Source organism: Brienomyrus brachyistius, chromosome 15 (genome assembly GCF_023856365.1).
Source record: "Brienomyrus brachyistius isolate T26 chromosome 15, BBRACH_0.4, whole genome shotgun sequence".
NCBI lineage: Eukaryota > Metazoa > Chordata > Actinopteri > Osteoglossiformes > Mormyridae > Brienomyrus > Brienomyrus brachyistius.
This window is the reverse complement of record NC_064547.1, coordinates 9,565,593-9,709,771: the sequence shown is the minus strand read 5'-3', so window position 1 is coordinate 9,709,771 and position 144,179 is coordinate 9,565,593. Positions and strand designations below refer to the sequence as shown.

At 36.4% G+C, this 144,179-nt stretch overlaps 1 protein-coding gene across 20 annotated transcripts; it reads left to right on the top strand.

Moving 5' to 3' along the window:
- The first annotated feature begins 36,373 nt into the window (after positions 1 to 36,373).
- adgrl2a (adhesion G protein-coupled receptor L2a) lies at positions 36,374 to 121,189 on the top strand. 20 transcript variants are annotated; one of them, XM_048976741.1, is made up of 26 exons: positions 36,374 to 37,026; positions 55,319 to 55,476; positions 73,158 to 73,371; positions 82,853 to 82,962; positions 90,540 to 91,340; positions 97,109 to 97,399; positions 97,777 to 97,880; positions 98,114 to 98,299; positions 99,105 to 99,143; positions 101,031 to 101,214; positions 102,173 to 102,295; positions 102,735 to 102,940; positions 103,495 to 103,668; positions 103,884 to 104,093; positions 105,090 to 105,310; positions 105,486 to 105,552; positions 108,802 to 108,893; positions 110,675 to 110,719; positions 111,007 to 111,033; positions 111,716 to 111,884; positions 114,543 to 114,671; positions 115,009 to 115,105; positions 116,381 to 116,509; positions 117,244 to 117,261; positions 118,601 to 118,639; positions 119,216 to 119,355. In XM_048976741.1, exons 2-25 carry the CDS (start codon positions 55,407 to 55,409, stop codon positions 118,636 to 118,638), a joined length of 3,744 nt encoding a protein of 1,247 aa, XP_048832698.1. In that variant the 5' UTR covers positions 36,374 to 37,026; positions 55,319 to 55,406; the 3' UTR covers position 118,639; positions 119,216 to 119,355. The 20 variants fall into 20 exon arrangements, with proteins under 20 accessions (XP_048832698.1, XP_048832697.1, XP_048832700.1 ...); XM_048976740.1 differs by having other exon boundaries at positions 118,601 to 118,653; XM_048976729.1 differs by lacking the exons at positions 36,374 to 37,026; positions 118,601 to 118,639 and adding exons at positions 54,760 to 54,883; positions 55,006 to 55,193 and having other exon boundaries at positions 119,216 to 121,189.
- Positions 121,190 to 144,179: the final 22,990 nt, after the last annotated feature.

The window sequence follows — 144,179 nt, the reverse complement described above, 5'->3', positions numbered from 1 at the left end:
GGATATTTGTATTGTCCTTATATGTAACCTACTAATTACACGCTAGCTCATTAGATTGCCCTAAAATCAAAGAATGAAGCAGTTGGAGCTGGAGGGATATTGTAAAGCAACACCAGAAATGCTGGAGCAATGGTTGGAAGAAGCCTGGAATAGGAACTGAGTTTTTCTCTTCCAGCCTTGAGTTCACAGACTGGGAGCAATAAGGCGTCAGAATCAGGAAATCTGTATCACTGCCAGGTCTAACATGCTGTTTGTACTGTGTTGTTTTCATAGACACAATGAATTCTTGGTATAGATCTTATGTTGGCTTTATTAGTTTAGTCTTGAGTACCATTTATATTTGTTTCCCTAGAGGGACCTCAGGTCTGTTTTATGCTATGATTTTGATTAATAAATAGTTTTTGTTGGGGTCTCACATACACAACTGTCAATGTGTATGTATACACGCGTTATATGCTATCATATACATGTATTGACCTAAACTCGTTTAATTCAGAATCCCAATATTCAAACAGGACTTGCAACATTATGATTAATTTATGTTGATTGCATAAATATTCAGACCCTTGAAATTGAAAATGAAGGCACCTTTGGCAGTAATTACGGCTGGACTTTTTTTTTGTAGGTCAACTACTTTGAACACTCATTCGATGCAATTTTTTCCCATTGTTGCCAGATTTCTTGAAGTTCTCTCAAGTTGCCCTGGGATTGCTTATAGACAGAAGTAAATCTTTCCAGATTGTCCTGATTCAAGTCAGGACTGATTTAAGGACAGATACTGTCTTTCTTATTCTTGAGCCAGTTCCGTGTAGCTCTGGCCTTGTGTCTTGGGTTTTGTTTCTGAAAGGTTGCCTATTTTGGTGTCTGTCTGTATTTTTTTTTCTGCCCAATCAATTTCTCACTATTTGATGAAAAGAAGTATCGTCGCTGGTTGATTTTTTTTCCTCCAAATTGTCTGACTGTGTGTAGGATTGACCAGGGCTGGATTAATGAACACGCTTGCCTAGACTGCAGCCTAGGGTCCCAGAGTGATCATGGGCCCCTACTCTTTTTTTTTGTTTGTTTGTTTTCTTGATTACTATTTTTTAAAGTGATCCTTCATTGGTCATTTGTTTGTGAGGTGGTGATTGGTTAAAACTGGACGGGGAGACCAATCCTAAATCATTTAACAAATCTCTTTTTTGGCACTCTTTTTATACTGTTGTGCATTTTCTGGTAACGCAGTTTCCTGTGTTAAATGGATTTAGGAGTCCGGCCAATGAGTTTTCTGCCCGGAAAACAACTGCATCCACATTCACACGCACTGGATCAGAGTATATTGTTTTAAGTCCATCATAATTGAGATTTGTTTATTCAATGAGGTCTCTGTTGAGCTCTTTCTGGTTGCTACACATGACTGATGTGAATGTGCAGGCCTGCTGGTTTGTTGTTCTTATAATGCGATTGTTCTTGTTTGACACAGTGTCAAACTCTCTTTGACTTTGTAGAAATAATTTAATAGTTATTAATATTTAAAAAGTTGTAGTGTTTAATTGTTGTACTGTTTTGGAGCAGAAGAGGGGACTACAGAAAGTGTAGCCTAGGGGGCCCCTGAAGTCATTAATCCGCCACTGGCGTTGACTAATGTTAGGGATCTTTTCAGTGGCTAACCCAGACGTCTCAGCGCAATATTAAACTAAGCTATGTACATTATGCAGTTTCACTTCGTTTTGGGGGAGCATTCTCATATTTTATTAAGCTACATGCAGGATAATTTTATAATGTATTCCTTCTTGTGACCCTGATGTCAGTGGCGTCAGCAGAAAATTTCGATAGGCGTAGGCATCAGGGGCTAGCAATATTTTTGGGGTGACCACACCGTATCTATTCTATGGGTCTGCTTACAAAATAAAATAATCCATGTTTCGTTTTTATTATTTTGATGTGAGGTGGCAACAGGGGTGACCACATATTATTTTCTTGGGGTGACCATAGCCACCCCTGCCCCCCCCTTAGATCCGCCCCTGCCTGATGAACAACTGAAGCTATACTTATTGTTAACTGATATTCTTTGTCTTTGCCAGAGAACTCTTAAGTTCTTTTAAACTTGTATTATTGTTAGCCTTATTATGGTGTCCCTCACAAGTATTCTCCTTGCCCAGCTGTTAAGGTTTAAGGGACAACCTCATCTGGAAAGTGTATGACTGCTGTGATGTAATTCCTGCTCACAGGGTTTGTGGGGAATGTACTTAAAGAGATATTCATAGACTTGGATATTGTTTTTCTACCCTTCTGAGCTCTGTGTTTCATTACTTTATCTTTGACTTGCTTTGAGAGATCTTGTGTCTTCGAGGTTCAATTTTTGTTTAATTTCCTACCAGACCAAAGAGTAGCAGAGATGGCTATTGTTTTTCCAAAACTATATAAATTTACTTTGTGTGTCTTTATGTAACAATGAACTGTGCAACAGAATGATCAATGTGAAAATATTATAATGTGCCATTTTTGAAAATAGTTACGCAATACAATTAGAGTATCTAGTCATGAAAAATCAGTAATATGCACCATATATACAGGCTGACGATTTAATGCAACCGATTATTTACCTATGTTTATTAGTAGATTGTTACAATTTTATTTAGTCAAGAACATGGCAAAACCCAACAAAAAACCCACAAATAAGAGCTATTGTTAATAAGCCACTATCTAATCAATTGTCTTCCAGTTGAGAAGTGATGTTAAATGGCATCCACCTGTTCTCTAATGTAATGTTCATAAGTAGTCCAGAATAAAGGCAATCACTCCTGTAAGCCTTCTTTAAATGATGGTGCAGAATCATTAGCGGACAATAACAATAACAAGCTCGTTTCCCAAACGAAGTTGATAGGCCTCCTCTAGTTTGTAAATTCCTTATGTTCTTACTAAGAAACATTTGACTGATCTATAGATATAAAGCAGAGGAAAGGTACAGATCAGGTGATAGGTGTAAAAAGATTTTTATGGCTTTACATTTTCGTGGAGCACTGCAGAAATTATAATTAAGAAGTATAATGCATATAGTACTGTCATGACGTGTCTAAATCAGGTTCTCCTGCCAAACTGTTCCAGAGAGTTCATGAAAGACTTATCAGACAGGACACCAGAAATCAATCTTTTTGCCAAAGAATGATAATATTGTGCACAGCACAAGAATGTCTGCAGCTCTGCCCAAATTTGGGTGTTACAGGAGGGTGCCAAGGAAAGTTCTACTCACGTTGAAGCTCGTTTAAGGCATTCAGAACCAATACTCTAGGGATTCTCGAGCCATGTGGGAAAAGGTTTTGCGGTATGATGAAACCAAGATAGCACTGCTTGACCTCAATGTAACATGTTATGTCTGGCAAAAACCAAACACACTACATCTTAAAGAACAACATGCATGCCCTAAAGTGTTATGGAGACAACATCCATCTATAAAGCTGATTGTTTTTATTAAGCACTTGTGAGGTTAGATGGGAAAGGGGATGGAGTCAAAGTAGGTTTTTGAATCCAACCAGTTGCCTTTTAACAGAAAAATTATGGAAACTATGAAAAACTATGGAAAATTTACTTTCAACACAGTGACACTGGACACACTATCAAAAGCAGAATATCTGGCATAGTTGCTAATGAACTGAAAGGCAAGTATTCTGAAATAACCAAGCCTACAACCTAAACTCACAACCAATCAAAAACAGCCATCTAGCAACAGTCTAGCAATGGTTCTCCTGTAATATGAACAGATGAATGTAGAAATATCACTAAATCTAGATGTGTTATGATGGTGGATGCCTACCTAAGTTGTACTTGGCAGTAATCTATGCATAAGGTGATTATACCAAGTATCAGCTCGAGCTTCTGTACACTAATCCAACCCATATTCCAGCTTTTTGCTTTTATATTTAGAAAACTGGAGCATTTGTTTTATTTATTTATTTTTTTCCTCTTGGAGGTTGTGTGTTCCAATATGTAAATAAAGGTAGAAAAATATCATTTCATTTATCTTGATTTTGGGTAATTGGCCCAACAGATGTCAACATATTTAAATGGTATGTAGATTGTCCATATGTATTATACATTATATTCAAGAAAAGAAGACATGTTATCAGTTTGCTACCATATTGTTTTGCATTTTGTTGGGGATATTCCAAATGTATTTTGGTTTTACTATTGTAGCAAAGATGTGCATATTTAATTTTAGCTATTTAACACATACAGCTATATTATTGCCACTGGTATTCATTTCCATACTGTTTAATTATGTGATGATTGGTCATTTTAAGGATTCATTGTAAATAGCAGGGCACATATCTCTTTGGCAGAATGTAAACAAACATCATGTTGTGTTAATGTGAAAGGTAACCTGAAGTACTCAGTCATGTTTATTTTATGTTGAATGTGTGGGATAATTGAAATCAGTTTTTATCTTTTATTGCCTTCTGTACCTAACCTTGTTTTTACATAGCAATGTTACAAGGGTTTCATACATCTGGTGTAATATCAGATTGCATTATATAGTTAGATTTTAAATTACATTTTACATCAATGTATTTCAATTATTTTTCTACATTTCTTTGAAGTCAGTTTTCTTTTTTGCTGAAACTAACATTTATAAATTATAAAACGTGGAGAATATGGGCAGGATTACCACAACTACGTGCTCAAAGTTAATAAAATATCTGATTTCGCTTGGTGACCTATAAGAAATCACAAGTGTGTATCGGGGAATTATGTATACTGAGTAGTTATACAGTGCAGCGTAAGCAGCATCTCATTTAATGCAATAAGAGTGCTCGGGGTCTCGGCTGTTATTTGTATCTTTAATACATTGAATAATAGCCTATTTCTGTTCAAATTCCACTTTTGTATAATTATTTTAAAATGGTTCTTAGGGCCAGCACGGTAGCCCTAGTGCTCGAACCCTGGTGCCTTCCATCCAGGGTGCATCTCAACATGGTTCTAAGCATGTTTATCACAGTTTGTATCACATTGTATGACATTTGCTTAAGTTAATTTTCAACATTAGAATCAAAAATGATCCAATTCTATTGGATTTCATTGTAAAAGGTAGCTTTTATTTACTTGAAAACAATTTTTCTTGTCTGTACATTTTCTCTGAAATTTTAACAAATAAAAAATGCTTAGCAAAAAATGCCTAATGAAAAATGTTTCAGAGAATTCAAGCTGAACATTACAAAGGTCTCTCAAGTGTTGCCAAGTGCTTCAAGCTCGGTCCTAACAGGGCATAAGAAAAACAAAATAAAAAGAGGCCGGAAAGAAGGCAATAAAATTATATTTCTGCAATCTAATATCCAGGAAGACTTAAATTGCAGATCACAATTACAGTTATAAAACACAAGTGGGTGTCTTGATCATGGCAGGTAAGGACCCCAGGTTAGTGATTACAGTCGGCTGATCACAGAGTACTGAAGTTAGGTTTATGCAGACGACTGTATTATCTTCTCTTTGGTTATTGCCACAGACCAATTGCAATTTTCAGAGGGCATGAGGCAATATACCTCAGTCTGCTACTACAAGGGCTTACATATATTTTGTTTTACATATATTCATAGGATGAGGAATTCTGCTGTATTTCAGTTGACCTCTGTTGCAGTACATTCAAATCCGTATTAATGTCCATCATACAGACGGAATGTAAAAGCAAGCTGTAAAACTGCTATCCAGTGAAGAAAGGTACAGTGCTCATCTGTCTCTCTTTCTATTCCAGTTTTAATGCATATTACCGTTCATTATGGTGATACTCTCTTTTTCTTTGGTTACATTGCCGTTCTTTCCATCCTCCGCTTCAGGTTGCCATGCGTACCATGTCCGACACTCTGTGCCCTATTGGTTCTGGAGGGCTCTTCAACTTTTTTAAACACATTGTGTGGCGCTGTGCACATCTCTCTCTGCTTGTACTCACCGATGCTTCAAAACTTCAAATTGCCCAGCAGAAGTTATTTTTTTCAGTAGAAACTGGCTACATCAATTACAATCTGCTGATCTGTGTTAAAAAATAAAAACTTCACGGCTGTTCTTGGGAATCTTTGGTCTATTATCCGTAAAATATATAATTAATTTTAATCATTTGATTGCATACAATTCTATTTAAACCTTTTTAATTTTTAATGTTAACATCTTATGACATTGTTTCAGACAATTATACAGGGCTAAAATATTCTGTAATTCTGTTATTTTATACTTCCTGGGGGCTATGCACCATTTATAAAGAATATGAATCCAAAGTGCTGTCATATAAAACACATCAATCTAGACTAAGACATGCAATACATATTACATTTACTAAAGTTATTTGCAGGTAAATTTTAGATTGCATGAAATGTAAAAATATTGATCATGTTCCACATTTTCTATAATCTCTTGGTCTGTATAACATGAGGCACAGAGCTAACATATGGTATACTGTAGAAAGAATATAATTTCTTAATTATACTCTTTTTAAAATCATTCATTTATTTTTTTTGGACAATATTTCATTTTCAGACACATCCATCCATTTTCAGACAGAATGTTTGAAACACCAGAGTCACAAAGAAGTAATTGATGTTAAAGTATGAATGGAAATCCAGACATCTTTCAGGATCAGTAATGTATTTACAGTAAATAGGTTGACTGCATAATGATCTATCAAACAAATTCTATGGTACCCATTTATATAAAATGAGAAAATCCAGTTAAGAGAATTTTCAGCAACCATTTCTTGACTGACACGACTAGTACGTCTGTACATGTTTAAACCTTCTGAAGGACAGACCTCAATAGATGTCAGTTGTTCAGATTTGTTCAACAGTAGTGTTTGAAGGAAATATTTCTGATATAAAACTCATTTATAACAGTTATATGTATATATTACGTTTGAGGAAGTAACTGTAAAACACAGTAAAACAGAGGAACCAAAATAAGAAAGCAGAAGTTTTAGTAGGGGGAATTTAAGAACCTTCAGACAGGTCTGGCTGTATTAAAATATTGCCACTTTCCTAATCATAATGAAAGAACTAGTCCAAAATCCAGCACCATTTCAAATACATTTTTGAAAATAACACCCTGACTTGCAATGAGTTTGCTCTATTCTGTTTAAATAGCATAATAAACCTTCACATTGTCATGCTAGTTTGTTCGTTGATTTTTGAAATGTCATGCTTGCTTAACAAATATCAACATAGCACCTAGCATGGCATTCAGTTCAGGTTACATATTGAAACACTGTATTAAGATAATGGACGGTTTAAAATGAACTCTTGAAAATAACTTACATTAATGAAACACAGAAAAACTTTCTGAAAAGCCCATTCAGATAAAATATTGAATCTCCACATGTAATCAGTAGCTTCAGGATTACCCATCCAACCATTAAAATAGAGCTCTTTGGATTATTTGGATTTTTTAAATGGAAATAAACCATCTTTATTTTAAGAGAAGGTTATTGCTTTTATATGAAAACATTCCCATAACACGTATCCCCTGGGACACCGTTACCAATTGTTAACCACTGGACTAAAATGAATAGAAGTTAGTAACAAAGGCGATAGATGCCTTTTCCCCATAATAAGGAAAAACATAATGTTTAATTAATGTTACAGTAATTAACATTTTAATAAACTCTTTTCAACAGGGACTATATCATCTATTGAACACAACACTGAGCCCAGAGCATCTTACTCAAAGAATGTTTTTCTTAACATTGTGTGTATCACATATAAAGCAAAAGTGCTGTTTTCGCTGTATGAGTCCAGTTCTGTTAATATGAAATTAGATAGTTTAGATGGGTTAGATGCATCATTAATAGCTTTAAGAATGGAAACTGCAAACTGAATCTCATTGTACTTGCGCAGAGACAACTGTACTTGTGCAATGACAATAAACATATTCTATATTATATTATATAATTTTAATTTCTAATTTAATTTTGACATATAACTGAACATGACACCAAATTGCTATAATTATTAACCAAATTAACATAAAAGATGCTATCCATCCATGCATCCTTTATATAAATGTTTATCCTGGACAAGATGATTAGGGCCCTCGGATCATAAATCCCAGGAACATGCAACACAAGGCAGACATACACCTGAACAGGATAGCAGTCAATCTCTGGGCACTCATCTAAACCAAAAGGCAACTTGGAGATGCCAATTAGCTTGTCTTTGGGCTGTGAAAGAAACTCAGAGCATCCAGAGGAAACCTGTATAACACCAGGGAACTGTACAAATCCACTCACACAAAGAGCAGGAATTCAGACTCTCAGCACACTGAGCTATCATGCCGTTTTTGAATGGACTAATATAAAAGGAAATGGTAATGCTTTATGAGCTTCATGTTGTAACAGAGGGATCCAAAAACACACAATAAAGTCAGTTGACCCTTTTATAAATCTTGCTCCGTAGCATTGCAGTATTATTCCTGTGTTCTTTCACCATTGACGTGTCCCTAGCAAACTTCACCACCTGCCGAGTTAAAAGGCCACAATATTGTGAAGTGAAGAGTGAGAGAGCGTTTGGAAGAGCCAGTTGGAAGTCCAAGGTTCACTACCCCAGTCATTATGGATCCAGATTTATAAGGTAAATTGTCAGGGCCTTAGGGTAAGAGGAAGAGGCAGTGCTTTTTTTGAATTTCAGGCTCCAACACAGGATATGAGATACTTATCACTGCCCCTTCAGCTACATGAAGACCACGAAGGGACATTGTACTTGAATGTGCTGAAAAAAGTACCTAGTACAGCACTTTTTAAAATGTTTCGCCCTTGTTAAAGCATCACTGTGGTTTCATATATGCCTTAACATTGGTAGCGGTACTCAATAATATGCTAATTTAAAAATCTGACAATACAAAATACACCGAATTGAATTCGAATTATGAAATTAACAAAATGGAAGTAGATTTACCTAGTCAATAGTGTGCTATAGGATAGACCCTGCTTGTACAGTTAATCAAAATCATCTGTGGCCAAGTTATTTCTTATGAGAGCAAGCAAGTCAAGATCATAAACCTTGTGAAGACTTTGCACACTAAATCATATTGAAAGGCTTATACCGAAGGGGGAAAAAATCAGCCAACTGCATTCTGCAAGCCTCTAATTTAAGCATTATAATTGAACATGTAGGACCAGTAAATGGAAATTTGAAAAATGTCAACGGGAAACTGGTTCTAGGAAAGAAGTCCGTACAAACTTGGTATGCCTTGCATTGCATTGCAAGAATCCCTTGTTGATTTAATGCAAAAAAGCAAAAGTTACCTTATAAATCATTAACAGTGTCAGTACTGCAAAGGGAAAAAATAACAGTTCTTTTCAGTAACGCCATATGTCTACTGTGTTTACGTGAACTTACATTAAATCTTAGGTTATGGAGCCATCTGGGTTATAAACCAGGCAGACAAAGCAAACATTCTTTTTACTAAGTGCAATTAAATATATATATAAATATTTAAATTTATTTAAATATATCTGCTTATTTTTACACCAGAAACAATAATTTCTCCCCAAGATTATGTGAGAAATAAAGAATTCAAAAGTTTTTTGATTATTTAGAATTAGACCAAAACTACATAATGGCAAAGATACACATATTCCATTGAGATTTACAGCGAAAGCTGTAATTGTCAGGAATGACAACAGGGAGAGTTCAGCTAGAAGCTGCGTAACCATCTGTTCCACAATCAACACAGAAGAGATACAGTAGCCCTTAACTTCACTACCACTACAATTGTTATAGCTGGTCTTGGAAGCAGGTTTTTGTTTCCTATTTTCTTTCTTTCTTTCTTTGCAAAATTGCAACATTTATATACATAATTTCTTTGAACATATTGATTATTATGTTTTGGATGTTCCAATGTAGAGATAGACAACATGTATATAATGCTAGAATCCCCAACAATTCAATTTTTTTGCAGCTCAATATATGAACTTATACTACTTTTGAAAAATATCATGGAATATGAAAGTGCAAAGCTTCTCTTTTTGTCTTTTAAGAATGCTAGATGAAATCTATGCCTAGGAAGCGCATAGTACAACGCAGAAGAACACCCAAAATAGGATGGCAGTACATCACAGGACATGTATTAACATCCGTGATTGGGTGTAGGTAGGATTCAAACACTCAGCACCAGAGATGTGAGGCAACACTATTATTGTCTGTGTGTGTGTGTGTGTGTGTGTGTGTGTATTATATTTATATTGCATGATATTATCTTTTATTTATTATGTTTATATTACATTACCAAATGTTCCCCATAGTGTAATAAAAATCTGTGATTTTAACGTTGTGGGGTCCATATTCATATTTTGTTTGGTTGCTTTTGGGGTAGGATTAGTTCTCTGTAGGGGTTAAGGTTGTCATGCTGGAATTAGAGTTTTGTCTATAGAAATGAATGAACAGTCCCCACAAAGATATAATTACAAACCTGTGTGTGTGTGTGTGTGTGTACATAATGTACGTATATGTTAATTATATAGCATTCATCCAAAATCCTAAATCCTGGCAATGAAATTGCATTTCTGATTTTGTATTATAGCAGTCTCATTTTTGAAGTGCATTGCTACTTTTGATTATACAGATATACATTAGCTTGAGTTATCAGTACATTTACCTTACATATCCTTGAATCATGCCTGCCTTCTGTAAACAAGGGCATAGATTTGGGTATGGACAGTATACACATGTCTCGGACAATACTGTAGGGATCCCATGTGTGTTTAAACGGACTGGGGGGGTTGGAGGTGTATTTGGTCTCTACCAATGTTGAACCCAAACCTGCACCCTTGTGGCAGTGTGTATGTTCTCCCTACGGGCACACAGACTTCCTCTGAGCACACCAAAGACATGCAGTCAGGATAACGAAGCCTGTACACTACACATTGTTCATGACTGTGTATGTGCTCTGTGTATATTGTAGGTGTTCTGGCATCCTGTCTCAGCTACACCCTGGTCTTGTGCACTGTGCTGCCTGATATAGACTCCAGAGCCCCCGCAAGGCCGACCAGGATCGACATTTAGAAGATGTATAGATTAATTATAGTTATTACACCTGTGCTGAAAATTAGTCTTTATACAGACCAGAAAATTAGTGGAGACAAAAAACATAACGTTTCAAATCATTACTCAATGACTAATCCTGAAACAGAAGGAGGAGGCTATTGTCTTATTGCTACAATCAAAGGTTGTATTTTCCAGTTAGTGTCCTTTTAAAAAATTTACTAACACCTAAAATTATGCTGACAGCAGGTTTTTCTTTATTTGTGCACAAACTGCATTCAATGCATTTGTAATATGTATTGGCATTATATGATTAAAGCCATATGATTGGATATGTAGAGAGAAGGAAATGCTTACATTAACATTCTTTTTTGTTGTAAATTATTCATATGTAGAGAGTAAATTCCACATTTTACATTCATGCCTCCATCACTGTCCTTTCTCACCACACTACAGCAACTTCTAAACTAATTTAATGGAGCGGAGTGTGACTGAAGAATTCCCCCATTATTTTCTAAGTCTTATTCAAGCAAAGAAAAAAGCTAATTAAACTAATAATAATAGGATTCGCAACTGTCATAATTTTCTCCCATTAATAGTCCATCACTGTGTTCACAGTGCTTTATCAAATAAATTGGTGACATCAATGAAAACACAACATGGTCTACTAAAATTTAAATATGTGGTATTTGGTGGGTGTGCGTAAAACTGTTTTTTACCTTTATGGTTGATCCACTTAAGTTTTTTGCATTTTCCTGCTAACTCCATCTATCACAGAAGCTGAATCATAGATGTGTTTAATCTGATTCCCATTAGAGAAGTAAAGTAAAAGTAAGTGCATTTTTTTCTTTCTCTGCCTCAGGAGAAGCAGAAGTATCGATTATTAACGTTCTCAACTATTTGTGATGTGTGAGAGCCAAAACTAACATCACACACATTTTGTGTATTTAAGGCTTATAGGTACTTGTATAGTTTCATTACATAAATAAATAGGGCAGCAGTGGTTTCCCTTATGCATAACCTGATTGTGCAACGGTTGTAAAAGACACAAACCATTTTTTAAAATTCCATGTGATACTGCTAAAAAAACACAAATTTTAAGTATAATTCAAATAAAACCTTTACAGCAAAGTTTCGTGGCAACATGGATTTCAAGGGAAACATTTTAGTGCTGGGAGATCTCTACATGGTCAGATTTAATGATAAGTTGTATGCTCATCAGCAAGTCAATTGATATTTTGGGATTGAGCGAAAGCAATAATTGTCAGGAATGACAATAGGGAGAGTTCGGCTGGAAGCCATGTAACCATCCGCTCCACAATCAACACAGAAGAGATGTTGTAAAATGCAGTAGCCCTTAACTTCACTACCACTACAATTGCTAGTTTTTCTGATCAGTTAACAAAATGTTCCCTGTTCCGTAATATAGTAGCTAAGTAATCTGGAATATATACACTATGACAAAAAAGCTCTCAAACAAGAGTTAAATTGTGTATGCCGTTCTTTTTTCATTTGGGTTTTTTTCTCTGACCAACTGTTACATTTCACACTGTGGGTGGTCAAGGATTCTGTGAATGGTATGCAGATTATCCATTCCACACACTTTTAAATGCTGTGAAAAACATTCTTTAGTGCGTGAGGTAAATCTTATTTTTGGATGTACCACTATGCTTGCATAATGGCACCTGTCCCTGTACTCTTAAAATAGTTCACTGTTTCTAGTTAAGCTGGAAAGTCATCATTCTATGACCACGTCTTGGGAATATTGCTTTGTTCCCAGCAGAAACACTTTTTATAATGATTTGTGAAAGCCAATATGTTTGTGACGAAAATCATTCAATTTTTAAATAACCATAGTCCTAAGTGTGCAGCTTTTTCTAAATTGCTACTCTGTTGCCTTGAAATGTTACAGCTTCATTTACCAAAATATAAAATGTATCAGATCATATATAGTGTGACTTGTTGCTTTGGCATTGTGTTGAGGAAGCAAGACAGTGGGCCTATTTACCAAATCATTCTGATGAAAGCAGATGGATGTGGAAATTGTCACGTCACAGACCTAAGACTTTGTATGTTCTCTGTATGCTTTCCGAGGCCTTTCCCGAGAAATCCAGTTTTATGCCATGAATGAAAGGTATTGTCTGTAAAATCATGAAGCACCATTAGTGAGTTTTTTTATACTTTATACTAGTAGTTGATAAAATACCATCACCATTATCTTCATAATTTAAGTAAATTCTGATTTCCCCTTTTCCCTTCTCTCATTTAAGTGTGTTCCAAATAATTTGTAGAACTTAGGTGATTTGTACAGCTACGATAAAGGCTAGTTAACTCCGTTCGAAATTGCATAAAGAAAGGAACAGATTAATGCAATATTGTCCATCATAAATTTAGTCGATTACAGATTATATTTTCTAGATTACTTGATTATATTTTCATTTATTTAGTATGAATGTAATTGATTTAAATGTAATTCATTTAGGTCAAAGATCACTTTTTCTTGTCTTCATCCTTAGCAAGATATGCTTTTTAAAAAAATATGACATTTTACAGTACATTTTGTAGTTAAGGTATATTGAACTAAAGTTCAGACTTCGTTGTATCTCTCTTCTATATTCAGCTGATGACCTGTCTTCACATTTAGTCTCATGTTATGCTTCATTTTACAGTAGAAGCACTAAAAACTAAAGCATTCTCAGTTCTCTCTTTGTTCTCTCTGTCAAATAATCTGTGCCATGTTGATGCAGATTGTGCTGATTGCTGGTGCTTCTCCGTTTGCCTGGAAGTTGGCCAGATTCTCCTGAAATGCGAGTAGGCCACCAGGACCAGTACACCATCACAAGTTTCCATGAGATCTTTTCAGTTCCACAGAGAATGAGAAGAGAATGCCTCCAGTTTCCTTTGTTCATTGAATCTCATAAAGTTGGAGATGTCCAGGTAATCAGTTTGGAGGATCTCAGTATTTCATCATCCCCATAGCATCTAATGAAGTACCAATCAGACATGCTCCCCGAGCAAAGGACTGCGAGTAAGCCCAGTTTTAAGTGGATCTTCATTTCTCCTGCGACCTTCATTTTGCAGAGCCTGAAAGAAAGCAGGGGCTGTGAATTAAGATTAAAGTGAGGATACAACCACACTACTACAGTTTCAGTAACTTGGGTAACCATATTCACTGTAATATATGGACAAATAATGTAATTTATAGGAGTGTCTGTTTGATCAAGTATGCATTTTAAATTTGACTTCTGTTCCAGTCATACAAGACATTTGAGAAATATTCAGTACTTTTTTCTTTTAATATAGAACAGCATAAAATATGAAATATTATGTTTTTAAAAAGCTGAATAATTGTTTTAATAACTGTGACCTTTGCAACCCTATATAGGACAAGTGGGTATAGAATATGGATAGACATAAATTTAAAAATGTTAAATGTATATTTTAAATTATAATCCTTTATACTTATTTATCAGTGTTAAAAATTGTGACCAATTGTCACGATTGTCAAATTGATACATTGTCACTGTTATATAATTACTGTCAATCTCAGTCCACATAAACCATGTACTTGTAAACAACATATACCATTAACGTGTAATTTAAAAAAACTGAACCAAATATTGGCATAAAGCCTTTTTTTTATACTTTCAGCTGTGGTCTACTTTACATTCAACGGCTCCCCAGTGCAGCATTATTCTTTGCTCATCCCTCTGCATTCAAATTCAAAGTAAGACTAGTGTCCTACAACTCATATCTGAGTTGACATCATCGCAAAAAATAGGGTCCTATTTGCAAAACCACAAGGAAGCAAAACCAGCTTAATCTGCTTTAATATTTTTCCACAGAATAATGTCTGCTTAGTGCCAAGTTGCATTTCTTGATAAATTTTAAGCCAAAGCAGCAATGTCTTAAAGCACTGGAAAGCTTATTAATAGAATTTATAGGCCACATAACCCCTAGCCCAGGCAAGCTCCCCTAATTATCCCACATGGTGTCCAATACTGCTCTCTGTTATTACAACCCCAATGTATTGCAGAAGACAGCTAAGAAATACTTCTGCTTTCATGTAATGATATAAAGATATTGCTATTCTCCTAATGAAGTTCTACTGATTTTTTTTTCCTTTGTGTTGCTACGTTTAGGTATGGGGAGATAGGCATGTTTAAAGGGGACGGGGTCCTGGAACTGAACTCTGGTAATGATATGTAATTACGTAGCTTGGCTGATGGTCGCGCATGGTTCATTGTTAAAATGTAAACGCAATGAAAGTTGTTATGATATACCCACTCTGTTGCCTTTTTGTAATTTTGAAGTAATCATTCATTAGAGACTTTCTTGACATGTATTTCAGTCCACTTCAGTTTCAGCATCAGTCATTCATTTGTAGCAATCCTTTAAGTAATTAATGAAATTATCATCATTTGGGTTCATGTTACACTGATATCTATGCATGTTTATGCATCAGTGCATCACATTCAGATACATGACTGTCTCCCCTTAAACATATTTGATTCTTTAGGGCAACTGCATCCCAAAATTGTATAAGCCCTTCACTTTATTATTTACTTATTCATTTCATGTACATTTTATATACATGTTCAACCCTACAATGAAGCAAATAAGTTATTATCAAAGTACATTAAACACTTTTATGTTCCTTTTGTCTCTATAGAGGACAATACATTAACTATAAATGAGAATAGAAAATGAAAATTTCGAGTGTTGTCGAGTGTCAAAAACCGCTTCTTCGCCTCTAATAGTAGATATGCTAAATCAATTTTTTGTGTATAATCACATATAAACATACAGTGGCATAATAATAATAATACATTTAATTTATATAGCACTTTTACAAGATCTCAAAGATGCTTACATAGAATAACATACATAGCATACAATAAAAAGAGGTGATCTTTACAGCTGGGAACGTATAATTGTTATATATGTATAATATTTGTATCCACTGGCATCTCATGCAGGGTGCACCCTATGTTCCTGTTCTGCCTGGAATAGGTTCCAGACATTCCCCACTCCTCCATCCGACTCGGAAAAGCAGTCAGAGGAAGCATACATGTACGCAACAAAGTTGTAAAACTCTTGTGTGATTTGTGATTTGAACGTTCTTCCAAAAATATTTAAATTATTTAAGTTCATTTACTAGAGTTCCCTCACCCAGTCTGACATGGTAATAATTTCCAAAGCCTCCTGTTTTGCTAACACTCACAAAAGGCCGATCTTACACACATCAGCAAAAAACTATAACATAAACAAGGGGAGTGGGGAAAAAGACTTAAAAAAAACGTTGAAAAAATTTCACTAGAAACAGATTAGCGGAAGATGCCTTGGCTAATGGTGCCGAAGGCGGCAAACCAGTAAAAGGTCCAAAAGCAGACACCTCAGCGCAATGGCCTTGAGCCACAGCAGGGGGCACCAATATGTCTGCAGGTCTAGCAACACCTCCCTCCTGTCAGTATACTCCATAATGCATTCATTTACATTTTGCTCCAACCCGGCCCCCATTCCCTGTGCTAAAGTACTTCTTTTTTTTTTTTAAACTCACAGCATGCATATATTGTCCACAAGCCCTGATATGAAACCCCCTAAGAAGTGTCGTATCTTAATAATCAGGGCATACTAATAAACAACTATGGCACTGTAAATCGTAGGCGTTTAATCAATAAATGCATTACTGAAATCTCCCACTGAGTGATACAAATAATTAATTCCTGCCTCCCATATAGAAGTGCCACCGAATAAAAAAAAAAGGAAAGAGAGGAGAGAGGAAAAACGCAGAATTTCTTTTTTTTAACTCCACATATAAAGAATGCATGACAGTGACCTGCCTTTCAACTGTCCAGTTATGGGTGAGGCATCCACAGCACGGCCTTTGAAACCTACACCGCAGGTCATCTGCTCAGCCTACTTACCTGACATAGACATGTTTGTACTGGAATTCCCAAAGATCCCTCTTTAGTTCAGCTCACTTTTCCAGGTTATCTTTCATATCTGAACTCCCTTGGTACTGTCCAAACTATTCAGTATCCTGGGCTATCTCCACTATTCAGCATGCTGTAGCTATTGTATTTTTTTATCCGCACAAGTCTCTAAAAACTCAGTCATCAATAACTGAAGTAAAATTTAGTCCAACATTCTCTGGTAATTAAAATGTTGTAACACGGTAAATCACAGCTTTTTTCCTGCTAATGAGATAAGATTATCCTAACCCTAACCAAACTAACAATAATAATGTGTTTTAATGTTTTATTAGATGTGTTAATATAAAAACCTGTGTGAGTTTTTACTCATAAATAAATAGTCATTCTTATCAACATAAAATTCCTTGGTTTTCAAAATGCAAGCATCTGACTGAATTTCTATGGTAACTTCAGAAACTTGAGCATCCTTACCAGGAATAATATTTTTAAGAGCAAATAGGATCATTATGCTAATTGATATAATATTATTCTGAATTTTTTTCCTGTGACTATTACTACTTTTGTTAGTTAGCCATGGCAGAAGCAGGATGAACCATTTTCGAGGTGTGGGTTTATCGGAAAATAATCAACTCCAACTTGGTTAATCACCTTCCACTTCGTCATTGATTATTTTCATAGAACTGCACACTTCGTCATGGTTTATACCTTATGTATTGTCTTTCAACTTAGTATGGTTGACCTAACATGCTCCATACTTTTTTAACAATCCTACTGGTGTAGGATGATTAATCATGAAGCATGCATCTGAAGCTGTAATAAAACCATTTCTGATGCTGCTTAAATCAACTGGGTTACTTTATATTAAATTTAATTATTATTCTTCCATCTGTTTTATAACCATTTGTCCAATCCACGAGAATGCAGGGATTATTATTATTATTATTATTATTATTATTATTATTATTACATTGATGGTGGTGGTGTGGGTGATGTTCTTGTTTTCGTTCCTTTATCAAAGTGTGTTTGAAGAGCAAAAATTGTTCTATAGCCTTTGTTTAGTTGTTGGGTTCCAAACACAGACTGTGAGATAATGAAAAATGTGAACAGAAATATCCATGGATAGTGAAACAAAATAATAAGCTTTTTCATACAGAACTGTCACTGCAACAATGCATCATAACAAACTAAACAAACTATTGTACATGAAGTAACAATAGGATTAATCAGTAACTTTAAAATCGTGTATTTAAAGCATTCAGTTAGTAATGCATGGCCCATCTCTAGAAAGTGTACTTATTCAAATTATACACAATGGAAAGTCAGCTCTTAATGTACTCGCAAAAAGCCAGTTCATAATCTATACAAATCAAGTTAAGAATCAATTTGTTTGTGCCAGACAATTGGGTGCCTACAAAAAAGGTTTCATCACTGGGCAGACAAACAGGTATACTTTAATTTCAGATTTTTTTTTCCTCCTTTTTAAAATGCCATATCATAAACCATAAAGCTGATTAATACAAACCTCTGAAAGTCTGAAGATCATACATAAAACCTGATGTATGAAAACGATATTAATAAAGAAAATTTTTTAAATGCTATTATGAAATTAGGTGATGTGCTGACTCAGCAAATAGCATTGTGGTCTCGCACCTAATTATTATTTGCCATTTGTACAAGCAAAGGTACATAGGAAACCTTTGATTTTCACATATACCTTCTTGCATTCCTGTGAGACGCACCAAAATACAAGTGAAAGTGAAGGTTTAGCCATTTGTCTAGCCCCCCAGGAGTAGAATTTGGGTTGAAGTGTTCAATGGCCCAGCATAAATATGGCTACCCTTCCAGCCAGACCTTCCATGCCACCTCAGACCACTCTTCACTGTTCTATATGTGAAGAGACATGGGGGTTTTCATATATAATGAATTAGAAAAATGTATACAATGTTTCTGAAAATGAGTCTGCAGGTGTCAAGTGGTGACCAGATGCCAGGTCCAGGGTGAACCTACTGTAGTCCAGGGTGAAACTTGTGCTGGACGAATGTGGCTGAAGCAGAAATATCTGTTAAAAGGAAAAACAGTTGGGAAGAAGTTAACACATTAGTCATTAGTCACATGATTAAAAAAATATTTTAATGTAACCAGATGTTTTAACCATTCGTCACCTTGTCCTCTTTATATCTCCTGTTGTTTTTTTTTCTTCTTTCAGGTTCTATATATGAAATCTTGAATTGTATACACACAAGATGTGAAAATGAAAAATCACCTAATTTGCAATAAATATTTATAGACTAACAAAGCATATAACCATTCATTTCACGTAAGACATGAGAACAGAAAAAGCAAAAAATAACATTAAAATTATGTCCTTCTAAATATGCAAATTTCAGAGCCATATACAAGGCATATATAAAAGCGCTTTTCCTTACACACACACTCTTGACCCTTGAATTTATTATTTTCTTTTCAGAGACTTTTTATATTATACTTGCTTTGTCTTAAGCAACAAAATGAATTATTAGGAAAGATACCATCATAAAAGCAAGCCTCTTATGACATCACATATCTACATAAGTACAGTCTGGAACACTAAATGAAATTTTTGCAAAAGTGATCCAGTTTTGTCTCTCATTGTCTTCTCACATAGCATGTGTGTACATCCATACATACACACACACATAAATGCATACATACATGCATGCACACATACACACTCGCACAGACATATAAATTAAAGCATTTGTTTCTTTATAGAGGTCTTCGGGTGGCAGAAAAGAAAAATAAAAGATAAGTGACTCAAATAAGTTGGAATTTTACAATGTTTTCCCCAAGAAACCCTTCATCTCCCCAAAAGCCCTGTCATTGTTTTTCCCCACTGTTTCAAGAATCCTTTCAGCTTCTGTCTAACCTGCAGGGGTGTGGCCACGTTTTGTCTGAGCTGACAGGGAGTTTATTATGTGGCTGGTGAGAAGCTAATGCAATTATGTGCATCTGTGCTTTCAAGCAGCATGCTATTCATTTAAGTCCATCCCATTCCACCCTTCCTTTATAAAGAAGCTACCTTTGTAAAGTGACAGGTCCTGTGAAGTATTTATCCACTTGCAATGCAAAAAAAAAAAAAAAAAACAATTTTAATTGAAATTAGTCCATCTTTGGCAACTGGAGGGAAGCCCTATAATTGGTGCTGAACTGTGTCATTTACTAATTTTTGTGTCTAAACATGCATACTTTAGCAGCAAATTGCAGTTACCAGCTGCGCTCACCTCTGCGTTATGTATGGTCAGTGTCTGGACTTGTGTGATTCAGTAACCTGTTTTATTTGTCACGAGCTGATACGGTACGGCCTTCCGCCTGAGCTGTCAGCGCGCACCAATTAAAACAACGTGAATGCGGCTTTGACCGACCGGCACCATCAGAGAGCTGTGTATTATTTTAATCAAATTGCTTTTCAGGTATATGTCGCCTTCAGGCATTCTCTGCTCCAGCTGCGTATTTATCATTCTGCTCATTCAGAAATTAGCTTGGCAAGGCAGATAGCATAATTAGGTCAACAGAAGCTGTTATTTCATTTAAAATTTTTATTTTATTTTTTTTGCAGTAACAACTTGGAAAAATAGATATTTTTCCCCTATTGTTTCCCTCTAAGTGTTTATATAACATTCCTAAGCAATGACAAATCCCAAATTCAACACTTTCTTTAGCCATAAACGTAAAGATATCATGCAAGTTCGAAGCGCATATATATTTTTTATCATACCCAGCTGAAGAATAATTTACTAGAGCCAAATTAGAGATAGATTTTATTGCTGTGGTTAAAGTAATTGATTTATTGCCAAACATTTTGAAGGACCGTTATTGTGCTGTTAAAGGTAGCCTGCAGATCAGTTGCAAATGGTTTTGTAAACAGCTTGTCTTTGTTTTTAAAATGGAGGGTTCCGTGGATTTTTCTTTTTACACTCGAGATTGCATTTAATTCACTTGTCACTATCTAGATTTTAAGACTCTTTCCTTCAACAGTGTGGAGATGCTTTGAACTTGTTAAATCCTTTATCAGGGTGCTAGTTGTGTATATCACCTTGGATAAAAGAAAATGCTTAGCAGCTTGCTAAAATAAATAACCTTAATTTAGTTATAATAGTCAGTTTGGCTTTCTAAGTGAATGTCCTAAGGGAAATAAAATGGTTTAATATAATGAATCGGAATGTGTTGTCAGTGTTGTCGCAAGAGATTTTGAACCCCAAGAAAATGTATCATATTGCCCCCCCCCATCCTAGACCAAACCAATGGAGTTGCAAATTTTTTAGGGCCCCATCAGTCAGGGGCCCTTGGCATCATCCTAGCACCCGAACTGAAACAAACGTCTTTGTAGGTTTTTACTGTTTTCTGCATTGTATTTTTATATTTAAGTCCTATATATAAAAGAATACATAGTTGTGTAAAAGGCATATATGTATTTTACATATCGTTGACTAAATACAGATAAAATATAGGCACGCATATGTTCACTTAAGGGAAAGATAAGGTTCGCACATGTGCAAAATGCTTTTGATAGCATTTCTAGTCACTGCTATTATGCAAAATAATGAAGCTTTTCGTGTGACTAGGCCAAAAGAGGATAAAAATGTCTCTGTGCCAGATATGTGTAGGCTATCAGGCAAAGTTTTTAATGCATGATTAACAGTGTCACCAAAGAGACAGCAATGAATAATGCTGGATGCCTTGGATGGTCCTCAACACAGTTTTGAAATAAAACAATCATGCTGACAACAAAACAGTAAGTGCCCCAATCAAATCTGTCATAAAAAGCAAATAATCACAAAAAAAAATCTTCAACAGGTAGGAGCCATACGGGCTTGTCATCAAGTTAATTGCAACAATTATAATAACTCCATACAACTCTCCTGGTGGGATGACTTATGATTAGTATAATATGATTATATAATATATGATTAATGCAACTGATGATCAGTTTTGCCTACACATTGGAGTAACAAAATAAATAAATAAATGGATTCCAAGGACTGTAAGTGTCACTGCTTCTGGATAATTCTTATACTTATATAAATACATTCAAACCATATAATTTATTCCTGACAAAAACATGTCTACATTTAACAGCAATTTTTTTAAATTTATTTAAATTTGTTTGTGTTAGATCTTAGACGTCGGAATGCCAAAGCATCCTTGGATTTCTACACTGATTTTGGCATCAGTATTTTCTGGCCACTTTTTCCGTACAATATCCCTAAGTTCACATGGCATTGCAGTACTGGCCCGTGATATTTATTCTGAAGCACAGAAAAGTACTGAGGAAGCTGCAAGCTATTTCCTCACACTGAGATTTTACAAACAAGACTGAAAGTCAGTGACAGGAAGCATCAGCATTCATTACGAACCCAGTACTGGGATGATGCAAAGAGGTAACATACTTGACTACATGCCATTTTTTTGAACACTGCTTTGATTTTCCCTGTTAATAGACATCGAGGAAGAGATTGTGAGCGAAACCTCATAACTTTGCTAATCAGATAACATGTTGCTAAATAATATACTATACAACAATACTGAAGTTGAATGTTTAGTTACTATAATTCAACTTGTTTGATTTATAATTTAATTTCTCTGTACATATTAAATGCGTAAATGTATGTAGTCAAACCAGCAAGGCAAAATGGCAGCTGTCAAATGCACAAAAAAATGAAACAGTATGGTTGATATTTTTGGTTTGATATTGTTACATCATTGCATACTGTTACATATGTGTTGCATGTATTTTATTGTTAGCAATGTGACATGTTGATATTCTTTATATTGAAAAAACATAAAGTTCGATTAATATCTTTCTGACAAATACAAAAATCTATTTCTCATTCAGCAAAATATTTCTACGGAGAGCTTCACTAAACATAAAATCATTACACTAGCTTCACTGAATGTTCTTTAAGCATTAAGAAAAAAATCCAGCCTAGTGATAGGCCGTTTTTCCACCTATGTTCAAAACAAAATTTTCAATGTATAACATTTGTTTGACTCATTACTTGTATGCAAGAATGTGAGAAGCATCCTTTGATCACTACTTTATCATATAAAGTGGTTTGTTTAATCCCACTGTGATCATTAAACCATTATTAGTGTTTTATTTCCGTTCATATTATTTCCATCCGGAAACATTTTAGGTTCATTCGTTTGGCATGAGAGTATATGATGTCTATCGTCACGGCCTCGTTGCACGTAAAATGAACCAACCTACCCGGAACAAATAAGGAAACAATCAGAGAGAGTCTTTAAGTCCCCAGTGCCACAGCAGGGTGTATGTAATGAAAGGATGGGTCAAGTAAGTTTCATTTTCAAGCATTTTCAAATTTGCCTAATTCTGGTTTTGTACTTTATAATTGGATCTTAATTCTTTGTCAGTAAAATATCCAGTTGTCATCATTTTCTTAAATTGCCATTTTTCGAAGAACCTTTTCAGTCACTCTTCACAAAAAAACCTACATAATCATTTTTGACTACTGCAGTGTTTTATGGAAATACTAACATAATTATGAATATGAGATGTCAACAATGCTCTAAGAAATCTAATGACATTACCTGCATATTCTTCGAATTACACTACCAGAAATTTTTTGTTTTGTTTATGATGTTTCACAAATATTTAATTTATTTATGTCTAGTGATCGGAAAGGTAACAAATGGCTTGTGCAAGTATTTGACAAGTCTTTGTTGTTTCAGGTACAATTCGTCTAGAAAATGTTCACATTCTAATCCCAGATAAATAACGTGGAAATAAAATGGCTCCAAAAAGGGACACAATTACAAAACTCGCAGATACTTCTTTTGACTTTCAGGGGTGTGGAGCTGTTGCTATTAAACAAACCAGTATCCATTATATATGATAAATTACATTATATATCTAGCCCTCCGCTATAACAGGAATAATCAGGGCGAAATACAGTTTTGATGTCCTGCTCCCATATTGTTTAGCCAATGTGAAATTAAGTCTTTATGAAGAATGTGTGGCACACCTGCACTCTTGGCAATTTATACATTTTTCTCTTAAGAACAATAAACACTGTAAAAGTGCAATAACAGCCTGCAGTACGGAAGTCCAATCATTTATCTCTGCTTTAGCAGAAAACTCAATGGAACCCACAGCTATCAGTCTGAAGTAAGTCTTGTTCGGTCAAGTCTCAAGGTTCTACATTTCCGTAGCTACCTATAAACCCAATATACCTTTTAACCCATTCATTTAAACAGTTCTTTTAAATATAGCTGATATTGATATGTTATACCTACGAAATGCAAATCTTATAGAATTCAAACTTTATGGTATGAGAATATTTAAAGCTACATTTAAAAGAAATCAATTGCTTTGTTAGCTAATACCTGTAACTTGTGGTTTTAATAACAACTTCGTTATTTTACAGTTAATGTCATAGTCTGGGTTACTAATTTCTACTCAGCCCAATTAATGGCAGCAGACGTCCCGCAGTTCATAGGAGCCCATTGATTGTGCTCGATATAGCAGCTGGTACCCATTACAGTTTATGCAGAACAACCTGTTTAGCTATCCAGTCATATGAAAGGTCTTATAACTATTCTTGTTGGTGCAAGATAGATATATTGTGATGCCCATGTGCTGTTCTTCTTCTGATTGGTGTCCCATGGATGACAGTAGGGATGTACCTTTGTTTGAGCACAGGGCATTTAAGCTGTTTAAAAATAGCCTAGAAGACAACCAGAATACATAATTCAAGATATAATGAAAGTGTGAGATGCTGATGAGTGCAAAGTCATTTCACACGGCTTGTTAGCCTCTTCATACTCATTGGTAACGAAACAACTTTTAGTAGAACATGACAAACAGTCAGATCTTCAGATGTTAATGCTGCTTTGCCAAACGTTCAATTTCACCCAAATAATGTCCTGGCGTACCCATTTTGTTACACATTAACCAGTTTATATGTGCACCACAAAGGATGACTAATGAGGCAATATTTAAATATTTGCCAAGGGCACTGCTTGTACACAATTTTATTGTCCTTTTCATTGTGTTTGCCATTGTAAAGGCAACATTGCACACAAGACACCAGTCACCATCGAGGAATAACTGAATTTAAAATTGTGTAAAAAACTGGACTGGAAGCCTTTGTTAGAGTCCCTTCCCTGTACATTAGAAAGGTAGTTCTGAGAAAGGTTAGGGCTCATGCTTGTAAGTCACCAGTCTATGTTATGCAATTCCATTTCAATTAGCTCAAAATGGAAAAATGAATCACTTCCACATTTTTGGTAAATAAATTTAATCCAAAGAAAGAAAAGCATTAAAATCAGATATAATATTCTTTAATGATATGAATAAGCCTTCAGATTTTTGTAGTAAGCATGAAGCATGTTAATAAACGCTGCACAGAATTGCAAAGGATTTCCAATCAAACTAGATCTACCTATTAATAAAATCCAGTTTAACATTGCAGTACCAAACTTTAATTCATAAAAAAAAAATACAGGTATACAGCATATACACAGCTTTTTAAAAACTCGTTTTCATAAACACGTGATTCTTTAATAGGTGGTATATTTTCAGTTTGCAAAGCATATTTTTTCCATTTCTTTCTACCATCATGAAAACGTCTGACTTTGTTCTTTTCATTTTGTTATGCCGAGGACCATGAACTTTAATAGAATTTGCATAAAAATCAGACAGCTGAAGCTGGACTCCATAGCGCAGTGAGATGTCCCCCTAATCCAATCTTCTCCAATGCTGCTGGCATGGCGGTTGTACAGCCCAAACAGTGGGGATGTCTATTGTCTGAGAGGGTAGGATCTGTATGATTTAAAGCCCAAAACCATGCTGAGGTCACTTTCCTGTACTAAAGTTGTTTCCTCTAGCTGCGTTTACATGAATAGTTAGGTAGGTGGTATTAAACAAACTTAAAATTAGGTGAAAATCCAGTCATCACAGTTTAGTTACAGAAGGATAATTTGAGTTGTAAATAAAATAAGATTGCTAAATAAGCCCAGGTATACACTGGTATGGCACCCACAATTATTTATTTAAAATCAAATCATATGTATGTATATATATATATATATATATATATATATATATATATATATATATATATATGTATATGTATATGTATATATATATATATATATATATATATATATATATATATATATATATATATATATATATATATATAATGTGTGTGTGTATGTATGAATGACTTTTTTTTATACTTATTTAATTAATTCTAACCCCTGTTAGCTGTGCCACCAGAACAAGTCCAGAACACATATATGTTAAATAATTTTTTCATTGTCATCGATGACTGAAACCAACCAAAACAATTAAAGCTCAGAAAGTCATATTTACTATCATGAATACTGAAAATCTCTCCCCCACAGACAGTATAAAAACCAGAAATGCACGGCAGGTTGTAGTACTAAGTTCCTTCTGCAATTCGCACATTTCTTGGCAAAGGCTAAGGGGGGAATATTGCCTATTGTTCCTCACATGCCAGCTGTGACTTCAAAAAGCCCATTTCCAGCAAGTTCCCCACTTGGGTCTCAGCTACCCACTGTTGTCTTCTCATTGACTACATAGCCACAGTATTTTTTGGAGATTTGTTGTAATGCACACAGGAATTTGGCCGAACCAGGCACTTTTTCACCTCAAAGAGATGGCAGAACATTCTGCAACTCTACCAGTTATATCTCAGCGCGCATAGTTACAATTATAATACAAATAGGCTCAAAGTGGAGACACTGATATTCTCCCAGTAACTCAAAGAATGAATGTAGAATAATGGGTCCTTTACAAAATAATTAAGACTTTGATAGTAAGACTTGCTGTTCTTTTTCCATTGTGTGTGGAAAATTTCCTGGAACGAGGTCTGCTCGGAAAAATGGTTATAGTGTGCAATTAATTAATATGAGGAAAACTGCCTCTATGAACAGGGTCTTGAGAGTGGATAAAAAAAGTATTATATCCTATTCTCTTCTCATCAGAGCTTAGTTATACATTCTTTGCACTGTGGATCAGTCTAAGTGGATCTACAAGGGAAGGAATATCTGATTACAATGTGAATCGCAGCCGAAGAAGCAAAATGTTGCCATAGCAATTGAGATTAAATGCTCAAGAAGTTATTTAATTAATTCTAACCTCTTTAGTAGTTTTGACAGTCAGTAGAGTTGACAACAGAGACCATCGAAGATATTAAAAGTGCAAAACTAAAGGTCCCTTGTTGAGAAGTCTTTGTTCAAGGAAATGAAAAACAAGAGGGGTAAGATAATGTAAAACGAATACATTTTGATATGATTTCAATTACTCTGCCATTGGAATCAATCTATCTATCTATCTATCTATCTATCTATCAAGATCAAGGCAGAATCATACTTCATGCTATAGATTCGTCTCCCTTTAAAAGGGTGTAATTCCTTTAAAACACAGATGGCTAGAGACCGGCCTACATAGAGTGACTGATTTGTTTAACCTGCATTCTATTTTAATAGAATATCATTATATCATTTGATATCGATTAGTAGCAAAATGTGCATTTTTCTTTTTTTTAGTTTTCATCAGCTTTGTACTGTATTTGTACTTTTGTTGTATTATGGGATAAATACACAAATACAAACAATAAATTCACATTTAAGGGCACTCAGAGATCAACTTGCTTGTGTGTAAACAAAATAAATCCAATCATTAATAGAATGCCCTCAATAGCGCACAAATGATTCACCATTCAGATGAATAAGAAGAAACAATAAATTTGTATATACGGCCATATCTTCTTATTTCTATTTAATATTTGATGCAATTATGCATTTTATATATCGACAACAAGTACTTCTGCTTTTGGGTGTAAACTCAAGCAGCTAAGCAATTAATATTTTTATGAATATAATGCAACATAATTGGAAGGATTAAAAAAGCATTGTTTTCTTTGTTTTATTGTTCTGTAAGTTAGGTTGTGTAAGCACATCATTTATATTGACCCATAACAATAACGTCTTGGAAAAACACCTGATGATTACAGTAATAAGAGCTATTACCAGGATAGCCTGTGCTTTTTTAAGTCAAACAGTTTTACAGTTCCACAATCAAAATGAAATAATTTATAAATCTGCATTAATATCTTTTCATACCGAACAGCAATCTTGCCTCTTTTGATTGTATCATAGACATATACCTGCATGGATTGAGTTGGATATTAACGGATCCATGGGTACATTGATTGATAGATTGACAGAGGGTTTCTCCAACACTCACAATATTCTACTAGTTATGATATTGTACTAGGTCAGCCAGTCTATTATTCTATGTATCAAGTTACTGTAACTAAAAAAAATCAATCTATATCCACTTGTCTGGAGCCTGTATCCAAAAAGGTGTAAAATAGCCCAGGATGGGGCCACAACCCATCGTAGAACTAAAAAAAATCCTTTATTCATGAAAAAAGGTGCAGCACAGTGACGCTGTGATTAGCAGAATCACCTCTTACCTCTGTAGACCAGGGCTGTACGTGTGTGAAGGTTCTCCTTGTGTGGTTATAAGGTTTCCTCCAGGTTCTCCAGTTTCACCCCACAGTCCAAAAACATGGTAAGGTGAATAGAAGTTGCCAGATTACCTGTAGGTGTGAATGGTGTGTGTGCCCTGGGATGGGTTGGTTACTCCTTGCCTTGTACCACCATGACCCTATATAGGAGCTCAAGGCATGGATGGATGGATGGATGGATGGATGGATTATTTACATTTTTTTAGATTTAAACCAAATTTCTATTATTATTTAATTTATTTTTTTCAGTATACCTTATATATAATGACTATAAAGGAGCTTATCTGAATTCCCTTGTATTGTATGTGATTTTTCCAGGTAGTCTACTTTCATCTGAAGTAAAAAAAATCATGCAGTCAGACTTATCGGCAGCTCTGAATCGCCTGTTGTGTGTGAGTCTCCTTTGATGGACTATCAATTCATCCAGGGTGTACCCCTGTCTTGTAACTTGTATTGCCCCCCCGGCCCACCCCCACCCAGCCATCCAAGGCCCTGTCCAACATTATACGTATTGATATTGTTTGTTTATGGGCTGGCACTTATTTCTCTGCAAGACCAACAAAACAGCTTTCTTTTCAAACCATATTTCACCTTCCTAAAAGTCAGAATAAGAGTTTGAAAAAATTAATAATGTGGTGGAACACCTGGAGAAAGTCATCTGGGAGTCGCAGGGATTTGAAACCTACATTTAATCAGCTACTAAAATTTCATAGAAAACTGTGTTCAGTCTTAGGAGCTAGTTCAGGTTTTCAAGGAATTCCTGTGGGGTCCTGTTAATGTGCCAGAGTTAAAATTAGTCTTCAATGAGTAATAGTATTCATTTAATTTGCTAGGTTTTTATGCATTGCTGAACAGAAATATATTTAGAACAATAATGTTTTATGGAAATAAGCTATATGTATTTAAAAGTTTTATAATTGAAGTCTTTTATGCAATCACATAAAATTTACTTTTGAATTAATAGTATTAATAGAAATGCACAATTAGGTAAGGCTGTGAAATGTGTTTTTCTCCCTCTCAATTAAAACTTCAGGCAATTACTCTAGCAGATTATTGATCTCTTAGGGGACTTGTGATGTCACATAAGTTTTTTGTTCATTACTTGGCATTAGTACTCCGCTTAATTAGCAAAAACAATTGATTAACTTTTCTTCTCATATAAGAAGGAGGTGATGTGGACTCATTATCCAGACTATATTTTTCCTGATAAATGGGCTTCTTATCATTGTCCTTTCAGCTGTAGATTTCCTCAGCTGAGTCATTGTTCATGAGACGCACACTGAGCTGAGCTGAGACGTGCTGCAAGGTTGAAAAGTACGAAATATGTAATTCTGTGTGAGTAAAAAAAAAATCAAAAATTGAAAATGACCCTTTTTCTGAAACTCAGTATTATTTTATAAATTCATATTACATAAATTTCATTCAATAATACATTGAATTGAATGCATTGCAATATGTCCATGTATATGTATGTATATGTGTGTGCATGACATATACTTATTTATTTGTGCCAGAAACTGTAACAATGTTGACTTTGATTAAGTATTGAAACTATGAGGTTCTTTGTATACAGCAGAGTATTAATGTAAATGTAAAACCTACAGGCAAACATATTTTTGTTTCATTTCCTTACGGGAAGCATATTTGTCTTTACAGAGGATTGGAGCGCCTTACCATTTGTTTAAGGAAATGTCTGAATTTACATAAAACAGAGCACATCTTTGTAAAGTGAAGCAAATTAGAACTGCTGGCCTCTGTTGAACCATATTACTGGGCACCATATATCAACTTTTAGATGGGACAGCAGTGTGGCACATCTGTTTTCACTTGGAAGCAACTCGCCCTCTGAACAAAGCATGTGAATGCAACATGTCCTCAAAGCTCGCAAGAACAAAATATCCATACACAGTCTGCGGCAGCTATAATTAGCTACATTCTAGAAAAGCAGGAAGAATGAGCTTAACAGTCAACTAACATGTGCTATAATACTATACTGCCCACTATGATGTACTATAGTGAGGCTTGAACGTCTCATGTCCCATCTTTGTTTTTATGTAATTTTCCTATAAAGATACAAAAGAAGCTGAGGTTCTACATTCATCCATCTTCCAGCTGATTATCCTGGTCATGTGAAACACAATCTACGAAATTTAAACTCTCCTCTGCACTCAGGTACTGTAAGGCATTTAACAGAATGATTTGTTTACATTGTCAAGTTATTTGACAGTAGCGTTAGCCAGAGACCATGCTGGCATTCCAATGATTTCATATTTGATGTAAATATGTGTAGCATTTTTGAACGCTACTTTTCAGTTTCTTTTTATAAAAATAACTTTGCAACATACACACATGCATATATTATCCCATTAAAGAGCTTTTTAATCAATAACAAAAAAGCAATAAATCATGTATATCTTAATTTATTACTTATAAATGACTATTTTGCATTACAAGCACATTTGACGAATACTTGTTTAGTATGCTCCTGCATTATACAACAATAAGGTAAAATTAACGCCATATAACTTCCACAAATACATAACAAAATACATGACACGCCTGAATGTAAATATTTACATGTGATACTTTCAAGACACCTCTAAAACTACTGATAATGTAGTTCAAAATACCTGGATATATCACATATACATCTCAATATAGATTTGAATATCTGTATATATTCTCAGGCTTTTTGGCATAAGGTATTTCTAGATAATTTAAGTATATCAAGTTTCAAAACTATGCATCATTTAAAGGATATTCTAAAATAGACCATAAGTGATTTTAGGATATTGCTAACTGATGAACCAGAAACCATATATTTCAATGTCATCCTCCATTGAAAAATTTAAAGTTATCTGTAAATCATGATCAATGTATGGCATAACATTAATATAATGTTGTTTATGATTTTGAAGACATAAGTGCTGTTATTCATCAAATTATTGTGTTGTCATATGAAACCATAGGAATACTGAATTTTGTTTTGACAGTGGGGCGGCATGGTGGTGCAGTGGTTAGCACTGTTGCCTCACACCTCTGGGACCCGGGTTTGAGTCTCTGCCTGGGTCACATGTGTGTGGAGTTTGCATGTTCTCCCCATGTCGTCGTGGGGTTTCCTCCGGGTACTCCGGTTTCCCCCCACAGTACAAAAACATGCTGAGGCTAATTGGACTTGCTAAATTGCCTGTAGGTGCGCATGTGAGACTGAATGGTGTGTGAGTGTGCCCTGCGATGGGCTGGCCCCCCATCCTGGGTTGTTCCCTGCCTCGTGCCCATTGCTTCTGGGATAGGCTCCGGACCCCCCGCAACCCAGTAGGATAAGCGGTTTGGAAAATGGATGGATGGATGGATGGACGGAGTAGTCTTAACAGTTACAGTATCTATGTCAAATGAACTAAACAATGTGTTTTTTTTTTCTTTGAGTAAATATTCAAATTGGGCTAAATTAATTCTAATTGGAAACTCACATTGAAATCAAGTGTTGTATATGCCTTTGAAGACCACCGGAATCCATGTGCAGAGGTAATGGATTCCTTCCGGCCATTTAAAGTGGAAGTGCATTTTAACAGAAGAAAGAAGATTTATAGCTACATATATGGAAGCCACATTTTTAAAGAAGAAACACATTTAGACCACTGAGGATTTCGATGGAGTTTGATGTAAATGTCAGGTCTGTTCTTCGTGTTTCAGCTGGAGTCTGCAGAAGTTCTAATGAATGTTTCTGGCTTACTGAGGGAGTAGCACAGGACGCAAGACCAGCATAAGCTAGTTAGTTTAAAGTTTTTGTTAATCCTGGCATCAAAAGAAACAGAAGAGGAAAAACAACCTCTGCCTTTCTGTTGTAATGCTGTTGTTCAGCCTTAATGAACTTCCAACTGGGTCAAATCATTGTTCTATGTACTAGATATATAGCAAAATTCATTGTTCTTTTATATTATGTCTTGTATGAGTGCTTCAGTCAGTACATACAATTAATCCTTGGACACCTTTCACTAAAACAAATATAAAATTCCTTCGAAACTTAAAAATTTGGATTACATCATATTAAATTATATCCTGTAAGCAACCATATGCTAACATTTGTCATAAAATCAGAGTAAAAGTCATTTTTATTCGCTAAGTGGTTTGACAGTGATCTACAAGGAATTTCCCCTGGTGGCCTTACACAGTTTAAAGCTATTCATTGAGCAGGTGTGTTACTCGTGATGGACTATGCATAGGAAGCATTTTATAAAGCCCAATCTAGCCTTTGTTTGTTGGTTGTATTCAGAACAGTACTTGGGTTTGCTTCAAGGTGACGTGATTTGCTATATTGAATATACATGATCTTCATGTTTCTGTAATTCCTGCTCACAAGATCATAACATCCCCTTGTAGACAAATATTTTAAAGTATAGTACAGATTAATATAATTATAAGTATTAAAATAATTAACTGTGATGTAATATCATGTTAAAGTGAAAAGTTTGATTAGCTATAACTGGAGAAATGGTAATTTCACTTTCAATATTCTAATAGTTTCTGTTTTTAAATACATAAACATGCCTTTATACCTACATATGTTTCATAGTTTTCGCACTTGCTTTGTGTGCTACGAGCACTATATGGTTATAATTTGCCCAAAGAAATGTGACAGTTTTTTTAAGCCTCATCTCGGAGTGATATTGTAAATATGCTTTTAATTTGCATATGCCAAAAATCAACCCCATTTGACAAATTATCTTGCCCATTAATTGAGTTTTAATGGCCCTCTTGGCATATCCTGAATGTAGGTTTGCACACCACAGTGTGGGCTGGAAACTAAGCGGAAAGAGACATGCAAATGGCAATGGCTTTGACTGAATGTTAAATTACTGGCAGTTAACTTTCGCATAAAAGTTACAATGTCTATACGTACAGCACTGGTTTCTGCTAAGCAGTAGTGTGACTATATTGGAAACACCATCCCCCAATCATATTTATTGATGTAATACAGAAGTCCTCTCAATCACACACACATGCGCATGCATACGCCTGGCCAAAGTACAACCATGGGGCCCAAAACGAATTCTCTTGTGAAATAAATGAAAAAGGCATGTGCAGCTTTACTTGTCAAATATAGTCAATTTTTGACCATTTCAAATCTGGAATACATTGATAAAACTAAACAAGATCACGTTTTGGCAAGCTTGTTAATTGCTTCGATGCATTAAAATTTGGATAACATTAAAGGCTGCTCCTAATATTAAACTTCTTAATAGGTATTAGAATTCCTAACACATTTTATTTTATTGGCAGGAAGGGATTAATTTCCTAACATTACTACAAATCTTAGAATTATACTCTACATCAGGTTTATATTTCACGTATTATTTAGCAGAAATCTTATACAAGCTTCCTCACTGGTTTACATAAACTGGGCTGATGTAGCTGACTGTCGTCAATCCTAAGAATGCATATTCAGAGAATCACAAATGAGAAAAACTTGATTTTTTTTTTCTATTGACAGTGCCCACTGTGATGTTGCGGGTAACAAGACTCGTTAAGATAACTTCTAATTTGTTTTTTTCTCTCTCTCTCTCTCTCTCTCTCTCTCTCTCTCTCTCTCTCTCTCACTTGCGAAAACAGACCACAGGGAAATGAAATGCAGATGAATGAAATATTACTCAAACTTACGGCGATGAAGAGCTTCACATTATTAAAAATTTATTTTAAATAATTTTTAAAAGTCTCATGCTTTCTGGGGCTACCCAGTGGGGCCGAGCACCCCAAAGCATCCCTGCAATTCTAATGCTGTGTTATAGAGCTGAGTGATAGTAAGGCGATTACACATAAAGATGGTGTTAGCTGAATCACCCTCCCCCAACAAACACAAAAACCTTCCTTTTTTATAGCTGGAAGCAAAACGCAACTTTTATCATATATTAGCTAGTTAATCTTTGAATAAATTACATTTGTTAAATTAAGAGAAAGAGAAAAAAGAGATTTTATTATAGTAGTACAGCTTTATTTATGCTACTACTCTTCCTAAACACCAATCAATGCAAATTCTTGTTGCAAATATTGTTACAGTAATCAAATAAACGGTGACTGAATGGTAAACATTTAATAATTATTGTCTTTATAAAGTACATTTTTCCCAATGATTACACAGTTGGTCACCTTGCAGCACATCTGCAAAATATGCATTTTTAAGGTTTATATGGATCCGGGCTGTTCAATCAATAAAATTAATTAAGTGAGGATCACTGATGCCCCACATTTCACACATCACAAAATCATAGTTTAACATGTCCTTTCTTATTTGCCTTGTCAAAAAATGGACAATGATCCAAATTACAGAGTAAACCTCCAAATGAGAGCAGTGAAATAGATTCTGTGTGCCTGTTTACATATCAGGTGGCTATTGTTTATTATATTTTTATATTATTGAATAATACATTTTCAATATATGATTAGGGATTGTTTCTGAATATAAAATATGGATTACCTGAAACTTTAAATTTGTGTTTCAAATATTAATAACATTATATCTCACAGGCTAACATATATTGTGTCTCTCTTTAAAATAAGTTGTATGTATGAAGAAAAAAAATACAGGTGACTAGGGATCGCCATAAGTTCAGCATTTGTTAACAAACAATAAACATTCACAGTTAATAAAGATAGATATATTTTTAGCATTTTGATACATATTAAAAATGTATGAATAAAACATGCAACATATTTAGACGTTAAAGGTGGGGAAACCACATGTGTTTTAAATTGTGGTGGTAGTTATACATAAACATTATTTCTCCAGATACGAATATTTGTCATTGAATGACCTTTATTACTGCTTTTTCTTGTGTGGAAGAAAACGTCTATTATTATGTAAAATTATGCTTATGAAAACAAGTTCCCCCGTCCAGCCACCTTCACTTGAGCCTGACTCCAATTCATGTTTCCCCTCAGCAGTTCGGCGGTCTTTATTGAAGCCAGGTGTAACACAAGGCTTCTGACCCGGTCGCTTCATCGAGTATAGAACATTGGCGAGTTCCATCACAGTTTTTAAAAAGCAATCTGCACATTCACATTTCGCGACCAGTCGTTTGCAAATATATGCTTCCGTCTTACACAAACCAAAGACCGTGTAGAAGTACACCTTACGAGTCTTTTGGAGAAAAAAAAACACACAATAAAGTAATGTATATGACAGCAAATATTTACAAAGTAAAATGCAAAATCCAGTGCTCACCTGAAAACTTTTCACCTGTACTTCATATATATATATATATATATATATATATATATATATATATATATATATATATATATATATATGTGTGTGTGTGTGTGTGTGTGTGTGTGTGTGTGTATACACACGCACACATACACGCACACACACACACACACACACACAAACACATACATACATACACACATACACCCACATTATGCACATAGTAATTGGTAATTGTCTTGGTGTAGAAAGGCCAGCTGGAGAAAGGAGAAGTGTACACTTTCCCCAACTCTTCTTTCTTGCGATGCTCTCCCTTGACTTACTGTAACATCGCGTCCCCGGCCATTGCTGGCGTTGGCTCCGTGCGCTGCGAAGGGGACCGGACCGCCTTAGCCCGAAAGGAGGGCACGCAGCATTCACCAACGCAACTGGAAAATTGTCAATAGTGCCATATATTTATGCGTAGTCTGCGTCGCCCTTCAGCCCGCTTGCCTGTAATCTTCTTTTGCGACGGCTAAGGATGAAAAAGAAAAGCTGTAGTCTTGCTGCACATGATAACATATTTATATGATTAGTTGCTTCGGATCTGGGGGCGGCGGGGCGAGGGGGGGGGGGGCGGCGGTGGGGGTAGGGGTAGGTTAGAGGAAGCTCCGAGCCGCTCCGTACCGAGCCACTCCGTGTCAGGTTTTGACAGCGACCCATTGAAAGGCGGCTGAGGCACAAGGCAGCCTGCATAGGACTTGGTGTGCTGGCTCTGTTTACTGGGACCGTGTTCCTCCGTGTTTCCGGCATCCTCAGCACCGCTTATGAGCAGGATCCTCACTAAATGCAAGCGGGCTGACTAACTTAGTACTCATACGGAAGGGCACGCTGTTATTCAAGGCGACACGGAGTGGATTGACACTGGTGCTTCAGTTTGCCTTGTTCTTCCATATCAGAGCTGATATCTCAAGCTTTTTTTTCATAGTACTGTATTTTTTGTCGCCCTGCGCTGCTGTCTTTTGTATTATTTATTTTTTTTTGGGGCATCTTTAGAATAGGAGAGAAAGCCGGACTGTTGATCGATTCAGCACCTTTGCAATGGGACCAGTTGCCGGGTCTGCGAGAATGTGTGGACTCGGAGAAAGACCGGCTGCCCGATAAAGCGTCGCCTGTCCCAGATAAGTGGAGCATGCATCAGGACTGCATTAGCTTCCCTTTATGCTGCGTGCTCTTCATTAGGCTGCAGAGGACTTACTACGAGGCTGCCTGCTTTGCGTTTATTTTATTCCACTGTCTGACCGATTTTGTCTTTACCACCAAACATCCAACCTGTCTGATTCCCTTTAAAGGTAAGAATTTAAAAAAACATTCTCTCATTCACGTAGGTTTGTCTTCTCAGTTCAGTACTGCCGGGCTTTTTTTATTTCTAAACTTTTCCTTAAAGTACTGAAAGTTTTACGCTATGCTTCTTTGTTTTTTTAAATACATTATAAACTTGAGTCCCTGTCGACACATTTGTGATTATAAACCAGGTAACCTCAGTGTACATTTTAGAAATGCAGCACAAACTGTACGAGGCCATTTAAACTTGACATATCTGAACTGATAAAGAAGGGGAAAGCAGGTTTAAACATTATGTACAGTTTATCAGAACAGATGCGATGTGTTTAGAGTAATTAAAAATGGTTTAAGAAGCACGATGGATAATTTAAAAAGGTTAATCAAAACATATCCAAAAGTGAATTGATTTACAAGACTGCCCTTTTATTGAGTTGGAATGAATGCAAAGTATAGGCTTTTTTGAGACGGTGGTTGGTTTATTTGAACCAGACTAAGCAAAACAGTTTAATTGGAAATTATGCGTCTCAAGTACGAGCTGGACGGATTTCTCCAAATATTAGTAGCTTGTTGGCCTGTAAGAGTTTGTGTGAACGTGTGTGTACGGGTTTGAACCCGTGAGTGAGTTTCCATGAGGTTATGTGTTTTTAAGGAGTATTGGCTGTAGTCACAGTTATAAACACTTTATTTTTTTCCGCTCCCTTAATGTACTCATAAAATGCACAAAATACATGAGCAAAATTGAATCTTAGTTTATATGCAAAACATCAATGTTATCTGTGCAATTTTTGAAAAACTGATAAGCAATACTGGTCTGAATGTCTGGTGAGACACTACTGCACACAGTGGCAGTAAAATTAGATCATTTTACGACACATGCATTATTTACCGATATCTCAGCCATTATGTCAGCCATGTGTTAATCAGCAAGCAAGAGGCAGGGAAGCGGAGCGGGTCTGCCGCTGGCGGAGTGGGTTTAGCGGTCTGGATCCCGATTTAAAGCCCGTTGTCCGGGCAGCTGAGCCGGACAGAGAGCCCGCATGGATCGATAGCCCGGAATGTGTCCGGCACAAGAGAAACATTGTAATACTTTGGTCTGAAATGTGTAGTTACACTCGTAGCTATTAAAGTGGATGTACACGTTGCAGATTCTACTGTCTGTGTATTAAAATCTCTAGATCGAAGTCATCGTGCAATTGTACTCGCTTCACTTTTAAAACATATTGGACCTGAAGTATTTACTGTATTATAAGTGAGGTATGCTGGGGTCTTTAGTCCAAGGGACCATATGAGGTTTTGCCTCTGTGTGTGATAAAAGACAGGGAAGACTATAGGCACCCGTGAAGGGTATTATCTAAGATAAACTGCCTGTAAACTGGAAAGGTTGCGCTTAGCTGAAGTGCTAGTATACACGTAAAGGACAAAAGTAAACTTTCTATTAAGAACTGGGGGGGAGGGCGATAAACCTCTAATACCTTTTTAATTTTAAACTATAGGAAAATCAGATATTCTCTGACATTTAGGATTTTTATTCCACAAAACCATTAAGAATCTAGGAAAGTGGAATTAATAATATGTTGATATTGCACCAAAACAAAATTTATTTTAATGTTCCAGACAGGACTTTATTATTTTTTTTATATGTCTGGTTTTGAGTGAAAGGAAGAATTCAGCAGAACAATTGTGCTGTTGTTTGATTTCATTGACCACACTGTGATACACTCCTTTTGTTCCGCCTGTCTTAAAAAGAAATGCCATTTCACATTATTCTGCACAAATTGTTTGAATTAATGCAAGAGTGAATGCTTACTGTTGAAAGCTTCAATTAGCATATCAAAGTAGTCACTGCTTTAGCTCAGTGGAAGGAACTTCAGTCCTGTCCCACATTTGTTTTGGCTAAGGTGGAGAGGGCAGAGGGGTATATCAAGGAATGAAGTACGGAGTTGAACTTGTAATCTGTTTTAAGACATTTTACTCTCTCCATGCAAACAAGTACAACATGCTAATCCTTACTTGCCAAAAATGATGTCATTTGTAACAAAATATGCATTATTGTAATTCACTTTCAAGTAAAGTGACTATCATCGTTCATGAAGTTGCCTTCACATTTATTCTCAACCAATTAACACTATAGTGTGCAATGAAAATCAGAATTTGTAAATTATATAAGCTAGACATGAATCTCGTCTCAGTGTTTTTATTTATCCTATAGATAAGAATAGATAGCAATTTTTTTTTTTTTGCATTCCTGCAAATGTTAGTTATTGCAATGCTTTTTTGATTGATTTCAGTTTTATGATCATTGATTTATTATGATGTTGGTTCTCAGTCAGCTATATTTGTTAGAACAGGCACTGACCTTTATATTAAAATGATACAGAATGGGCCGGTTGTGTTTGACAAGTAAGTGTAGAAAGGGTGGTCTTTTTTAAAGAGAGAGATAAACAACAGCTGCTGTTTGCAGAAAATAAATAGGTTATTTGCCAGTACAAGGTATTGCACTGCCTTTCTTTTCATTTTCACTCACAAATCAATAGCCCACTGTGGCTCAGTATAGATTAAAAAATAGACTAGTATTTATTGTTAGTTCCTGTTTTGGTTTATTCTGGGTCAAAGATAGTTATTACGTGTAACTTTTTTCTCACAAATGGCAATATGTATAATAAATCTAATACATACTTTCTGTTCAATTTGTGGCAAATCTAGTATTGCAGTGAGATTATTCATTACATTTGTTACTCTTATAGTACTGGAACGATGCGTCATACCTTCAATAAGCGGTTCTGTTACTGCATGTGACCAATCTAGCATCATCGTATAACAGAGTGCCAATCTAGAGCACTGCATATTTTTTAAGATTTTTTAAGTCATTCCAGCTATTATTAAAGTCTTTGAAATGAACTGTCATCAAGGTATGGAAGACATTTGATTTATTTTTTTCACCAAAAGAACCAATGCAATGTTCATCATTTATTATCATAGGTATTGGTTTAGATGATTGCACCAAATTAATGGAATTAGTGAGTAACATATTGACGGCTGCCGTTCCTTGCAGTATAATGCATCGATTATCATGTAAGTTGTGATTATTATTATACTAAAAGGTCGGCAGAATGCAAAAATCTTCGTGGTCATGTAAGCAAAATAAAAACCGAATTAGAATAGAGCACATTTACAGCAAAATGAATAGAGGCAGCGAGCGTCACCTGACAGTGTCAATTATGGCTTCTTGATTTGTCAGCTGTCTCTCTGTCAAAAAGAGGGAAACCCAGAGGCAGGAAGCGGTCTGACAGTTTAAGAGGTCATGGGATCAAATCAGCAATAAATCTTCCTGCTGTGAGTTCGGATTTCTTGATTCGCGTGTAGAAATTTCCCGTTCATCTTATTTTTCTGATTCCTCACACTACACTTACAGCTGCCCGAAATGAAGAATGAACACGACTATTACAAGTATGATTGTAAGTTTAACAATATGCATCCACCTCTGTGTTTGGTGGCACACAAAGCTTGTGTTTATTACTGCAGTTTTACAGCAGGCAATCACTATAACGCCAGAAGGCAGCTTGTTTCCTTTAAGCCATTTTGTAAAACATTTGTTTCCACTTGCCAAAAGCTTCTGAGGCAGTAAGGGCAATTTTTGGTTCTCAAATGGCTAATGAAATTCTTTTACTCACATTATAAAGTTTTACTTAGACGTTAAGAATGCAGTACTATTTTGGGCTGTATATCGACTACATCCCTATATTTGTCTTTCCCCCTCTTCCCTTCTTATTCATGCATTTAGATCAGTGAGAAAAACATGGCAAAATGGCAGGAACCACAGAATTTGGTGTGATTCACCAGGTTACATGGTATAAAATCACTGTCACTGCAAATTACGCGGTTTGAGGTACCAAAAAAAGTCCTAAGACACCATGACCTTAGACTTATTTTAAAGTTCTGGAATGTTATTAAAAATGAGGGAATGCAAAAGGATGGCGGATCAGTGATACATTGTGTTCTGTACATGAATAAATTAATACAATGTGATAGACATTTTAACATCACGTAAAAATCTGGCTGCTCTGAAATGGCCACGAGGACCTTTTACTCACCATTTAATCAGAAGCTGGCGAGGGTACTGACCATAGTGAAATATAAAGGCATCACTTTTTTATACTGAATTTTTTTTGCCATCATGAATTTTCCTAGTGATATTCTATTTAGAATTTGAGAAACCGAGTAAATAATCGATCTGACCTGTGCCCGAATCCTTTAAATTGATATATTGTAGTTTTAATACATATTCTGCAATCTCACAAATAGAGGTTTCTGATTCTTTGCTTTGTTCTCTTGCAGTGGTATTTTATTAGTATGTCATTGGTTAGTTTTAATCCTTTTACGCCTTCTGATTGAGAATCAGAACAAAGTACACGCTTACTAAAGTGTCACACTTAAAATTGCACCTGTAAGTAACTAGTAGGCCATTTTAATAGTAAGGAAAATGTAAATTAATGTACTGAAATGATGGTGAATTTGAAATGATTTGCTAATGTGCTCTCCTTGACAATACTGGTACTGGTAATGTTAAGACACAGCCTAAGCCTTCAAACTACACTAAAAAGCCACCTACTCCCACAGAGAAACACATCACTTAACAATGTTTGTATATGAATAGGATGTATATTTCTCATGCACAGCTGCGACAGTGTGAGGGATTATGATCAATTCTGCTATTACGGAAGTGAACCTCCGAGGCAGGTATTAAAAACAAACAGAAGCTGTAGCCAAGGACAGTGCTGGGCTAAGTGTGATCTGCAGCTGTCTGCGGGTTATGCTTCACATCTTATTATGGATTATGAAACTGACGTTCACATTCTTGCTTTTATTTTAAAGCAGACAATCCTGCAAATTAAGCTATAGTGAAATATCCTGCTCCTCGTTGATCACCTGATTCTAACTTTATGCAAATAAAATAAATGTTGTAACTGTAGTCATAATTCATGACTATTTCATTATGTTATTGGTGTCAATGCCTGGCAATTGAAGGACACACCTAATCTCAGTGCACTTGTATGTGTTTCAGTCACTTCACATTGAAAAAAAAAAGTCAGACACATGGTTTATTACTTAGTAATATTTATCATATAATAAGTATAATTTTATTTTGTCGTGTAAAAGCCTGTCAGAAAAACAATAAATGAATGTCATTAAATGTTGATAATACACAATGGAATATATATTATTGTTGCTCATTTGTAAAATTTGCATTTGTTTACAATTGAGACAATGATTCTGGCAGTTTTAGAAGTAATGTATTTTTAGCAAAAGGAAGATGGTGTAAATACGGTCATTGTTTATAAAAGTTGTTCACTGAATACAAACAGTGGATTTCCCTCTTATTAAAACTACACTGTATATAACTGCGACTTGTATTGGGATTTTATATTATTATTACAGCTTTAGGGGAAGTGATTTATTGTTTCTAGTACTTTATTGCAAATATCCCTCAAAATGACAATGTGCATTATTTCAAATTAAAGTATGTGACAGTGCTGAATACCTTTAACCATTCACAGAACGATATCCAAATTTCAGTAAGTTACATCATTTAGGCACCAACCATTCATTTGATTTGCTGATCGTGGTCGTTTGTTAGTGTTGCGGCCTGTAGTTGTATGCTGATTTCTTCTTTCTCTATATTGATAAATGGAGTGACAATTTATCATTTAGTGCATAATGACTAATGATTATTTTATGTAACCATGTTGACCTGGTGAAATGGAACCCCACTGATTTTAGCTGCAGACGTTTCCAATGAATGCATTACTCCAAATTTAATACATAGGGTTCGGTAATTCTTAAAACTTTTATCGAATTTGTACTATCAGTGAAGCCATTCTTGCAATTTGGAAGGTTAGATGACTCAACATTCAGGTTGATTTTTTTTTTTTTTTAACTCGTTCTACTTGAACCATGTATGATCAGGCTGAAGTTCTGTGAGCAGCATCGCACCGCAGGTTCTCACACTGAGCTGGCCAAGGAACTATCTGCCCCGGACAAAGACACGTTGTCGAGGACAGCCTATAAACGGTTGAACTGAATGGCTGCATCTGTGATTTTCATCTTCACTACTGTGAGGGTTAGTATCAACACAGCAACTGGCAGTGTTGCACCTGCTGCTGTCTCAGCGAGAGGCTTCCTGGCCGAGTTCGCTGCAGGATCACTCTCCCAGTCTTGACAAGTCAGAACTTAAAGGGCTGAGCTTGGGTCATGTTGCCCAACTTGAAGAAATTTCTGGGGAACACACTTGAAAACAGAGGACAAATGTCACAGCAAATATATACGTTTAAATCAGATTTCTGCCCTTGGGGTGAAATTTGTTCCATTTGAGCCTGGATATAATGTCTCCCTCTACAGAGTGTAGCATAAATCACAGACTGACAAGGGGATGGAAGCCTTGGTAAAACATTCCCTCGTTTAGTCTTGTCATTGCTTTTCACAATCTGTTAGGAGCATATCATTATCATGAACATGCTCTCTTTGGGATTAAGTCTGAGACATGTCCTGTATTTTTTTTTTAACTGGGAAGAGTTGCATCGGTTTAAAATGAGGAGTCTTGAGGGACATTGGTGACGGTCACTTTGCAGGCTTGCACAGGTACCTGTATACCTGAGCCGTGTTCTGCCATTCATGAGCTGCGATTTTCCGCCTCCTCTATTTCGCTTTTTGACCAGTCACTAATGCTTCTCATTACCTGTGTCAGTATTGTGCAGAAAAACCGAGCATATTCATTGAGTTAAATCTTAAAAACGCTATTAAAGCCCAATTGACCATTACCTGAAGTTTAAGTGTAGTTCACATGTTTTCGTTAAAACTAAAAGCATCTTAAAATTAAGAAATTAATTTGAGCCGAGCATAATGTGTGACCCTTAGCATAATCCATTTGGGCATTTGCTGTGAAAATAGCTATGTGTAAAAACATATGCTTTTTAAATTGTTTAATCTTGCGAACAAAGAATAATTATTTTATGATCTCTATGCAACTGGCCTAGTGCATTTATCTTTTGTTCTTACAATATATTATTTGATTGTCCTCCCAAAATACAAATCTACCTTGGTATTTCATGGAAGTCAGATGATTTTGAAAGAAATGGAAATACCATCTGTTTTTGAAGGTATTTACCTTGAAAGAGATATGTGGACATCTTTTAATCGATTACTGAGATTTGAAATTTGAAAAACAACGCAAGGTCCATGGAAACAGTAGGTCAGTGGATGAAGTTTAAGGAAACTTAAAAAGAAATAAATGAATGCACAATGTTATTGAATGTAGAGTACCTGTGCATATTTATGGGCTTCTCAGATGTAATACAGCATTATTTACATTAGCATTACATCTATAACCAAATTTACAAATACCTGAATTTACGAATGAAAAAGAAACTAAATGTTACATCCGATGGGAGTAAATCAGTGGAATATCAAGTACAAAAAAATGCTACACAAAATGAATGGAGGATGTTATTTTCCATCTAGAATTATCCATCCTGTAGAAATTACAAAAAAAAAAAAAAGAAATCGCAAGACATGCTACACTCTTGTCCTTGTACATGCGATGCTCTTCATTCATTTAACACCTTTACCACTGATCATGGACCAAACTGACAGGATACTGCCCACATGTCCACTACAATCACAAGGAAGTTGGGCGAGCCCGGAGGCAGCTAGAGAACCATTTCTTTTTTGCTTTTTTTTTTTTTTTTTTTAGAAATCTATTTAACACTTGTATTAACTGGTTTATTGTGTCTGATAGCATCAGTCTGGATCGAGGCGTTTTAGCAAAAGCTAAAAAGATCTTCCTGTTTGCCTAATCTTTCAGTTACTGTTAACTCTATTAGTCTGCAAGTGGGCATGAAAGCTTGGTTTCTGTGTAAAATCGACACAGCGATTCCCGTCCATTAACCATGTTCGGCCAAGGCTCGCCTGCCTATTTCCCTGACAGCAGACATGAGCGGCGGAGCCCCAGTACAGATGTCTTTCTGTGGTTAATGGTTAAAGTCTCTCCAGTCTTACCAGCTGGCCTTCAATATTCACCATAAAATAATATACCTTTGATTGTGTTTCCTTTGTGCTTTTTTTTTTTTTTTGCTACAGCCTAATCTTTTCACGTGTTAAGCACCAACCAAGCAAAGTACTATTTGGACTGTGTCGAGCTTCCAGTGGGGATAGAGAGTGTTTTGACGAGTGCGAATATTTGTGTACTGCGATAAAGAGAGATTGTGGAGCAGTCTGGTTTCATATTAAGGAGTCCATTAAGTTCCATATTTCATTTACCCTTGGTTTTTACCTGCAGGGGGCGACTGTGAAATGAGCTCAAAACAATTGAGATCAACCAGGATACTGCACATCTGAACTGTATCAAATTTCTGTATTTTATTTTTGAAGCATCTCCGCAGTGTACCAAATGGAAAAAAACACATTATTAGTTTAAGTACAATAATTGCAGAAATGAAAATTATACTAATTTTGAAAGCCATAGAAATTGTCTTGTAATAAAAATATGAAGATAGAGTTTTAGATACTTCTTACATCATCTCTTGCACTCACTTTTTATTTCTATAATTTTTTCAATCCAACAATAACTGCATTTTATTATTCCAAATAATCTTAATCTTAGTTTTATGACACACAGGCTTTGTTTTAGTCCAAATGTTTGCACCCTGACTATTCCATTTGCATTTAGTAATACTACATTAGTCTTCTTCTAATATGAAAACTTTATTTATCTGATGTTTGAGCTTGGTGATCCAGTGATTTATCTTGTTAAGAAACAGCCTATATCTAACAGAGAGGTTGTCTTACAAGGAGATTTCTAGCATCCACAAGAGCTATTGTCAGAGTATTACCGTCTTTCTCAGCGTGATTTTGCGTTATCTGACTCGCACTATATTCATATTGAGTTTTGTGCGATCATTATTTTTCGTTGCACTTAAAGTGGATATTAACCGCCGCAATTACACTTCTCTGGATTATCTAGGCATTGAGACAGACATGCATCTTTCTCTTATTCAACATCTTTTCTCCAGTTGAAAGGAATGACCCAAACAAACATTTTATCACTGGGATGGAATGAACACTTAGACCACCTTTTTTAAGATTTAAATTTATTTGAAGATTGAGAAGAAAGACATAACACTGGAAGATAAAACATCCGGGGACGCATCTCATACAATTCCCTGATAGTTGCTCAATCATCATGTATGGCTCTGAATACTCAGACTTTGTCTTGACTTAGAATTATTTCTGAAGCTGTCATAAAGGAGCATGCTGTCTCAAAAAGATGCGGCGTGGAGAGGTAGTGATTGCTGCATCTTCTGTCCTCCTGTGATGGTGGATGATGATAACACTATAATTCATGTACATTAGGTTTGTATAGCTTCAAGACTAATTCGTCTTTGCATTTATGCTGATTTATTTACTCCATTAACATCAAGTGCTATAAGATGCTACTAAATGGATATTTTCTACTCAGATCAATGGCATTGCATCTTTTTTTTTCCACTTTGGGCTATATTATGCAGGCATACATATTCTGTAGAAGAGAGTGTTTCATAAGACAATGAGGCAAATCTGCATTAAAATGTTTTGTAGGAAGCAGGAAGTAGTTCAACATTACGGCTTCTGCTTTTGTCTTGTGAGGATTGCTTTCAGCACTACCTAGCAAAGGCACACTATGCAAGCACAGTTTGGCTCTGGCTCATACTATAAGGCAGACAGGCACGCTCAATGAGCCAGTCCAAGGACAATTCGCATCACAATGCTTCAGATAACACTGGTGGTTAACACATGTTAATGAACATGTAACGATCCCAGGCTTTAGCACAATGTGAGGCCGTTGTCTGTGTTCTGAGCTCTCGAACCCTTGGGAGATTGGTACTAGATGCTATAAAACTACATCTAATTGAACCTGCCTGATAAAAGTCCGAGCCTCCTTGTGTCAATCACTGGCTCTGTGGTTCTTTGTAAGGCAATAGGATACACTTTTATTGCTATACTATACTGGTCTCTTTTTTTAAAGGTGTGTTTAATGTTTATGGGCCTGGATTAAAACGATGACCTTGTTATCGTCGTCTTGCAAGTCGTTCGGGGGTGTCGCTCCGCACTCGGTTCCACTAACGCATCCAGAAGCATGAGATGTTTAAGCTACATCTCCATGGAGATTAAAAATGTCTGTATAGGTTAAACATTTAGGTTGCTATTATTAAAGGCACAATATAAAATTTAAAAGGTTCTAGAATGTGCCGGAAACCAGCTTGGTGTGAACATGGGGATATTTGTCTTTGGACTGTGTCGTGCCATAATCTGCACCTGGCCATTTGGACGATGCTATACATTCCCCCTCAAAAGGCTGGAAACATGGGATGTAAGTAACAGCTGCAACAACAATATATGTTGTGTTTTTTTAATCTATATGGGTTAGGTCTGTTCGGCTTGCTTTAGTTAACTAGATAGGTTTTGTCGGAACACCACATTGTCTTGGTATACACACACACACACACACACACACACACACACACACACACACACACAGATATGTAGTTCCATGCAAGAAAAAATAAATAAAAATAAATTGAAAGTGACCCTTTTTGTGAAACACTTTTGTGAAATATTTAAAAAATTATTTTATTCCATGATACTGCATTGCAATATGTTTATGTACATGTATGTACATGTGTGCCCGCGTCTGTGTGTGGATGCCTATATTCCTCAGTGTTTTGCAGCATACAGGCTGCCTATTATCGTGCCTCAAATCAGGACTTGTGTTCTCAGAATACTGTGCAAACCTGATAAGCCACACATGGTTCCCACCAGCACACTGTGGACATCGTAGACTAGACACCAGCTTGAAAAAAAGGCCTTCAGCATTGTCTTGTTGATTGTTCAGAAAAACAAAAATGTACACGAGAGGGCAAGCCTGACAACTTCAATACGAAACAGAACACATCTCCATTGTTCACCTACCCCAATAACTGGTTTGATTAACTAACTGATTTATTATTCTTAATATACTTGATTTTGATATTTTATTTAACATTTGGCGCCATGAAAGAATGATGATTGTAACAATATTGAAACATTCAACACATTTCTACTATATGATATTCTAAGTAAAGGAGCAAAGTAAAAACACTCACCTAAAAATGTTGTATTTCGTCACTTATTCAAATTGATTCATTGAGAATCTTCACACAAGGTCTTGAATGTGTTGGGGGGGGGGTGCATTTTATGCAGTATACTGTCCTATTTTGTCTGGGGAAAAAATGTCACCTCACATGGAAATTAACAGATGAAATTTCTTTGTATCTGAAGAAGTTCTTGCTAGGGCTGTTGCTATGACAGGGACAAAAGCCATCTCCCAGCCTTGTGGTTCTGTAGCATTTGAATGCCTTTTGTAAAAAAAAAAAAAAAAAAAAAAATTCAAACAAAAAGTTTGAAAAGCTGTGCTACTATCGTATTGTCATAAAAGATTTTAGGTGCCAACTACTTTCAGAAAAAAAGAACTTACATTTGGATATTTTGAGGCTATATGCCTTGGTAGAAATCTGCAGTTTTTTTTAAAGCATGTCATGTATTTATTTGTATATTGTTGAATTTGACTGATTTGTAATTACTGTTAGATGAAGGTTGTGCCTATCATCCTAACTTTTGTGCTGCATTGGTAAAATGCTGATTGGAGGTGTCCCATGTGCGTTAGTTTGCACGTGTCAGCTGAAGATTAGTGAAATTCTTCAGCTCAGGTTTTTTTGCTTACATATTAATAAAATCAGAAAGTAGATGAACAATTTAGTTATTCGTTTTATGATTAATACTTTAATTATTATCATCATCATCATTATCATTATCGTTAATAATAATAATAATAATAATAATAATAATAATGATAATACTTGTATTATTGTTGCTGTTGTTGTTCTAAAACATTTAATCAAATATCAGAACAAACTTTGTCTCTAAGGAGAAATTTGTCTTAAAATTACAGAGGGTGATACATTTATTTACTTTACTGCTTAATATTCTGTCCGTACAGGTTTTGTTCTCTGTGGTCCCTTTAAAGTTTATTGTTGCCATCAGTTATCTTAAAAATTAATTATACTGTTAAATAATACTTTACCACCTTAATGAATTATTTATGGCTTGTTCTCTTAAGAGAGACAAGCTCTGTACAGCAAAGATTTCTTCTTTTTTTAACTCCTTCCATTGTTATATGTATTAGTCAGAAACACTAACTTTTTAATGTGAATATACTTCATGAAAGCCACTGGACGTAGCCGATTGCTTGGAAAGTATAGGGATTTATCCTATTTTTTATGTTTATACTCTAGACATTGTAAATATTATAAAAGTTATTATTCATTAAAGAAATTCGAAACACATTGGTTTCCAACTGTGTATGGGTCTTGCAAATAGGGTATTTATGAGCTAATTCATAAGGGGTACTAGAAAAATACTTAACACTGTATATAACCTTTGTCAGGTTTTAGCTTGAATTCTGTGCATATCTACTGTGGGAATCGTGCTTCCAACATAAACATCTATTCACTGTATCTGGAATGCTTCCTGTTCTTTGTCAAAGCTGGTTAGTGATAAAATAAGCCAATTAAATTTGGCAAGACAGACTATAATGCTGTGCACTAAGAGGTAAATATGTGGGGCCTGAAATTTAATTGTTATGCTGTTTAATGTTTTCGTGTTATGAACGGCATCATTAACATGCGCACTGAGTCTGTGCTGCTTAAAATTCTGGTGCTGCTCTCTACCAATTTATACCTCCAACCAATAGTTCAAATACAGCTTCATATTGCTGATATGGGTACTTTAACACTAGCTTGGAATACAGTGCGAAAAAAAAAAAAAATCACCGAATTCTGCAAGATTGGCTTAATGATTAACAGTAGCGATGGGATACAACAGGCATTGTATATAATAACGTGATTGAAATGCTACTCGTATTAACAATCGTATTGTACGCTCTTCAGGTGTAGTGTTCTGATACTTAACTCCATGCCTTCTTTGGTCATAGAAGGGTAATTTTTTTTTGTTAATTGTTGTGATTGCTTAGTTTTGTTATATACTTTTTAAACATTGGAATGTTATAATAGAACATGCACAAATATATAAATATAGATAAACTGACAGACAAACAAGCTAATAAAATAATCACAAAAATAGCTGTCATATTATAGCAAAGAAATGCTTACATTATCCTGACTGTTTGAGAACCAAAATATAAATATTATTAAATATTGGTGTTATTATAATTATTGCTTTGTTTTCAGTCAACTTGTTGTCAAAGGGAATTAATTAAACTGAGAGACTTTGTTAACATTATTCTGCGCTATTGTGGTAAGAGCCATAGCAGCGACACTCAAGCTATGGGAGTAAATGTGTGTTTTTTTTTCTAACTTTGTACCTTTTTTATTATTAATGTCAGCCTATTAATTCCACATCTCAAAGGCATTTGGCCTATGCACCATTTTCAGCTGTGGGAGCAACTTTCGAAACCTGTGACCTGAAACTCGGATTTACAAAGCAGCCTTGTTGTAATCCTTGCTGAAGACCCCTGAGGCTGAATGAAGGGTGAATGTCCAATAGTCACCTTGGAATTGCTATAGAAATGAATTCATTTTAATAAGAAAAAAAAACATACTGATATTTTTTTTCAAAAATAATAATGATTATTCTTACAAAAAAAAATAAAAATAGGTGATAGTAGTATTTGCCTCCAGCTTCCGACCGCTTACTCCGGGGGCCTGGAGCCGATTGCGGACAATGCAGGTATGCTTGGTATTGCAGGTATTGCTGGACTGGATGACAGTTCATCGCATGACTGCATGTCTTTTGGTGTATGGGAGGAAATGGAGCACCATAAGAAAGCTGCATGGTGCCGCGAGAAGATGCAAACTCCGCGCACACAGTAGAGGTGGGATTTGACCCAGAACCTTAGAGGTGTGAGCCACTGAGTCACCACCCACTGCAACATTTTATTTTATTTTATTGTTCTGGATTTTAATGCATTTTGTAGAACATACTGAATAGCCCAGTTTCAATAATTGCAGTAAGCTTTCAAACTGTCAGTTTTATACATTTTTAATACCAGTTCTATTTAGTTAGTAGTACAACATTATTTCACATTTACACGAGTAACTACATTGTTCACATGTACCTTATACATCCAGTAATGATAATGGTATCTGTTGTACGGCCACCATGATCTTCAACTGGATAGGTCGTTTAATGGTGGCTGCGTACTGTGGCCTCTACGCTCCTTAAAATATTTATGAAATGTCCTTTGCATAAGTAAAAACAAAATGGTGCAAGTTGTGTGTTGCGGATGACCCCCCCCCCCAAAAAAAATAAATAAATAAATAAAAATCAATAAGATAAAAATTTGAATAAAACTGCTCAATTGATTGATGATTGGTACTAGCTTAAAATTTCTCCTTACATTTCTTCTCTTCATTTTTTTATCCGGAAAGGCTGCACGAAATAGAACCGTGTTGTGCTTAATTGCATTCCGATTTATCAAATAGCTACGTGCCAGCATTGTGTCAGGATTTCAGCTTAAGTTTATTTAATCATGCAAATACTAAAAAAAATAACGTATTATTTGAAAGCATTGTAAATGTAGGAAAACAAAACAGAAAAAGTAATCAAACTTAGAAATGAGTCCACAGGCAGTCCCATGAAATGACACAGTGATGTTTAAAGTACTTTTTTTAATATTTCATTTTTTTTGCTTGGAGCCTTTTATTGTGGTACTGTAATATCCTCATTAACAGCTGGTTTTGTGACCTTCACCTTGTTAATAATACTGTCTGTCAGTAGTAAGACCGCATGTCCTCACACTCTCAGATCTGTACCTGTAAAATGCCACCACTATAGTCCGCTTGTCCTATTGTTCCACCTTTCAAAGACAAATGTTCTTTTTTTTGTGCTCTGGCTAAATTGTACCTCCCCCCTCCCTCTACCACTTAGCAGGAAAAAATGGGGTTAGTGATATAAAGGCTTTTAGGGGACATGCATCTTCCAAAAACCTTGCCAGGGCAATAAGCGAATGTGACGTGCTTAGGTGACTACAAAAGCAGCTTCTGCAGCCATCTCTGAAAGTGTCGAAACTTTGAGCTGTCCCTCTCTGCGTGTAGATGTCAAAGATTTTGCTCTAAAATGTTACTAGTGATCTAAATGCCAGCTGAAGAAGATTTGTGAAATCATATGCCATTTTCTTTTTTATTTGTTTGTTTCAAGATATATTTTATTTGCTTCCCTTACGTATTTTTTGAACAAGAACATTCTCGTACATTCTTTAAGGCGGCTATAATCTCTGGGCTAATTCAGAGGTCAAGCAAGACTTGCAGGTTGTTAATCTCTTATTGTAAACCCACAGCTTCCCTCCCATTTGTTTCTATCTCTTGTCTCTTTCCCATTCATCCAGTCGTCCCTCCGTAGAATGCCCAGCTCTTCCCCTATTCTCTGGTGACTCTCTCACCAGCTTGAGAGGAACAACCACAAGCTTTGTCAAAGGAATTCAGTATGGCTTCACATCTGCTTCTCATTTGATTCTCCAGCGTTCTAATTGTAAAGTCATTTCTCAGCCGTTATTTTAATGGCTTTCTCTTGTTTCTTAAAATACTTGTCTTTTGAGCTGTTGATCGAAAGAGCAAATGCACACAGTGATTCATATATATGATTCAATGATAAACCTGCTCCAATTCCTTCTTCAGAAAACAGCAGATGTTTCAGATAAAGGTACCTCTTAACCCACAGGGGCCAGGACCTCCTGTATTTCAGTTTTTATGATGATATTTGAACATATTTGCATCATATTTGGCTAAAACAATTCAGCATCTTCACGCACAGCAGTCTGTTCATAATATTTGATTTCAAAAATCATTGTCATTAAAATACATCTATAGATGTATTTTGGTTAAACAACATACCTAAACTGTGGCATAAATTTTCCAAAATTACATAGGCATATTTAAATGTGTATTATAATACGTATGTTAGAATAAAGCCATATTATGTTAATCGCCTTACCTTTTGTTTCAGCTCTGATCAAACCTGATCAGAATCCATTAGAGGAACAGTTTGTAGATGATTATCAGTATTTCCCTGTGCAGCTTAAGAAGAAAAGTCTCCTGCAGTGAAGGGAGACCTAACGGGGTTTAATGAGGAGAACGTCAGACAGGTTCCATTTCTGCTCTTTGGTACAGAAAACGATCACATTAAACACTCAGCATGATAACGAGATACTAAAGTTGACTAAGATTAAGATATTAACATTAGCAGGGATTTCAGTGTGTGTCTGTGCTCCTGTATACATTTATATGCTGTAGTCAGAGTTAGTGGTATTGTTTTGTGTTTGAACATCGTAGAAAGATTAAATGATTATGGCTGAATCATTGTTCTCTTTTTTCAGCATGTAATGTAGTTATAATGTGATTCTTTTTCTGCTTTGCGTAAGGGCACATAAGCTGAATTTATTTACTACTAAATAAGTGGTATTGGTACCTTGGATATTATACCATTTCTGTACCAAAATTTTTATATTTATTTATTCTGATCTATATAAAATATAGCATATTCCCCTTAATGTTGTTTTATTTTGTGTATTTGTGTAGTTTCACATCAGCTGAGCATTTAAGTAGTACAAATTTAGTCCTTTTTGGCTACTAGCTTTTTTGAACTAGGTGTGTGTGTGTGTGTGTGTGTGTGTGTGTGTGTGTGTGTGTGTGCCTGTGTTCCATTTAAGGTAAGTTAGGGTTTAATAAAAAAAAACAAACCTGAGTGCTTTACAAGTTTGATTAGTGCTACCAGCAGTATTGGGGGTTGTGTACTGGTTATACTGGCCAAATATACAGGTATACTCATTGAACATAGTATTGCTATTGGCATTGTAGCATATTTTAATTAATTTAAATGAATTTAGAAACGTGCTAAATATGATATTCATAGTTATGGCTATGGTGGAGTATTTGCATTATCTTCTCTTACAAATGTTCAAGTATAACATCTGCCTGTAGTTGACGTAGTGGATTTATGCTGATGTACAATTGTCTGTGGGTTTCTAATACTTACATACATACGTACACACAATTGAAGCTTTACTCTTCAGCTAATGTGCTACTGGCATACATGATCTTAGTAGCTAGTCCCCAGTCACCACTTTTACTTAAATATCTCTTAATGCAGTACTATGCGCTTGAAGTAGTAGCTGTAATATTCATATGAGTTTATTGTTAAGCCCTAGCTGAGTCTTTTCAGGGAAATTGTTTTTTTTTTTTTTAATGTTGCATTTATTTTGAGTGGTACACATTTGGTCCTACAAGTCATATACATTTGGCCCTTAGTCTAAAATAACATTCATACCGTAATTGAAAATTTGGTCATGTGTCCTTGACTGCACAGAAGATCGAGCGGACCAAATTATTATTTTTTTATTAATTTAGTTGTGCGACAGTTATTAAAATGCACTGGAAAGATTTACTGAAGGAAAAATGACCTAATCTTGTAAGACCAGCGCTTTTATTATTAGCAAACTTTTTGGGGTCTTCCCTTCCAAGGAAAACGCAGCAGACGTGTCCCATGTAGCTGTTTAGCGATTCTGTTTTTCTGTGCGCAAAAGATTCATGGGAGGGAACATTTCTTGCCGCCAGAAGTGTAACCATGTAGACAAAGCAGGGCAGTGAGGAGTGAGGATTGCATGCCTGAGCACATAGATAGGAATCCGTATGTCAGAAGTCTGCCAGCTAGCTGTGTGTGGTATTTTAAACTCTCGTGGAAGCAGGGCTGGGGGGAGAAAAGAAAAAGGTCTAAATGAATCAGGTATATATGCGGCGTGGTTTGGATGTGGCGCTAGTAGTGGTCATGTGATCACATGCAGTTTATAACACTACTTTGCAAGTATAGTGTTATAAACAGTGTCTTGGTCGTTTTTGTGGTTGAAGGAGGAGATATACCAAACACTGGAGATGAAAGGGCAAGCTTTTCCGTCCATTAAGGGATCTTCTCTCCTGACAATGATTATCCTTCAGCCTTTCTCCGCCACTTGTGGATTTACAGAATTTATCCCTCTCGAGCTCTGCTTTCTCATTTAAAGCTTTTGGGTGAAAATGAGGATCCTCGCGAGGAGAAGGTAGAAAGAATGCTCCTTACAGCTGAGGGGAAAATGGCTAAAATGAGGACGCAGTGAAAATAATGTAGTGTACATCATGCATGATCACTTCCTTTCTATTTTTTTATTTGTTTTTTTTTTTTTAGGTGAGAAGATCAATGATGAAGATTGAGATCTGCAAGTCTGGAAATTTTTAAATACACTCACCTGTACCAGGGGTGCAACAAAAGCACAATGGCAGTGTGGAAACTACCAACTTTTTGCTGGGTAGTCTTTGCAGTGGCTCATTTACATTATTCAAAAGGTAGGTAATCATTCACCAGCTATCGCATGCTGTGACAGTGTCTTTGAGAGCTGCACGCGGAGCACATCTCGAACGTATGACAGTCTTTCATATATTACAGAATATACATATTGCGAAACTTGCTTTCATTTCTCCATTGGATTTCTGACTGAGAACACTGGAATTTTGTATATATTTTCACATTAACAATAACGATGTAACGTTATTAAGAAATATTTATTTGAAAGCTAGGTGACACGTTCTGATTCCGTGAGAGTCATTTGTATGTGACGAGGCAACATCTTAGCCTCAGACTTTCATTGGTCTATTAAATTCCTAAAACATCCAGATTCTTAAATCTGTCAGTATGCCTTAATAAACTACCCCCTTTCATTGGTTATCATGCTTTTTGGTGAATAGGACACTGATTTACCCCGAAAGTGCCTCTCTTAAGTATGCTACTGTGATACTGTAATACTTATATCTAACGTGCTTTTCTTTTGAGTAACATAATGCTGGTAACACTAACAGAGGAATTCCATCTAAGGTATTTAATTTTATGCATTTGTGATGTTTACTGATATATTTAGCTGGGGGACAACTATAGTAAATAATTCCTGTAATTTGTGGTTATAAATCTTTGTGGGTTTCATTTCACGGGCACAAATTTTTAGTGTTATCTGATTCTCGGTGAATATTCTGGCCTTGTATTTACATGCTGAATAATCACAGATTGATAGTAAACTGGGAAATATATAAAATATCAAGGTCCAGGAATGGGTATAGAATATTTTATTGTTAGCTATCTTGTTTTGAAGATGGCTTGACATACGAGCTTTGGGCACCCAGATCCTGCCCCTGTATGCAGTACGCTTATTCTTTCCGGTGCCGTGGGTTTCCTTTGGGCATTCTGGTGTCCTTCCATAGTCCAGAGATACGCAGATCGGCAAACTGCCGTCCCTGAATCACTCAGCCTAGCTGCACTAATGCTGAGTCAGTGACTTGTCAGCTCGTACATTTGTGATGTGCTATTTGCCTCACTTGTACGATGCTTTGGACAAAAGTCTCTGATAAATAAAAAATAAATGTAAATATAAATTAGCCATTGTGTGTGTGTGCCTTGTGATAGACTGGTATCCCACCCGTGGTGTCCCCCCTGGCCTTCTGCCCTACCATGCCTTGGATTGGTTTCTTATCCCCCAGCAACTCTTGTATTGCATAAGTGGTTGGGAGATGGTTGGGCACATGTTTTTAGGAAAAGGAAATTGGTATAGCAACCCAATAGCTAAAATAATCATTCTTTATTTGTTATAGACCATTGTAAAGCTTCTTAAATAAGAACGTACTTGGCAAGGGCTTAGGCACCATATAATGATTCATTTTAAGATGTAGGATGATCTGGATTCTCTGCTGCTGGTTGATAGAATGTTTCACTTCCTGTCACTGACAAATCGGACGTGACGCCCTATACTATTTAGCAAAGCACCATGTGCAGTATCGCCTTTTCTGAACATGAGTAAAGTACAAGCTACAAGCTCATTGTTTCTTGGCTCAATGGTTATCATTTCAGCCTCACACCTCCAGGGCCCCGCGTTTGATTTTTGTCGCAGCTCTGTGTCCGTGGATTTTGCGTGTCCTCTCTATGAAGGCATGCATTTCCTCTTGCTACCTGGTTTCCTCCTGCAGCACCAGAACATGCAGTTAGTAGAATCAGTAAGCCTCCACTGTAATTCTGTAGTGTGTGCCCTGCGACAGACTGGCATCCTCTTCACGGGTTCCCCCTGCCTTGTGCCGTATGCTTTCTGGGAATGGCTGCAGTCCCATTAGGGCTTTGAACTGGGTGAATTAATGGATGGATGGATTTCTTTGTTTTTGGCTGTTTTTTTCATACATATTAAATTTCACTCGTGATAGACATGCTTTTTCTAACTGGTTTGCTTGTCTCCCAGAATACTTTGGTGCCACACATCGCTGTTCACCAGGTGATTAGCTAAGCCGTGATTGTGTTTTATTTAGCTGCACTATGGCTGTGATCCTCCAGGTGAGCGGCTGTCATGTAATCTGCGTCTCTCTTTTGGTAATGGTGCTGCCTTAAAAGTTCTTGAGTTTTAAATGTTAATCGTGCTCATCTGATTTTTATTTAAGAAAATTCGCTCCTGAATTATATTATGTGTCGACTCTTTCGTAATTTACTTAAACATCTTTCAAGATCACATATTCTCGTGATCGTCCCTTGTAACCACAGGGAACAGCCCAACAACAGCTCATTATACGCAATATTCCTAAGCAAACATGGTTCATTAAACAGCATCCTGTCCGTAATATCCTTTTAATGAATTTTTTGTAATTAAATTAAATGGGTTAGTGGCATGCTCTAAATGGGTAGAAGTTTAGCTTTTGTTGAAGTTTGGCTTGAGATTAATAGCTTCAGGGTTCATCCCCTCCTGCTTCATTAGAAATGACACATACGAGATAGAATAGTTTTTGTTTAGGGGAAAGTTTTGTCTGTGGTTTATTTGCATCGTCTGTATGGGTTCTGTGTTCTTGCAGGCTTACTTCATTATATTTTTGAAAGGCGAACAAGTATCTTGAGTGTAATACAAATATTTGCACTCATTTTCCTTGCATAGTAACCTCTGAAAGCTGCAGCATGTAATTATCAGTGCCAAATACGTAGCATTACCTATATAACAAAATGCTTCCCAGCTGGACACTCACCTGTCCCTCTGAAAGGATTTGTTCTACAACAACAGAACGAGAGAGGATTTCTGGGATCAGAGTCAGAGATTGACAAGGATGTATATTGTCTTTCATACTGTGAACATTTTAAGACTAGAAAATGCTACAAACATATCCTTTTAATGGGTTGCACTCAAATTGCTCTACCTCTACAACTTTTCATGCCACAATTTAGATGTGTCAAAACAATTATGTCTTTCAGATTGTAATTTAATTCTATTAAAAGTAATTTAAATAAGTATGTTGTATGACCACCTGATTGTTTTTAGTAACCACATATTGTGTTACGGTCGTGGTAATCCAGTGACCTGTACTACAAAGTGGGCTTTCTGCCTTCGTGACTTGTCAGATTTAAGGTAGTCTGGGTGAAATATAAGTAAACAAACATGAAGTCCATTTATACTGTTGTACCTTAAATGCGACAAGTTACCCCCGATAAGCCAGTAACCCTGCTTCGTAGTACAGGCCACGGATCTGATTCCTGTTAGCCTGAAACCTGTCTGTCCCTGGGCACAGACACAAAGCGTCAAATTCACTTTAAAAGTCACACATTTTAATCACCAATCAACTGTGCAAAAAGGCATGTCCTTAAACGAAACATAGCCTTAAAGGAATGGTGGGAGCCCCTGTGCACGGGCTTGTTTTAGAAGAAAAACCTGTTTTATTGTCATGCTTTGAAAGGGCATTTTAAACACTACAAATGCTAACTAGGCACAGACAAGAGACATATTGTTTTTTTTTTACACTTGAATTTTATGGTAAGTTTGCATTCTGTACTGTGATTAGCTGCATCTTTATGAAACAACGCATTTGAATTTTACGATCTCTTTGATCACTTTTTTTTGGGGGGGGGGGGGGGGACGATGTCTGTAAACACTAAGAGCACTTGGCTTTTGGCCTTCATTTCTGTGGATATTCACATTCGCAGTGACCTGAGGCACAGTTTGGAGTCTGGCTTCCAGTGAAAATTAAGTGCTGTCTGGGAAAATGTATGGCAACCTGTCGTAATGCCCTGTGTCTTTTCAACTGCCAGCCCAGAGAGTTCAGGAGACAAAGGAGTGAAAACTTGCAGTTGCAAGGTGTGACTGTAGCTGGGGTCCCCACCCTGCCGAGTGCTTTTTTTTAATCCTCCTCAGGATTTTCAGAAAGGAAGGAGGGATTTTGGGTGGATTAAGCCTCCTCACAGCTGGGTCCAGGTTTGTGTTTGTCATGCAATGTCAAATGTCATGCATGAATAGCAATTCTCTATTTTACACACAGATGGAAAATTCTACCCCCACTGCAAGTAACAAAACAAAAACAAATAATTAACATATAAAAGGAGGGGAAACTCGCTTGCTTCATCACTCAGTGTTAATGGCATGCTGAATAGTTTGTTTTATTTTTGTACTTAGTTAATACATTTTTAGTCAAAAAATAAATAAATAAAAGATTAATATAATAACAAAAATAGTGACCATGCTACTGAATTCACCACTATCACTCTTCCAGTATTATTTTATATCACTGTTATTTCTATATAAAAAACTGAAACATTGTGTTAAACAGTTAATCCCTTGATCATGTCTTAAGAGAGGCATAATATATGTCTAATAAATTGATATGATTTGACTATAAATGAGCAGTTTCACTGTTTCACTGTCCAGTTTATGAACCACCCTTTTATTCTATTTTAATTTTGTTTCTGGCCCACTGAAATCTGTTCACCTGCAATAAGACTATCTTACGTTATCAGCAAAACATACAGAGACAGGAGGCTGGGAACATAAATGCCTGAAGACAGAATAGCTAAAACTTATCAACCTTTTTTTCTGCTCGTCTTATCTGTGGATCCTGCCCCTAAAAAAAAAAAAGAGGAAAAAAAACATTGCTGGTTGACTGTTGTCCAGTTATTATGAATATATTGAAAGAATGTGGGCAGATTATGACAGAAATCTTGACTTCGCTCAAAGGGTGTATGGCAATCAGCAGACTGCATTTGCCGCCCCCCCCCCCCCCCCCCCCCCTCCATTTATGCCACACACTGACAGACTTCAAAGTGAACAGCACTGCCTAAAATTTCACATAGCCTTTGAAGAAAGAAAATTCAGTGTCAATGGATATCCACCTTTACTACTGCCTGGTCCTGCCTTTCTCAGGGGAAAGACAAAATCAGCTAGAATCTACTCTGAAGTGCACAGGTGGAGAGCCTTTTCTGTGAAGCTTAACAATTGGCTGTCTGTCGGCATGTGAAGGTGCTGCGGATTGGGCCAGGGCTAGGAATGCTCTCGGGTGTAGCTTCTGGCAGTTACTTTGGTGTCAGGCCTACGCAGAGACACTTGTTTATCTCTGGAGCGGGTCGTGGTAAAGCAGGGTTGAAGATCAATAATCTTGCACTCTGTCAGTCACTCTTCTACTGTCTCTCAAATGTCATGGTAATTTGAAAGTATTTTATGTGAGTATTACACAGTTATCTTATAAACACAGGAGTATGTACCCTTTTCAAATATCACATTTCAGTTAAGTAGACATTCCTTTCCATTGTTAGCAATTTAGCATTTTTTTTTCTCAAATGTGCCTTTGAGTACTTTTGCTGAGCTTGCCACTGGCATGTAAATTTGGATATTACATATATGCATTTTAATCAATAAGAGGATTATGTTTGAGCCCATGGATACTGCAGCCAGTATAGTATATTAGTACTCCGTGTAAGAAGGAGGAAAAACAATAGCACATGCCAGATTTGTTTAATGGTTAAACTTTCATGAAACTGAAATGAAAGTTAATAATATCCATATTCAGTTTTATCACGCTGCAATACCCAAGTGCAAAGTCTGAATGAACAATAGAGTAAAAAACAACATTCTCAATTTCTGCTGTTCATAATTGTGGTGGGATGCTTAAAGCAAACGGTCCAAAAACTCCAAACCCAAACAAAGATACGTCATTCTGTATTTATTGTTTGCATCTAATGCGCTTGCGATTTTAACCTTTATTTATAGCAGATTTGATTTAAATTATCATTGAAGATATAGCCTAGATTTTGTGGTGGATTGCTTGTGAAAATAAACAACAGTGACACATTTGTAGTAATTTACGAAAAGGCAACATTAATACACAGTTATTACTGTAGCCTGTTTTGTTCTATATCCCAGGAAGAAGTAAAAAAAAAGACCAGGAGTCACTTGATGTCAGACACGAAATACAAAGCTGCCTCTTTTTTTACCCCTATAAGGATATCCTGCAGTGAAAGTAAACTCAGATAAAACGTGCTGAGACATTTTCAACATACTTTTGAATTTAATATTTAATGGTGCCCAACAGTAATTTGCCGTATGCCGTAGACTGAGGAACTGATGACGACGGCATTTCTTCCTTCACGCGATCCTTCCATTTTGCCTTGTTTTTGACCAGTAATAGTGGGTCAGTTATGAGATGGTCCAGTAAATTAGTGAATACAGCCTCATAGATAATGAAGATTGCACAGAAAGGACAAATTAATGGACTTTCAGAATCTACTTTTCTGATCTTCGTGATACATGCCTGAGTCACCAGCAGTGGGATTTCAGTCTTTTTTGGCAATAGATACCATTTTACTGTGGTTAACAAGAATTAATGGTATTCTCATTTAAAAGTGACTACACTGACATTTGTAAATTGTAAATTATGAAATAAAGTCTCCCTCTCCCTCCCACTGGAATAATAATGTACAATTGAATACTTTATTGTTGTATCAGTAAGTAATTGCTATGTCAATTACTGTGTGACCTCCAAGTTCTTCAGGCTCCCCATGTCTTGAGTATAACACTCTGCAATTCTTCACATGCTTCAGAGTAAATCATTGTGAAATAAACAATCATTAAGGAGCATGTCCTGAATGCCCCTGGTGGACGGATGATACCACTCAATATCAAAGTAATAGAGCTCAAACAGGTCTGATTCTGCAGCAGTCACTGGGGCCGGATATTTAGAAGAACAAGAATAACATTAACAATAATGATAATAATAATAATAATCATTATCATCATCATTATTATTATCATTATTATTTAAATTTACAGGGCATAATCATTAAATTCTGTATTAATTGAATACAACCTTCAAAATAATGCTTACAGAAAATATCTTGACACTCTATTGGTATAAACAGCCCTGCAAGACTTCCTATGAATTTATAGTCATATTTAGTCTCAGTTTCTCAGAACTGGACCAAGTGAATTCTGCACAGCAGTATTTCTTAAGAGCAACTACTGACGGTTCTGTGACACTCCTCCCGTAGAGATATGGTGCTATTCAAACATGCATAGCCATACTCTATAGCAGTATAACTGAGCTAAGCAAGTGTTTTAATGCCTGTTTTCAGTGGGAGCCTGTCATCCGTTTCTGGAATAGTAGTGAGTGTGAATTTGAGTGTTTCATAAATTAAAAAAAAAGAAAGTATCTCACAACTGGTCTCTGTCAGCATAGTCACGGCTTATTAGAATTGAGCTTTCTTCCTTTCGTTTCCAGAACCCAAATCAGTATTAATACAATTAGCTTTCGCCTCTTATTGACTGTATTGAGAGTTTATGACACACAAGGATGCAGTAAACTTTCACACTCCCGTTTAATCACAACACAAAAACTTATATAATCCTGAAAATGCAATATTGTGAAGAACTAGCAGGTTCTGTGCATTAAATAATTAACCATCTGATGAATAAAATAATTTATATGTTAATAATAAATTGTTTGAAATTTATTTCAGTGTGCAACACACATTTGATTTTAAGTTTGTAAAACTAGTACCTTTACTAGTGGCATGTAGGTCTTGCATTGCACTGAAGAGGTTTAATAAAATAATCACAGATTTGTTAATAACAAAATGTGAATCTGATTAAGGGAGAGATATATAGGGCTCAGGGTTCAGAAAATGTACATGAATATATGACTGTTATTCTCCTTAAACAACTTTAACAATATGTCATATATGCACCTCTCAGAATGGCTGATTAATTAAATTCAGAATGACAGTAATTGCAATGTCACAGTTATTTTTTTCTGTCTGGCCTGCTGTTCTAAGAATACATCAAGCATGGATAAATTTCAGGTCTGCTTTGTTGTATTATCAACTGAGTATTATGAACTTAATCAAAATATTATAAGCCTAAGTTGACTCTGAGTCATGCTATTGTTTTGTCTACCTGCGCCAGTCAGAACCAGCTGAAAGGCTCACAGTTATACACGCTTGTTTTAAAAACCTAAAAATGCAGCGTGACGTATTTGCATGAAGGAGATAAGAACTACGTTGTGGTCAAAAGCTGTTAGCAGTTTTCTTGAAGACCCCAGTAAAATTCACATTATGTGAACTTTTTTTTTTTAAATAGTTACAAATTGAATAGCTAATTAGGACTTGCATCTTTTAACTGATTTTTTTAATTGCATAGTTCATGCGGGGGTGGCATGGTGGTGGAGTGTTGCCTTGCACCACTGAGACCAAGGTTCTATGTCTGCTTGGGAGTTTGCATGTTCTCCCCATGTCGTCGTGGGGTTTCCTCCGGTTTCCCCCCACAGTCCAAAAACATGCTGAGGTTAATTGCAATTGCCAAATTGCCCATAGGTGTGCATGTGTGAGTGAATGGTGTGTGAGTGTGCCCTGCAAAGGGTTGGCACCCCATCCTGGGTTATTCCCTGCCTTGTGCCTGTAGGCTCCATATCTCCCTGGTATAGAACAAGCCATTTTGGAGAATGGATGGAGAGTGCATGATTCCTAGTGTAGTACTATTAAATGTATGCATTTCTCTAAAATGTAAAGATTCCTTTTTATTCAAAGCAAATTTCATAACTCTCAGTGTTTTGTTAGATTCCAATTTAGGTTAACCATATATTTAAACAATCACCGTAATCTCTGGAAAACAACATCCAAATTTGTAAAGAGGTGGTTTTACAAAATGTTTAAAACTGAATACAAAGATATGCGTATTATTGTGCATAATCGACAAAAAATGTAAGCAAATTTGTCTATGTACATGCAAAATTAAGCATGATTGCAAAAGTAGCTGCATACAGAGACAAAATTTGTTTACTTTGTGTATTATTATAAGTTATTAAATAATAAATGTATTTAATGGGGCGGGGCAAAGAAAAAATAAGAGAAAAGCTGATGTATAAAAATGTTCCTGTTCCCTTTTCCGTCCTCCACCATGACCCTGGATGAGCAGTTAGAAGACAGATGGATGGAATGTTCTTTCGTTTTCTGAAGCCATTCTCATAACAGGGTTCAGGTCATGCCTGTAAGGTCAGGTCTTGGAACTGGATGTGTGCATTATCACATTAGACCTCACTTCTCGTCCACCTTCCTTTGAGTTGCTTTTGTCATCAAAAATGGTGGAATATTTGCAAGCAGGCCAGTGAAGCTTCGCAATTTATATAATATATATATATATATATATATATATATATATATATATATATATATATATATATATATATATATATATTAGACAGGCTCAATTTCAATTTATAGCCGATTTGGCACTTCTTAAATAGATAATACTGATATGTAAGAAAAAAGAAGATGCATTCATTTAAAGACATACTGATATCAAAGATGTTCCTGATAGCTCACCCACTGTTGCTATGGAAGGAAAAAGATGTAAATGAACTGAAGTAAAGGGTATAGCTGTGAATACAAATAAGGTTCAGTCTGGTGCCTACAGTCTCTCTCATCTGAGAATGACACAGAGATTCCCTGTCGCATCTTGCACACACTACTGTATACAAAGTACAATCTTAGACGATTAAAAACACAAAAAATACGAGTTAAAACCTTGTGGTGCATACCACTTAGGCTAGAAAACGAATAATCTACTAATGCTCTTTTGCTTGATTCTTATATATTTGACATGTATATATCAGTTTTTGACTGTTTTACTTGGCTTGGGATTTCTTGACAAATGACAGCTGGGCACCAGCTTTTGTAAAGATCCATGTATTATGTATCTTTGATTGATAGCAAGTCCAATAATATCTTCCATGTAATATAATAATTATATTAATATCAGTCTTGTAATGTCTTTTATTGGTACATGATGCAGATATGTAGTCTGGGCTTTTGTTTTAGAGAAGCGATATTAGCAGTCCATTTGGCCTCATTGTGACAGTCACTATTAAAGGCCCCATGTGTCTCGCAGTGTAAAAGCTTTCTTTTATTCCAGACATGCTGCCTTTGTACATATCACAATGGTGGCAGAAAGAAGGAAACGTGTAATGCTCAGTTACTGTAGTCAAATATCAATACATTTTCTCTCTAAATTCTGCTGAGTTGATCAGCTACAGGTGCAGTAAAATTTTTAAGGCTTTGCACCTACCCCGATTAGACTGAATTAATTTGAAGATCTATGTAACTGCACAATAAAGATTTATTTTGTAACAGCGGGTCTTGTTTTGAAGAACTTAAGCCTTGACAAATTTCACATGTCTTGGTAACTATTTCTTTGACATGTATTTTTGTAGCATTCATTTAGGTTACAAGTGTTATGGTTAGGGTGACAACACAACAATACCTCCTGGTATTTAATTCTCACAAGCATGTTATGCATTGAAATGTGCTTTCCGATTCCTGCCTTTTTTTCCATCCCCCGTGAAAACCTGACTTTTAAAGACACCACATTTCTGTAAAGAAAATCGTTGGATTATCGCTTCAACACTGTGGGATGAGGCTTTACTTCAAGGATCCGCTTCTCTCCTTAAACTTCCCTTGTCGATGCTATTGGGAAATAAAAAAAAATAATGATAGTAAAAAGAAAAATGAAGGACTCAAGCTGAGTTGTTTCTGGTTCTAGTCTAAATCTAAAGGCCAAACTCCCTTTCCTCCCAAAATCCCCTCAGCAAGTGACCTTGTATGCTGAAAGTGTAGAATAATGGCAGGCAGGCCAGGAACGGTAGCTCATTTACAAGCAGCTGTTTTCTGTTGTCAGAACAAAGGCAAATCAAAGCTGTTTTAATAGTGGCTGACAGGCATCATGAGCCTCCATGATCTCCTTTAAATCTCCCACAGTAAAATTATCTGGTTTTAGATCAGAATAATCTTAAAGACAGTGCTGCATTGGAGTCTCAATGGACTCGGGGTTTTGTGGTTTGGGGAGAAAAAAAAGTCTCAGAATTGCTTTGAAACTATTGATCTGATTGTCCTTGTCATGGTATCTTGTCATTTTGAAGACTATCCAATATCCACTTTGCCTTAATACATTTTATAATTCCCAGCAAGAGCTGAGCATTCATTTTGAAAATTCATATGAAGTCCAATGCACAGTAACAGGAAGAAAAAGGAAAAAGTTAAAAAAAAAAGCCCTTTATTACCTACAATCATGCTGTATCCACACTTCACAAACGTCTTATTATACAAAAATACATATGCAGTATAAATTGTTTCATTTATAATATTTCAGTTAAAATTTCAGTCGAATGGGAATGCATAAATATTAATTGTATGAACACATGAATTAATTAGATGTTTCACCTTTAACTTTGTCTTATTTGTACAACCAGCACAATTCAGAAAATTGTTTTAGTAGAACGTAAATGATTTGTTATAGTAAGTATTATGCAAAATTCATGTAAATACCAACACAATGCAGTTTTTTTACTAGAGTATTGTGATCTCAGATTTATCACTTCAAGCCATTTTTGGCGTCATAATCACAGGACCAATTAAGTATATGGCACCTAAATACTCTTTGTAATATTTAACAAGGCTGAACAGTTAAACTTCGTACAGAGAGGGGAACTAGCCTGAGTACCATGTATCATTCAGGGTTACAATTCTGTTCCCTTTAGCCACATAGCTTCCTGGCAGCAATGAAGAAATCTTCTTCCTCAGTTGCTGACCAGAATGACCGATAAGTTGCAGTGTCAACAGATCCAGGATAAGGATCACAGCAATTACCGTGCCAAGGAGACACAATTGAGCATTCCTTTCACTGTAACATTTACCACTTAAGATCATTTACCACTTGAATGGAAAATATTTTTGAGTGTACTGTTGATATTTAGGAGGGATGTTGCATTTTTCATTTATGTTATAGCTTTTGTTTGGCAAAACATTGCTAAAGGCTTATTAACAGAATGATTATTAACAGGATGAGCTAATAGAAGACGTTTCCGATGACACTTTCGTTCATGAGGCTTTGTGTAAGCTCTTTAAGGCTTGCTGCAGGCTGGTGTGTCTTTAAGTACAGTATTGTTCCCTGGTTGGCCACCGAAAATCCCAGTGTTTACATGACGAAACCACAAAAGGCCTTTACTCCCAGTTTTAAGGGAATCTTTAGCTTCTTTCTTATCCCCACCAGAGTTGTATTTGTACATGACTGCTTTACACAGCTCCTAAAAAGTAACACAATTAATACAATCTAAACTGATAATATAGGATTGGAAAAAGACACATTTTCCAACAGGCTTCAATACTTTTTATAGTACTAGTATATATAGACCTTCATCTTTGAATTGAGTCTTTGGCATTGATATAAATGAGCCCCATCATGATGTCATCAGATCAGGTAGGGTCAGAGGTCGTGTTGAGGATTAACTTGACATACTTGCCATCATGTTTTGGAAAAAGCAGGTATGGTTTGAGTTTTAAAAGATTCTGATATTGTTGAAGGTTTGCAAGTGCAATGTAGATGTGCTTTGACTGAGAAATGGTCTGCATGACTTTGGACTTCACAATAATGTGGTAATAGACTGAACCTTTTTCACACATGAAATGCCAGATAGATAGATAGATAGATAGATAGATAGATAGATAGATAGATAGATAGATAGATAGATAGATAGATAGATAGATAGATAGATAGATAGATAGATAGATAGATAGATAGATAGATAGATAGATGTTAAGTTCTTATGGGAAACAATTTCTCTAAGATCAATAGCCCCCTAATGCACTGGTTTTGCTGTTCGCTTTGCTTCTAGTGACATTTCAGGAGAAAAAAAAAATGAACGTAAATAGTTAATTTGTTTTTCTGCCACCATCACTTCATTGCAAACTGATTATCATAAAAAATTGGTTTTGCACTAGTCATTTATCAGATTTCGGAAACTCAGGGGTTATGAAGAGCTCCCAGCGGGAACTTAGTGGCGAAACAAAGGAGAAATATGATTTCAGATTTATTGCACAGTGGGGGGCACTTTCACCTGAATGTGGTTTTCAGGCATTAGAGTTGTATTAGATTTGAAAGAAATGGCAAATATGCACAATGTGTGACTATGATTATACTGTTTTGGTGAGAGGGAGGGTTTCGCCCTATACCTTCTTTGATCCAGGTCATTAGTGGTCATTGTCATGGCTTGAGTGGCCTGGTGAAGCACTACAAAATATAAGTCAACCAAAATAAATCATCTTACTTACTACTAAGTCATACCACAAACCAAAGCTTTTATTTGTCTTTGTATATATTAGCGACACGCTCATAATCTTGAAAATCGAAAGTTTGTGCTTCCATTAGAGCTTTTTTTAGTAAATGATAATGAAAATGAAAAGTGCTGAAGGTTAATGCTAAAATTTGGATAAAAGCAGAATTAAATAAGAGTTGTTAAAACACATACAGATTTAATTGTAAAACAATTTACCTGTAAAACAGCGCTGGGAATTGAGATCCAGTTGTCTTTAACTGCAGTTTTGTTCAAAAAGCTGTATGCTTCCTGAATTGCTCAACAATAACTAGGAATGAACAGAACAATGATTGTTTTTTTAAATGGTCTTTAGGTTTTGATGCAGATAGACTAATCATGGCCAGCGATAGAGGGCTATGTCAACTTATTTTTAGAGGGGGCAGTTTTGGGGTGTTGACTATAGAATTGCACAAGGAGGGTTCAGCAGAAAATATGAGAAATACATTTTTTTCTTCTTTACTTTTGAAATAATTTTTGCTGGAGGGAAATTGAACAAACTTTAATGCAGGTGTTGTGGCATTTGAAGGAGATCCATTTTCTGATGCTTGTTTTAGCTTGGCAATCTCAGCGAAGTTGATCTTTTTAAAGGGGCAGTTCACCCCAAAACTGAAAAAGATGGTTAATATGGGTTTTAGTGCCCTCTCTTCATCTAGGTTGTTCTGCCTAGTTTTGAAGGTATCAGCTGTCGAAATGTTGTGCTTCTCATGAATATAATGGTAGTGAATCATTCTTCCTGTGGTGATTAAAGCACCAAAGTCTCTTACCAGAAATAATGACCTGGTTATTGAAGGTAACCCACAGACTTTGTATTAAGCAGTTTATTCTAGGAAGTATTTCTTCTACTGAACTCCATATACCAATCATATCACTGTGCAAACGATACGAGCACAAGTTTCCCGGCGATATCTTCTGTGCAGTTTTGAAATGTACCGTCAAGAATATCCAGACTAAGCAAGCCTAAGGACTTATTGATTACCATCGTTTAACATACAGTAGTGTATTAAAAACACAGGTCTAAAAATGGTCATTATTAAACAAAGTTGTAATTAGCATTCAATGGATAACAACCATTAAATAACAGATTCTTCGAGTCCTTTTTCAGCACCATCATACCCATAGCTCACATTGAATTGTTTTTGAAATACATCACATCTGAAAGAGACCGTGTGTGTTTTTTTTTTTTTAGATGTAAGCCAGAAATTGACAATACGTATGAAATGTCCTGTGATAGACTGACATCCAATCCAATAGTGCACCCCTGCCTTATACTGTCTGTGATAGGCTTCAACCCCTGCAACCTTGACCAATAACTACCAAGTGGATGACAATGTGATGATCACAGATGATGCAGTCATAACCATCTAGTCATGGTGTGTATATAGCTTGCCACTATAGATTTAGCCACTTGCTAATATCTACTGCCCACTCATTAATACTACACGTATCTTGAAGTCAGTCACCGTTTGTCAAAGTCATTTTGTTTAGGTAGCATTCGCAGTCTTTGGTGGATAATGCCTTTGCATAGCTTGACAAGCTGTTGCACTTTGCCGTGCTTCCATTGCCAGACTATGCTCTTCAATGAAAATGGGTTAATAAGTGTTCAAATCTTGCCTTTGCTGTGTCTTTCGAATTTGCATGTGCTTCCCATGTTGGAGGATGGGACAAAAAAACTTGATTCCTTTCACAATCTTATAACCTTTCTACAAAGGGACTTGATTCCCCTTCTACAGAAGTATATCCACTTTATATAGCTGATGGAAAGTCATTTGAGATGAATAGTATTGATGTGACAGCATGAAGACTCAAATAATTTTTCCCTGGGTATGTCTGTGGGTCCGTCCACAGACAGCCATTCCTGTATTGACATTTGTGTCACTCAATCCCTTGTCCTGTAAGGTCATCCAACAGTGGCTCTAAACTAGTCCAGCCTCCAGCATAATCAATCGAGAGGTTTTTGGCAGCTTGAAAGTTCAGTGACACATAAATTGACCCGGTCAGCACTGTGGGATTTTTTTTATTCCAGAAATTTCAGCAAGAAAAGTTAAACTAGTAACCAAAAATTATTCATTATTGTATCACTATTAGTCATTCTTAAATTTATTATTTTGTTATAGTTTTGTTATTATTATAGATTCCATAAATGAATCTGAAGAGATATAATAATGAAAAAAGGAAAACAATTTGAAAATATCAGGTAGGGTGTCATACTTTTGGACAAGACATTTTTTTTACTTTTAAGCAGGGCAGTGGAAACCAATGTAACTTAGTCAGGTATGTATGACTGTAACCCAGTTGATCAATGCAAAATACACAGGAACATAGACATTGAAAAAAGCATGAATGTAAAAAATAGGCCACACTATGGCTGAAAAAATTCAGCCATATAAATGTTTCTTACAGTAAAATCGACTATTAGACCGTTTTACTGTAAGGAAAAGTACAGAACTTTTGGCAGTGGGTAATGTCTCCAGCAAAATATTTCACTGTAAAGAATCAATGTAAATCACTACTTTTTATTGTAACTCTTTTCTTATTGAATATATACATGACAATTGACATGGCAGTTTGGAAATGCACTGATATTAAAATGAAATTGACTGTCAAATTTTGCTGCATTTCTGTGCCATATTTTCATTTCCTTACATCAAGACTCTTGGACAGCCCAAGCCATGTTATGAATTTTGTAACAGTCAAAGAATTCTGTCAAATACTGAAAATATAAATTAAATTATACTGAAATGAGGTCTATGAAGTATATGAACCTGTCAGATAGTAGCATATTTAATTTTTCATATCAAATATAAAACTTTAAACAAGCTTGACAATAACACTTTACTTATTAAATATGAAAAACAAAATCTTGATTGTCTACCTGAGCTGAAATAAATATTAAACATCAAAATATTAGATTCTGCAGTGTATATATATCTGACATAATTGACCAATATATCAAAATAACTGGCAAGCAGTGCCTTAAAAAGATTTTCTTAATAAATATAATAATATATAATAAATATAATAATAATAACTGCTGTTATTATTTGTCAATGTAAATGTACTTGCTACAAAAAAAATCTTAACATGTCGGCTAGTGCACCAGAGTCTGGAGTCTTGGGTGCTGTAGTCTGATATTTTAAACTTTAAATAGTTCAAAGTGTATCATGCAAGACCACAGAAATTGTAAAGTAATTAGCAAGGAGAGAACATGTGGATCAGGCAGTGTTTTTAAGTGCCAAACTCACAAAACAAATCAGAGTATGAAATGGAGCATTGTCATTTTGTTCCAAGTCACCAGACTGTGAACAGACCCTCATTAAGGAAGCATAGTACTGTGTGAACACAAATGACCTATGCTTCAACCAAGAAAAAAGTTGTCACTAACAATGGTGATTACTGATAGTTCATGTGGTAGAAGAGCTCATTTTCAAAAGTAGATGTCTGCAATGTGTACAATTTACAGATTGTTGCGGTTTCTCTCAAGGTATCTCGTCTGTGTGTGCTGGAACTGCCCACATTAAAGTCAGTATTAATATGGCAACAAAACTGATCTACCTGATACTGACGAGGCCTATTTTTGCTTTTTGTTTGTCTTTCTCTGCCTTCTCTCTTGAAGCTTGACATTTTATCGTTGGAAGAAAGCCTGTCTTTTGAAAATCATTTGAGGAGAGAGGGAAAAAATGGAGCGAAATAGTTCATTTTACCCTAAGCACAGCTATTTGGCAGTGTTCACATTTGCAGAGCACAAAGCTAGAGTATTGATTTTTTTTTCTTTTTTTCCTTTTCTTTCTTTTTTTTTTTAAGTCAGCCTTCCTCCAGTTCTCTGTTCGATTGCCAGGGCTAAGATAGATTAAATTACACTTCATGTTGTTGAGATGCTTGTTTTGTTACTTTTGTTCCTGGTAGAAAAAAAAGATTGCAAATAAACTAAGAGATACCAATGACTGACTTAGTTTTTGCCACTTTTTCATTCTTCAGACTCTATAAAACTTAATTGTAGATGTATGTCTCTGTGTGTGTGTATATATATATATATATAGCTCACTCATTTTCCCCTTCATGTTGAAATTTCCTCCATGTCTGCTTGTTTTTTCGTCTTTTTTAAAACGGATTTTTATTTTTTGCCTCGAGTCACCAAAAGAGCTTAACTGCTTCTCCAAACAGTACAAAATGCCAGTTCTTACTGATTTAAACTATCTGAAAACTGTGGCACTTGATGAATGTGATTCTTTAGCCGCTGTAGGCTAAACATGATCAAAAACGTGGTTTTAAAAATTGAAAATGTGTTTTGACCTCTTTTTAATGTTTAGATTTAAGGAGAAACTTAATTACTGAATTGATCTAGTACAGTAACTGACCAAAACATTAGAAATTTCAGTCAATCAGACCAGATCTATGTGTACGGTTCTTCATTGTTCCTGTCCTCCACAGACTGTATTTTAATACAAAATACTTAGATTTTCCCATGCATTACTCTGCTCCCTGTCAGAAAAGTTTCTTTTATTTTTGGCTGTAATTTTTGTCTTACTGATCCACAGTCATGCCTCCCCCTTTAGGATTTAGCCGTGCTGCACTGCCATTTGGCTTGGTGAGGAGAGAGCTCTCTTGTGACGGTTATCCAATTGACCTGCGCTGTCCAGGAAGTGATGTCATCATGGTTGAAAGCGCCAACTATGGCCGAACAGATGACAAGATCTGTGACGCTGATCCCTTTCAAATGGAAAACATTAACTGCTACCTCCCAGATGCCTACAAAATTATGTCTCAAAGGTAAGAAAACTAAAATTTGCTGTGTAGTCCTCCCAAGTATTTTCAAATTTAAATTTAAGATATCACACCTTTATTATTTTACACGAAGTAGCCTTTATTTATGTTTTTTTTTCTTCCTTTTTTCCTTTAATGATTATTTACATTCATTTTCTTGAGGCTCGGAGAGGTCACTTGTCTTATAACTTCTTCATTTATCACATATTTAAAAAAACAAACAAAAAAAAACCTGTTTGAATTTAAGATCGGAACTGAAGTGTGGGTGTGGTATTTACTGGGCATGCTAATCGCTCCATTTGGCAGGCAGTTCCATCATGAAATACTGTAGCATTCATTGTTAATTTTGAGATGGTTTTCACACTGCATATCAACTGAGAAAGAAGCTTTGTTGCAGTGGGTCGGTCCATGCTTGAGTGTTGCAGAAATCACACAGGAATGTTTTTAACCTAGTAATGGATTTTTAAAAAATGGTGAGTCTCATACATAAGAAAAAGTGAAACTTTTAAAGGCTCCACTTATCTATAATAATGATGCTGTAAAAGGTCCTGAAAAATAAATTGAAAAGGCTCCATTTTTTCTGACACTTCCAAGTCTGGAATTTCTGCAGAAATGAGTTGGCGGCTCTATCTAGACATACTCAGGTGTTTATAGTTCGATGGCTCGTACCTAGAGGTATTCTGACTAGAAGGGTTAGATTATTTTTATTTGCTTTCCCTTATGTAGAGGATTCATAAATGACCAAATGTTCATTTCCATTCACCTTTAAACGCATGTTTTTGACAAGTCAGAGAAGACGATTGTTAAAACGATTAGAGGTTTTATTCATTTCAAAAGTTACCCGCTTTTAAAATCTCTTTGTCTCAAGAGTTAATTAGACTGGCATAAAAGTGTGCATGTGTTAGCGCTTGGGGTTAAGCTGTTTATTGTAATTTGTCAATTTGTTTTCCGTCATTTGTGTAAACTATAGAACTGCACTTATAATGATGTATTTCACATTTGTTCACACTTGTTTTACATTCCCCAGGCTATTTAGCTGTATAGTCAGGCTTTCCTTCTTATAAAGATTTGTGTTTTATACCTTTGTGCTTTTGGTGAAAAACAAAGAAAGAAGAAATGTGATGTATTCAGTTCTTGAGTTCTTGTCAACACTGATTTGATCAAATAGGTGACTGGCTTATTCTGTGCTGCGAAGTCTTAGCTTTTGTCAACATTCCTTGTTACCTTAGTTCAGTTTAGAAATGTTTAATGTAATACGTAGACGTCAAGGGACATGGGTACCATAATAAGTTTGAAATTTTTCCCAGAATGCACAGAGAATGTGGCAGGGGATGCCCATCGGTTTCCATTATAAGTTTGTTGATTGTTTTCATGTAGTTTTGCTGCGCATTATATTCCACGGTTACAAACAGGCAAGCACACAAATGGTATTTAAACAGAGAAACATGCGTACAAGGTTTTAAATACATGCAATACAAATTATTTGAATTATATTTTCAGACTCTACTATTTTGATGGATGAATGAATGGATTGGTAGTGGTCTAACCTGAGCTGACTTCAGTAATAGATAAGCATTGATCATTTGAACTCACTACAAGTAACCCAAAGATGGCTGCGTTTATAATGAGGTCAGTGATTTTCTGATCTGCATACTAAGTGCTGATGATGGCACATTCCACATCTTACTCCCTTTGCTCTTTTTGATTTATGAATGCATGGTAAGAATCATTTGATACACCTCAATGAGACTACATTTCAGTTATCCATGGAAACATATGAGGTGGAAACATATGAGGCAGAAACAGTATGTGCATTAATTTAGGTCAAGGTATTCGCTGGCAAATTTACATATAGCAGCTGACATCAGGTGCTAATGTGGAAGATTTATTTATTTGTTTGCCTGCTTGTTTGTTTTTGAACCTGCATGTCTACTGTGTGTAGCATTTATTAGGACAACCTCTTGGAGATATCACCCAGTTCCAGTCGTCTTTGGGTTAATCTGCAGAATGATTGATAGGATTACATGAATTTTTAAATACAGTACAAGCACATATATTTTCACAGAAATTTATTATTTTGCGGGTAAAAATCTCTGGTTCTTACATTTTAAGTTGCAGATATGAAAGGCAAACTGAATTTATTCATTCATATGCAAAACAATTGCAAAATATACCTTGACATATTTGAAGGAATGCATCCTATGTAATTTATGGAGCTCTTGCAGTCACCTGTATGGTATTTTCTGGTGAGAGGACACTTAGTATATTTCTCTGTCCTTGTAAAATTTTGTGCAATTTTTTATTATTGATTTTAGTGACATTTTAGCTACTCATTTGGAGCCCCCCCGGTCGTGATATTTGGCATTTCTGTTTTGACGGGTTATACTTCACTTCTACGTTAAATGTTTTAGGATTGTGTCATTTGGGTCCAGTTGCATGCTATATGTATATAGTGCATATGATGCTCATGGCGATGTTGTACATCATATGATGAGAAATATGTTACGTGCTTTTTCTAAACCTCTTCCCAGTTAAGGCATGTATCTCTGACATTTTTTATATTTATTCGTGTGCATTTTTAAGAGCTTTGGGAAACCATTGGTGACTAAGTTGGGATGATGTATAGGTGTTGTTTTTCAATACTTCTTCGATGTTCAACCAATGTTCGAACCTACTAATCTAAACAAATATTATACTTCTGAAACAATGTGGCTGGCAACAGAAAAAGCATGAAAGAAGTAATGAAACTGGTGTATTTCAACAATTTCCCAAAAATGTTCAAGATCACTGTAGATGAATGATTACTGTATATATACTATATAGTAGTTTTAAAATTAAATAAGGTCTTCCAATATATGTGTAGAAAACACAGGCTTGCATTTAGTTTCTTTTTATGACAATGTTACTCATTTGCTCAGCGAAATCCGTAGATGTTATTAGTGAACGTTGTAAAGATCTTTTGATAAGGTGATAATTTCCTCATGAAGGTTTCGTCCAGAATATTACTGCCCATGGCTATATTTAATAAGCTGAAAGGGAAAACCAGAACTGTCTTTTTTATTTGTTGTTATCAGTAGCCTGAATCACTGCAGTTCTTCAGAAGCATTGGGGTGGGTTGATTTGATGTATAGACTCCATTTGCCGTAATAAGCTTTACAGACAAATGAGCAGAGGAAAGCATCTTCTTATGCTTTATGGGAATAACCTACATATCTTGCATTGGGCTTTTTTTCATGGATTAATCAAAAAGACACAAAAAATTTTGGTCTCAAAGCAGCCCTGCTGTAATACCACCCTTCTTGCGGGTAAATTCATATTCACATCCCAGCGGCGCACACTGATGACAGCGCTGTTTATTTTACTTTTTTTCCATAGATGATTTAGTTAAAAAAATGCACTGCAAAGGTAAAACGTCCTTTATGTTTTCAACATTGAATAATGCTTCTTGCTTACACTATTTATATCATTGACAGAACTGCTTGCACTGCTCTATATAGACCTTCATTGCTGCTGCCTGACAGCAGATACCTATATACTCACACTGCACATGAATATATGTATTTGTATATATTTAAATTACTTCTGGTTAAAATTTAATAAGTCATGATTACTTTTGCCCCCAGACATAGAGTGGACTTCAATTCTGTAATCCTAACTGTTAACAAATGAAGCTCATAAACGTTCGTTGTACGTGTACAATGGCAATGACAATATTCTGTTCGATATAGTGTACTCAAGTAAAAAAAAAAAAATCAATGAACACCAACCATAAGATAAAGATATCATCCGGATTATGAATTGAAATGGGGAATCAGTAATCACTATTGAATGGAATTGGTAGCATATAAGAAGAATGTTTTACCTGCCAACATTATTTTGCCTTAGAGAGGTCCAGCTGAGAATAATACCATGGATAATTTTCTCAAAGTTGGATTGTTATTAATAACGACAAAGATGAAAGGTATCTTAGTGCCAAGACTTTTTTTTTCTCCTCAGCCCCTAAAAGCACAAGCCCTTAACAGTTTTTAAATGGCTGTTCAGACGTTTGAACTGCATTAACTTGGCTTCTTTAGCATTTGACAGTGATTATGAGGGAAGGGATGCTTGCCTAAGGTTAGCTTATGCAAAAGTTGAATGTGATTTTTTTTCAGGCAGATCATTAGCTTCCACGTCTGGTTTCGCTGGTATAAGGACACGGCATTAGTGGGCTAACCGGAAGGAAACAATGAGTATTTCTAGCAGTCTTACAGGTTTGTTGAACTTGGCCTCGCTTTTAATTTTTAAACGAAATTTGATCTATGTGACTTGAGCACAGAGTGTTTGCTTTAATATTTGGCCATGAATCATCCATAAGCAATCCTGGATGTAAATTCTTTTCTGTGATGGATTTAACCCTGTCATCTTGTCATTTGAAATCAGCAGTCTAAAGAATAATGTCATAAACAAGGCATTTTTGGAATTGAAGTGCATGAAAATTTCTGAGAAAAATGTTTGAGAATATTGTCTTTTAACCCTCTACACTTGTAATTATAAGACCCGTATATATAGTAATATAATTATAAGAATGATATTATTTTGCATTTGCTCTCAATTGTAAAATATAAATTTGTTCAGCTGAATAACTTGGAAGCATGTAGTTTTCTTTGGTTATGTACATTACGTACATTGTTACTATTTTGGTAATTCTCAGTAACCTTTTGTGCATTTCATGGCTAGGAATTTTCCATTATTATAAACAGTATTTATTTGCAAAGATGTTAAATATGTGGTTTTAACACATGTTATCAAAACTATCATCACGTAATACTTTTCTATACTATTTATATATGTTTTTTTCAACACCTGTCAAATCATAAATGTTCGTGGTGAGGAGACTTACTGGAAAATCAGATTAGACTGTTAGATCTGTATATCAGCCCAGATCAATATCTGGTCTTTTATTTCTCTGATATGATCTGATGCAATGAAAACATGTTCTTAGTGTAGAATCTGAAAATAGCATTTCTTTTAGCTAAACTTTTAGCTAACATGACTTGGGGAAATATATTTTTATGCATTTGTTTTTTGTTACAAAACAGGGATGCATTTATATGGAACTGAATGAAATGTTTCAGTGTTCTCATATAATGTTATAATGAATACTTTGATTTAAATGTGTCTTAAATACCAGCCAAAATATCATATAGTGTGAATAATTAATTGGCATGCATTGTTATTGTGTTTTATTAGTTATGTCAATTTTGCAGTCCTTCAATGTATGTTGCCAATATGTAACAAAAGTCCACCCTTAAGGTCAAACATGAGGTGTATTTTGTCTGGAAGTGGAAATCCCATGTCTAGCAAAAAGTCTTATGATGCAACTGCTTAGTCCAGTTGTTTAGACACAAATTATTAACCTGAAGTGGTGTTTACGCTCCGTTATGACCTTTGCCCAATGAGCAGGGTAACGTGTAATTGGGATTGTTCTCCGTCAAATTTCACAGCTGCTCCCTTCTTGCAACCATCGATGTGATGACCCAGTTCTAGCACTTAATCTGACTATAAAGCTAGAAATAACAGAAGCAATAATGTCTTATTTATTTAGTCTTCCATATAAATCACCTATGGACATTGACAGAGTTTGTGAGCATGAGAACCAGCACACTCAAACCAGGACCAAATCTAGCACAAACCCAACATTTCAACCTCTGCACCCGCCGTCAAAAAATTGATGGAAATCCCTTCTAAACCCTCGCATTCAATATCAGCTCGTAGGTAACCTGAGAAAATTGCACCGAAACCATATATGATATATGAATGACAATATAGGTTTTGCTCAAGCAAAACCATTAAACTTTTATGCGTGTGTCACCAACTTGATGCCAAGGGCATATGCATGACAACGCACACTGTATACTCAAGCTGTGCAGCAGCATTCACGGGGCTTATCATGACAAGCAATTTATGGGCCGCTGAAGACATGGTGTCTCTGTGGAACTCAATAAGACTTGTCAAATCTTACATAAGCTCAGTCATGCAGGAAAGTGGCTGACACATACCATACAAATGCCGTGCAAACTGGATCATTTGACAGAGTGAGGACTTCGATATGGTGAGAATTTGAGGTGAATTGGGGGTTGCTAAACTGGGAGCTAAAATACCATGATGATCCAATCGATGGCCAGCCCTACAGGGAATTCTAAGGACTGATATTGTAGGATCCCATATTAAGTAATGCAGGGGTACCCAACTCCAGTCCTGGAGGGCCAGAGTCCTGCACATTTTTGTGCTTCCCCTTATTTAATACACCTGATTCAACACCTTGTGCTAATTACCACACAGCTCTTGAACTGAATCATGGTGGAACAGGGAAAGAACTAAGCTACACAGGGCTCCGACCCCCCCCAGGACTGGAGTTGGGCACCCCTGAAGTAATGACTGAAGAAAAAGACTGGTTACTCTTTTGCTTGGTGAAGCACAGAAGCAGACGTGCTTAGTGGCTGTAGTCTTTTATTTAGCATCAGCCCTGGAGAAGTTTTTTGTTTTTTTTTCTCCTGCAGTCTGAGCTCAAAAGGTGTTAGGGAACAACAGCACTGGAGGCAGAATCAGAAAGGAAGCAAGCAATGTTAAGAAAGCAAAACCGGCAATAGGGCAAGACACTGCCAGTGAAGGTCAAAGCTTACGCAGAAGATTACCATGCAAGCACGTGGATTCACAAAGCCATCATGTATTATGGAGGAAAGAAAGAGTTCAACTGATTACTTAATAAATGTATAATGTAATATTCCTATTTTAATAATAAGTAAAATTTTAGATTAAATGGTAAGGGAATCTAAGAATAAAGATGAACATCACTGGATGTATCTGACATATATTTCATTTTCTTTGATGTAGCTTTAGAAGTAGTAGGACTAAAGTGATATTATATATTTTATTCACAGTTAAAATAAATGTGAGGTCTCACAGATCCAGTTCTGAAAAAATTCAGATCCTGTGCATTTGTGTGTGGAGTTTGTCGGTTCTCCCAGGCTCTGTGTGGGTTTCCTCAGGGTACTGCAGTAATCCTGCTGCATTTACGCGAACTGGTGACTCTATATTACCCGTGGTATGTGACTGTGTGCCTGTGATGGGCTGACAGCCCATGTATTGTGGTCCCCCGTCTTGTGGTCTGTGCTTCCTGAGATAGACGCCCGACTTAGCGTGACCCCAGTACAAGATAAGCGGTAGATGGATGATGCTTCATCAGTCATTTTTATCAGCATAGTCATCTATGTACTTTTTCGCCCTGCGTTTGCACACTTATCAAAACATCAAAATCTGTTACATAATACCTATAATTGTCTTGCTCCACCTCTTCACCATTGCAGATTGGCACCATCGTAAGATCCTGTGGCCTTAAGCATGAACTGAAGCAAACTGCAGCGATATGTAAAGGGCTTCAACATTGTTTTTTTTATACCGACTAATAAAACGCTGCAAATCAGGTTACATTATCTATATCATACATCATTTGTGTGTGTGTGTGTGTGTGTGTGTGTGTGAGTATGCGTGTGCGTGTTTTTGGGTTATGTATATATTGCAAATGTCTCTTCAATTAAAAAAAAAATCTTATTTTGACGCTGTGGGGACCATTTTTTCGGTCCCCCAAAGACAAACTCAGATTTATAAAAAAATTTAACTACAAACAAAAAACTAAAAATGTCAAAAGTCTTGTATTTTGTTTGGTTACTTATCTTCAAGGTTAGGGCTGGGTAGGGGTTAAGGTTGCCATTGTTGGGATTAAGGTTTTTTCCCATACAAATGAATGTAGTCCCACAAAGATATAATTACAAATGTGTGTGTGTGTGTGTGGGGGGGGGGGGTAGTAATGCGATGCATATATTTGTTTTTTGCATAAAGTTTTAAATAGGAACATAGGGATAAGAGAAATCAAAATGCTCAAAATTCCATAGCTGCAATTTTAACTTGTGAAATAGAATTAGATAAATGGACGTTATAGCTATTTTTAGTAATTATACATTTTCAGTGTTACATTCCTGAAATTGTTGTGATTCCATTTTTCATTTAATTTATGTCTTGCTCATTTGATACGTTTAAGAAGCCGTCCACTGTCATACAGTGTAAGCTTTAAATAAGAGAACTGGAAATGTCTATTGGCTATTGGTCAAGGCCCACATTCATCTAGGCTAAATTTCTTCATTTTAATGTAAAGGCTTTCTAGGTCACTTAATTTAGTACTGTGATCTCTTAATGCTGATAAAAAAATTTTTTAATTAATGTATAAATGGGGATTTAGAAAAATCATTCCATACATTTCACTAGACCCAAGTGTTCTATATTATTCTTCTTGGAATGAATGAATGATATAGAGGAGGATAAGGAGGAAACAAATGTGATAAACCTCCATGATTACATTTTCAATGATCTGTTGAAGAAACACTTTGGTGCATGACAAAAAGAAATATATTTCCTAGCCTCTGCTTAATCAGCAGAACAGTGCTATTGATTAGAAGATCTGTGCACTGCTGATTATGGAAACGGGAAAGAACTGTTAAAAGGGAGAGATGCCTGCTTTTTCGGATAGATCGGGACACGTTCTGAGTGTAGTTGAAGCATATTTGACCCAGCAGTGAATGAATGTGAACAGCATTACATGGTGGCATATTGATTAGTCGAGCAAGGCTATGACATCACTCTGTGGGTATGTATGATGGAACGCTACCTGCTAATTCTAGAAGTTCATGCAGCAAGCAACAGAAGAAGAAAAAGCTGCACAAATGCCATTCCTCTATTTGTGACATTTTCTTTGCAAATAATTACATTTATCTGTTAAATGAATTACTATTGTAACATCCTTTTCGTCTTAATGTCCAGGCCTGGAAGCGAGCCTAAATTGATAGGGATTTTTGTTTGGTTTTATTTAGAAATAGTATGACAGATAGTATGACAGATAATAGCATGACAGAGCTGCATCCTTGTAACTTTGTCCGTTCAGAAAAAAATACTGTCTCCTGTAATGAACATTAGCTCAAACACCTCAGTGTGACTCCACGCCAAACCTTTTGATTTTGAAAACCGAAACCTTAAATCAAGCGTAATTAGATTTTTTTTTTCTGCCAAAATTCATTTCAGGCCGGGTGTCATAGGTTGATATAATTTCTCTGACTTATAATAAAACACTACCAATAAAATGTCTCTCTATCCTTTCAATATTAGTAAAACAAGGGTTTCCTGTTGCAGTTAATTCGTACAAATCCATCATCCACTTTGAAGATGTTCAAATTAATATTGTTATTCTCCTTAACATCATGTCTACCAGATTGTATGTTTGCTGTTTTGTTGCTTTCTTCTGGTGTCCCTACTATTAATACTCTGTTCCACCTCACCTTGATTTTGGGAAGATGAATGAGCGATGAAGAAACCCATAAATATTCCAAAGATTTAATTCTTCGAATGAAAGAGTCAAGGGTGTAGACTTAACATTCTCTCTTATGCCACTTTTTTTCAGGTGTAACAATCGGACCCAGTGTGTTGTGATTACTGGGTCAGATGTCTTCCCCGACCCCTGTCCGGGGACCTACAAATACCTAGAGGTCCAGTATGAATGTGTACCCTATAGTAAGTACAGACCTTCATTCAATATCTGCTATTTATTTATTTGTGGACGATAAGACTAGTGATTCTCAGTATCCTGGGGTAATTGTTTTACATGTAGACATGTTAACTGTGCTGTTGTATTTTCAAATAAAAATGACTTAATTTAATAATGTAATAAGTGGTAATAAAAATATAACTCAACTATAGTAAACTGGAATAGTAAGAGTCTAAATAATCTGCAGTGCATTTACCCTTTCCTTAAACAAGCACAAAAAAAATCCCTAATCCTAAATGTTATAGGCAAAATTTAGCTAATTTCCTTACCATTTCAAAGTAAGTGATACCTGGAAAATGCAGAGAAAAGGGATATTGTAAAAAAATCTATGAAATTACTGAATCATGTATTACTCCATCAGTTGGAGTGAGTAATTATAATCAGGTAACCCAGCACCTTGAGGCAGGGGACTGAGATGCAGATGATAGTACTGTACACTGGATCTTGCTAACATGTGGATACTTTGTCTAGATGCTGTCGTAAGCCATTTGGCTGGGAGCAGTTGATTTGTTAGCTGAGGGCCAGATGGCTTTAAGCAGGAGGCAGAAGGGGGAATCTATATAACGGAAGAACAAAAGATCAGGCTTCAAATTTTGTTCATAAATAGATGATATTGGAGGAGAGTTAACCAGGTGCAATGCAGGTTTGTCACAAAGCCAGGCTTTCTGGGGTCAAAAGAAAACCATAGCTGTTAGAAATCTGTTAATACCTTGCAAAAATAATGAATTACAGAACAAAATGAATGTTTTACCCCAAATTGGATATTATATAATATTTTGATGTTAATTATATGCCCATTACTGAATGGAGAAGAAAGTTATACTTTAATATAGCGTTTGACATTTAGCTAACTTTTACATCAAAGAATTGCAAATAATTGGTGCAGTATTATAAATATCAAAACAAATTTTCACATACTAATGGTGACATTCTAAATTATTTAAATATTAAATAACAAAGTGTTCAATAAAGTAATTTTGGGATTAGATACACCTGTACCTATACTGTTTTTCTTTGTCACCTAAAAAATTCTCTAGAATGCTGATGCTTATATATATATATATATATATATATATATATATATATATATATATATATATATATATATATATATACACATACACACACACACACACACACATTTTTTTCCCATTAAAGTATATATGGATAACAGTGTAACTTCTTTTTAATCTGTAATTCATTTTATATGCCCATATGGAGGTTCTACTGGTTCTAACATCAATCAATCATGTGTTAAAATGAAGTCTGTTAGGTTCGCGTTGCCAGGACAACAATATTTATTTGGTAAAGGCTCATCTAAAACCTGGTTTGACATTACACAGACAAAATGAGTTTCATATCGTTAACCATTATAAAAAAAATTTCCGTCTGTCCATGACATTAATATTTGGCACCATCTTTCCTCCACTGTAAGGTACTGTCAGTGATTTGACCAAAATCAGTACTACACTCAGCACCTCAAATTTTGAGGCTGTGTCATCTATATGGAACAGACGAGCGTCAGACAGAAATGGCAGAATGAGCTTCTGATTTAGTGTAGAAGTACATTCCATCACCTATGAGAGATTCAGAGCCACTTATATATACTGTTTCTCTTGAAAAACTAAACTAAACTCTTAGAAGAGTATTAGAAAAATACCACAGATACAGCTGCATCTGTATTGGCAACATCGGTCTGTGGCAAGGGAGCCATGTACCAGGTGGCAACAGACAAGTTTAACAAACATAAAACTCCATAAATCTTTGTTCAACAATGACCATCATTCTTCGAGTGAGATTAAGAAGCAGATTGCTTTATAGCTACATGATAAATGGCACTTGGCAATGTGTATTTTGAAGCTCGGGCTTTTACAGTTTGACAGCTATTGCACTTCTGCAGCTCAACAACCTACTATTATGAGAAAAATGGAAAAAGTTGTCATTACGATACTTGGATCACTTGGAGTGTAGGGGAGTGTAGGGTATCCATTTGCTTCCAAATGCCCTCCATATACTCAGAAAAATTCTTGATTGGAACCACAGTCTAACAATGACTGAACTTTCCCAGGTTATACCTTTTTTGATCCTAATTAAAGTAAAAAATCCTAAGTCTGATGGAATGTTATATACGTTTAATTGGAGGAGGGGCATGAACATGATGCCATGAAGGTCTCAGACGACTTAGAGGCAAGAGTTGAGGGGATGCAAAAAATAAAAAAAAAAACAAAAAAAAATTTCAGCTGACAGATAACTTCCAACAAGACTAATGCAAATATTCTGTAGTCCCCAGATAAGTATATAATGAGTAGTCTTTAAAGCACATGCTTGTTTAAACTGGATGTTCATGAAGAGCGATGCATAAATTACACATTTAAGTCATGCTAACTACATTGCCCCTGTTATTTTAAGTGTCTTGCCCTTACTGTATTTGTCCATGTAATTGTTGTTTTTTCTGCCTCTTACTCTAATCTTACTCAAATTGGGAGGCAGTCTCCTTATGCAGACTGATACATCAGTGTGTCAATACCTGGAAATCAGGGGATTTTATCTTACCTGGATTCTAACATGATTTCCTGTATATTGATTGTATTACTTTAATTGCCTTATAATATGCTTCATAAAAGTCTTTCTCTGAATAATTCTGTGCTTCTCCAGGTAATGGTAAGACACTATTTTACAGTTGTAGCATTTTTTACAATTGTAAAAAAGTTTGCAAATCAAGTGGCATCATTTTTCTTTGCTATTATACATCGCAATACCCAGCTTCTGTAAGGCATGCCACAATAATGCCACGGGGAAATTAGAAATGGCATTTGCCATTTTTTTTAGCACATTAAACAGGCATGGTTGACTAATTGGCATTATCGACCAACTGAATTGCTGCCCAGCTGTCTATTACTGAGAAAACAACAGAGTACTTGTAAAGGGTGCCGCTGATTGAAACCAGCCTGGTAGCACCTCAGTCTTGTCCAAGGAGCATGCTGCCTGCAGGGCCAGGGACTGCTGCCATCACCAAGCGAAATATTTGCATAATAAATGCTGAGCAAATCTAGAGCAGTACTGCACATTTACAAGCAGGTGTTTCCATAGATTACACTCAGCGTACATTTCAAATAATGACTAATAATGCCATATTTAACTGGCAACAGGATATATTGATTTTACTGTGTCCATACTTATTGCACGTTTAAATGTTGAAGCAAAACATGTTTAGTTACAAGGGTCACATATTAATGGAATAATATACGATATATCTGAGCTAAATGACATGTAGCAGATTTATGGTTCGACACTGATTTGGGATTGCAAAAATCAAGGGACTCATCTGTTCTGAATGCCTTTTTGACTCTTTTCTTTCCTTGTACAATCTACAGGAATTTCCATCTTGCCCTGATTTCTATGCTCTTTTCTTTCTGAAAACTTGAACTAACACCATCTCAGGTTAAACGTCTCACCTGCCCTCCTTTCCAGATTTCTATCATTCCTTTTTCTTGGCGTCTTTTTTTTGTTTGTTGTAAAATCTGCTGTGTGTTAATGTATTTTCCTTCTATGTTTGATTTCTTAGGTTACGAGAATGCAGCTAACCCATAAATATGTCTCCCACCGGAGGTGATTATTGCCATTTAACATGGCACAGTTGCAAAGAAGGGCATTCTTTGGGTGTGAATAATAATAAAACAATAATAATAGTAATAATAATAATAATAATAAGCTAAGGAAAAGAACATGCATTCACTTTGATTTACCAGGTAAACATGGGAGTTAAATGGGCTGATTGCTAAAAATAGATAACATAACAAATTGTACTGTGTTATACGACCTTATTTGATTTACTACCCAAATAATACTGTAGCAATATATAAACTGTTGCATTTCTTTGTTTGGGGTCGCACCGTGGTTCAGTGGCCAGCACTCTTGTCTCCCTCCATCGAGGGTCAGGAGTTTCAATGCCAGCTCTATGTCTGTTCTCCCCCTCTTATGTGGGTAGTATGACTCCCTCCCATAGTCCAAAGGCATGCAGTTGAATTGGCCACAGTGTATTCGCTCGGCAATGGACAGACATGCTGTGTAGGGTACACCCCAGCCTTGTGGCCTTGCCGTTGCTATTTCTTTATTTGTGGAAGAAAGATGGATATTATTATTATTATTATTATTATTATTATTATTATCAGAGGTGGAAAGTTCAGGTCCAGAAAGTACAAATCCCAACCAAGATTTTGTTTCAACCACCCAGTTGAGCATAAAGAGTTACATTCACAGAGTACCTAACTGGTTGGTTGAAATCTTAGTCTGGATTTGTACTTTCTGGACCTGAGCTTTCCACCCCTATTATTATTACTTCACAAGGCAGGAATTTATGCATAAATGATATGTAAGATCTTCGACAGTTTATGATTTTGTGAATCTTACATTATTTTTCACTCAAACTTTGAAGCGGAATGAATCGAAGCCAAGTCACCTACAACACTTTCATGGTGTCATTGTGCAATAACTGCTCCTGACATATTCCCTGTGTTGAATGCAAGACTGATTCATCAGAAACATGAATGTTCTCTGTGGTTTGTTACTTGCTATAGTGTAACCTGGAATATTTATGAAGCCTACGCATGAGACAAATACGTATCATAAAACTGCATACTGGAAAGTCTCTGCTTTTTATCTTTTTCTGTATGTAGTCCTTTACATTAAGATAAATTTAAGACAAGACCAGAGGATTTTGAAACCACTGTTAAACAGGAGATTTGGGTGGGTAATGCACTATGTTCGTTTTACCAGAAGAATACTGTAAGATTAGTTTGTCAGAGAAGTCCTTATCGTTTTCTTTGATCAAAATATATTTCTTTCTAACCCTCTGATAATCAAACTGGATGTTGAAGGACAATGTTTTGTGCATTAATAAGCATTTTAATTTTAAAGAATTTGTTTCTTATTTTTGGGTAGATTTACTAAATTTATAATCGATATTACAGCTACTGACTATCTCACATTTCCTGCAGCCTCAAATTTGTTCAACATACTGAACTGAATGATGCATCGCATGTTAACAATCAAGAAATATAATATGTGCGACCTGCTCCACTTGTAGGTCAGAGCATTATTTTTCTGCTACTAATAACACCCCTCCTGTGACTTAGAAGGCGCTTAGACTAATTACCTGCCCTCTCAAAAGGAGGAAAAGATAGATAATGTTCAGTGAAGGACGTAAGGAATTGCATTGCATTGCTACTTCTTTTTATCATTGCACATCATGTTATACTGTTGGGCGTGCATGCTTAGCACTAAGTAATAAAGGCACAATGCAATGACTCTAAGTCAGCAGCACTGACTCAATGCTCTGCTGTTTCGTAACGGGATTCGATGCTTTATTTCCAGACCAGACCTCATCATATTATGGCTAATTTTAGCGTTTGAGTTAGGTAACTCGTGTGCACACAGTTACACTCAGTGACTAGTTTATTATGTACACCTGCTTTCTAACAGCCTGTTCCTTCTTGCAGCGAGTCATGTGGCTGTGACTGAATGCATACAGCAGGCAGGGTCAAGAAGTTCACTTGCTGTGTAGCTAAGCATTAGAACGACCAGGCTCTGCCATTTTGAACGTTATATGACTTTTGGTGCTATGCACCAAAAGAAACATCCACCACCTGGGATTTTCGCACTACAGAATGGTGTGATGAACAGAGAACATCCAGCCGAGGTCAGTTCTGTGGCCGAAAACACCGTGTTAATGAGAGAGGTCAGAGGAGAATGGGCAGACTTGTTAGAGCTAACAGGAAGGCCACCAGTGCAAAAATAACAGCTCAGTATAACAGGGATGTGAAGAATGATTTATCTGGGTACACAACACTGAAGAACCACAAGATTGGGTCCTTCCTGGTGCTAGCTAGGTGTACCTAATAAAATGGCCACTGGGTGTACGTTTTGGTTTATGAAAAAAATCACAAATTTGACAATTTTCTTTGTATAACATACTGTACAACAACAGTATTGAAACAAGCACATTTTCTGTCTGCTTTTCTAGCATGAATACCAGTAATGCGTTTTTATGCTTCAAAATAATAATAACAAGGGTCATAAAGGGACAATGTGTTTTTGTTTGGGAAATAAAGGCCTTTTCTTAGGCAAATAACACCCGTTAAATGACTGAATCCATCTTGAACCAGCATAAACCAATGATTATCAAACTGAGATGGCCAAATAGATCGCCAGTAGATTGACTGTTAGCTCTGCTAACAGTAAAATTTAGTCTTGTTAAAATGACACAGCATTGTCCATTTACACCCTTTCGTCGTTTTTTTCTAACTTGTTCATTTCTTCAGGCTTTTCCTGGTATTTCTCATGTTTCTATCTTTCTTTCTTCCAGAATAGGTGTTCTTTATGTCCTTGTCTCATAACCTGTGCTACTGCCTATGTAACCATAGAGTTAATTCATATTGATCTCTTTTTTCCTTGCACCCTTTTCATTCTCTCTTCCAACGCTTAAAATAGAAGTGGAGCAAAAAGGTAAATAACTGACACAACCCAAACCCTAAGCTCCTTGTTTTTTGTGGCATATGGTTGTAAACCTTCCTATCCCCACTCCAGTGTTCTGATCCCAGCAGGCAATAGAAAAATCTCCTCATTACCGTTAAGGTCAGTAAACTGTAAAGACGGAAGCCGTTTTTATTAAAAACTGATACTCGCAGCTTAAGGATGTTAGCGGGCCGTAGTGTCCGGGCTGCTTAGTGCTCTCCCTCCATGCCCCCAGGTGCCTTTTCTGAGAGCCCAGTCTCATTTGCTTGGCTTCCCAAACCCTCTCCATAGCATGCCATGGTAACAGAGGTTCTTAGCCGTTTAAACTTATGACTTCGACAGTATTCTCTCTCTCTCTGCCCTCTCCCTCCCTCCCGATTCCACCGCTCACTGTTCTTTCCACCCGTTTTTGGTTTTCTTACTCCCCAAACGAAATTAACTTAGAGTTCTTTATTCATTTCGATTTTAATAGATGTGACATTTGCACCACCAGTAACACGAAGCCTCTGAGATCCTAGATAAAAGTGGTGAGACCAAGTGTCACAGGATACTTATTCACAGACACGCTGATTCCTGCTTCCACGTTAGCTTATTGCTTTTATTTACAGGATATATTTTCTTCCTGTCTTGCCCTTCCTATCCCTTTGTTTACACTGTTTGTCTACGAAGCAGTGTTTCTGTCTTTGAAATGATCAAAGAGTTACTCAATATCATAATTTGTTCAAGCTTTACTTTTAAAATATTTTTTTTATTCATTTACTTACTTTGAGTACACACAAAACCAATTTCCCTTTTTGCTTTAAAATGCCCTTTTTATGTCATTTTATTGTTATTATTATTTTTTTTAGTCTTAACCACAAATGTGTATCTGATCACCACGTTGCCTGGACAACCCATTTACCAAGACAATGTAAAAAGTAGTATGTGCTCTGTAATCTGTCTGCTTTGTGAGAGGTGTTTTGTCAGTTTACATTTGGTCTGTTTGTTTATTACCTGTTTGTTTTGTTTTGTTACTCTCCCCCATTGCCAGTTTTTGTTTGCCCTGGGACCCTTAAAGCAGTCGGCGATGCTTCCTTTCTCTATGAAGCGGAACAGCAGGCGGGTGCATGGTGCAAAGACCCTCTCCAAGCAGGCGACAAAATCTATTTCATGCCCTGGACACCTTACCGCACTGATACTCTCATTGAGTATTCCTCACTCGAGGACTTCCAAAACACGCGGCAGACTATCACATACAAGCTCCCTCACCGCGTGGATGGCACTGGATTTGTAGTGTATGATGGCGCAGTATTTTTTAACAAGGAAAGGACCCGAAATATTGTCAAGTTTGATCTTAGGACTAGGATTAAAAGTGGAGAGGCAATCATCAATAATGCCAACTACCATGACACCTCACCGTACAAGTGGGGTGGAAAGACGGACATCGACCTGGCAGTGGATGAGAACGGCCTGTGGGTTATTTATGCCACTGAGCAAAACAATGGGATGATTGTGATCAGTCAATTGAACCCTTATACCCTGCGATTCGAGGCAACCTGGGAGACAGTTTATGACAAGCGGTCTGCCTCCAATGCCTTCATGATTTGTGGAGTGCTGTACGTGGTAAGATCCACATATGAAGAAAACGAGAGTGAAATCAGCAGAAGTATGATAGATTACATCTACAACACCAAACAAAACCGTGGGGAATTTGTGGATATTCAGTTTCCAAACCAGTACCAATACATTGCAGCTGTGGAATACAATCCAAGAGACAACCAGCTTTATGTATGGAATAACTTTTACATATTAAGATATAATCTGGAGTTTGGACCACCTGATCCTGCTCAAGGTAAGCAATATTTTGTTTTGTTGTTGTTGTTTGTTTGTTTAATTTTTACCTATATTATTACAGAACAATGTGCAGTACAGTTTATTGTTCATATTCCTTTGATGTTGTTCAGCATGTAGCAGCTGTTACGGATGACTGATCTTTAATTTATAATCTTAATAGGCATCAGATATTGAACTAAAGCTTTTTTTTTCTTGAGTATGGGAAGCATCTCAGAGTAAAGCAGCACATATCCTGGCAGTAAACAAAATCATTATGTGAGTTAGCATATCATAAGGGATCACCGCCTGAGGATTTCGTCAGATTTACAGGGCTGCCGGCTCCCACGTTCCCCGCGCTAATGCCTGTGAGCCCATGTTATGAACTCCACTCTGAATGAGAAAAGAGATTTCACCATCAGCTGAATGCTACCTGTCTGAATACAGGGTCTACAAAAGATCACTCCCACAGGTCCAGTGTATGAAGACCCTGTAGGTGCTTAAACACACCGTTAATGTGTGATCGGTGGCATGAAGCATACCCTAAAGAAGAAGAGGCCGTCGGTACCAAGAAATTAGATCAGTCAAGGAGGTTACGTAGAGAAGGAAGCTTTTAATTTGACTTAAATAAAATAACCTTAACATGAAACTTAATATCTTCATATTGGGGGTTTAATATCCACAGTTACAGTAATCCCTACTTTAAGTTCTGCATGATGCATCACAGGATGTTGCTTCTGATGATCCTGGTGGTCAAGGAGCTTTGCACAAGTTATCACAGTTCAGAGCTGCTCATTTCCTACCTGCAATGTTATCAGACCTGAAGCGTCTACTTGAGTTCAAGTAGTTTAGCCTCGGAGCAAGATAGAACCATAATTTCTTTGTAGCTGAACAAAATAGAGTTGTGCAATGATTTCTGGGGCAAATTAATATTAATATTAATAAAATTCATATGGTAAAAGTAGTTAGAATTGAGGTCAGTGGGAAGATGTGAAATCCAATTGCTTTCTCCTATTAAATGCCAGTTACATTTTTTGTAGCAAAATTAACCAGGATTCTTAACATTTCTTTTAGTTAATAACATTTTATATTGTTCAGAGAATGAGAGCAAGTAATTTTAGTGTCTTAAAATGCAGGTTAAAGAAATATACCTGTTTTCCAATAACAGTCTTATCTGAAAACATTTCTGACTTTAAGATGCAATGTGTGGCACAGGATGTCCATTATCAACTATCAAGATAGCAATGTAGTTACATTTTGACCTCTAAATCATTCCATTTTAGACTGAAAACTATCTATTCATTTCTTAAATTATTTTAATATACATTAAATTGCAGTGGATATGTACCAAAAAGCATAGGTCACAGAGAAAGGCACACACTCTCGCACGCTGTAGGCAATGTGGATGAACAGTTTTGGAATGTGGAAAGAAACTTAAACATGGGGAAGGCATGCACAATCAATCCCACAACCTTAGATGTTTGAGGCTAAACATGGGGAAGGCATGTCCAATCGATCCCACAACCCTAGATGTACGAGAGCTACCAATTGAGTCACTGTGCTACATTTGATTTTGAATGCAATATAATTAATGTATCCAGCTGGGGTTGAGTGATTTCAAAGGTACAACAAAGGCATTTTAGTGGAACTTGAACAGACAGCCTTCGTGTAACAAGCCTTTGTCATTAACTACCATACCACGTTTGCTGTTATTGATTACATACACTGGCTTGTAGCTGTTGATTACTTTTTCAATGAGAGCTATTGTCTGCATGGCCTTAATTCCAAGCGTAGATGAGGTTCATTTCATGATGAGTGAAATTATGAGGGAATATTCATTGATATTGGCATAAAAATGTGTGATTCTTGATACAAAATGAATCAATGTCTGATAGAACGTACAATTTATCAACAGAGAATTTTTGACAATAGGATCCATTTTAAACTAACCCTGATCTGTACCTGTTCCACTGTGTAGCGTTTTAAGTGGCTTAGCAAATTAACTTATAATCACTCTGTAAACATTTTGATTTTTGAGGTTTCTGCAAGATTAAAACGTGCAGTTGCACCTTAAATTTGCACCTTTTGCTGTTTAACCAATCTACCTCTGAGAGTGGCAATTAGCGACCACTAGTGCTAATAAACGTCTGTTTTTGAAATGTTGTAACAATGCAGCATCAGTGCAAGTGCTAACGTGAGAAACAGGTGCTGAAATGAATTCGTACGATAAAACTGTCGGCGGTCTAAGGTGGTCTAAATTGGAATTGTAAATGACTGTCGTACATGCCCCAAGTTATTTCACATCAAAGATCAAGGTCTTGGGGAAAATGTTAAAGATAATGCTGTTTGTTTTATGTGAATACGGGGAGCATCCAAGCACACACAATGTAAAAAGAATGTACTGATGTGGAAAATCACCATTGTTTTTTTTTATCCTACTATCCCTTTCTTCCTTCGCTCTCTGGTGTGTACATGTATCTGGGTTTGTGTCACAGCACATGTCGATAGGAGTCGTCATTGTTCTCAGCAGTCATCGCTGACTGTCCCCGTGGATGAGTGCTGGCACTCTGGCGGAGATCCCTTTCTGGCTTCTTATCAAAACAGACTTCAGGATACAGGCAGCCTCCACAGGCTACTGTTTGCTCCCCCGGTTACTGTTTCACACCAGATTCCACAAACTGACCTGTGCTTTCTCTCATCTGTGCGAGTAGTGAAGGAATTAATTACTTCCCCTGGTTTGCTGATTGGAGTAATCTCCCACTGGCGACTCCTTGAAGTTTCATAGACATTGTTCCAGTGCCTGTGCATGCAGTTGATATAACCTTATTTATGTGATTGTGTCATAGTCTTTTGTTGGGATATTGATCGCACATCGCTGTCTTACAACACGAATACAATAACTGAGATAATCTGCTAATTATGATGAGTTAAGGTGTAATACAGATATCATGACCCTAAAATTTTGATAAAACTATTTAGTTTAATATAAAAAAAATCCTTAATACCAGTTGGTTGTTGGATCACCAATACTGACATAGAAACACAAGCACACTTAATCCCCTCTTTCTGGTACATTATGCCGCAAATTACCTTCCTGATGTAAGGACCATGAGTTGTAGATGTGATATTGTTGAAATATCTACATAATAACCTTTATATAAGTATTATTATTTTGTTATTTTGTGTGTGTGTGTGTGTGCGTGTGTGTGTGTACTAGCATATGCGAACAAACACTGTGACTTATTGGCTTTTAATACATATCGGTTACATTTCATGTTGTTCTGAAGGGTTAATGATTTCATTTATTTATTTATTTGTTTGTTTATTTGTTTATTTTTAACAATGAATTGGTTCTGAAGCAGATGGCAGATTAATTTGTTTCTCTGCTTGCTTTTTTTGGCTATCCCACAATGGCTCCGCTTGGCTCCATTCTGATCCACAGAACAGGGGTTTAATTGTTTACATTGCTATCAGGTTATTTTGTTAGCTATTACTTTTCCATTAATAGGTAATTACCATCTGGGACATGTATTTCACAACTGATAAAAGGCTCATTTAAAGAATTCCTTCAGCTCAGCCAAGGAATGTTCTCTGTCATTGAATTGATTCTCAAGGTTTCTTAAAACTTGGTCACAGCAAACACAGGAATCTGCTGAAGAGTATTTAATACAGATTTCCTCGTACTTATTTTGTTTGTATAATATCTGTATCATTTATTTAAAGTTAATTTAAAATTTGTCCAGTTATTGCTGAACCAACAGTTGAAGCAAATAAAATATTATTTCCCTAAATCCCAGTCTAAACCTGTTGTGTACAATGGGCACTCTGTGTTAGTTCTGAATGTGGCTATGAATATGTCTGTTGTAAATGGTGAATGTTTTTTTTTTTTCCATTCTGTGGCAATTACTTGATGTTCCCCCATTTAGATGGAGTGCGAGAAGGACATTAATTAGGGCAACATGTTTCTACAGGCTGCTGTGTTTCAAACAAAAAAGGAAACTTCCTGATGGATATTGGCCAATGCATACTTGGTGGGGCTTAGAGTCAACTCATCAGCTCACGTTCATATACACGTTTTGTAGTCTGTGAGGGTTGTTGTACATAAGAGTGCATTTCACTGCCTTTAATTCCTCATAGTTTTCAATGTCAGAAAGTAATAAGATTAAATGCTTTTTTCAGACTAACAGTGGTGCAGAAAATATTGTACCAGGCACATATGCATAATGAAATACTTTTCACTCATAAGATGCATACGCAAAATTAACTCATGATATGAGACGTGCAAAACTTCTTTAAGGAAAATAGGTGTCCAAACCTAGATTATTTAAATTTAAATTTGGTGGATGACTCATCGCTTCACTGCCTCAATTAACCCACATCAAACTCATAAAAGCAGTTTTGTCATTTGAATTTGGTTTAAAGTACTTCTGCAGACATGGATACCAAGGACGGTAATTGTCCATTTTTCAACAAAGTAATTCAGAAGTTATTGTAGGCTAGTGTAGGTTGTCTTGTATAACTGTTTTTGTCAAAGTGGCAATGCATACTCATTCTAAGTAATATTCACTGTAATTCTCATTACAGCTGTAAGAGCTAAGCAGTAATATATTGTCCAATTTCTTAATCACTCTTCTCTCAGCTGAATAATAATATCATATTAGCCTGTCAGTTTCAATAATAAGAATGGTAAAGAATTGCTCTCATCTCAGTGGTCCATGTATACATGTAATATGATTTTTGTTCTCTTGATTACCTGTCACAGAAATTATGGAAAATATAGTTGGAAAAGACCCCATTACTTGATACATTGCAAAAAATGGATTTTGCCTTAAGTAGTAGATTTGGCCACCTGCAGACCCTGCACTGGGAGTATAAAGAGAGTTTCGTAAATTCACTACAGAATCCAGCAGACTGATAAGATGTAACCCTCTTCACTTTGTACTCCATCAGTGTGAGGGTGTGTTATGAAAAGGTGTCAGGACTCACCACATTTTTGTTACTATAGAAATTCATTTAATGTTAGAAGTGTGTGGTTTACAGAACCCCCCACGCCCCCCCCCCCTGGTGTCTACAAACTATTTATTTTCCAGTCAGAAGGGAATCTGGGGAAAAAAATTCCCTACATAAAAATAATAATAATAATAATATTTCCAGGTCTGACTGAAAACATCACGTTTTTCTTCTCAAATATGTGTCCTTTTTTAATGTGTGCCATTTCTGAGCCAGAATTATGATTGACACATATATGCTTAGTATAAATAAGTTGTCAAAATAATGATTGCACACTCCAGAATTTGTAATGTATCATAATCTAGAATCAAATAAACACTCTTCAGCCCAAACAGTTTTATTTCTTGGCATTGCCATAGTTGTTTTATACTTGTAATTTATATGTAAACATCAGCTGAAAGCAAGCAAGGAAAAGGCTCAGATGATGAAACAACACATACAGGGCTTGTCTTTCTCTGTTGAGATTTAATCAGGGGTACTTCAACATTTCTGAAATACGGATGGCTGCCAGGCAGGAAGTAATTATTTCCTTATAGGCTACAGCCTTGTTGCCTAGAATAAGATATGGTTTGGGGAAAATGATAAATTTGCACATTGCAGCAGTTTTCCATAGTCTGTTGGTAATTTAGAAAAAAATAGCCAGTGCTATGTAGAATGCTGCTCTCTCTCTCTCTCTCTCTCTCTCTCTCTCTTTCTCTGGGTCTCATTCATTGATGATGAAGAAAGACCTGTATGATCACATGAACAGTAGTAAACTCTTACTTTTGTCATCATTTCCAGTGCAAAGTTTCTCGGAAACGGCCGCCACATTCGAGCCCCTGAAGACCACCACCACTACGACCACAACGTCTGCTCCCCAGAAAGGCTTGGAGAACACCACGACAGCATCTAGCCCGAAAGAAGGAAGCAGGGGACCTAAATCACCACCAGGAGCTCCTGAAACTGTGGCACCAATTGATTCCTTCCCCTTGTCAGAAAGGTTCTGTGAAAGTACAAAGAAAAGGGAGATATTATGGCCCCAGACACAGAGAGGAATGCTGGTAGAGAGACCTTGCCCCAAAGGAACCAGAGGTACATCACACATTACTTACTTCATGGCTTCTACTTCTACTTTTGATTTGCTAAAGAACTTGATTCTGTTTTTTTTTTAAAGAAAATAATTGTCAATATAACTCAATGTTGACACATTCAACAAATCCAAGATGAGATTTATATATACAAGTATTTTTCAGCAGTTTATTTGGACATGTCTGCCTTGAATCAAAATATATTACTAACAGAATAGCAGCAGGTATTATAAAAAAGAGATTATGATGATGCCAATTATAACCAGCATTCAAATGAATTAAATTTGTTCGAATGAATAAAAACATGTAAATCAACCTTATATTATCATGGAAATCAATATGTGCTTATTTTTTTGTTTGTTTGTTTATTTATTTATATAGGTACGGCTTCATATTTGTGTGTTCTTGCTACTGGGGCTTGGCACCCAAAGGGACCCGATCTTAGTAACTGCACATCCCACTGGGTGAACCAAGTGGCACAAAAGGTTTGTGTGAACTACCCCTTACTCCCAGCCAATTTTCCAGTGTGTGTGCGTGTGTGTGCGTGTGTGTGTGTGTGTGGACTGATCTCTGTATTTATTCATGAATTCATTAATTCGGGCCTTTTATTAGCCATCTGTTGGAATGAACATTCTTCAGTCTTGAACTAGCCTCGTCCTGACCCAGCCCAATGTGCGGTCGTATACTTACGCTTATTCATATCCGTATATCGCTCCAGATCAGAAGTGGGGAAAACGCAGCAAACCTCGCCAATGAGCTGGCCAAACACACCAAGGGGCCCATCTTCGCTGGCGACGTGAGCTCATCTGTGAGACTGATGGAGCAGCTGGTGGACATCCTGGATGCTCAGCTCCAGGAGCTGAGGCCCAGCGAGAAGGACTCCGCAGGCCGCAGTTTCAACAAGGTCTTTTTCTTCTTCATTACCCAAAGCCACTCTGTCTTTCACATTTTTTGTATAGCTAGGCAGCATCTTGACTTTTTATAGGTTTAGTAGAGCTTTCATGCTGCTCCAGGGAAAGTCTTTAAGTGAAGAGCTAACTTTTACAGTTCATTTATAGCCAGAATAGTTTTTGCTTTTATATACTATTTTTTTCCCCAGGTTACATAAAGATTATATGGAGCACTTTTTTTACCGGAAAAAATACAATAAAAGGCCTTCTAATTAAATATAACTTTAGCTCTGAATTCATGGTGTGACTTGTAGTATTACACTAGCGTAATCTGTATTGTGCATCAGGTCACTATGTGTTTAATGAAATTTGGACCCAGCATCTTGTCAATGTTATGACTATCCCAAAACCTAAAACAGTGATTGGAAATTAAACATCTATTTTTAAAATAAAGCCTTTAAAATAGATCAATAAGCATATGATAATTAATTTTAATCTTTAAACCTGTAAATAAACATAGTATACACAAATAATGCATTTGAAGAAATATCCTAGAAATATATTTTTCTATGCACTGTGTGAAAAGCATAACAATTGTCACATATTTAGAAAAATGTGATATGTGTAACAATAATAATATCTTGATTATATTAAAATTAAATCCGGAGTATAATTTTATGCATGCCTTTCTATAAATGGAAGCATGCGTAATTCATAGGAAGCAACAGAGCTCAAGATGAGGCAGGTTTCAGTATCAGGTAAAGCTTGTTGTTAATCATATGCTTCTGTGTTTGATCTCTTATTTTTTTAATGAAAAAGCTTCAAAAACGAGAAAGGACTTGCAGGGCGTACATGAAGGTATGGTATAGTTCTGTCGCTGTATCAACCCGCTTTTGCGATTCCCCCCCGCCTGACCCTGCTCAGCAGCATGTTCTCTTTGTATTGCCCCTACCCTCACTTTGTGCTTCATGCATTTTTATGAATAATTCTTTTCCGACGGCAGTAATTGTGCCCATCCTGGCAGTCAGAGTGGCTTGGCAATCACTTCCAGCTGCAAACATTTTTATAACAAAATCTTCGCAAAATATTGCCACACTTGTGTGATTTTTTTTATCCCCCGCCGTTAAAGGACATTTGTATTTTATTTGTTTTTTGTCCTCTTGTGTACCCTGTTATCCTTTAAAAAATCTATTAGTTCATACAGCATAATGTGTATTTCTGAGTGTCTTCTGAACCCTGTATTGTTTAACATTATGGTTTGCAAGCCTTTGCATCAGATACAGAAGGAATTTCTAATGGGATGATTATAGGGAAAGGGAGCGTCCCGTTGATGATGCTAAGAAATTATTCAAGGGACCTGGAGCTCAAAGGGTTGAAGCAGTTTCTGGCTGATTTTTTGCAACCATAATCACTATTATCCATCCTTCCATTCATCCATTTTCCTGCCACTTATGCCGGCAAGGCTTATGGAATAGTCACTTTTTATAGATTGGTATATATAGGGGTGGTGAAATTTTTTCAGCATAAGTTTTATATTTTATTAAGTGGCACGTTTGCATCGTATTTTCATATATGATGCTTAGTAGGCTAAGTTAGGTTCATATGCTTGGTATGTTTTTTTTTTTTCTTCATGCCCTGTTAAAACTTGCATGTCCCATTCCACATCCCGAACCCCATACAATTTAAGAACAGTCATTTAATGGAATGCAGATTTTCATTTGTGTCGTAAATTAGAAACAAAGTTGTGCATTTCTCGGTGACTAATAAGGCCGACCGGACCTAAACAATTTGTGTCCCTGATGTCTCAGACTCTTTTTCTCTAAGCATTTGGCTATTTTTAACGATGAAGACACTGAAACGTCTTCGACTGCAAGGTCAAGACAGGTTAAATTCAAATAGTGAGCAGGTGTGAAAATAGATTAAGTGAATTAATCCCTGGTTTATTTTTGGCTTTTATTTTTCATTTGCTTTTGATCAGTAATGTATTTTTGGTCCATTTGTACTTTAAATTCAGATGTTTTTCATGCTATGTAGGCTTTTCACAGTTGATAGATAAGGTAATATTTGTCTGCCTAATGACACATTATGACCAGAGTGATGGAACTTGTGTGAAAGTGCAGAATCAGCAATAGCTGACATATTTGATGCGAGGCTACATTATCCCTGCATTAGCGGAAGAGCCATATACCCATTGATTGTCTGATTAGCTTCATTGATTTATTTTTTTAAAGTGATTTCTACATTCTATCATCAAATTGCTATATTTACTGGTGCTAATATAAGAAGTCAAACGAGTCTAATGATAAATATATGCAGATTCTCTCTTCCAACAAATATTTGTTTTAATTGTACAGGAGACATTAGAAAGTGATATACATGCAGATTTAATTTTGTAATAATCATATGTAAAAACTATCAGCGTATTAGTTGGACTTGAATATGTTTTCTAATCTAGGTGTCATCATAATACACATTAAATACATAATACATTAAATACATGAGTTTCGTCTGAAAAGTAATTATTTAAGGGAAAAGTATGAAATGCCAATGTCTGGACATAATCGATCCCCCTCCCCCCAGATTTACAAAACTAGGCATCAGTATGTGTCTGTGCTTTTATTTTGATTTGTCCCGAGTTTCCTTTAAAGCCACTGGCTCGGGTGCTGCTGCTCTTCCATTGCAGATATTCTGTCACTAGTTATGTTGACTAAAATGCTGACCAGGCTTCTGCTTTGGTGACCACAGGCAATTGTGGATACAGTTGACAACCTGCTGAGACCCGAAGCACTGAAATCCTGGCAGGATATGAATTCTACGGAGCAGACGCATGCTGCAACCATGTTACTCGATACTTTGGAGGAAGGAGCCTTTGTCCTGGCTGACAATCTCATGGAACCGGCCATAGTGAAAGTACCTGCAGAAAACATAAGTAAGTGACTCGCTCCCAGCAAGCTGACTGCAAGCTTGTCTGGGAATTATTGTCTCTTATTTCACCGTTGCTACTTTTTTGAACATTCATTTTATTGTTTATCAACTGTTACACTATAGCGAGACTGACAAATGAATTACGTTATAATTAATAGTAAAAATTATTTTATAAACCTTCCATTGTTCAGCTACTGATTCCTTGGGGGGGGATGCAGGGGGATGGGGGACGTGGGGGTTCACTTAGGCCGTTATGTTTGGGAAGCGGTGGTATCCATGATAGATATTGTCAGAAGTGAAGGATGCCAGTTTTGAGTTAGATGGTGGTGAATTTGCTGATAAATGGCTACCTTTTGACCCAGGTAATTTCACGCATCAGAAAAGAGTTCAGTTTAACCATGAAAAGGGCAGTCAGAGGAGTCAGTTCTTGAAAGAGCTGTTACATATGGGGCTATCAACAATCAGTCCTGTGCGGGCAAGAATTATTATATATTTTATACAATTTATTTATATTATACAGTAAATATACAGTACATGTTATATATTGTACGCACTGTATGTGTGTATATGTGTATTTGTATATAATTTGTGTGTGTGTGTATTAAGCTTTCCAGTATTTGAAAATATATTTGAACAGCACAAAGTAACAGATCAGCACCCTAACATATCTTTTATCAGTTACATGTTACCTGATGGTGCTTCATTTCATTTTGGTTACTCAGAATGATGTGCATAACACCATACTAAGATTTTGAAATGCAAACCCTTTCACTTTTAAGGTTTAAACATGAGAACATTCACACAAGAATTTGTTTTCTTTTATCCCCCCCACCCAGGTGTTTAAGTCTAATATTATGTAATTTACAGCTTTTCAGAAATGCTAATGACTGAACTTTCAATAATGCCCAATGTTGTCTTCTTCTTCTTCTTCTTCTTGAATTATCGGTTCATGCAAAATTCAGTCCTGGATGTTTACGTGCTCAGTACAGACGGTCAGGTGCAAGATTTCAGATTTCCACAGAGTAGTAAGGGCGGTGTTTCTGTCCAGCTCTCCTCCAACACAGTCAAGCTCAACAGCCGAAACGGTAAGTAGGAGTAGGACTGAATGTGCAGGTATGCGTGCGGGTCTTTATTTGGGGTCTTTTCACTCAGTGTTCATGTGAGCTTTGGTTTAATTTTTTTCTTTTTAATGGGGGGAGGGGATGTGGCAGACAATGCTGTCAATGGCACTTTTTCGATCTGACAGTACACTGTGATTACTTGTCAACACTGTTAAAAAATTACCTCTAAGCACTTGAATGATATACTGAAAGTTAAGATAGACTGTGGTTAAATTGCAGCTCAAAACTTATTTTGCCTTTTGTCTCCTACTCCATTGTTGAATATAAATGTTTTTATTTAATGCAATGGAACGTTTTCGGTCTTGTTGTCAGAGTCGTCCTTGAAAATAAGTGTTATTTTCTGTGTTTTTCTCACCGCTTTTTGCTTATGTGTGTCGTTGTTGTTTTTTTTCCTTGTCTTTAGGTGTTGCAAAGTTGGTGTTTGTTCTTTACAAAAACCTGGGGCAGTTTCTCAGCACAGAAAATGCCACGATTAAATTTGGCAATGAGGCTAGCAGACAAAACCATTCTGTTGCTGTGAACTCACATATTATTTCAGCCTCGATCAACAAAGAGTCCAGTCGTGTGTTTATTACGGAGCCTGTGATTTTTACCCTGGAGCACATTGATGTGAGTCCTCCTGATGAATTAATGGAAAGGTCATAAAACCAGTGAGAAAGAACAGCTAGGCAGACAGAATCCCTCCATCTGAATTGTAAATGCTTGGCTGGGTCACGGAAGAGTTTATTTAAGTCATTGAACATAAAATTAAATAAGTCTGCACCAATGGTTATTAGAACTTAAGTGAATTCTTAATGAAAACTGATTGTTTAATCAACATTAGAATGTAAATGATGCCATTTTCTTTAATTGTGGGAAATTAACTCGTAGATTAGCTATACAATGCATGTGACAATTTGTGGACCAATTACCCTCTGTCTTTTTAAAGTTCTGAAAAGGGATCTCAGGCAGTCTCAGCTGATTCTCTTCTCTGTGTGGGAAATTGTGCAGACCTATTGATAAACCATTATAAAGTTTTTAAGGAGACTAGTAATTAGCAATGCCAATGGCAGTCAGCTGTATAAAAAAACAAAAAACAAGCTCACTGACTATAACAGTATGTGTTTTTATTGCATTTAATGGACATATTTACACATTTATACCTTAATTTCAACTGTTTTCAGACGGAGAACTATTTTAACTCAAACTGTTCTTTCTGGAACTATTCGGAGAGAAGCATGATGGGATACTGGTCCACTCAGGGCTGCAAACTCCTTAATGCCAATAAGACGCACACAACATGTTCCTGCAGCCACCTCACTAACTTTGCCATACTTATGGGACATCGTGAAATTGCGGTGAGTCGAATGTTCTATCTCTGCTGCTCTGATTTATTGAGAGAGTAAGATGAATTTTGTAATACTTCGTTATAGCTGTTTTGGTGAATGCAATCGTCAGTCATGATATCAGATTATGATACAAAATAACTGTTCCCATCCATACCCATTGCATAGATACCTGTGTTTTATGGAAAAGAGGGAAATATTCATTTGTGCTGTGCTTTGTCTTTCAGGGCAAAGATGCTGTCCATGAGCTGCTCTTGACAGTTATCACCCGGGTGGGGATAATCATCTCTCTGGTTTGCTTGGCCATCAGCATCTTCACTTTCTGCTTTTTCCGGGGCTTGCAGAGTGACCGCAATACCATCCACAAAAACCTGTGTGTCAATCTCTTCGTCGCTGAGTTAATTTTTCTAATTAGTATCGATATGACGGAACCGAGGGTAAGCACTAAGATTTTAGTATTGATTTTGTGATCCATTTCCTCTTTTCCTCACCAAAAATAAAAGCTCTATCTCACACTGATGAATTTAAACATGACTCTGCCTCTCAGGCTTCCCTGCTATTTCCCTGAAACAGCACAGCTCAGTCAGCACCATGGATACAGATGAAAGAACCAAGTGCAGGGCCCTGCTTTCAGATTCCCTACTCTCTGTCACCCACGGTTATAGCTAGGTTGTGAACTTACAGAAATGCAAGGCGTAATTGAAAGAGGTTCACTTTCATACTTTACAGCAGTTTAAGGTCCTTTTCTGCCCTTTTGTGAATGAGAGTTTGGTTTTTAACATTCTGTGAATTAACATTTTCTTTTTTCTTTCCTTCTTTGAGAATGTGGTCTATTTGGTTGAGTACATGCCAAAATAATGAAACTGGGTGACATTTAAACCCTACAGGGTACACTAATCATATATATACACCAAAGGTTCAAATCTTTATGTTGACAATAGGAAGGAAGTCGAAGTGTCATGAAAACAAAATATTTTGTCCAGTATTGTTCAAAAGTAAAATTCAGAATATTTGCTAATTTAGGAAGCATAGTCTTAATGCATAGATCCTGCTAATTATTTTTGTGTATACAAATATTAATTAATGAAAGCAATACTCATCCTTTTTCTCATTATATTGCATTGCACTCATATATATTGTATATGAGTCTGGGGCAATACAGTTATTTGGCTGATAACACTGTAGCCTCACATCTCCAGGGAGGTGGATCTGATTCCTGCGTCAGTGTGCATGTTCCCCATTTTTATGTCTGTGTACGCGTCTGTGTCCTGTGATGCTCTGATATCCCTTCCAGGGTGTCATGCCCTGTGTTTGGAACAGGCTGCAGTCTCGCCACAATCTGGCATTTGGGAAAATGGATGAATGTAACGGGATGAAAACAGTTATGGAACTTGATGTTTATGGAGATGTTCTTTTTTCCCGTTTTATCGCAGATCGGATGCTCCATTATAGCTGGGATTCTGCATTTTTTCTTCCTTGCTGCATTTTGCTGGATGTGCCTGGAGGGCGTGCAGCTTTACCTCATGCTGGTGGAGGTTTTTGAAAGTGAATATTCCCGTAAGAAGTACTATTACGTTTCTGGCTACCTTGTCCCAGCCATAGTAGTGGGCGTGTCTGCAGCCATCGACTACAAGAGTTATGGAACAAAAAAAGCGTAAGTTAAGGAGTGGTTTCATACAGGAGAGTTAGAAAATCTTACATTGAACTAATATATTTAACTGCCCTTGATATGGGTGTACCACTGTTGCACTTCCTTCTGCGTGAAAATATTACCATTGTGCCATGTGTGTGTGTAAAATGTACATAAAATTCCCTGTGTTTGATTGCAGGTGCTGGTTAAGGGTTGACAATCACTTTATATGGAGCTTCATAGGTCCGGTGACATTTATCATTACGGTAATATTTTATGCTTTTCACCATTATTTGTTTGATGATGTCACTCACTCTGCTTCTCAATAGTTGCCTGAAGTAATAAGCAAAGTTTAATTAGAACTTGCACTTCTGTACACAGTCCGTGTGACAAGTAATTCCTGAGACAAATATTAGCAATTATTGGCTTGTAAAGCCCTACTTGTACAGTTAGCTTAATAGGATAATTTTTTCCTGAATTATTTATTTATCAGTTTCTTTAAACCATTATACACTTTGCAGTATACTTGTTTTTTATATACTTTTTTAGTTGGGAATAAATAATTGATTCCTTAATAAATGTTATTCTTAATGTCATGGCTTGCAATGCTACTAATTCATGTAGTTATTGTATGTATGTCCATATGTGCTTATTTATTTCTAAGACAGTGGAGTTGAATATGATTTTGTGTTCCTTTAATTGTAGATTAAATATGTAGCATCTACATGATAATTTTTCCACTAACAATATACTGTATGATGTTGTTTTGCAGTTGTTTGTCAAAGTGCCCCACATTTAACTGTGGATTCCATCTGAGTTTAATATCTAAAAAGATTTTGAAGTCTAACATGATTGCGTATTATATTGACATACTATGTGTGCCATGCTGTGTTATTTACTGGTCATGACATCATTACCATATAATCGGTGAGGCACATTGCTAAGAGACCTGAGGGAGTAGTGCTCCGTGCTTCAAAAAAATGATAGAGCCGGTGGCAATTTTTGGACAGACCCTTGGAGCCGTCTGCTTACCGTCTATTGCCTTGTCCTTTAAGCTTTCACACTAGCAGTTGATTAATGGTTCAGAAAATACTGTGTGTATTATCTTATTTGTGTCTTTCTCCCTGAATGCAGTCAACATTACATAAGTACCGTCTCGTCATGTAAACTCGCTTGAGTGGCAGTATTTTATGATATAGAGCTTCTGCTTTCCTCTTATGGCAAACAGCTACTGAAAACTGTGATATTTTATACAACTTTCATTGCGGGTTAAATTTCTCATTTTCTTTTAAAATAAGTATTAAAACTACATTAGGCCCTGAAGATAATACGAATCTCTTTTCTAGTTAACGGTGACATAAAACACAAGGCCGTATTGAGTGATAATGATCGCAGTTAGAGATTCTGGGATTGATTTTTAGGTTGACTGATGACAAAAGATAAGTATGAATTTTTGCAAGGTGTGGACTTTTTCAATTTGACTATTGTTATGGGTAACTCTGACTGTCTTCAGAAATCAGTGCAGCCAGCTGTGTAGCATTCTGATAGACCTTGCAGTGCTTGTCGTTCATCTTGGAACGGTGTAAGCTTTTCAAAACTTCTTTAAGCTTGTTTGAAAGCATTAGTTGCTCTGCCTCTGGCACAGGGGCTGTTAGCTCAATGAAAAAGGAATATGGGCGTAATGACTAGCAAGGCACCATTAACAAGCCTGAAATGCTTTAACACAACCTCAGATCGCGAAACGTCATGAGCTCTTCTCCTCATCCGGACAGTTCCATCTGCACCTTTAATATTTCATCCGGTTCATTTGAAGTTCAGCGTGCACGTGCGCTCACTCGAAAAGCTTTCTCCTCAGTCCCCGGATAAGGGGGACTTCTGCATGGCTAGCAGCGAGGTTTCTGAAGGGCGAGGCAAACTCTGAGGCATTTCTGCTGGGGTAACGGAAGCCCCAGGGAGCCCAAAAAGACGGAACGTGGCACGCTGCCGGCTCACTTTAGAGCACCGTTTTTCCTCATTCTCCTGTCCCATCAGGTCCATGTCAGTCTTGCGAGCTGTTTGAAATGCCTTTTGGCTGGCTTGACTTGAGCAAAGCAGTGGATGGTTTTAAGACAAAATGGGATGACTTTGTATACTATGATCCAAAGAGCCCTATGCTATTTTCCCCCTTCCATACCCGCGTCATTGCGTGGCTCCACTGGTTGGTGACTGGAAAGCGGGTATTGATTAATATGCTGTCTGGACGTCAGGGTGAAGACCACAGATATGATAGGATGATAAGGCTGGGAGTCTAGTCATGAGAAAAGACACAAGCTCTGGGTATTTAGTTTCTTCTTGTGAGTGTTTGTTGATCTTAGCTGGTTGCCTAGAAAGACAAGATACTAATACTTACTGAAAGTTTAGCTCTTGATTGGGAAGGAAATTGCAGCATTATTACACTCGTGCATTTCTGTTAAGAATTTGCTTGTTTGTTTGCGCTGGGAAGAAGACCATTTTAGCAGTCAATGTCTAAGTCTGTATTGATCTATAATTCCTAAGTAGTCTGGATTTGTAACAAAAAAAAAAAAAGCTTATGTACAGTGTATTCCAAATTTTAAAAGAAAAACAGAAAAAGTATCTAATGTTTCATAAGTACAACAACATTATAGCTGTATTTAGTGAACCAGTATGTATTTCTTTTTTTTTTAGTAAAGCAAGGCATGATTATAAGCTTACAGTTTCAAAATTACAGTGTTTGGTGTACAGTTGTACCAAAATTAACTTATTTTATGCTTATTAGCTGCTGTTGGTGAAAGACATTCAACTTTATTTAAAACTTAAATTTTCCCTCACAGACTGTAGTGTATGTGTCACTTATTCTTTTGCAGTTTTGTAACTGTGTCTCAGAAAATGGCAAAAACTAGAATTGTTGGGCTTGCAACTGTCATGGTTACGGTTAGCTGAATGAGCCTTTAAATCATTACATCGATTTTAGGGGTTAAAAAAAAAACTGAAATCTGATGTTTTGTTACATAGTCTTTATCTGATATCGATGACTCAATTTATTAAATAAAATTTAATTTAATGTAATTTAAGATTGTATGTGGTATTAAAACCAGGCAACCAAACGAATGCAAATCAATTATGTGTCTGTAAGGAAGTGATTTTTTTTTTCTTTTCCGGTCCCTACTCTGAAATTTCCTGAATGTATAAATGCTTTCATAGCTTTGAATATGTTATTGTTTTTTCTCGTAAGAGACTTTTATTTTTTTTGCCCACAATATCATGACCTCAGATTATTTTCTTATGGTTTTTCTCAGAGCTTCGCTTTAGCTGCATTTTCTTTTACCTGCATTCAGTTTTAATGCATTTTTATGCTCTTATTGATATAGAATGGGACTACATTTGGCACCGGGCTTCTTGTCCAAGTCTTGCAGCAGTGTAGATGTAAATTACAATTCACAGTGAGAACGAGAAACTTTGAAAGATATTACTCTTTAAAAGGAAAACTGATCTTTTTTTTCTTCTTATTTTAACAGTTAAATCTCGTCTTCCTTCTAATAACCTTGTACAAAATGGTCAAGCATTCCACTTCACTGAAACCGGACTCCAGTAGGTTGGAAAATATAAAGTAAGTATAATTTTTATGATGGTTTTTTCATTATTGGTGGGATGTATGTGAAAATGGGTGGCTCAGTGGGCAGCTCTGCAGCCTGGTATCTGCAGGGTTGGGGGGCTGAATCTCGTACGCGCTCTGTGTGCGGGGGTTTGCATGCTCTCCCCATGTGACACAGGCTCTCTCTTTCTTCCCACAGGCTAAAGACATGTAGTTAGACTAATTAGTGTCTCGAAGTTTCCCATAGTGTGGGTCAGGGGAGTTTCTAGCTATTGAAAAGACCGGGGGCTAAGTCAAGTTTACCTGGGGCTTTACTTTGTTTTTTTTTTGAAGGAAGATTGGCATCGGGGCTGAAATACTTGGGCTAGGCTTAAAATACTGGGGGCTACAGCCCCAAGTGATCAGTGCTAATGACACCCATAGTGTGGGTGTATGTGTCATGCACTGGCATCCCATCCAGGCTGCAACCAAGCCTTTTGCCCTATGCTGCCTGGATTAGGCCCCCCACCCCAATACCCTGTACTAAATATGTAGCTGGAAGAAGGATGAATGTTAAAATGGATTTCCTTATATAAGTTAAATTCTTACTGCAATTACTAACAAGACATCCCCTCGAATACATTTGTTACAGACCAATATATTAGCCCTTTTGATGATTCCTTTAATTTTTTTACATTTTTTTTTCCAAACTCTCCAGCCTTTTGTCATTTCAGGGTGAAGTGCATCAATTATAAATGTCTTGTTAATGTTCTTGTTCTGAGAATGCTTTTGAAGCAGTCCTTCTCTGTGTATCACACTGTCGTAAAGAAATATTAACAAAGGTTTTATATGTAAAATACGGTGATGCTGACAGTACGTTTTGCCCTTTCTTTAGATTCTTTATTTTATACCTCATTTTGAGTGGCCACGCAATTCTGCTGGCATGGCAGAATCTTTCTAGGACGCAGATTCTAACAGATGTTGGAAGGTGCTCTAGGCTGGGGCTTTAAAAAAAAAAAAACTTAATGCATTCAAGCACCTAGTGTGAGAATAACTCATTTAATTTTTCCCCTGACGAGTTCACTATTCCTATTTTTATCTGTCCTAGAAGGAATTGATTAAAATAAAACTCATGAAGATATTTAACTATGAATATAATAACACGGTTTTATTATGATTAATAAATATCCACGGGACTATGTAAGGAATGTGTAAGGAATGTGTAAGAAATGTTCATTCCCAGTAATGTGACTTTTGGAAAGAGTACCACAAACCCAACAATTTGTTTTGGTCTTTGGTTTTATATCTGGAAAAATGCAGTATGCCAGTAATATAACAAAGTTCTAAATTAACAGTAATGAGATATGAATATCTAAAAAAAAATTACTATGCAAATAGTACCGGGGATGGATTTATATCTTGTTTTTCAGTCTTATCAAGGTTCAGGGTCATGTAAATAATTTTAGCGCCATATCTCATTACTGTTTGAATGTTTTATTACAATTTGTGGGCACAAATGCGTCAATCTTTATATATATTTTAAGAGATTAATTTACATAATGTTTCACCAAGGAGCAAAAATAAGAGATCATATTTAATATTAAATGTGAAATTCGTGCATATTTCATTTAAGAACTTCTTTTTTTGTTGTCTTCCAATTGGTCTCATTGTTTTCAACAGAATTACTAGAAATGATCTAGAGAAAACACAATTAACAGCTTCATTTCAAACTGCATGTTGGAAGTAATAGCTAATCTGTAGTATATCTTTTTTTCTTCTCATTTCTTCTCTCCTCCCTAACTTCTTGTTCACGCCAGTAATTACCGTGTTTGCGATGGCTACTATAATACCGATTTGCCTGGGTAAGCTACATTGAGTTTACATTCACAATTTGATTAATTAAACACTCTAGCTATACATTTATTATAGTAACAATTCAGTGTTTGCACTGGCAAAACTGTAGTTCGTTATCATGTTAAAAAGAAAAAAAACAAACACTTTCTTTTTATTGCTTGCACTTGTCTCCTAATTTTATCTCTTAATTTTGACCCAGTTTCTCCAAGTTTATATTTTATCAATCTACTGTTACTAATTTGTACTCCTCATGGTCTAATTTGTGTTTCTCTTTCCTGCTTGTCATGCTTTCTAGCTATGAAGATAATAAGCCATTTATCAAGTAAGAACATTAGCGAGACATTTTGTTTTTCAGCTTGCGGCTGACCTTCATTGTACCTTTCGGTGTTGATTTCTTCCAAGTCACTAGTTCCAAGGTTTCTCATTCTCTGTTGTATGTATGCATCCTCCTCATGCTCATCCTAGTGTACATCTGATCTCTGAAAGTGTTAAAAGGCTCCTGAGACCCTTCAAACACTTTGCGTGTGTCCTGTCTTTTCTAACTATCTCTGTACTTTCCCAGCTGTCCAAGAGTGATGTGCTGAGAGCATACTGTTAATCAAATACTACAGTGAACTGTTTGGGATTATTATAGTGGGGGAAAATATATATATATATATATATATATATGTATATGTATGTATGTATGTGTGAACTCGTATGGTACCTTATTTGTGGCATTTATTAGTGTTTCCACCCACTCCATAAGATTTCTATATATCTATTTACGTATCTATATAATCAGTTGGTATCCTGCCTTGAAATATGATGCAATGAATAAGTCTCTTGTGAAACTTTGTATTTTTTTGGGATTTTAAAAGGTGCTGGCTCTCATTTTTATTTATTCATTTGTAAATTAACAATTATATTTGTTTGCTTGTTTATTTGTTTATTTGAGGGGCGGGGGCCCAGCAGGAGGAGGAAAGAGTTAAGAGCCTAATGGTTTTTCTTTGTTTCTATTTTAGGTCCTGGGTGATTGGTGCTTTCGCTTTACTCTGCCTGCTGGGGTTGACCTGGTCATTTGGCTTATTTTTTCTCAACGAATCCTCTGTGGTCATGGCTTATCTCTTTACAATATTCAACACCTTTCAGGGGATGTTCATCTTTATATTCCACTGCCTGCTGCAGAAAAAAGTAAGCACATATCATTTAATTAATTAAATATGTAGCATATGTCAAGCTGTAACATGACAATATCCATCTGTCACTAGGTAGTCTGATCAAACTGGAAATTATCTGCATCTGCCTCCTTTTGCACATTCCACCAGCTGTAGGTCATCATTTTCATTTATTGCTATTAAATTAAATATTTTTGTCATTTTTTTCCTTGAACAGAAAACTAAGCACTGATCAATAACAAAAAAAACTTGGCACATAAAGTATGATAGTCTGTCTGGCCGCCGATAAGGAAAACCCTGCAATATTATTACCCTATTATATTATTTGTAGAAACATTTTCTTTTTCATTCAGTAATTTATAATAACCTGTACTGGTCCACCATCAAATAAAATCCCCTGGATAGGTCTTGACATCTGTATGTATGTATCAATGATTCATAAATTGAAAGCAATCAGAATTAATGTAATATCATGACTTAGAGACTGGAATAATCCTGTACATCCGGCACATCAGTCAGCAGTGATACTTTTTTAAAATGAAGTGTCTCAAATCACAATGTCTTTATTTTCAAAAGTGAATAGGATTTGCTTAATATTGTGCAAATACTTTGAAAAGGCATTACGTATGGTTAGCGGCTCCCTTCAGTTTTACATATAACTTTGCATTTTAAAATTCTTTTAAACACAGTTATGATCATTATTTTTTCAATGAAGCAATATGACTTTAAAAAGGAAAATTCTGAGTGGACTTTTTCTTTTATAAAAGAAAACCGTATAATGGCTATGTATTTTGTATTTTTTATGTATTTTGTATTTGCTGAAAAATCCAGCTAAATATCCGGCTCCCAGTTTGTATTTCCTAGAGATTCTGGTGACTCAGCATTAGTGGTTTTGACAGTAAAATCATTCATTTCAAGCTCATGTCTGATAACTCAATAAATAACGGTTTTTAAATGGACATATTTAAATTCCTCTTAGTTGTGATAAACATTCTGAAATATATAAACAAATTAAATATAAATTATTGTTAAACTCAATACAATGCACCTGTAAGAACCTGTGAGATGTTGGTGCTTAACCAACATGCATTTATAACGTGGCACTGCTTGCAAAATAACTGGCTTGATGCTACTTTCACATATCGTCGCTGTCCAATGAAAAGCACATTGCCAAATCCATTATTTTGGCACCATGAAAAAAAACATTTTATCAGAAACTACTTTACAAAATAAACCTAAGACATCATAATCGGACACCCTTAGCACCGCAGATCGAAACTTTTTTTACACAACTCTTGTAAAAAAAAGTCTATTTTAAAGAGACTTATGTGGGTTATTGTCGGTAAACGTTGACGTATGTGGGTTTCTTACTTGTTTCTTATCTGGCTGTCAAAGTTAAGTTGATATAAAGTGATACAGTAATATGAAGTAATCCATATGACTAACCATCACAAATACAAATGTTAACTAGTACAAATATATAAATGATGTTTCCAGACAAGAATGCCACTTCACCATGACAGTGGTATCTGGCTCAAACAAACTGCAGCACAAGATTTCTTGCAGTGCGGAAGAAACAGTTCTAGTAGGCCTGGGGAGAGGTGTGCAGTGGCATTATCATCACTAGAACTTTTTCTTCCACACTGGTAAATTAGTTGGCGCTCTTCCAGACACATGATGGGAGATATACAGTTTCGACGGACACTTTAGGCACACAATGGAGATACTAGTTAAGTATGTTAGTTCTTTGGTCCGTTAGAGAAATAACATATTTCCTAGTCAAGTGCACTTAATAATAGCGATTTAATTTCATACTCAGTATCTTGAACACTGTGAACATGGAGAAATGCAAAACTTGATGTGCACTATTGCATATTAACGGCATAGTCCAAGAAACAATACAGGATGTTGCTGTGTACCAACTTACTGTGTGTTATTAAAATAGCTACATTGCAGTGATTTTATGTATTTGTTGGACCTGCTGCATGGCAAAGCTAGATTTGGAGCAAAGGATCCTTTGGTAGAATTGACCTTAGGCACACATGGAAATTAGCTACGAGTTCCACTTCAGACTGTAACATAAAACACATTTCTTAGTAGAAATTAATTTGTCTTTTGCAGTAATTTTCAATGTATTGTTGGTTATGCTCAGTGTCTTCCACAATCTCTGACCCAATACTGGGTCTTGGGAAGCCTGCAGTTAATCCCTGGAAGCACAGGGCACAAGGCAGGGGACACCCTGGATATAGGGTTACCAAGAATCAAGCTGGGCTGAATGTCTTCCTGTCTGGGGTAGTTTACAGCTGCTGCAGTGACTGAACTTCAACTCTAAAAATAGCAAGTTACTTGCAGAACTTCCTGTATGGTTGCTAGCGCAAGATTTTTGTGAAACAACCAGTCATACCGAATCTGCATAGTAAATCCAGATGTATGAAAGCCTTTTTCACAAACTTAGCCCCAGGGAAAATTAGAATCTGTTCCTAAGCCATCTTTAGAGCTGATGTGGACGGCTGATTTCTTCACTTATATATTAGACACGGATGGACGAGGAAGTCCACATTGTGCATGAGGCCCAAGTTGACACTCTAGCAATGAATATGAATACTACCCTGTCTCGGAATTATACATGTTTTAATCACGACAGTCCCTCTTTCCAAATGGTTTCTTTACCCAGGTTCGTAAAGAGTACAGCAAATGCTTCCGCCACAACTACTGCTGTGGTAGATTACCCACAGAGAGCTCCCACAGTTCAACAAAGACATCGACTGCCAGGGCTAGTGCCCGCTACTCCTCCGGCACACAGGTAAACGCGACTAAAGAAAACCGTATTTATCACCTTTAATGTAAGATCATGCTGACTATATTTTAATAAAGTTAGTAGCACCATGAAGGAGTATTCTGTGTATTAATGGATCTATGCTTTCAAAATATATATGTTATTGTTTTTTTTTTTAAATAATCACATAGAATGGAGTATATAGTGTGTACTGAACACAGAAGGGTGCTGATGCAGTGCCAAAGAATTGAAATTTTATATAGAAAATGACTAAATGAAGGAACCCCCCCCCCCCCAAATAAAAGGAAACAGTTCTATAAAGCCATAGCTCTCTCTTAATAGTCCCTTAATGTTTATTGTACAGAGTCGTATCAGGCGGATGTGGAATGACACCGTAAGGAAGCAATCTGAGTCTTCCTTTATCTCAGGTGACATCAACAGCACCTCTACCCTTAACCAAGGTCAGTCCTCAGCTTTTTTCTTTAGTTTGTTCAAAAAAATTCTCTCTTTATATAGAAGTTCCAGGGAAATTTCAGTAATGTTGATAAAGCCGAGTTACTCAAAGTTTGTGGATTCCTCCATTATAAATCAGAAAGTTGCAGTAAATACTGGGTGTTGCTATTTATCAAATTGTTGATTTCATAGTATTGAGTACAGTTTTACTGAACTGGCAATCTGAAAATGATTTTTTTTTTTTTATTTGAAAGGGGGCAGGTAAGAGGTGGTTAATGGACTTTTCTTTCATTGCTGTTAACCTTCAAGGAATATAAATGAATATTGCAATATATTTCTTAAAAGAAAACCCTATTTCTCTGGGGAAATAGCAAGATTTTTTTCTGATTTATTTGGTATATAGTACAACAAATGCCACAGAAAAATGTAAACCCTTTGACCCTTGAAATCACTGAAGATGAAATCTCCACTAGTTTATTATGTATTGTCACCTAAAATATCTGAGAAGTGGAAAAATAAGTAAATAAACTCTCTTAAAAAAAATAAATAAAATAAATGCACCTTTTGAATACCAAGTCAATTTCTCATTATGAGACAATTGCTCACCTCTATGCGCTTATTCTTTGAAATGGCATTAAGAAGATAGAGGTCTTCAGTTTCAACATGTAAACTTGAATAATACAGTAGCGGAAATTTAACAAATACTTTGTGTGGCTTGTTTAATATGTGAAAATAGCTTTTGCCAAAAACAGAAAACAGCCCTTGGGGCTGACTGTTATTGAAGATACATCCAGGCCGTGTTTCAGTTGCCACCCAGATAGCTATTATTTCTTTTCCGGTGTGTTATTATTCTATCCTTATAGTAAGAAAATAAAACAAAAAAAAAGAATTATAAAAATTAGAAATACGTTTACCTTAGTGCTTGTTTTTCTTTTATATTTCACAAATTTACGTTCCTTTGCTATTTGATCTGCCATCACTAATACATTTTGATTTTTACTACTGCACATTCATTTGCCTTCAAAATTCAAATCTATTTATTAACAAACAAAAAAAAAACCTGACAGCTCTTCCTAAAACAGCTTGTCACATATTACCATGATAGCAGAAAGAGAGAAAATGTTCTCTTTCAATGTGAAATAGTGTTAAGAAGCCTCTTTTAGAATTAAAATGGGTATTGTGTGTTTGTTCAATGTCATTTGACACTACGGTCATGGGACACTTACTTCAGGAAGCAGTGCACTAATAGGACTTGCCTGTCTTCTTCTGTCTCACTGCTCCAGGGATGACGGGCAATTATCTACTAACAAATCCTCTCCTTCGACCACAAGGCACTAACAACCCCTATAACACCCTACTCGCCGAAACTGTTGTATGTAACAGTCCCACGGCTCCAGTGTTTAACTCTCCAGGTGTGCTTACTTACCACTTCAGAAAAGCATGTGTTTGTTGTGTTTTTCTTTCGTAAAACTCGGCATTATTTCTGTGTTAAGGTGTATACGATGTACTATCACTTTTTATAACAATAATCATATACTGTATATAAAGCACCACGAGATGATCTCTGCCGTGGTAATTGTTAGAAAGGTGATACTGTGTTCTATACATTTTAAAATGTGCACTTTATTTAAGTCTCTGAACATAATGATAAGTACATGAATTCACTGTTACCATCAAGAACAGTATTCTTAAAAATTGGACAAAATACCTATATATTTTTTTTAGTTAAAGGTGTGTGTTTGCAGGTTTTAAATGCTATATAACACATTAGAGAAGTGGAAGGAAAAATTTACCCCATCAGCCTTTATTTTTCTTATTTACTCACTGTTAAAAGAAAATGTTTGACATGGAACTGGAGTATCTGATATTTGGGAATACCGAAATGCACGGCGATAGAGAAAAATTATGAGGGCATTCGGTGTATCTAACTGCTGCTGTTTTCACACATAATCTCTTTCTTTTAACAGTGTTCTGAAATTTGCAAATAAATAAATCATATTATATTTACTCATATAAATTAAAATACAAATCTGAGGACTTGTGATATATCTTTGGTATGCCAATTGGGAAAATGACATGTTAATATATCTATATTTGTTTGCTTGTGTGTTTATTTATTTGCTCTTTTCCTTATGCTTCCCTCTAGTGAACTACAGAGAGACAAGTATGGGAGTAAAACTTAACTTTGCCTATCAAATGTAAATTTTTTTCAGCATGGTTATTAAAACACAACTTCCGGCATAATCAGTGGTTTACTTCAGATCATCAGCATACACTCAGTGGGCAAGTGGTTCACAAAATGTCAGCTAAAGTACACCATATGAATACAGCTACATCAAGGAATTACATAAAAGTTTCACTATATTAATCTGTGTAGGATTTAGAGGATGGTTCTGGGAATTACCTCTGGAGGAAAATACATATATACATATGTATTTATGTTTACTTAATTCATTTTATCTATCGGATTAAATTTTTGTATGTAGATAGAGTATGTATATCATGGCATAGAATTTCAATAAGAGAAAATCTCCATTCTAAACTGATAATACAGAATATCTATATTTAGGAAAATAAATAATGCAGAACAAACCTGTTGATTAACAGCAGAGTCTGCCTATTTTTGTTCATTTTTTGACAGCGGGTTTTAGTGTTAGTTGGGGGAAAACACAAACGTGTTAAGTTTGATAGATGGCCAATGTAGTGCAGCAGTTTCACGGTGTGTAGGTTCATTTCATTCGCATCACTTCCTCCTCTTCAGACATCACATTTTCTGAGTGACTGTTGTTTTTAATAGAAATCAGTAAATATGCTAAGATTGTCACTGTGATGGGTCTTCATTTTTTTTTAACTACATTCTTTCCTCTTTGTCGTTTCCCTGATAAACCTTTATATGTTGTATGTTTGTTTGTCCAAAATGGGATTCCCTTATCAGACCCATCCATTCCGTATACTCCTCCCCTCCCTAATCCTCTTTATCATATGCCTGACAGGAACTTAACTTCTCTTGTCTTGCTGTGATTGATCTGCCGTGATCAATACTGCATTCCTCTTTGTTCTTCTGCTCCTCTTATTCTACTTTCACCCATTTCACCCTCTGCTGATATTTTGTTTTAATCTTCTGCTCCCGAGCAACGTCCCCTAGTTGTAGAAATTCCTTCCATTGCTGCATTTGACCTCTCCGACAGATTTTTTTTCTTCCTGGTAATAACTGCGGCTACATGCGGACCTGTTACTGTGACTGATGCAGGTGGCAGGGATGTAGGCTACCTCTGACTTTTTTAGGCCTTGGGCAGTAGCTGTGCCTCATAGACACTGTGAAAGTATACATTCACTCAGTTAATGATGAGGGGGAAAAAGTGGCTTAATCAGAATCAGCTGATTGCTTGCTAATTTAATTTGCTGAACCCTTGCTCTTACTGTGCTTTTTATTTTGGTTTTTGTTCCTTCAGTGATTATTCATCGTGTTACAATAAATCATTTTACTTTCTTTTGTACATCAGCTACTCTTAGACCAGATAGCCTGAGCAGACAGACATGATGTGAGTTGTCTAAAGTGAGTCATTCCACCTGCTGTCTGTCGTGATGTTGGGTGATGCTTGTGAGGCGCTGTAGTGAGAGAGATGGCTGTCTGTGTTGAACATAATTCTCTCTGTAGGTCCATAAATGATCACGTCATTTTTTTTTTTAACTTCACCTTCTCCAAAAAAAGAGTTGTTCAAACTTCTGTTAATGGTAGTAGCTTGCCCGCTTGTGGATACACATTTGTATATGTATTTCTGCTTTGTGTATGTGATGTTTACATATACATATTTAATGTTGTTCAGGACAAAGTTTTCAAGTTATAAATTGCAAGCTGGCTTGATTATTTATATTAGGTGGCATTAATAGAGGTAATTTTTAGTTCTATTGTTTTATATGAATTAAATTATTTTGCAAAGAACCATCCAGTTTTTATTGTTGTAAAATAAGCATTATCTAAATTGTGCAATGCATGTAATTACACCAGTGTCCTAAACAGCATTAAACCAGTCTTTTATTATTATTATTATTATTATTATTATTATTATTATTATTCCTTTAGGTCACATAAGGTAACTAATGTTCTCTCATTCCAGGAAATTCCCTGAACAGTGCCAGGGATACAAATGCAATGGATACCCTACCGCTAAATGGTAATTTCAATAATAGTTACTCTCTTCGCAACGGGGACTACGGCGACAGTGTGCGAGTGGTGGACTGTGGGCTCAGCCTGGATGATGTGGCCTTTGAAAAGATGATCATCTCCGAGCTCGTGCACAATAACCTCAGGGCTTGCAGCAAGAGCCAGAACATGGACAGAACTTCAACCAAAGTGACCGCGGGTGGCAGCAGCAGCGAAGATGACGCCATCGTGGCCGACGCTTCATCTTTGGTGCACGGCGAAAACCCCAGCCTGGAGTCGCACCACAAGGAGTTGGAGGCTCCACTCATCCCCCAACGGACTCACTCGCTTCTGTACCACCCGCAGAAGAAGGTGAAGACGGAGGGTATAGACAGCTACATGTCTCAGCTCACGGCTGAGGTGGACGACAACCTTCAGTCCCCAAACCGAGACTCCCTGTACACTAGTATGCCTAATTTAAGAGACTCTCCCTACCCCGAGAGTAGCCCGGATGTAGAGGAGGACCTCTCTCCTTCTAAAAGGAGCGAAATCGATGATGTTTATTACAAGAGCATGCCTAATCTCGGAGCCGGACATCAACTTCAGGCATACTACCAGATTAGCAAAGGTAGTAGTGATGGGTATATTATTCCTATTAACAAAGAAGACTGCATCCCAGAAGGGGAAGAAGTGAGAGAAGGACAGATGCAGCTGGTGACGAGTCTCTAAATGTATTTAAGTCAAGTTACTTCCCAATTGATACCCCCTGAAAGACATGAAATGTGTACATTTTGCTCTCTGTCCCCCCACCCTTATTTTTTCACAGACAGTCTGCAGTGCATGGAGGTTGTTCTGCGTCGGCTTTGAAAATCGCTGTGAAGCTGTGAACAGACTCTGTACATACCAAGCAGAATTAAAGATAAATAAAGACAAGCCAACTATGTATTTAAATATGCTGCTGCTGTTGAACGATTGAAAAAAAAATAACAGAAGAATGGGCCATTCTAATTCAGCAGTTTCTGAACAATGATTGTATATACACTTCCATTACCCTTATCAAACCTGTTTTGTATTATATACAAAATCAAGCTCCAGGATCTGAACTGGAAAGACTTATGTGATGTTTCTTGATGTGTTCCCGGTAAGAATATAATTATGAATATAAAAGTCCTGGATCCTAGAACAGTCACCCCTATCGTGGTGAAGATTGGACCTTGAAACCACTAGCAATCAAGCCCCAGGCCTTATGTTTTCTGAATTGTACATTAAAGTGTTGTTAAGGATAATGGCAAAAAACAATATATAATATATATTTTGTTGTATTGCTAGTGTAAAATAAAATTCAAGGCAACCATAAATATAAAGACATTTTAATTAAAATTTTAGTTTGAAAAGGATATTGTGTAAAAGTTGCACATATGTTATTCAAAGTGTTACACCTCATTCATTGGAGTATGTTTGAACAAGATAATGAAAGAAATTGTAAAGAAAAAGACCATGTCATGCTCACACTTTTCACTGAAAGCCGTGTTTTTTCTTGTATAACCCATATATCTTGACAACAATTCTGAATTTCATATTGCCAAAATATATTATTTTAGTATAGTGTGAATCGAACTCCCGAATTCAACAAATAATGCCTTGCACAAATTTGGTATTAATCATATCAGCATAATTTACTTTAAATCTGTTTTACAATTAGGCATGAGACATTCGACATCAACTTTGTTTTTGTTTTAACTTCCCCAGTTCAGCCGTCTTGATTTGGCCTTTTATTTATATTAAGATTTTAAACCCTTATGAGAATTTAAAAACGGTGTATGAATCTTTCTGCTGGCACCTGTACGCTTTTCTTTGTTAATGTTTAAAGCCATCATTTAATTAAAAAAAAAGCTGTAAAGTTCAACACTTGTTAAACAATAAATAAATGTCAAGATTTTTTGTCAAATGTTTCCAAGCTGTTTTATTAATGACTTCTAATGGTATGATTTAGGTGGCGTAAAAATGAGGAAATCTGCACCTGTCCAGTCAGGCTATGCATATTCGTCATAAACACACTCATCCTGACCCGCCCCCCAGAATTGGTTAGCTAAGTGCGGTACTCTATCACTTTCGCTCCATGAGATAACGGAGCTAAGCCTTTTCATGCAATAAAACATAATAATGAGAGTTTTAGGTGAGGGGAAATTATTTTGTATATCATGTTCAGTATAGGGCCTCATTCCGATTTGAAAAACAAACACTTACTCAAGTTCACTCTCCCTCGCTTTGAGGGAGGAATTCCCATTAAGAAACCGATATAAAATGGTTGTCATTGGCAAGATTGTCCGTGACTCACATACACGAGGGACCAGCCACAGCCCATTAATTTGTCATTTTTTAACACAGAAAATAGTATAAACTGGAATGTCCCACATCAGCCTATCATCTGTGGCATTTAAAAAAGGATTTCACACAAAACTTACACCTGTATTTTTTTTTTTGCATTTTTTTTTACATATGGCAGTTATTAGTGAAATTTAGGCACAGACAAATGTTTCTGTCATTTCAGGTTATGCACTTTAAAAATGAAATAAATGCAATACTGCAAGGTCGCTGGCTTAATAGGATTTGAACAGTGATTGCACCTATATTGACTGTCCTGTTTCCCATCCTCTAAATATTAATATTTTATATTAGTCGGCTAGTATATTAGTGAATATTATCAATGTTGTTTTGCAAATGTCCATTGTTAATGCACTGAATGTACTGCATTTCTGCCACCTCGGCCATGTACATCACTCTGGATAAGAGAATAAAATGTAATGTAAAATGTCGTGATTAACGAGGCTTAATGTATTGAAAAGAACGTGTAAAACCTTTATAGTTTTTAATGTACAGAATTAAAGAAGTACAAGCCATGAACAACTGACTTGCTTCATTATTAGCATACTAATAATGCTACTCATAGCAGCATAAAGTCATCGGATATTGCTGTTGGTGCATATCGTACTGTAGATATAAATATGTAAATATATATAAATCATAGGTCATTGGAAAATCGTGTATTCTTGTCTATGTCTTTTGGGTATTTGTATATAACTAGTGATAGGCATATCAAGTTCAGCAAAGATAAAGGTTCTAGGTGTGTTAAAATTTGTCTTTTTTATCACTAAATACCTTCCACAAATAAAGTACATAGTACAATTAACGAAAATCAAATCTTTCCCCCTCCCCACCCACACACATAAATGTCTAACTGATATAAAATCAAAAACATGTTTTTGTCATTCCCTGTAACGGCTGCTTCACTTGTAAAGGATTCCAAACATCATCAGTAAAACATCACAGTGCTTCTGAAAGGTCAATGAATTGGGGAATGGAGCATTGTTTACCTGGAACAGGGCTGACATGTTTGCTTCTGCTTGTCTAATATTTCAGTCAAAAAACTGTTTTAACCAGCTAGGACATTTCGCTGAATGTATCATGTGTCACATTTATCATCTGAAATCAAAGAACATGGCAGTTTTATATGCAACATAATGTAACCATGAAGTAATTTTGAAGATACATTGATAATATACTTGTTTTTATGTAAATATTTCTATGGCTGCTACTGTTAATTGTCATAACAATTAACAATTAATTGTCATTAATATCTAATGTGAACCAATTAATGTCATACACCATACAGTACATCCTACCTTTGACTCAAGGATCCTCCGGGTATTGATAACCATCAAGAAATGAATAACAAGGTGGATATTGCAATGGAGAGAAGAGAAATGTAGCTGAAGAAAATGACCCAAAGTGGTGCTGTAAAGTTATTCTCGCTGTTCTGGAAATGTCTTTGGTTTTCGTATTACTATGCATACAAAGAAAAGCAAGTTTACTTGAACCCATCTGACAGCAACTGTCCAACTGAAATTAACAGAAGCTTCGTTAAAAGTTACAATATGCTTGAGGTTGCAAATGGTGCATTTAGACTGGGATCTTTTCATCAGCAAATTCTATCTAAAAAAAGGTAGCTTTACTCCATTTTTCTACTCATTGAACTTCAGTTACATTTTATGTGATATTTTTTATTACCTTTAAAGACAACTTTTTTTTTTTTAAATAATGACTAAGACTTTCTCGTTCGATGTTCCAAGAGGCCTTCTTCAGTACAACTCAGGTGAATCTGCCTTTTTATGTATGTAATCATTATCCTTCTGTTATCCATGTTTAATTTTTCAGGGACATTCACTAGAATGATTGTTTAATTATGCAATATGGACCATATTGATTCTACGATATTTCATTCATCTTTGAAATATGTTTCTCATATGCTTTAATGCATAATTCAGAATGATATCACTGCATGTGGCTTGCAGTATTCTTTTCCTTTCATGTTTTTAAAAGAAAAACTTTGCTTTGTCATTTACAACACTTTCATTGGGAAGAGTCAAGTGAAATAATGTGTAATACAGCAGGATATAATAAAGAACAAATGAACTCAATTAAAATGCAATAGTGTAATAAGCATAGCTGGAATGTTTTAGTGGGAAGTTAAGAAATAGTTTATTAGTACTTTATTATTGTTACATTTTACAATTGTTGGAATTCATGGCATGATCACATGGCCACATGAATAATGGGGGTAGGAGAGGGGTTTATATTATCTTCCCGATGTCAAATTAAAATTTATATTGCACTGTACTACATGCTGCTGATGTGTGCGGAGTTTGCATGTTCTCCCCATGTCGTCGTGGGGTTTCCTCCGGGTACTCCGGTTTCCCCCCACAGTCCAAAAACATGCTGAGGCTAATTGTAGTTGCTAAATTGCCCATAGGAGTGCATGCGTGAGTGAATGGTGTGTGAGTGTGCCCTGCGATGGGCTGGCCCCCCATCCTGGGTTGTTCCCTGCCTTGTGCCCATTGCTTCCGGGATAGGCTCCGGACCCCCGCGGCCCAGTAGGATAAGCAGTTTGGGAAATGGATGGATGGATATGGCTTGCACCTAAATCCGGGGGGGGGGGGCATTTCAAGTAACTGAGCAACTAACATTTTCAGATCGGCTCAGATTAGGATCCTCATTTGAACACTTTGATTTAAAATATTAGCATGTATCCCCCATTGAAAGTTTTCTCATATGTGTATATATTAGGCCTTTGAAGCTAATGACCTGATTGTAAGGTCGAAATCTACCGAGAGCACAGTATCTTTAAAGTCAGCGATGTTGCTGTTCCATAAAATTTGTTGCCAAAGGTAGATACCAAGATGAAATGTTACCTGTAAAATGTACAGATGCTGCTGGGATGAATATTTTGGTACAGTCACTTTATTTTTTAAAAACTAAAAATAATTTTTTTATTACCATCCAGTGACCTGAGATGAAGAGTAGACTCCTCTGGTACTATATTGACTACGACGAATCCTTGAGTACCGCTGGTTTGACTTTGTGTCGAGTGAGCGGTTGCTAGAGGAGCCCAAATGAGGCACGTTACCTGCACTGTGAGGGAGCGTCAGTCACGGCACTGTGGCATTTTCCGGACGGAGATCCGGCTCATAGGAACCTCATTGCTGAGGGCACAAGCGGCTGGACCAGGCCAAGGGGACGCCCACGTGACACCTGGCTGCGGCAGAAAGACGGCCATTTCCAGAGGGTAGGACTGGACCACATGTCATCCTGGTCGCCAACCAGGATCCCGCGGTGTTTAAGTGTGGTAGGTGTGGCAACGCGTTGTACCAGTGCATGTTCCCCAACCTGACCTGACCTGTAATTCCGTAATTCTGCTAACCTACAAAGTAGAAAACAGTGTATTTTGAACTTTTAGGCTGTATTGCAAGTCTGCTCATGAACTCTATAAACTCTACTGGTCTTTCTCAGGAGAAAAAAAAGAAAAAATCAATCAGAAAAGTGTGTAATCAGCATTAGTCAGTCATCTGAAGAGCTTCAATTAGGCATCAATTCTTGCCACAGCACATTTTCCCTTTTAAATTCAGATTTGGTTATGACAAGGATATATTAAGTATGTCTTGAATGCCTTCATATCCATATCCATATTTCCTAATTTAATCTGTAGTATCTTAAAAAAGACTCAGCTGATAGCTTTAAGTTATATATAGTAAGTTTTTTCAAAAAAATACTGACTTTAATGCATACTGAACACGCATTTTTGAACACATACTTCCCATAAATATTACCATTTTGAAATGTTACTGGAAATCACACTCACATTTGCTTTCGAGTGTGACCCCCCCATGGTGAAAGATATCCCCCTCTGAATTCCTGCCACTCTTGAAATATATGAAATTCTTCAATAAAAAAATGTAATGCTACATTTGCTGAAGCTCTTTCTAACAGATTAGCTTTGTATATTTGTGTATATACATGCTGTATTAAGCACTGATTGCCTATTTGTGTCACTCTCGATTAACATATATGTCTTTCTTAGGACGTAATAATACATTAAATGTAGAGTAAGGCTTTGCTAAACTTACTGAACTTTGAGTGCTTTTGACATCGGCCATTTGGTTACTTACTGTACAAGTGTGATCAGAACCAGAAGGCTTTGCACAAAATATGTACTGAAACTGAAATACCATAAATGCTTGAATATAATGCCTAAAACATTCACTTTCCATCTTCTTAATAAGAACATAGTGGAAGTGACTTTCACTCACTGACCATATGGCAAATTGCAAACTGGTCAGTGTGCACACGGTTTTCTTTAGAAAAGAAAAATGATAGTAAATATACAGAGCTGGTGAGTACAATTTTTCTACATTTTATGACATTTGTTTACTTGTTATTGTCAGTAAACTGGAAAATGATAGAAATGGCAATTGATTCTTTGCTTTATTAACAAGAGTTTGTACCGGTTCCCATTACTGAAAGAGTGAGTTAAGGTTCTGCTCTTCTTGCCTTGTGTGTGGCCTTCTCAATGTCTGCAAGCTTCAATAACTCCCACGTGTACGGCGGGAGAGAGCAACTCTTTGTCAAACATTGATTTAGAAATAGGCCAGGAGCTGGGGGACTAGAACCTCCTACTGCTCCCAGTGTGGAAAGTGTAGCACGGCAAGAAAATATCATTCTCACAAAGGCTGTTTACATTCACATGAGCATTAACTTGTTATTAATTGCCACAATTAAACATTGTTTAATTTAAAAATAGAAAGATGATAGGGATTATACAAACAGTACTTACACAGCAGCAAACCTTCATTCAAAAACCTGCCTAATAAAAATATTCTCCTTCACTAGACAGAGACATTTGCTAGAGCAATGATGTGGTATTTGTTATTAAATTAATAGGGTGATTTAAACGTCTCTGGCATGTTTGAGACAGCCAAGTATGTTATATCAGATATGGATAATTATTTATTAAATGACAGCAGGTACCTAGTTGCCTAGTGCCCGGCAGAGGAAAAGGCTGTTTTGCAAGAAATATACATAATTAAAGTCAGAAAACCATTACCTTCAATAAGGTGATCTGAAATGAGCTATTATATTTGAGTGTGAGTAATTTAAATGAAGACAAAAAACTGGGGAAAAAAGGAAGAGAAATTAATCATTATGAGACAGTTAAAAAAAATCACTTTACAATCATGCAAAGTATAGTGTCAGGTGAAAATTCCATTTTCCTGCTAAATGCTTGTCATTGAGAATAGAGAGCAGCATTTATTGGGATGTCTCATGCTTAATTCTGTCATGGTGGGCTGTGTTTACCAGAAATTCTGTTAGGAGGCAGAACACACAGCCTGGTCACCAAGACAAGGACACTACTTTGGATTGAGCTTTGGGGTCGTTGAGGTCCCGCCCCATCCAGCATGACCATATCATAATTTGGGAGTGGGGATGAATTGACTGGCACCTAGAATTCTTACATTGCAAGAAGTCAGCTGGGTTATGATCAGGGTTTTTCACACCTTCATGCTGTCCGGACATTATAGCATAGGGAGGGGGGCCTTAGGTTTCACGACAACATTTTTACTTTGGCGCAGGAAACAAATCTTCGCAAGCAGTGCAATTTTAGTGATTGTTCCTTTTCAAGGTTATCTAGCATATGTTTAAAACCAGAGGTGTAGATTTCAGGTCCAGAGACTACAAATCCAGACCAGGATTTTGTTTCAACCAACCAGTTGAGTCCTCTGTGACTGTGACTCTTTATGCTCAGCTGGTTGGTTGAAACAAAATCCTGGTCTGGATTTGTACTCTCTGGACCTGAAATCTCCACCTCTATTTAAGTCATCATATTGTGTTTCAGAGGCAAGCTATTTGCATAACTAATCGACGGTAAACGACCCACCCAAAATTACTGAAGTACCAAAACGTACCCCAGTTGCTTTGAAACTTTGGGTACTGGAACTTTTGTTGCAGGTACTCGACCGGAAGTCAATGGAAAAGGGAAAGTACTGAAAGTACTCTACCAAAAGTACAGTACATGGTGCAAAGAAAAAGCACCTAAAATGGTTCCCCCTACACTCTGACCACAAATCTCTTTCTCACCTGTATTTGTGTCTGTTTTATAGGTGCACAAGTTGGGATATGCAATTCCTATGTGCTATTATTCATACTTGTATAACAGCAAATGAAGTGTCATAATCATTATTACCATGATTTAAAATCAATGTTTAAAAACATTTACTGTGGTGTTTATCTCCACAAAGATACTCAAATAACTGCCAGAGAAATGACCTGTTACAATTTACTCATCCATAAATTGCTGTGTTATACCTGTATGCTTCAGGACGAAGTTGCTGTGAAGTATTGAATACGATAACTTTATCAGAAGTCTTCATCTGTCTTCACTTTTTCTTCCGGCCTTTTTGCTTTAGTACAAACGCATATATTTGTTCTGAGACAAGAATTAAATTCTGTTCCACAGAGGTGAAACCCCAATTAGCCTGCTGCTCCAGCTGCTCTCTCGATAATCCCCCCTAATAATTAAGGAATTACTGGATCCTGGATTTCAAATGAATTGGATGAGTGTGACTGTGAGAGTAAATTATATCCAAGCAAGCCTTTGAGAAGTCAAATTAAAACTGTTGCAATGACAATGGTAAAGTGGCACTGGTGGTAAATGTACCTATATTGAGTATTATGTTGATATTAAAGGAAACCACTGTAACAAATGTAACTCAAAGTCCAATGTACAGGTCATAACCTGTATGATTTAAATAATTCACATGAAAACCAGAAATAAGAAGTTTCCTATATGCAGTCAGGCCTGTAAATTTCTCGCAACCACACTGTTTCCTGCAACAAAAGTTTTAACCCCGAACTCAGCATATTACTATCTAACTTGATGCTGACGCCAGTCCATCATGAATTTTCATGTCAAAAGCAAAACAAAGAAGTAAGTTCTGCTCCAGATGGAATAGCAGGTTAGAAAATCTTAACCCCGCGACCAAATGTAATGAAGTTTTAGAGATAGAAAACCATATTTAAATATTCATTTAAAATTCATATAACACTGCTCCTGTCATAGCTGCCTCAAACAGCATGCGCCATAAATCTGTAAAGGCCGTGATGTTTAAAAAGTACTGGTGTTTATCCACCCGTTCATCTCTCCGCTGCTTATCCAGGACTGGGTCATTGGGTGGGGGAGGGACTGGAGCTTATTCCAGGCATCATAGGGCACAGGGCATGTGTGCACCCTGGATGGGATGCCAGTCCATTACAGGACACACACACATACTATGGGCAATTTAGAAATGCTAATTAGCCTAACTGCATGTCGTTGGACTGCTGGAGGAAACCTGCATGACACAGAAATAACATGGTACCTACTGAGCCACTGGGCCGCTAATGTTGCTCAATTTTAGTAACACTATTTATTTCCACTTCTCGTGTTTTTATGTTTCTTTAGATAAATACAACTGGCAGGTGAATAAAATGTTTTGGAAAGATTTTTGGGAAATCCCGGAGCTCCATGGATAAAGCTGCATGTTTTAGAAAATCTGTCATTTTTATCGCAAAGGTGATAATGGAAATCATTGTACATTTTCTTTACAAGTTTGAAATAGAATATATAAAGTTATGGAGCAGGCGTCACAGAAACATGAAACGCTTAATAAAACTTTGAGCCCAAAGCTTTGTTTACATCTGTGCGTAAAATGTTGTGCAATTATGTAAAAAAAAAAGCACTTAAAAAACTTACGTGGTTTTGAGTTACAAGGAAAAGGAGTTGCGTCTTTATTGCATTGGGCAACGAGCAAAATGTGGAACATAGATTATTTGGTTTACATTGTGATGCTAATTGAAATCTGGAGAAACCCTATTATTTTGAAAATGAAAACACGGCAGTAGCTTACTATGCATATACCTGGTCATTCTCACAAACATGAGAATCCTTCAAAAAAAATGAAATGCTACAGGGTTTGAATTTTCTGCAACGCAATTGACATTACCTTAATAGGAAGCCTATATTAAATGGTCATTTATAGCTCTGACTTACTCGTCAATTTAATGATAATCAAATAACACAAAACTGGATAAAATGTCTTTAAGTCTGTCCATCCATCCATCCATCCATCCAGCAGAGATGCCCAGACCTCTCTCCCCCCCACCCCCCACTTCTTAAATAGCTCCTTTGGAGAGATACCAAGGCATTCCTAGCCCAGCTGGGAGATATAATCTGTTCCGCGTGTCATCGGTTTGCCCCAGCATCCTGAGTACATGCAATCCTAAGCTGCAGTACGAGAACACGCTACTTCCTTTGAACAAATTCATTCATTTTATTTGAAAAAAATGTTTTTTTTTTGATCTAGCAGCTATTTAGCCTAATTGATTTTCCTACTAGACGTGTTGACAAGATAGACATCACCTGAATCCTGCCCAATGGTGATATGATATGCAATTGGTATATACTTATATATCTCTAAATTTCTATATATTATTGTGTCATGTAATAATTATTTTGTTGTATAAATTATTCACATCCATCTGAATTGTAACATTAATTTTTTATATATGTAGTAAATGTAAAAGTTTAATTTTGTGACATGTTGTGCTTTATGAACACTGCGATATTGTGCTTGGTCACATGCCTTAATACAGCCCTTCAAAGCACGTAGTGAAAAATGCACTGAAGTGAACCTAAATGGCGGAATGTGTATCATTTACATGTGACATGCCCATACTTCACCCAAAGGGTGTATCTAGCCTACATGCACTTAAACCCCAGACTTAAGCCAATGGGAGAATCCGCTAAAGTAAAAAAAGCACACAGCTACGTGTTTTTTGTCTTAATCGCATAGAGGTTTGACTCCCACATAAGCATAAGTATATTACTTGTTGGTTCATTTAGGAGTCTAAAACATAAGTTTAATATTCTCAAATATTTAGAATTCATTCTGCATTCTACCTACCAATATAAAAAACCAGAAATATAAAGACAAAATGAATATAAATGCCCTTAAATTATTTATTTGTTCAGAAGTTATTCTGCAATACATGGATAAATTTAATTCAGCATTACTAGCCAACTAAAGTAATAAATAAACAACAATAATAATAATAATAATAATAATAATAATAATAATAAATTGCTGATGTTACCGACTTAACAACCTCTCTTCAACAAAGTCTCAGTTCACCAAAAGCATTTAAAGTTTAAACAAGTCTTTCTGAAGGCTATTCTTAAAATTTAGAAGTACATTTTAGCATCTCTGAGGACTCATGTTTCGATTCATATTTTAAGTAAACCTTTATAAAAGAGAATATTTCATAATTTGTTTAATTTTTAAAAACTGTCAGAAAACCAGAAGCTATACAGGTATAAATAATTAGCGCCACACAAAATTTAGAATTAACTTTTATGCTCCCATCAATGTTCAATAGGGCATATCATTAACGGTGACTCTTTAACGGTGCTATATCTCAATAGCAAATATTTTCTGACCTTATTACTCAAATTCTATTCCTTAAATTGATATTGTCAGACTCCCAACAATAGCCTGTTTCATACAAATGATTGTATCAGCAGGAGAAATACCTCTATCATTAGAACCTTACATGATACTTTAAAGAAATCACCATGGGGAAATTCCTGCATTCATGAAAGACCAGGGCATACCATTTTTAAATTAATAAGTACCAAAAAGGGGTTTAACCTTGAATGCAGGTACATATTGCAACTGAATATTGATTTTGAATTACCTTGCTGAAGGCTAAGATACAAGGTGACTTAGAAGATATGTGTTTAAAAATGTAGCTTTCACTGAAGCATTGTACGCGGACATTACGATTCATTAGCAGTAATCCCATAAGGAATGTTATATTACTTATGCTACTTAATGCAAATATTAATTGAAAAAATGTCAAACATGTGAGGTTTATAATTTTGTGTTATACAATACCTTTTGTGAAAGGCAAGGTTCTGTTACAGTAGACAATAAATACCTTGCTAAAATATGTGCATGTTACAGGTGATAAAATATAGCACGACTTTACAAAAGATATTTACTTCCTGGAAACACACTCCTAATATCCTATGCTATAGATAATATTTTAGCAATCAGTATTGCTTTTTTATATTCAAATCATATTTTGAGTAGACTGCTGGTAATCTACAGTATATAGCTTCTTTGAAGTACTGGTCTTTACAATGAGCCATACAGTATTATGCTAAATGTTTAAATCTATTTGATTGCGGTAGCAATTAACATGTTTAAGAAAAAAAAAAACAACCTAATTTTACCAGCAGCATAATAAAAAATTCAATTCTTCTCATATCAAAAAGTTACTGATTTCTAGATGACTAATTAAACTAATTTGAATAGTTTATGATTAACCAAACATGGTATCCTAGAGGTTACGTCAAAAAATGTACACTGTATAGCTACTGAAAATAATGGGGGTATGAAATTACTAAGCAAACACACTTGAGGATCATTATATAATATAATTCTCTTTGTAGGCTAAGACTTTTGCACAGTACTGTGTGTAAATTACTAAATGACAGGGAGTCTTACAGGGACCATATCCATTGTAATAGGTTTTGAACATTTATGTTTTAGGTCACTTTCAGTATAGCTAGATTTAATCAAATTTCAATTTATTATATAAGAATGTCTTTTTGAAAAGCAATATTTTTACTATATACTTCATGAATAGCTTCTTTCTGTCCCTTAAAATAAAATGGTTAACCTTCAGGTCCTAGTCATTCTCTACAACACTGGTTGCAGTACAATAGCTCAGTCTAAATTTTATCTACACATTACAATTGCTATAGCAGTGAAATATATGACTGTACGATCCACAATATCCATTTGGACTGTATTCAGACACAGTATTGAGACCTCATACAATGCTCTTTTACAATAAGTAAACATGCACTCTGATTGCTAAGTTCTATCTTGGGACTTGTCAAAGTAACCTGAGGGAGCTCTACTTCATCTTTCTGCAATAGAACATATATCGATAAAACATGGAGTTGTAGCATAACAGCTCCAGGGTTTTGGGTTCAATTGTCCTGCTCTATGTTCTCAGTGGTTTCCAAAGACTTACATTTTGATGTCTTTAAATTATACTTCTTTTATATTAGTGTACTCTTCAATATCCTGGCAATGTGACTTTTATTCCTATTTTAAAATAAATAGCAGCAGTCTATGTTATTGCTTATGTACTCAAAAGAGTTTACAAACAGATCAAAGAATGAATTAAATTCTAAATATCCATTTTCCATAACCACTTATCCAGTATGAGGTTGTGGTGAGCATGGAACCAATCCCAGATACAGTAGGACAAAAGGCCAGAGACACCCAGGACAGAATTCCAATACATCAAAGGGAACAGACACACATACACACACACACACACACACACACACACACACATGCACGCGACACCAATTCTCCTAAACCACATGTGGGAGGGAATCAAAGTACTCAGCGGAAACCCACAGAAACTCAGGACAAAAACCTGCACACTTTGCATACACAATCACAAGTATTTTGCAGCTCATCAGACTACTTAAGTCTTTAGATCTGAAAGACGTTGTTTATACTTTTTATATAAAATGTTAGTGAGGGGAGTGGCTACTGAAAAGCATACACTTCACACAGACCAGGAGGAACCAATTAAAATCATTGTTTTGTAGTAGGTGAAGTATGGAAATGTGGTTTTGATATCTGGTAAGCTTAGCGTTCTCAGTTCTGCTTTATCTAATAATGGGTGCTTGATGTAAAATTGAGTTTCTACGGTTTTGGTCATGTAAGTCAGACCATAATTTTCTGTGTTTGATAAGCAGGGTATTAGAAATATAAAAAGGAAGAACCTTTACTACAGGCTCCTATTATTTTAAGTAAACACAATGGTGTTCATATACTGTAGCAGTTAAAAGTAGAAGGGGGGGGGGGGTTCTGCTATAGGAGGTGTGAGTATGCTGGTACTGTAGTGAAACTTTTGCTGATATATATTTTCAATAAAACATCAAATATAATAATTCTGCAAAAGCTATGTGATTTATTTCAGATATGATTGTTACCTATCAAAATTTTTAAAATCAGAAAAAATTATATGCCCAAAATATGCAACTGTAAGTGAGTGTGCGTTGGCTTCACAGTCCAGGGCTGTATGCTAAATTGAAATATACCACATAAAAGCAGTCTATGTGTTGTCAGTCACACAATTCATGCAATTGCAATTTTAGCGTTAGAATATTACCAGCCCATCTGTTATTGTTCATGTACGTTTGGATGAAAGACAAAGATTGCAAAACTATAGCGGCGGAAGGAAATGTCTCCAAAGGTGATGAAAACCTGCGGAACTGAAGGCAAGGAACTGCAGTTAAACTGAAACTCGATGCACACAAGTTACTCCAGACTATAAAGAAAATAGTACAATCCTAGATAGCAAGAAAATAATAAAAGGGATCACAGAGCAGAATTCCAAAACATACCTGGGGAACACAGACAATAAGACCAAGCTATAACCGAATAATTACAAATATTTGTAAGTCAAGTCATGGAAAAGAAGAAAAAATGAAAACATACAACGTCTGGGGAGTGGATTTTGTCAGATTACTTAGTTACTCTGTAGTTATGCAAAGTGAATAAACTTATATTATTATTTTTATGGATGGATCATGGTAGAGATGTTTAGGAGTCGTTTTCTTTCTCGTTTTTGCATATGTGAGTGAGTTGATACTAAATATTTAATCAATTCATTCAATATAAGTTAATTTTAAGAATGTGGTCAGACTATGGGGGAATTGCTAATGTGTGACAGTTTGAGTCTCGACCTGATACGACGTTTGTGGTACTGTCTGCATAGATAGCAATGACAGAAGTTCCCTTCTCCATAAATCTGGTATAAATTGGAAGAATTGCTTGGGGTGCAAGAGTGCAATAATCTTGCAGGACAGTTCCAGCAGCCCCTGCCACATTGTCTTCATGCTGTGCTGAAAGAACACAGTGCCCGAATTAAGGAGTGTGATAACATAGTTTAAGCACACCCACTGTGAATCGAATAGTTTCACCCTCGACAATTCACATACTAGTTTTTAGGCTTTCAGTTGATTTATCTTACCATAGATGATTCCTGTAATGTATGGTTTCTATTACTTTTTTCTAGTAATACAAGGAAATGTAATATTAATTTGTATTTCAATAATGAAATAATGCTTCACTGAGTAATGGATTAAGGTGGTTCTGGCTGATTGATTTGTTTCACTTTATTTCTACATGATCCTGGTCTGTTGCAGATTTCCTGAGTTAGCCAGCATGCCAGAGATGAAAGAGTATGTATTACAATTCAATATGTATTGAGGATGCAAATGGCAAAAAAAGATATTAAAAGCTGTTAAGTCATACCTATACCTCAGAAAGCTAGGCAATTTCCAGTATGTTTTAATTATATAGTTTTAAATTGATAGAATAATAATAATAGTAATACTACAAACAATTCCATTTTTAATACATGTTACACAGTATCAATGATTATGTACATAAATCCTTAAACTGTGAGCTGCTATAGTTTAGTGCTAAAGCTGCCAATTCTTTTGTGAATTGTAATAAGCTTTGAAAACTGGCATGATTAAATTTAGAAAGAAATGCATTCAATTTTATTAGAGAACTTTGTTTTCATGCATAGCAACTCATCAGAAATGAGGAAATTGTGTTCAACAGTACATCCATTCATCTCCCAATGATCTTTCCACTAGAGGGTCATGTGGTGGACTTGAGCCAATCCAAAGAAGCACAGGGGACAAGGTGGTATAAAACCCTGGATGGAAGATCAGTGCATAAAATACAGAAAATCCTACTTTTATTTTTCCAATAATTATGCTTTTGATGACAGACGTACATGTATTCAGTACATACCACTCCACATTTCACCACTATCTTGCTTACGAACATTTGCAAATAGAGCAGTAATAAAAAAGTAATTTTCTGACCAATGCACAAATTTATGACCAAATTTTGTATGTCAGGCAACAATGAGTGTCAGACTGCGAGAGATCTTTTAGGTAGAATGGACAAAATGTGAGGAAAAATGTCCACTTCAAGAAGGATAAAAGAAACTGAGTATGGAAGACTGAAGTAAAGTCATATGCATAGGCTACTGTCGTTTTCACTTAGCGATAATTTTGCAGAACGACCTGCGGTGCATTTCCCAAAAGCTGCAGTTAGCGACTAACACAGCTGCACTCATTCAGTTGCATGGGTCTACAGTAATTATGTAAGTGGCTACTATGCTTTTGGGAAACGTGCCCCTGGTTGTTGGAACGGAACTCAGCTGTTAATCGAGGAGTGAGTGTATAAATATTCTGAAAATCAGTGTAGCCAAATGCGTATGCCAGGTAAGACTCAGCTAATACTCTCTGTAGGAAATCTTTGCTAAGGGTCATTATCGATACAAGTGGACATTGAAATACAGATGCGGTGCGTAAAGTGATGCATCAGTTACAGTCAGATTGGGAGATAAGTAATGATTAGATTAGGATTAGTTCCAGTCATACATTTTGCAAAATGGGATGGGACTCATGCAGCAATCTTTAATTGGTTAATTGGTTTAATCTTTATCCTAGTCATGATGATATGAATGTAGTGATATCATGGCTAGATGACTGTGTCATAGTATCTCCAAAACAGCAGGTTGTGTGGGGTGTATGCAGTGGTCAATATCTACCAAAGTGGTTCAAGGACGGCTAACCGGTGAGCTGGTGATGGGCGCCCAAGGCTCATTGATGTGCATGGGGAGTGAAGGCTAGCTCATCTGGTCCAATCCCACTGGAGAGTTATTGTAGCACAAATTGCCAAAAAGGTTAATGCTAGCTCTGCCAGAAAGGTGTCAGAATACACACTGCATCACAGCTTGCAGTGTATGGGGCTATATAATGACAGACCGGTCAGGGTCCCCATGCTGACCCGTGTCTACTTCTGAATGCACCTACAATGGGCACGTGGACGTCATAACTGGACCATGGAGCAATGGAAGAAGGTGATCTGGTCTTGGGCTTGTAGACCAATTACACCCCATCATGGCAACGGTATTACCCAATGGCAGTGGCGTCTTTCAGCAGGATAATGCACCCTGCTACACTGCCAAAATTGTTCAGGAATGGTTTCAGGAACATGGAAATGAAGCTCATGGCGGCGATTCCCACATCTATGGGATGTGCTGAACAAAAGAAGTCCAATTCATGGAGGCCCCACCTTGCAGCTTATAGGACTTAACAGATCTGCTGCTAATGTCTTGGGGTCAGATACCAGAGGATGCCTTCAGAGGTCTTGTGAAGTCCAGGCCTCAACTGGTCAGAGCTGTTTTCGCAGCCTGAGGGAAACCTACACAATATTAGGTGGTTTTAATGTTATGGCTGATATGTGTGTATACGTAAGTTTGGTGTTATTATGTATTATTAAATGGATTATATGGATTCAGTTTTCACTTTGTGTTCTGCTAACTCAGTTTTATATAATGTGATCCTTTACATCAGTGTTTCCCAAGCACAGTCCTCGGGGACCCCCAAACAGTCTATATTTTGCTCCCTCTCAGCCTGAGCACACCTAAATCAAACAATAAAGAACAGCGAATACCTGGTACAGGTGTGCTGGGAGCCGGGTTCAGAAACTGCTTTTCTCACCTGTTTTTATATTTTTTTTAACTGACAAATAAATGCAGGCATTCTCCTTGAAACCAAAACCATGGTGACAGACCTAACATATTGGTCTCAAGGCAGGGGTACATAGATCTTGGATATCCTCAGGCTATGTCTCAGATGTCTCCAAATTAAGCAAATCTGACAGTGCAGTGGCTTGTGGAGTAAAGTAAATGACACAAAAACAAAGTACACCTATGAAGAATATTTTTGTTTCACCCTTATTTTTATATTCTTGAAGATTTGTACCACAGCAATACATGTGAATTACTTAAGCCATTAAGCCATTAATATGTTTCCAATATTAAATCTGGTTTATATTGTTTTTTTTTTTTTAAATCAGCACAAAGCATTATCTTCACAAGGCTTAACCTACATTTGTTACACACGGGGACAAAAAGATTGGCTATTATGAGATATGTACCACACACAGATTACCATTTCAGTGACCCTTCGCAAGATGACTTCATCGCTACACTCGAGAATCATGTCAACAGTTTAAACTGTTACTTCTACAACAGGTTCAAACTCTCATTGTAACAGAACCGCATTGTCTTGTTGAAAACCCAACAAGGGGGGGGGGACTCTTAAATCCATCTTTGTCATTTCTTCCATATAATCTGTAAAGCGTGAGCTATTCCAATGGTCCTTTTCACTGAGTCTGAGGCTTTCAAAGCAAAACGATTGAGTTGCTATGATAGGAATTCCCAACGATTTCAGTTGAAATACACAACTGGCAAATGCATTCATCATGCTCAGGAACATTCATTTCTGACAGCACATTGCTACGTCTCGAGACCATTTTTTTCCCTCTAATGTACCATGACTGTTCTTCCTTCTTACTCCAGACTCATAACTTCTTAAAGTTACGGTAAGTATTCATATGCCATGCAAACCACTACAGAAGCAAGAATATCTTTGCTTCAAGGAAAGAAAGAAGTTTGTGCTTGGAGCAGGTTGATTAAATGCACAGTTTCTCCAGTGCTGAATGAAGTTATGTCTCAGCTGTGTTTCCAGAGTCTGCTCGTAAGCTCATATACATTTTCATGGCACAATATGTAAATAAGGAAGAAGCATGAAACACTTTTTACAAACAAATCAAATTACTTCGCGACCGGAAGGCTTATGAAAGTTTGAATCTTTGTAAAAACCAACCAAAAGAAGGGAGTATTATACTTGAATCTTTAATCCTTTCAGATTCCTCAATACTTCTATATTTGGGAAGCTAATTCTGCGGCTGAGAAAATTAATTAGTAAGGGTAAGTGTGGATGGAGTTGGTATGAGGGGTCTTTGTAACCCGAAGTGATTTCTAAAGTGAAACAGCATCTTAAGTGGCTAAGGACTGTGGGAATTGAACTACATGCACTCATGAGTGGGTTTTAGAGGTGGTCAAACCACTAAGCTTAGGGGGGGTAGCCAAAATGAGGCTTCCACACGTACATAGACTGGGCCCGCATCATTAAGTTTCTGCGGAGCCTGGGACAGAAATTGCGAGTTACTGTAATCCTCTAGAAGTATAACAGGACTATTTCAAAGCCTTTTGTTTTTAAGGAAATACTTCACTTTTGTTTATTTTTCTTGTAGGCGATAAGCTTGAGTCTGGAACATTTCAAAAGCTAAAACAATTTTTGAAGGAGACACGTCTTGTGGGGACATTTGAACAGCTATTCTTTTCAGTTCTCGGATATCGATTTGACAGTTTTGCTTTACAAACAAATAATTTGAAATAATCAAATTCAATGTAAATGCTAATACATGGAAGGGTCAACCCCCCAAAAAATGCATTCAAATAGTTACATCCTTGTAACACTGATGATCTTGCGTAAAACGTCTTAACATTCAAAAGGGTATAAGGAAAAAGGTTATGATATTATATGTTTTTTTTTTTACTGAAGGGAAGATGAAATAAGAAAATCACTACATTAAGGAGAAGGCTTAGAAATTACTGTCATATGCTGAGTTGTAATTATGTATAACAAGAAACTAATATATTTGGGGATTTAGTGATCTGATTGGATGTGGTCGTTGAACTTCTTCCTATGTTCTTCAGTACTTGTAGTCAAACTATTACAAAAAAAATTGTCATTAGTTTCATCTATAGAGGATCAAGGAAGACTCAGTTGAAAAGGCTGTCGACAATGGGAAATTCTGTTCCTTTTTACTAAATTTAGTCATTTGGTTCAGTTCAGTCGAAAGATGCTGTTCATGATTGATTTATGAGATTCGTTTTGATCACTGGCTCATGGCTGGCCGGCACCATATCTGAATCTATGAATCATTGCATTAAAAGGAAAACCAAATGTGGCTCCAATCATGGGCTAAAGAGCTCGCTTGTAACTTTTCTTGAGAGTGAAAATGCTTCTGACTGGTTTGATATCTGATTGGCAAAAAACTCAGCATATACTCAGCACTGGAGTTTGAGCAGTTTTTCACACGCTCAACTAAAAGAATGCTTTCAGAATAAAGCAATTCATTCATAGCTGTACATTTTAGGCACTAACTTGAAAATATCCCTATATAATTCATTCATGTTCAATTCCTTAACAGAAATATACATTTTGAAAGGCACACTTCTTAATGAGTAACGAATCGTGTCTGTATATTCTTGCCATTTCCTAAAATGATGCATTGAAGTACATTGTAAAGCATTATAATGATACACTGTAAGTCTACCGTGCAGCTATCTTTGGCAATAGAGTGGGAGCAGCGTTCTAACATAAGTCAGTTTATGCTCCTATCCTCACCTATGGCTGAGAGCTTTTAGTAAAGTCTGAATAAACAATGCTGCAGGTACACTTGAGATTTCCTTTTCAGATCTGCTTGGGCTCGCAATCATGCATAGGGTGAGGAGTTCAGCAAGCTAGGAGTGCCCTGGAACAGAGGTGCTGGTCCTCTGTATTAAGATCGGCCAGCTGACGAGATTTGGGCACCCATTAGGAGACTGTTATTGGACGGCTTTCAGGCACATAGCACTCAGCGGAGACTAAGGGATTACGTCTCTCAGCTGGCCTAGGAGCCTGCTGGAATCCCCTAGAGGAGCAGGAATACATTACCAGGAAATATAAGGTCTGCTAGCTACGCCCTGTTTGAATTTCTCCCATACTGACCCTAAACTAAGTAAGAGTCACAGTAGGCGGATGAATAGATGGACATATGGATGGATGCTTAAAAATATGTAAACGTTCTCTGCCTCTTAATGTCAGTACAGTCTTTTAAATGTTGCCTGTTCTGCATTTAAAAGAACTTTGGAATCACTTATATTCTGGGGGCGCCGTAAAGGGGAGGTTTTAGGATGATTGCACGGGGCCCGTGAGTAACAGGGGCCCTAAAAAATTTGGAGCAATTTGGATTGGTCTGGGATGGGGGCCCATTTTTGTGCTTTTGTGGAGCCCAAAATCTTTAGCAGTTCCCCTGCTTATATTTAAATTAATTAATATTGTATTGTAAAACATTTGTTTATTATGACCGTGTTGTATTTTGACTAAACAATGGGTCGAAAGGAAATAATTAAAAGCAATGGATTAAAGATCATGTTCCTTCCTTCATTTTACAGTACTTGGTACAGCCAAATAAAATCAGAGTCATTATGGGTATTTGTGTCTCCACACAGGGTGAGTGAATGTAAGGAGAGATTTAGCTACTACTACTACTACTACTACTACTACTACTACTACTAATACTAATAATAATAATAATAATAATACATTCCTTACATTACTTATTGCCAAGCAGCAAAAAGGCAGCTTTTACTAAGGGAAACTGAAACAAATTAATAAATAAATTAAATAAAAAAAACACTTGCAAAATATCTACTTTGTTATATGCTGTATGTTGAATTGAGAAATTATACTTGGGGACAGTTGGGCTTAAGCAGATAACTGGTGAAGATTATGCGAGGGGCATCTGAAATAAATCCAGAGATTAATTGATGGTTATTGATGTTTGGGAAGTCAGTAAAAAGCTATTGATTAAGAAGTTGTCATCTAAATGAACACATCTGGTATCCATTTAGGGAAAAAAAAGGTACCAGATGTAGTCAGTCAGATACTGTGAATCAAAATTTACTAAATATTTATCCCTTTCCGTATGCAGCTGAGAAATTCCTTATTTTCCTAATAGAGAATTCTTATATTTTAGCCATCAATATCTCTATTATAGTATTATTATTGTGGCTATGTTTTGGTTTACATTACATTGCTATTCATATAAATGGTATTTTTTTAAAGATTAAAGAAGTTTAAATAACAATCACTTTAGATTGAACAATCCTGCCATCTATTTACATTGCAAAGGCAGTGGAAGATTATATGAATACATCACACAATAAAAATACAAATGTCAATGCAAATGCACCCAATGCAAACCGTGCAGGTAGTGGACTGTATTTCTGCATGTATTTCATGTTCTCAAGTTCAGAGTCTTTGTCACTGGTGTCAGTTATACAGTTTTCACCCCACTGCCATCAGACCCTTGGGTACAGACTGAAAATGTGTTCATCTTAACAATACACAGTGTCACTCAATGGATTCTATTAGAAGGCCTTCAGGGTCATCGGTGCTGACATGGAGCGGCTCTCTGGCAGGAATCCCCTTGCCTTTGCCTACAGATATAATTCTCTGAGGATTGTCTCATCTCTAAGCCTGCATAATTTTTAACACATAGACAGGTTAGATATGGGTAACACACTTACTGACTTGCAGGCTGAAGCCTTGTGACTTTTAACTAACAGCAGGTCCCCAGATAGCACGATGTTTTAATAATCTATCCATCCATCCATCCATGCATCCATCCATTTTACATAAGCGCTTATCCCGCAGTGCTTATGGGGAGGCTGCCCACTGCTGGCCAGCTTCATAAGAATATATTCTTTTGTGTCCCTTATCAGTTAAAAAAGGGTACAAATTGCAGATTTAAAAAAATATATATTTTCTTGATACAGGTTACAATTAAAATAATCCACCACACCGTAATAAATTTAAGACAATGGGAAATATTATTAAATAATATATTTAACAGAAAATGTGTCTTTACAAGATGAAGCCCCGAGAGGCAGCTTTAGTGCTTTCATGTTTGTTTGTTTCTTTGTCAAACTCATGGACTGCATCACTGTTCTTGTTATATACGAAAGGAGTGAGATCTGGTGTGTCACAAGCTTATTACCACCATGAGTGGAGTTTGGGGGGGGCGGGGGGGGGGCAGGGGGGACACAGACCCCGTAACCACCTGAGTGGAAATTGCTATTAATTGGCTAGACCAACACAGCACTATGTTGCAATTAATTGGATGCAAGACCAGCACTGCACTGACACTTTGCATCTTTGCATAAGCAGCTTCTTGGAATTTGTACAAAATTATATGTAATGAGTGTATCAAATATGTGCATTAACACATAAAGTAAGCAAAATGCCCCCCCCAGCCCCCCCTCAAGTGGAAACATCAAACTCCGCCACATGTATGGGGAAACACTAATAACCACCTGGGAATAAACACATGAAGATCACGATCCCATTCTCTGTCAGAGAAAAAGAAGGGGGGGGGGGGGGAGGGCAATAAGTTATTATATTACCCAGAGATGGTGCAGTAATGTGCTTAAGAAAATCATGATCTCTTGAGCAAGGACTTTGAATTATCAATTGTAAGCCTTTACTCTCCCAGTGAACGTGCCTCTGTGGTGTTTGGGTGTGCAGTACATCCACCTAATGGCCAATTTACACATAACACAGCAACATCTGGTGAGCCAGATTGTGGTGGTAGACAAGACAAACACCAAGACTCTCCAGTTACCAACACAGGAGACCATTCCAACCTGAGTGTTGAATAACTAAATATATACAACTGATAAGAAGCCACCAAGGACGGAAAAGCCCTACATCTGTGCTACTGCATCATCAAGGATGCATACCAGGAAATCATCTCCATCCTACTGGGAAACTGATCATTCCCATATCCACCTCACCCCCTCATACAGACCGAAGCTTAAAGCACTAAACCTGAAGAAAAATAATAAAGAGCATCATTACCTAAAGCCACACAAACTCCAAGAGGCTGCTTAGACTCAGGTGACTGGGACGTTTTCAAACCACTACTGACAGCCTGGATGATGTTGCAGTCGCAGCAAGCATCAGTTCTTCTGAGGAGACCTGCATCCAAAAAGAAAGACAAGAACAAATTAGACTGGCACCTGTCCTCAAATGGCTGTTTCTCTATCTGGAGGGGACTCTAGACCAATAATAATTATAAGCCCAACCCTGCAAGTACCGAGGCAAAGCCTTTTCTCCCAAACCAGCCTAACATTTTTATTCAATATTTGAAAAACCAAGAACCAAAGAACTGCTGATACCAAGAACCCCTTCCCCCACCATGCCCTAACCACAATCATCCCTTGACACCTTGTTTACTTCCCCTCCTCCTTCCACTCTGCCACTTCAAAGGCACCTACAATTCCATCCTCTCACCCACTCAAATCACCATCACAGAACAACTGGTCAGATGTATGGTCAGGAAATAGCAGTTTAGGAAGGAAGCTGGCCTAGATTGTGTCTCACCAGAAATACTCGGTCATACTCACATATACTCGGGTTCTATGTCGATCATCTGTCAGCCATCTTTGCTGACCATTTCTACTGGAGCCTGAATGACTACGGTCTCCAATCAACAGAAGAACTCCTGCCTGAATAATGACAGACCAGTGGCACTTACCTCTGTAGTTCTGGTGTGCATCGAGAAAGTAATCTAACAATTTCTCAAAACCATGACTGAGGTCTTCAAAATACTGTACATTTTGCATGCAGAACTAACAGGTCTGTAGATTATGTCATAAATCTGACTCTTCAATATGTTTTCTTAAGGTGATAATGCACGGGCCATCTC

Coding starts and splice junctions, on each gene's coding strand:
- adgrl2a (XM_048976728.1), top strand. CDS start 55,407: ATGGCAGTGTGGAAACTACCAACTTTTTGCTGGGTAGTCTTTGCAGTG. Junction 99,144..101,030: donor CTTGCAGGGCGTACATGAAG/GTATGGTATAGT, acceptor TGGTGACCACAG/GCAATTGTGGATACAGTTGA. Junction 103,669..103,883: donor TGGGACATCGTGAAATTGCG/GTGAGTCGAATG, acceptor TTTGTCTTTCAG/GGCAAAGATGCTGTCCATGA.